The sequence below is a fragment of the Budorcas taxicolor genome, chromosome 15 (assembly GCF_023091745.1).
Source record: "Budorcas taxicolor isolate Tak-1 chromosome 15, Takin1.1, whole genome shotgun sequence".
Lineage (NCBI taxonomy): Eukaryota > Metazoa > Chordata > Mammalia > Artiodactyla > Bovidae > Budorcas > Budorcas taxicolor.
The window spans coordinates 11,947,010-12,091,188 of record NC_068924.1 but is presented as its reverse complement, the minus strand read 5'-3'; the positions used below and the strand labels follow the sequence as shown (position 1 = coordinate 12,091,188).

General features: G+C 36.7%; 1 pseudogene; it reads left to right on the top strand.

Moving 5' to 3' along the window:
• The first annotated feature begins 83,286 nt into the window (after window positions 1-83,286).
• On the top strand, window positions 83,287-83,862 carry LOC128060615 (peptidyl-prolyl cis-trans isomerase A-like; annotated as a pseudogene).
• The last annotated feature ends 60,317 nt before the right edge of the window (window positions 83,863-144,179 follow it).

Here is a 144,179-nt window from a genome sequence, read left to right as displayed (position 1 = left end):
CTCAGCCCTTCTATCTCTTCCTCCTCTTAAACCCATAATGAATCCTTTTGTTCAGGGCTCCTCAGTAGTAAGCAAACTTCCTTCACCTGCACTGATCCATCTGACCTCACCAGGTACCCTTCAGTGGTGGGAAATGGTTCTTGTTTACATTATTACAGTATGTGAATAAAAGTTTGATGGCTATTTTCAGTTTTGCTCATTGTCTTATTTGGCCACCTGGACACTTAGCACACTGAAAGGAAAGGTTAAATAATTTCACCAAGATCCATATTTCTTAAGTGCCTAAATTGTGACACCAATCCCCCAGTCCTGATTCCAAAACCATTTTCTTACCAATTTCATAGTCTTTGCTATCAAAAAGGTTAAGGATTAGAGTATTTCTAACTCTTGTGCAGACGGACCAGTCCCTGTTATAGATGCTGATTTATGTAGATTTAACGTTTCAAAATTCCTAGCAAGGTGAAATCCTGTACCCACCTTAAATACTCTTGTCACTTTGCTGACAACTTTTTTTTTTAACAGAAAAGACAGGGATATGGGTAGCAACAGTATATACAAATATTCTTTTTGTTTGTTTGTTTGTTTAAATAAGGCTGATGTTTAACGATTTCTTTTCCTCAAGGAACATATTTTTCTTCAATTAGAAGATATAAGTGTGCAAATCACTGGACATATAAATATTTTAAAACATTAAAGTGAAAAGTTTGAATGTTCATAAAAATGCTTTTATTCTTTCAAAAAAAATGTATCAGATATTTATTTCTCTATGATTTAATTATAATTTCTCTGTAGATAGTGTCATCTATTGTTATACCTGTTTTGTGGTAGAAAAAACAACTATAATAATGTTCCCTTACATTTCTTCTAAGACAAAAAATGCAAATATTGTAAAATATGCTAAAATATTTTTTCAACCCACGCAGCTTATTGTGTTAGGAAGACTGGGAAATAAGTAGATTAGAGAAACATCTTGTTTAAAATGACAGAACTAGTTTAGACTAGGACCTGAGTGTCAAACAAAGAAGCTTTTAGTCTTGTGAACCACATCTAATTCTTAAATAACATGACCTCAGTATGAACAATATCCTCCCACTTCTGACTTTCAGTGGGCACACAAGCAACACAATTGCAACTATAAGACAAGTGAGACAGAGAGAAAAAACAAAACAGTGAACCAAACTCAAGCCATCTCAATAGAGTGCATGATGGCTTACTAGTTTCCCTGGTGGCTGAGATGGTAAAGAAACAACCTGCAATGTGGGAGACCTGGGTTTGATCTCTGGGTTGGGAAGATACCCTGAAGGGGGGCATGGCAACACCCTCAAGTATTCTTACCTGGAGAATCCCCATGTACAGAAGAGCTTGGCAGGCTACAGTCAATGGGGTTGCAAAGAGTGGGACCCAACTGAGTGACTAAGCACACAGCACATGGATTATTAGGATTTTTTTCATTAAATATCTTAAATGCCACATTAATGACTAGAATCCACATTTTCAGAGATCTATTCAAGTGACATGTTCATGATTCACTTAGTGTTTACTGAGTATCTACTATATACAAATACCATCTGGCAGGAAGCACTGGCCCCTGTCCTCATGGACCTTATATTTTAGGCAGCTGAGGTGGGATACAGAGAGACAACAAGGAATATATAGGGAGAATTTACTGATATAGTTGAGGGCTTCCCTGATAGCTCAGTTGGTAAAGAATCCACCTGCAATGGAGGAGATCCCTTGATCCAGGATTTAGCATCCTGACCACAATTCCAGAAGGCAGTGCTAAAATGCTCTTCTAGATTGGGTTCTCTTCAAAGCAGGTCCTGAGATGGAATTTCAGGTATAGAATTTTTAATAGGTGGTACACTTGAGATCAGCAGTTGTAGGAAAAGAAAAATAGTAAAAAGCAATAATTGGCAGGAGAAGACAAACTTTAATAGAAATCTGTACTAGAGCCTAGGCTGAGGTTTCTTTCTTTTTTTTTTTAATTTTATTATTTTACTTTACAATACTGTATTGGTTTTGCCATACATTGGCATGAATCCACCACAGGTGTACATGAGTTCCCAACCCTGAACCCCCCTCCCACCACCCTCCCCATATCATCTCTCTGGGTCATCCCAGTGCACCAGCCCCAAGCATCCTGTATCCTGTTTCAAACCTAGACTAGTGACTCATTTCTTACATGATAGTATACATGTTTCAATGCCATTCCCCCTCCCCACCCTGTATGCAAGACAGCAAAAGAGACACAGATGTAAAGAACAGACTTTTGGACTCTGTGGGAGAGGGAGAGGGTGGGATGATTTGGGAGATAGGCTGATGTTTCATAGAGCTGGTCTTCCCTGGTGAAAGTGAAAGTGAAGTAATATCCGACTCTTTGAGACCCCATGGACACCAGGCTTCTCCGTCTTCCCTGGTAGCTCACTGGTAAAGAATCCACCTGCAATGCAGGAGATGCAGGTTTGATCCCTGGATCAGGACAATCTCATGGAGAAGGGCAAGGCAACCCATTCCAGTTTTCTTGCCTGGAGAATCCCATGGACTGAGGAATTGGTGGGCTACCGTTCATAGGGTCACAAAGAGTCAGACGTGACTAAAGTGACTGATAAGGCACAAACACACGTGTGACCTAAAGTGGATTGCAAGATTGAACATAAGTTATGTTGAAATGGCTGAACCTTCATACCACAAATTCATTCAGTGTGGACCAGCCTTGGAAAGGCATGTATTCAAGCAATATGGCTTTCTACATCTGAGACAATTCCTAAAGTGTATGCCAGCTGCAAGATGTTTACTGGCAGTGCTCCCAGAATCTGTGGTACATTTCTTCCTGAATGACATATCACCATATGCATATAACAGCCACCCCCTTTTCTCTACTTGGACCCATTCTTCATATATTTTTAAGGAACAGCATTTCCAGTATCTCCTGGGAAAATCTTAAAATAAGAAAAATAGGAAAAACTATAACCACTTCTATTGCAGCTGGTCTTGTTAGGTAGCAAGTTAGGCTTTAGTAATGAGGAGTGGCCTAGCTGAAAAAAATTCAAGCTGATCACTATCCAACCCCAGACAGGAAGGATGCAGCCCAACAGAGCTCAGATGTGCTACAAAAGTCTCTGTGCTACAGAGACTTTTCCAACTCCAGCACATGAACCCTAGACACACTGTGGATACAAACAAATTCACAGGGAATTCAACGCACCCTTGATGCAAAGCTGTGTCCTTGAGCGACCTTAGGCAGCCAGGAGCATATTGTGTTCATAAGTATTCTATACATACGTACATCTGATTATAACAGGCTGAATTATGGGAAAGCCATGCACAATAGAGCCAGTTGTTAACTTGTAACTGTCAATCAAAACTGTCAGTCCACACCCACACCCACCTAGAAGAATATATAAAAGCCCTTTCTTGGAAGCCCCATACTTCATCCTTCTGGTGCCAGTGCCTCTCTTGGCTTGGCCCACCTCTCCTTTGAGGTGCCCTTTCAGTTCTTTTTGTTCTTCCTTCAATAAACCTGTTTTGCCATGGGTAAGACCTCAGATTCTTCTTTGTGTCCTTACCAAGAACTGAGACTCATGTAGAAGGGTCCTTTTTGAACCTACCCATCCAGTAACAGTCTCAGAGTCTCATTTAAAGCTTATTATCTCCCTTCTCCTTCATTAATTTTAGATTCACTTGCCTGTGTTTTGTGGGCCTACCTGGTAGGTGTCCTAGATCAATATTCTAGAGACATGCCCTCTGGTCCCGTCCATCTCCCATACTGGATTTGCTGCACTTGCCTATTAACCATCACAATTGTTTAAGGCACCTGAATGAAACACCTAAGTGCAAACCATACTCCTCCCTTTCTTTGTTGTATTGGAGAAGGCAATGGTACCGCACAGCCATATATCTTCCTATCAAGATGGTGGTATATTATTTTCCTTTTGGTTCCAGGGCACAGAAAACAAGTATCCAGGTCATAGCCATATCTTTTAACCTAGCAAGACTTTCTTTTTCCACAGCAGAAATGTTTCTCATATTGAAACTTCTGAACAGTACAGAGTTTCAAAGCCAGGAATCTCGATTATCCAAGTAGGCCATTGTGTTCACAGCAAGTGAGCTTCTGCTTCCAACCTTGCTTCCTGGATCTATGTGTGTTTTCATTTATAAACACAGCACTATATACAAATTGCAGTGGCTGTTATAGTAAATCACCAAGAGTTAGTGGCTGAAAACTGCTCACACTTATTCCTTTACAGTTCCAGATGCCAGAAGTGTAAATTAGCTTCACTAGACTAAAATCAAGGTGTAAGCAGGCTTTACTCTTCTGGAGGGTTTTTTGAAAACTGCATGCCTTTTCCAGATTCTGGTGATTGCGGGCATTTGTTGGCTTGTGGCTGCATCATTCTCATCTCATCTCCAAGGCCAGCATCTTCAAATCTCTTTCTGCTCTATCTTTATACTGTTTTCTCCTTTGGATGTGTGTCTAATCTTCCTCAACATCCCCCTTATAAGGACACATTAGGGCCTACTTGAATAATTCAAGGTAATCTCTTGATTAAGCAATTCTTTATTTAATCATATTTACAAAGACACTGCTTAAAATAAAATAATATTTATTAACTATAGGTTTTAAGTTCTCATATCTTGGGTGCCATTATTCAGCCTACAACACTTGTTTTGATTCAATATACTCCATTTTACAGGATGGGACCACGTTTTTATAAAGCATCATCTCCAAACTGCTGATTTAACTTTCTATACAGTGGAGAATGTGATATGGCCAATGAATGCCATCATTACAGGACCATTCTCATATCTCTTTTAGTGTAAAGACAGTTCCCTATGCTGTTGTGACATTATGTATAATCTTAACCAGTGAATCAAATATATAAGTCATCAAATAATCATACTGGCTCTGGTTTTATGTGCATGAAAACAATACTCACATACAACTATATATCTATTCCCATAAGAATGAAACATTGGGCCTTTTAGTACTCATAAAAGTATCAAGGTCATGGGAAAAATAGAAAAATCTCAAAGAATAAAGGCTATTGAAACTAAATGTAATGTGGTATGCTCAATTGCATGTTACTGGAAAAGGACATCAGTGGGAAAAAAAAAAGGGGGGGGGGAAATCTGACTAAAATCTATAGTTAATAGTATTGTTGCAGTGTTAATTTCTTAGTTTTGATAATTATGCTATAGTCATATTTGCATTAGGGGAAACTGGGTGAATAATGTATGAAAAATTCTGTACTATCTTTGCAACTTCTCTGTAAGTCTAAAATTGTAAAACTGAAGTAAAAATTTGCGGGGGGTGGTACTCCTGTCATCAACTGTCAGATGTTGGATTATTGAGGCAGCAGAATCTAAGTTAGGAGTTGGTGTATAAGATATTTACTAAGGATTACCCTTACAATCAAGGGGCTTCCCTGGTGACTCAGATAGTGAAAATCTGCCTGGAATGTAGGAGACTTGGGTTTGATTGCCTGGAGAAGGAAATGGCAACCCACTACAGTATTCTTGCCCATAGATTCTATGGACAGAGGAGCCTGGTCAACTACTGTCCATGGGGTTGCAAAGATTCAGACATAACTGAGCGACTAACACCCTTACAATCAAAGCTGTGTATGGAGGGGAAGGAAGCAGAAATATGTATAGCAAGAATTCTAACTGTGAAAAACATGTTCAACTGTATGTAAAATTCTGGAGACAAAATGAATCAGTAAGGGTAGTCCTACTTTGAGCAGAAGTGACTGGGCCTTTATTCCTCATGCTAATCATTACCTAGACATGTACTGTCTTTGGAGGTGCAGGACCTTGAGTATGAAAATTTCTGTAACTGAGGTTTGTTCTTAGAGGGACTCATAATTTAAAGCTGTCTACTAACAACCCTCCCCACTCCTGAAGGTGGGGAACTTTCTTGAAAAAGAGTGAAGATGATGCATCCCTGAGTCTAGCCTAATCCATTTATAGCAAAGGATAAGCAATAGGAGAGAAACAATGATATAATTCACTGAATCTATCTTGAACTGCACCACTCAGAGACGTCTGTATCATAAAGTAACAGAATAATTTTTTGAGTCTACAGTTAGAATGCCAGCTTACTATGGAGTACCATTCTCCAAGACTTAGAATTCACCTGAAAATCTATGATCATTGTATAATGTTATTTCCTCAATATGGCACATATGGGATTTGGAACAAAGCCAAGGAAATATGTGTGTGCTTAGTCATTCATGTCCCACTGACCATCCTTTCAGTGATCTACTTGAGAAACATACACCTCTTGTCCTTGTAGCTGCATTCTTTGTATATTTGCAGAGATCCTGGTTTTCATAAGGAGACTATTCCACCACTGACATGGAATGAATCCTTTTTTAATGTTATGATATGGCTACCAAGAGGCCAGAAGGCAAGGAGAAGAATCAGCATCTTAGCAGGAACAATTGTTCCTGACTATCAAGATAGAGAAAGTGTGTTAGATGCTCAAGCTAATTTATTGGACCATTTCTTGTTTCTTGCATGCCAAGTTTTGAGAGTAAATTATAGATGCAACAACCAAAGACAGAGAAAGACACTGCGATCAGTGGCTCAGACCCCTCAAATAAGCTTTATATCGCCTCCTCATGTAAACCTCCTAGAACATCAAAGACACTTGCTGAGATGAAGGGGTGTACAGACTAAGTAGCAGTGAAAGAGAAAATGGCATGTGTCCATGCAGCTCCAAGATCAACTAAAGTGATGAAAGCTGGATTCCATCTCACTGTTATATTTCAGGCATATTTGCCCAGGAAGAGATAAACCAGATACTTGAGAAGAGTTTAAAGATATGGTTAACATTATTAACCTTACAGAATCAGAAAGAAAAAAAAAAAGGAGATCAGAGAGTGAGAGGAGTATCAGATCATTTAGGCTCTTATAGGTCTATGAGAAATAAACTTAAAAATAAACTCTGGTTCTTATTCTTAGAGAAGTGAGAAGTCTTTAAGGTTTTGGATCAATCTTGATATCTACCTTATAGGAAATAATACCAGGGTTGAAGAGTGGTGTAAGAAGCTCAGTAGGAACCTATTAAAACAATGGAAACAAGATATAACAGAGATTTAAATTAAAATGGTTTAATAAAATGGATGAGAAATGAGTTGACCAACTTAAATATTTCAGATTGTGCCAACACAAGTTTTGGTGGATTGGCTATACATTTCAGACCAAAAAAAGGAAAATGGACAGTTTTATGATGCTTTGTTTTTATTGTGTTTGTAAATGTGTATATTTTATCACTAGACCAGTTCTCAGTCAAAATCCTGCATGTATATGTATGACTGAATCTCTTCCCTGTTCACCTGAAACTATCACTACATTGTTAATAGGCTATACCTCAGTACAAAATTAAAAAGTTCAAAAGAAAAAAAAAAAATCTACATGTCAATATTTATGGTTTCTTTTGCTTTCACCAGAGTGGACAATGTGATCCCAATAATAACTATTTAGAAGTTGTCTAATATATAGAATAGTAAGTAGTGAAAGTTGCTCAGTCATGTCCGATTCTTTGTGACTCTGAAGACTATGCAGTCCACGGAATTCTCCAGGCCAGAATACTGGAGTGGGTAGCCTATCCCTTCTCCAGCAGATCTTCCTGACCCAAGAATAGAACCAGGCTCTACTGCATTGCAGGTGGATTCTTTACCAACTGAGCTATCAGAGAAATCCATAATATATAGAAGGAGAGGTAAAGAAACATGAGTATTATGACAGTATTTTGATAAGTTAGAACTTTCATCAATGAACCTCTCATCCAGAAAAGTTGTAAATATGATTCAATCAAGTATGAATCTTCAAGAGAGCATTCTGAATTGAAGGTTTGAGAGCTATATGTTCCAGGAAGCATAATTTCCCATTGCATTAGCCACTGGGACATTAACATAAAATGTACAGGAATTATTATCAATATTACAAGACTTCTATGATTCATTCTTTTTCTTTGAACTGGTTGAATCCCTCAACTGCTTCATCTCGCAAAAGTGAAAGAGCAACCTGTGTCAATGACACCATCTGTAGAGGGGAGTAAAAAAAATTAGACTACTAAGATTCATAGTGAGCCCTCAGAACTCAAGGAGTCTGACAGCAGTATCATAGCAATGGACAGCAAGGACACAAAACAAGTGAAGTGGAAGCAGAAAGAGAGAGAGGAAAAAAAAAAAAAAAAAAAAAAAACAGCAAAAGCTAATTACCAGCAGCACTTATATGTCAGCTTTACCCTTCATGATATAAGTAATGAGAGTGCATAAAATCCATGTCCGTAGAGACTCAGTTTTAAAAATATAACTCTTAGCAAAGAAGTTGCAATATCAGGAAGAGGGAGATTGAGAGTTATCTAGTATAGATGTAGAAATAAGAATCACAGAGGAGGCTAGAAATAAGTACCTTTACTGTGGAACATGCTAAAGGTAATGTTTGTATGGAATGTCATGAATTTAGAACTTTCCATCTAAAAATATCTGAAAAAAATAATAATTTAAAAACAAACAAATGTAGTTTTACTTCTAGGTGTTTTTCTTTTTATCAAGTCAAGTATAGTTAGATGATTAAAAGTTCATCATTTTAATAAAGTAGAAAAATAACAATAGATATGAAATTCACAGATGCAGTATATGTCCTTGATGAATTTTGAGCATGACTTGGAATCATTTTACCTTTTTATATATGATCTCATTTGAAGAATTAAGTAAAGTGCTAAATTATTTCAAGAAAGACACTCAGCAGTTTATTTCTCTACTTTTCATGTAATAAATGCAAATGAACCATGAAAGCTGTTGTTTTGCTTGCCATATCCTCTTCACACATTTACAAAATGGCTATAACCAGAGAGAAATTCAAACTATATTGGTGTTAATTCTGAACAAAATAGAGAGGGGAATGTATATGATGGAGCAATGTGAGGGTACTGGAAAGAAGTGACTTATAAAGAAAAAAGGAATCAGAATTCACATAAAAGCAGATCTACATTCAGTTCAGTTCAGTTCAGTTCAGTTCAGTCGCTCAGTCATGTCCAACTCTTTGCAACCTCATGAATCACAGCACTCCAGGCCTCCCTGTCCATCACCATCTCCCGGAGTTCACTCAGACTCACATCCATCGAGTCAGTGATGCCATCCAGCCATCTCATTCTCGGTCGTCCCCTTCTCCTCCTACCCCCAATCCCTCCCAGCATCAGAGTCCTTTCCAATGAGTTAACTCTTCACATGAGGTGGCCAAAGTACTGGAGTTTCAGCTTTAGCATCATTCCTTCCAAAGAAATCCCAGGGTGGTTCTCCTGCAGAATGGACTATTTGGATCTCCGTGCCATCCAAGGGACTCTGAAGAGTCTTCTCCAACACTACAGTGCAAAAGCATCAATTCTTCGGCGCTCAGCCTTACTCGCAGTCCAAATCTCACATCCATACATGACCACAGGAAAAACCATAGCCTTGACTAGACGGACCATATTCGGCAAAGTAATGTCTCTGCTTTTGAATACGCTATCTAGGTTGGTCATAACTTTTCTTCCAAGGAGAAAGCGTCTTTTAATTTCATGGCTGCAATCACCACCTGCAGTGATTTTGGAGCCCCCCAAAATAAAGTCTGGCACGGTTATATTGTTTCTCTATTATTCATGAAGTGATGGGACCGGATACCATGATCTTCGTTTGCTGAACGTTGACCTTAAAGCCAACTTTTTCTCTCTCCTTTTTTACTTTCATCAAAAGGCTTTTTAGCTCCTCTTCACTTTCTGCCATAAGGGTGGTGTCATCTGCATATCGGAGGTTATTGATATTTCTCCTGGCAATCTTGATTCCAGCTTGTGTTTCTTCCAGTCTAGTGTTTCTCATGATGTACTCTGCATATAAGTTAAATAAGCAGGGTGACAATATACAGCCTTGACGTACTTCTTTTCCTATTTGGAACCAGTCTGTTGTTCCATGTCCAGCTCTATCTGTTGCTTCCTGACTTATAAACAGATTTCTCAAGAAGCAGGTTAGATGATCTGGTATTCCCTTCTCTTTCAGAATTTTCCATAATGTATTGTGATCCACACAGTCAAAGGCTTTAGTATAGTCAATAAAGCAGAAATAGATGTTTTTCTGGAACTCTCTTGCCTTTTCCATGATCCAGTGGATGTTAGCAATTTGATCTCTGGTTCCTCTGCCTTTTCTAAAACCACCTTGAACATCAGGGAATTCACAGTTCACGTATTGCTGAAGCCTGGCTTGGAGAATTTTGAGCATTACTTTACTAGCATGGGAGATGAGTACAATTGTGCAGTAGTTTTAGCATTCTTTGGCATTGCCTTTCTTTGGGATTGGAATGAAAACTGATCTTTTCCAGTCCTGTGGCCACTGCTGAGTTTTCCAAATTTGCTGGCATATTGAGTGCAGCACTTTCACAGCATCATCTTCAGGATTTGAAACAGCTCTACTGGGATTCCATTACCTCCACTAGCTTTGTTCATAGTGATGCTGCCTAAGGCCCACTTGACTTCACATTCCAAGATGTCTGGCTCTAGATTAGTATTCACATCATCATGATTATCTGAGTCGTAAAGATCTTTTTTGTACAATTCTTCCGTGTATTCTTTCCACCTCTTCTTAGTATCTTCTGCTTCTGTTATGTCCATACCATTTCTGTCCTTTATTGAGCCCATCTTTGCATGAAATGTTCCCTTGGTATCTCTAATTTTCTTGAAGAGATCTCTAGTCTTTCCCATTCTGTTCTTTTCCTCTATTTCTTTGCATTGATCACTGAAGAAGGCTTTCTTATTTCTTCTTGCTATTCTTTGGAACTCTGCATTCAGAAGCTTATATCTTTCCTTTTCTCCTTTGCTTTTCACCTCTCTTCTTTTCAAGCTATTTGTAAGGTCTCCTCAGACAGCCATTTTGCTTTTTTGCTTTTCTTTTCCATGGGGATAGTCTTGATCCCTGTCTCCTGTACAATGTCATGAACCTCATTCCATAGTTCATCAGGCACTCTATCTATCAGATCTAGGCCCTTAAATCTATTTCTCACTTCCACTGTATAATCACAAGGGATTCGATGTAGGTCATATCTGAATGGTCTAGCAGTTTTCCCTACTTTCTTCAATTTGAGTCTGAATTGGGTAATAAGGAGTTCATGATCTGAGCCACAGTCAGCTTCTGGTCTTGTTTTTGTTGACTGTATAGAGCTTTTCCATCTTTGGCTGCAAAGAGTATGATCCATCTGATTTCGGTGTTGACCATCTGGTGATGTCCATGTGTAGAGTCTTCTCTTGTATTGTTGGAAGAGGGTGTTTGTTATGACCAGTGCATTTTATTGGCAAAACTCTTTTAGTCTTTGCCCTGCTTCGTTCTGCATTCCAAGGCCAAATTTGCCTGTTACTCCAGGTGTTTCCTCACTTCTTACTTTTGCATTCCAGTCCCCTATAATGAAAAGGACATCTTTTTTGGGTGTTTGTTCTGAATCAGAATTCACATAAAAGCAGATCTGCATTCCATTATTTAATGACAAAACTGAAATAATCACAATTTTTGTGATTAATTCAAAAGAAAGATAACACCATCTATCTTTTATTAAAAAAAGAATGTGTATCTAGGGTTTAAGTCAGTTCAGTCTCTCAGTCACTTCTGACTTTTTGTGATCCCATGGACTGCAGTACACCATGCATCCCTGTCCATCACCAATTCCAAGACCTTGCTCAAACTCATGTCCATCCTCAAACATTGCATCCTCTGTCATTCCCTTCTCCTCCTGCCTTTAATCTTTCCCCAAATCATGGTCTTTTCCAATGAGTCTGTTCTTTGCCTCAGGTGGCCAGAGTTTGGGAGTTTCAGCTTAAGCATCAGTCGTTCCAAGGAATATTCAGAACTGATTTCCTTTAGAATTGACTGGTTTGATCTCCTAGCAGTCCAAGGAACTCTCAAGTGTCTTCTCCAACAACTCAGTTCAAAGCATCAATTCTTCAGCGTTCAGCTTTATTTAGAATGCATCTCTCACATACATACATCAGTTCAGTTTAGTCACTCAGTCATATCCAACTCTTTGTGACCCCATGGACTGTAGCAGGCCAGGCTTCCCTGGCCATCACCAATACCTGGAGTCTACTCAAACTCATGTCCATCGAGTTGGTGATGCCATCCAACCATCTCATCCTCTGTCATCCCCTTCTCCTACCTTCAATCTTTCCCAGCATCAGAGTCTTTTCCAAAGAGTCAGTTGTGTGCATCAAGTGCCCAAAGTATTGGAGATTCAGCTTCAGCATCAGTCCTTCCAATGAATATTCAGCACTTATTTCCATAGGATTAACAGGTTTGATCTCCTTGCAGTCCAAGGAACTCTCAAGAGTCTTCTCCAACACCTCAGTTCAAAAGTATCAATTCTTCAGTGCTCAGCTTTCTTTATAATCCAACTCTCATATCCATTCTTTACTACGGGAAAAAGCATACCTTTAAGTAGGTGGACCTTTTTCAGCAAAGTAATGTCTCTGCTTTTTAATATGCTGTCTAGGTTGGTCAGAGCTTTTCTCCCAATGAGCAAACATCTTTCAGTTTCATGGCTGCAGCCACCATCTGCAGTGATTTTGGAGCCCAGGAAAATAAAGTGTCTCACTGTATCCATTTTTTTCTCATCTATTTGCCGTGAAGTGATGGGACCTGATGCCATGTTTTCTGTTTTTTGAATGTTGAGTTAAGCCAACTTTTTCACTTTCCTCTTTCACTTTCACCAAGAGGCTCTTTAGTTCTTCTTCACTTTCTGCCATGAGGGTGGTGTCATCTGTATATCGGACGTTATTGATATTTCTCCCAGCTATCTTGATTCCAGCTTGTGCTCTATGCAGCCCTGAATTTCTCATGATGTACTCTGCAGATAAGTTAAACAAGCCAGGTGACAATATACATCCTTGACATACTCCTTTCCCAATTTGGAATCAGTCCATTATTCCATGTCCTGTTCAAACTGTTGCTACTTGACCTGCATACAGATTTCTCAGAAGTCAGGTCAGGTGGTCTGGTATTCCCATCTCTGTAAGAAATTTCCACTGTTTATTGTGATCCACACAGTTAAAGAGTTTGTCACAATAAATAAAGTAGAAGCATATATATATATATATATTTTTTTTTTTTTTTTCTTGAACTCTCTTGCTTTTTCAATGATCCAGTGGATGTTGGCAATTTGATCTCTGATTCCTCTGCCTTCTCTAAATCCAGCTTGAACATCTAGAAGTTCATAGTTCACATACTGTTGAAGCCTGGCTTGGAGAATTTTGAGCATTAATTTGCTAGCATGTGAGATAAGTGCAATTGTATAGTACTTTGAATATTCTTTGGCATTACCTTTCTCTGGGATTGGAATGAAAACTGACCTTTTCCAGTCCTGTGGACACTGATGCATTTTCCAAATTTGCTGGCATATTGAGTGCAGTGCTTTAACAATATCAGCTTAGTATTTGAAATAGCTCACCTGGATTTTTATCACCTCTACTAGCTTTGTTCATAGTGATCCTTCCTAAGGCCCACTTGACTTTGCATTTTAGAATGTCTGACTCTAGATGACTGATCACAACATCATGATTATCTGGATCACGAAGATCTTTTTATTTAGTTCTGTATATTCTTTCCATCTCTTTTAAATATCTTCTGCTTCTGTTAGGTCCATACCATTTCTATTCTTTATTGTGCCTATCTTCACAGGAAATATTCCCTTGGGATCTCTAATTTTCTTGAAGAAGTCTCTAGTCTTTCCCATTCTATTTTTTCATCTATTTCTTTGCATTGATCACTGAAGAAGGCTTTCTAATCTCTCCTTGCTATTCTTTGGTACTCTGTATTCAAATGGATATATCTTTCATTTTCTCCTTTGCCTTTCACTTCTATTCTTTTCTCAGGATTTGTAAGCCCTACTCCGACAACCATTTTGTTTTTTTACATTTCTTTTTCTTGGTGATGGTCTTGATTATTGCCTCCCATACTATGTCACAAACCCCTGTCCATAGTTCTTCAGGCACTCTATCAGATCTAATCCATTGAATCTTTTTGACACTTCCACTGTATAATCATTAGGGGATTTGATTTAGGTCATAACTGAATGGTCTAATGGTTTTCCCCACTTTCTTCAATTTAAGTCTGAATTTTTCAATAAGGAGTTCATGATCTGAGCCACAGCCAACTCCTGGTCTTGTTTTTGCTGACTGTATAGAGGTTATCCATCTTTGGCTACAAAGAATATACTCAATCTGATTTTGATGTTGACCATCAGGTGATGTCCATGTGTAGAGTCTTTTCTTGTGTTCTTGGAAGAGCATGTTTGCTATCACCAGTGTGTTTTCTTGGCAAAATTCTATTAGCCTTTGCCTACTTCATTTTGTACCCCAAGGCCAAATTGGCTGTTACTCTAGATATATCTTGAATTCCTACTTTTGCATTCTAGTCCCCTATGATGAAAAGGACATCTTTTTTTGGGTGTTAGTTCTAGAAGGCTGTGTAGGTCTTCATAGAGCTGTTCAAATTTAGCTACTTCTGCATTACTGGTTGGGACATAGACTCAAATTACTGTGATATTGAACGGTTTGCCTTGTAATGAATGGTGATTATTTTATCATTTTTGAGGTTGCACCCAAGTCCTGCATTTCAGACTCTTTTGTTGACTCTTCAGTTCATTTCAGTTCAGTTCAGTCACTCAGTCGTGTCCGACTCTTTGCGACCCCATGAATTGCAGCATGCCAGGCCTCCTTGTCCATCACCATCTCCCAGAGTTCACTCAAACTCATATCCATTGAGTTGGTGATGCCATCCAGCCATTTCATCCTCTTTCATCCCCTTCTCCTCCTGCCCCCAATCCCTCCTAGCATCAGTCTTTTCCAATGAGTCAACTCTTCACATGAGGTGGCCAAAGTACTGGGGCTTCAGCTCTAGCATCATTCCTTCCAAAGAAATCCCAGGGCTGATCTCTTTCAGAATGGACTGGTTGGATCTCCTTGCAGTCCAAGGGACTCTCAAGAGTCTTCTCCAACACCACAGTTCAAAAGCATCAATTCTTCAGCGCTCAGCTTTCTTCACAGTCAATTCTCACATCCATACATGATCACTGGAAAAACCATAACCTTGACTAGACAGACTTTTGTTGGCAAAGTAATGTCTCTGCTTTTGAATATGCTATCTAGGTTGGTCATAACTTTCCTTCCAAGGAGTAAGCATCTTTTAATTTCATGGCTGCAGTCACCATCTGCAGTGATTTTGGAGCCCCCCAAAATAAAGTTTGACACTGTTTCCACTGTTTCCCCATCTATTTCCCATGAAGTGATGGGACCAGATGCCATAATCTTCATTTTCTAAAGGGCTACTCTATTTCTTCTAAGGGATTCATGCCCACAGTAGTAGATATAATGGTCATCTGAATTAAATTCACCCATTTCAATCCATTTTAGTTCACTAATTTCTAAAATGTTAATGTTCACTCTTGCCATCTCTTCTTTTTTTTAAAATTTAAATTTATTTATTTTAATTGGAGGCTAATTATTTTACAATATTGTATTGGTTTTGCCATACATCAACATGAATTTATCATGATTCATGGACCTAATATTCAGGGTCCCTATCCATTATTGTTATTTACAGCATTGGACTTTACACTCATCACCAGTCACATCCACAATTGAATGTTGTTTTTGCTTTCGCTCCATCACTTCATTCTTTCTGGAGTTATTTCTGAAGTCTTATAAACCCTTTGCAGATTGGTTTCTTTCATTTAATAATATATATGGCTTTAAGTTTCTTTGTATGGATTAATAGCTTATTTCTTTATATTTTTGAATAATGCACCATTTTATAGCTGAAACAATGTTTATCCATTTACCTACCAAAGAACATCTTGTTTGCTTCCATGTTTAGCAAGTACAAAGAAATTTAATATGAAAAAAATGTATACAGGCTTTTTTATGGACATATATTTTTAACACTTATGAATAAATACCAAGAACTGTGATTGCTGGGTTTTCCTGTAGGAGTAAATGTGCTGGTGGAAGAAACTGCAGCGAAAAAAAAAGCTAAACCATTTTGCATTCCCACTATCAATGAATGATAACTCTGTTACTCCAAATTGTTGACTGCATTTGATGCTATGTGTTTTGGATTTAAGTCATTTGAATAAATATGTAGTGGTATCTTATTATTGATTGTAATTTGTAACATCCTAATGATATGAAATGTTAAGCATCTTTACATATGTTTGATTAACATCTGTTTATGTCAGTGGTGATGTCTCTGTTCATATTGTTGTTGATTTAGTTGCTAAGTTGTGTCCAACATTTTTCTGATCCTTGTAGCCTGTCAGGCTCTGCTGTCTATGGGATTTCCCAGGCAAGAATACTGGAGTGGGTTGCCATTTCCTTCTCCAGGGGATCTTCCCAACCCAGGGATGGAACCTGAGTGTCCTGCATTGAAAGGTGGATTCTTTGTCACTGAGCCACCTGGGAAGCCTTTCATATGGTTTACCCATTTTTAAACTGGGTATTCATTTTCTTATTGTTGAGTTTTAAGAGTACTTTGTGTATTTTGTATATCAGTTCTTTATCATATTTCTTTCACAAATATTTTCTCCTGACAGAAGTTTTTAATTTTAATAATGTCCGACTTATTCATTTTTTTGATGGATTGTCCCTTGATGTCATAGCCTAAAAATCATCACTTAGCTTTAGGTAATAGAAGTTTTATATTATCTTCTAGAAGTTTTATACTTTTTCATTTTATATTTGGGTCTATGATACATTTCAAGTTAATTTTGGAAATATTTTAAGGTTTGTATCTCTCTCTCTCTCTTTTTTTTTTTTTTGCATGTTATGGTTATCAGTATAGAATCATTTGTTGTAAAGACTCTCTTTTAATTATTAGATTGCCTTTACCCCTTAGTCAAATACCAGTTAACCATATTTGTGTGAAAGTGCTTTTAAATTACGTGATGAGAGAGAAAACAAATTTTTTCTTGGACATTATTAAGTATATAGTAATAAAGTCTGATTGATAACCCCATGACCATTCAACAACACTATATGGTTCCTTGAGTTTCTTGATACAACTATTACTTTTCTCTCTGCCTCTAGTTTAAGTAGAGACAGCATCTATGTGTAAAGAGTGTAATTTTGTGTTTTTTTTTATTGAAATTATTTTTTTATTATTATTTTTATTTTACAATGTTGTATTGGTTTTGCCATACATCAGCATGAATCTGCCACGGGTGTACATGTGTTCCTCATCCTGAACCCGGCCCCCCCACCTCCCTCCCCATACCATCCCTCTGGGTCATCGCAGTGCACCAGCCCCAAGCATCCTGTATCCTGCATCGAACCTGGACTGGCGAATCATTTCTTATATGATATTATACATGTTCCCATGCCATTAACATAAATCATCCCACCCTCTCCCTCTTCCACAGAATCCAAAAGACTGTTCTATACATCTGTGTCTCTTTTGCTGTCTCTCATACAGGATTACCGTTATCATCTTTCTAAATTCCATATATATGCATTTAGTCCAGTTCAGTTCAGTTTAGTCTCTCAGTTGTGTCTGACTCTTTGTGACCCCATGAATTGCAGCACACCAGGCCTCCCTGTCCATCACCATCTCCCAGAGTTCACTCAGACTCACGTCCATTGAGTCAGTGATGCCATCCAGCCATCTCATCCGCTGTCGTCCCCTTCTCCTCCTGCCCCCAATCCCTCCTAGCATCAGAGTCTTTTCCAATGAGTCAGCTCTTCACATGAGGTGGCCAAAGTACTGGAGTTTCAGCTTTAGCATCATTCCTTCCAAAGAAATCCCAGGGTTGATCTCCTTCAGAATGGACTGGTTGGATCTCCTTGCAGTCCAAGGGACTCTCAAGAGTCTTCTCCAACACCACATTTCAAAAGCATCAATTCTTCGGCGCTCTGCCTTCCTCACAGTCCAATTCTCACATCCATACATGACCACAGGAAAAACCATAGCCTTGACTAGATGGACCTTAGTCAGCAAAGTAATGTCTCTGCTTTTGAATATGCTATCTAGGTTGGTCATAACATTTCTTCCAAGGAGTAAGCTTCTTTTAATTTCATGGCTGCAGTCACCATCTGCAGTGATTTTGGAGCCCCAAAAAATAAAGTCCGACACTGTTTCTACTGTTTCCCCATCTATTTCCCATGAAGTGATGGGACCAGATGCCATGATCTTCATTTTCTGAATGTTGAGCTTTAAGCCAACTTTTTCGCTCTCCTCTTTCACTTTCATCAAGAGGATTTTTAGCTCCTCTTCACTTTCTGCCATAAGGGTGGTGCCATCTGCATATCTGAGGTTATTGATATTTCTCCAGGCAATCTTGATTCCAGCTTGTGTTTCTTCCAGTCCAGTGTTTTTCATGATGTACTCTGCATAGAAGTTAAATAAGCAGGGTGACAATATACAGCCTTGACGTACTATTGTATTGGTGTTTTTCTTTCTGGCTTACTTCACTCTGTATAATCCGCTCCAGTTTCATCCACTTCATTAGAACTGATTCAAATGTATTCTTTTTAATGGCTGAGTAATACTCCATTGTGTATATGTACCACTGCTTTCTTATCCATTCATCTGATGATGGACATCTAGATTGGTTCCATGTCCTGGCTACTACAAACAGTGCTGCAATGAACATTGGGGTAAACATGTCTCTTTCAATTCTGGTTTCCTCAGTGTATATGCCCAGCAGTGCGATTGCTGGGCCATAAGGCAGTTGTATTTCCAGTTTTTTTAAGGAATCTCCACACTCTTCTCCATAGTTGCTGTTCTAGTTTGCATTCCCACCAACAGTGTAGGAGGGTTCCCATTTCTCCACAGCTTTTCCAGCATTTATTCCTTGCAGAGAAACGCTTTTGGATCGCAGCCATTCTGACTGGCGTGAAATGGTATCTCATTGTGGTTTTGATTTGCAATTCTCTGACAATGAGTGATGTTGAGCATCTTTTCATGTGTTTGTTAGCCATCTGTATGTCTTCTTTGGAGAAAGGTCTGTTTAGGTCTTTGGCCCATTTTTTGATTGGGTTGTTTATTTTTTCTGGAATTGAGCTGCAGGAGTTGCTTGTATATTTTTGAGTTTAGTTGTTTGTCAGTTGCTTCATTTGCTATTATTTTCTACCATTCTGAAGGCTGTCTTTTCACCTTGCTTATAGTTTCCTTTCGGAGAAAGCAATGGCAACCCACTCCAGTAACTCTTGCCTGGAAAATCCCATGGATGGAGGAGCCTGGAAGGCTGCAGTCCATGGGGTCGCTAAGTCGGACATGACTGAGTGACTTCACTTTCACTTTTCACTTTGACGCATTGGAGAAGGAAATGGCAATCCACTCCAGTGTTCTTGCCTGGAGGATCCCAGGGACAGGGGAACCTGGTGGGCTGCCGTCTATGGGGTCACACAGAGTCAGACACGATTGAAGTGACTTAGCAATAGCAATAGTTTCCTTTGTTGTGCAGAAGCTTTTAAATTTAATTAGTTCCCATTTGTTTATTTTTGCTTTTATTCCCAATATTCTGGGAGGTGGGTCATAGAGGATCCTGCTGTGATTTATATAGGAGAGTGTTTTGCCTATGTTCTCCTTTAGGAGTTTTATAGTTTTTGGTCTTACATTTAGATCTTTAATCCATTTTGAGTTTATTTTTGTGTATGGTGTTAGAAAGTGTTCTAGTTTCATTCTTTTAGAAGTGATTGACCAGTTTTCCCAGCCTGGAATTATAATTACTGTATAAAACCCACAAACAATATTACATGCATACATTTAGGAAGGTCAGCTATTCTATTTCAGCCAAACAAAGAACAGTTTTAACCCTATTCAATTGGACATAAAGGTGTGCAACAACTTTGCTGAGTTACTCCTAATCTACTACTATAAAAATCATCTTGGAAGGATCATATTTCAATTCAGTCTCCAAGAAAGAAGCGTCTCTTCAATCTAATTTTATCCTAATTTCCTTTTTCTCCACTCCCTTTATAGAAAACTCTATTTCTATGAAAAGAATATGACTGCCAAAGAGAATATAAAATACATATACATAGCACTATTTTTTCTTTATACAGCAATATGGCCAATGTGTAATTGAAGAAATAAGGAAGAAACACCTTCATGGAAATCTGATAGTAACACTAAAATTAAAGTTTATACTTTGCATAAATTTATAAACAATATTTGATAGTTGTTAATAAGGTCACTGGAACAAAATGTGAAAGATCCATACCAGATTAGACTACGTTGGAAAAAAGATCAGTTTTGAACAAAGTGATGAGTACCTAGCCTGGAATAAAATATCAACTAAACAATGCACATAAAGTGTTAGTTTCCTAGAGAAAAAGACAGTGCAATTATAACAGAACCTTCTATATAATCTCAATACTGTGTTTTACACAAATTCTTTACACTATATTTATTATTATTCTTATTTGAGAAGTATGTCTTAATAATTTTATCAAATATCTGGCCATTTTCACCTGGCAGCAGTAGCAACAGAAGAAGAAAATAGCAGTTACTATCATATATTGCTCTTTGATCTAAATGGATTTTCCTGTTTAGGTCAATATCCTGCTGCCCAGATAGAATGAAATCATGCAGACTACTTTTTACCTATTTGAGCTGGAGATGCCATATGTAGATTTAGAGCTCGGATCTGTAGCCAGACTGGGTTAGTATATGACCCTTCCCATTTATTATCATTTCCTTCCTGGGATAGATTTCCTGAGCTTTCTAAACTTCATGTTTTCACTAAATGTAATTAATCATTGTGTCTACATAGTCAATTAGTAATACATTAATAATATGTATAAGTAATTGCACCATAATTACCTATAGTAACATCTCTATATACATTGTTGTTTAGTTGCTAAATTGTGTCCACCTCTTTTGTCACCCCAATTTGTAGCCTGCCAGGCTCCTCTATCAGTGGGATTTCTCAGGCATGAATCCTGGAGTAGGTTTCCATTTCCTTCTCCAGGGGATCTTCCTGACCCAGGAATCAAACTTGCACCTCCTGTGTCTCCTACCTTAGCAGGTAGATTCTTTACCACTTACCCACCAGGAATTAGCAATCAGCTATTTACTGTCATTTGTAGTAATATTATTGTTGCTAGCAAGGTTTCACGAAGCACAAATGTATCTAGGTTAGTGCCCAAGTCAAGATTTTCTGTTACACATACTCTTACCTCTAGTATAAATTCAGCTTTAAACCCTTAGATATTTAGAGTTCAGTGAAAAATTTTGTGGTTTTCACATTCAAATAGAGATAGCCATAGTTCACAACATTTTATTCCTAGATGTACTCATTTATCAGAACAAATGCAATTTTGAGGGAGAATAGTCTCCTCCTTGTCCTCTGCTCACAGCACTATTACACAGATTCTGCCAAAAGATTTTTGAGCTCTAGTGATGGCAGTGTAAGAAATGAACTTCGGAAGGATGTGGGTAGTGAATGCTATCAGGAATCTTTTCTGTTTGTATATTTCCAGAACTGACACAGAATGTTGTAATTACAAATGTCTGAAGCTATGTTGTTGCGGATACATATTCTTGACTTTCTATGTGTTTCTATGTAATTAAAGCCCTAAAGATCTGAAAATTGCCTCTCTTCAGTTTTCTTTTTTCTCAGAAAAAGCATGTAAAGATTTATGAGCACAATTTTAGGGTTAAAGTTTTTAAATATATATGCACATATAAAATATTTGTATGTATATGGCACACACATACATTTATATATATATATATATATATATATACATATATATGCATATACATACACATACTTGCGTGTGTTGTGTGCAAAGTTGCTTCAGTCATGTCTGACTCTGTGCAACCCTGCGGACTGTAGCCTGCTAGGCTTCTCTGTCCATGATATTCTCCAGGCAAGAATACTGGAGTGGGTTCTCATACCCTTCTCCAGGGGATCTTCCTGACCCAGGGATCAAACCTGGATCTCCTGCATTTCAGGCAGTCTTTACTATCTGAGCTACTAAGAAACCCCCACATATACTTGTAATGATGAATTTTAAGTGTCTTGACCAGAGCACATTGTCAAGATATTTTGAGTAGAATTTACTCTGGGTGTGACTAAGGGTATTTCTGGGTGCTATTAGCATTTAAATCAGTAGATTTGGTAAGGAAGATAGCTCTTCCCAAGTGAATGAGTCTCATCTAGTCTGCTGAAGTCCTAAATAGAACAAAAGTCCTGGATAAGAAGAATTTGCTGTCTTTGATTGATGTCTTCCAGTTGGATCATCATTATTCCCCCAACTTTGGACTTGGACTTGGCCTGGAATTTATACTTGGTTCTTCTTTTTCTCAGTTGTCAGTCTTGAACTGAAATTATACTCTTGGATCTCCTGCATCTGAAGCCTTAGGGAAATGGACTGAAGATAAATCATTGGCTTTTCTGGGTCTCCAACTTGTATGTGCCTAATATGTAATATATTCAGGTGAGTTGAATATGCAAAGTGCATGATATAAATACATTGAAATCTGTCACAAGTAAATTGCAGCTGAATAGAGGAGGCAGCCATTAATAAGTGATTTCAGATCAGTAGAAAGAACACTCCTTGTGCTACTTTGGAAGAACTATTTTAGCATTGATTTCAGTGTTTTTTAAAAAGGCTTCATTTTAGGGGTAATGCTTGAACTGGCTCTGGAAAGGACAGAAGTTTGTCAAGCCAGATATTCAGCATGTTTATAGGCAATGAAGTGTAGAACAGCATGACACAATTAAGAAACTAGTTATTGTGCACCAACTGGCTGATCATTTAAAAAAGCACTGAGAGTAGAAACTGCAGAGAAGGTAAGTTGCAAATCTCAGGAGTCTTTTTATACTGTGCTAGATGTTTAGACACTTTCTCCTGGGTGATGGGTAGCCACTGGTTTGGTTTTAATCACTGGAGTGACAAAATCGATTTGTTCCTTAGAACAATTGTTGTGTCACAAGTATAAAAGATGGAGTAGGAGGACAAGGTGGAAGAGTTCACACATTTCTTTTTCTTACTTCTAATATATTTCTTTACTTGGTTTTTGAAAGACTTCTGAAGAAAAAAATTAGTATCTAGCCACTGTAAATATACATACTATTTTCACAATAAAAATAAAATGACCTACCTTAGTAATTGCAATCAATTTTTGTATGATGGCAATATGCTTAAAAATTATTCTGGACTACAAATATCTTAAATGAAAAGCAGTGTATCCTTGGCTTCTCAGGGTATATCTAAACAGTGTTTCAAATCAGAATGTAACTAAGAGAATTGACCCGGGCCATTTCAAAAGTCCTGGACAAATAGTTTAACTTTTATAGACATAATTCCTAGTTTGTATGTGTATATGCGGAATCTCTGGTGGGAACAATGGTTTCTACTGAACAGGAAGTCGGTTCCTCAACTGCAGAAAAAATATTAATCAATGTGAAATACTGTTTGGGAAATGGATATCAAGGTGTCACTTTTAACCAGACAGTTTTTGTTTTCAGCACTTTCCAATAAGGAAGTGCATTACTTTAAAAATATACAAAGGCATTTGTATGAGAATGAGTGGTTAAGCAACAGCAAAATAATTCAGATGAATAAAAGCTTAAGATACTTTCAAAAGTATTAGAGGCTTCATGCTGCATTACCTTCAAATGGGCCACTAAGAAATGACCAATCATTTACCTGGACTAGGGTCCAAGTCTATGAGTTGAACCCAAGACAAGTATATACCTTAGAGTTGACTCCTCTTAAAATAGATGTCAAGGAAACCTCTCTTGCTTATGTTAATCTCATCTTTTTTTCTTGATCCTTTACTAGTTTTTTGATGGTAACAGAACATTGGGTGTGGTATAAGAGGTATAAAGGGGACATATAATACACTCTCCATCCAACTAAAAATGCCCATTCTATATCATCCACCTCTTCATGTACTGTCAAATCAATTTTGAATATTGTTGAACATAAGAAAAATTCCTCACTCCCTGGATGTTGAATTTTAAGGTCAGTTTGAAGAGTACAGTTCATTTTTTCTAAACACACTCTTTTGGTAGAACACATACCTTTGTAAACAATCATGTCTGAGTCATCTAAGAAAATATCTACTCTGAGAAACACTGAATTCACATCTTTAGTCATAGATGTTTCTACAGGAATTTAAAAATAAAATGTTTATCCTTTTAATAATACTGAGTCCATCTAGGTAAACTTTTTTTTTTTTTTTTGCTCTGCATTGTCTCAAAGACTTTAATATGCGTGTGTGTGTGTGTGTGTGTGTGTGTGAGAAGTTATGCCATATGCCATAGGAAAATAAAAAATACAGAGTAATGAGCATGAAACAGGTAACTGCTTGGATGTAAGCTGTACAAAGTTCCTTGTTTTTAGTTATGATCCTTATGTTGCTTGGCCAGTCATTCAATACTGATCCTTCTCTGTAAGCACAAAGGTCATTTTTATGAAATCACTTCATCCGTATGTGCAACAGTATCCCATCAGCTATATTTCATACTTTGTATTGCCCTCTATGACATTGAGCTGGCTGGGTTATGGAACCATAATAGCAGAATGTGTAATACAACTCAGGTTTCCTAATTTCCTAGCAAGGAACTTATTTCATGATAGCACGTCAACTCCTAACTTTAGCATTGACTACAAGGAGGATTTGGTTAAGGAAAGCTTCTCGGATCATGACTAGCTGGCCTATGCTTAAAACACACAACACTTTCATTCTCTAGAGAGCAATGATTGCCAGATATCTGTTTCTCAATCTCTCAGCTACATGAAGGGACGTTACCAAAGTAGTTAATAAATAGCCACAGTAATGTGAACACCCATTAATGCTCACGAGTCAACATTTGGTAAGTAAGAGCAAGATACAGAAAATGATACAAATCGCTAACAGAGTCATATAGGGAGAACATTTAACTATGACTTTGCAGGAAACTCAACTCCAAAGATATTTTTTTGAGAATAAAACACATGAGTCTATAAATATTAATAGCAACTCCTAAATTTTGGAACTGGCTACACTACAGGTACATTCAGGATGGGCACCTATAAATTTTAGGCTTGGTTTTTGACACAGTGTGGTCCACTGGAGAAGGAAATGGCAAACCACTTCAGTATTCTGGCCTTGAGAACCTGATGAACAGTACGGAAAGGCAAAATGATACGATACTGAAAGAGGAACTCGCCAGGTTGAGAGGTGCCCAATATGCTACTGGAGATCAGTGGAGAAATAACTCCAGAAAGAATGAAGGGATGGAGCCGAAGCAAAAACCATACACAGTTGTGGATGTGACTGGTGACAGAAGCAAGGTCCAATGCTGTAAAGAGCCATATTGCATAGGAACCTGGAATGTTATGTCCATGAATCAAGGCTAATTGGAAGGGGCCAAACAGAAGATAGCAAGAGTGAACGTCAACATTCTAGGAATCAGCAAACTAAAATGGACTGGAATGGGTGAATTTAACTCAGATGACCCTTATATCTACTACTGTGGGCAGGAATCCCTTAGAAAAAATTGAGTAGCCATCATGGTCAACAAAACAGTCTGAAGTGCAGTACTTGGATGCAATCTCAAAAACGACAGAATGGTCTCTGTTCGTTTCCAAGGCAAACCATTCAGTATCACAGTAATCCAACTCTATGCACCAACCAGTAACATTGAAGAAGCTGAAGTTGAACGATTCTACGAAGATCTCCAAGACCTTTTATAACGAACACCCAAAAATGTCCTTTTCATTATAGGGGACTGGAATGCAAAGGAAGGAAGTCAAGAAACACCTGGAGTAACAGGCAAATTTGGCATTGGAATACAGAATGAAGCAGGGCAAAGCTAGTAGAGTTTTGCCAAGAGAATGCACTGGTCATAGCAAACACCCTCTTCCAATAACACAAGAGAAGACTCTACACATGGACATCACCAGATGGTCAACACCAAAATCAGATTGATTATATTGCATCCAAAGATGGAGAAACTCTAAACAGTCAGCAAAAACAAGACCAGGATCTGATTGCGGCTCAGATCATGAACTCCTTATTGCCAAATTCAAACTTAAATTGAAGAAAGTAGGGAAAGCCACTAGACCATTCAGGTATGACCTAAATCAAATCCCTTATGATTATACAGTGGAAGTGAGAAATAGATTTAAGTGACTAGATATGACAGATAGAGTGCCTGATGAACTATGAACAGAAGTTCATGACATTGTACAGGAGACAAGGATCAAGACCAACCCCATGGAAAAGAAATGCAAAAAAGCAAAATGGCTGCTTTAGGAGGTCTTACAAATAGCTGTGAAAAGAAGAGAAGTGAAAAACAAAGGAGAAAAGGAAAGATATAAGCATCTGAATGCAGAGTTCCAAAAAATAGTAAGGAGAAATAAGAAAGACTTCCTCAATGATCAATGCAAAGAAATAGAGGAAAACAACACAATGAGAAAGACTAGAGATCTCTTCAAGAAAATTAGAGATACCAAGGGAACATTTCATGCAAAAATGGGCTTGATAAAGAATAAAAATGGTATGGCCCTAACAGAAGCAGAAGATATTAAGAAGAGGTAGCAAGAACACAGAAGAACAGTACCAAAAAAAAAAAAAAAAAATCTTCACGATCAAGATAATCACGATGGTGTGATCAGTCACCTAGAGCCAGATAATCCTGGAATGTGAAGTCAAGTGGGCCTTACAAGCATCACTACGAATAAAGCTAGAGGAGGTGAAGGAATTCCAGCTGAGCTGTTTCAAATCCTGAAAGATGATGCTGTGAAAGTGCTGCGCTCAATATGCCAGCAAATTTGGAAAACTTAGCAGTGGCCACAGGACTGGAAAAGGTCAGTTTTCATTCCAATCCCAAAGAAAGGCAATGCCAAAGAATACTCAAAACTGCTGCAGAACTGCACTCATCTCACATGCTAGTAAAGTAATGCTCAAAATTCTCCAAGCCAGGCTTCAGCAATACGTGAACTGTGAACTTCATGATGTTCAAGCTGGTTTTTGAAAAGGCAGAGGAACCAGAGATCAAATTGCCAACATCTGCTGGATCATGGAAAAAGCAAGAGAGTTCCAGAAAAAACATCTATTTCTGCTTTATTGACTATGCCAAAGCCTTTGACTGTGTGGATCACAATAAACTGTGGAAAATTCTGAAAGAGATGGGAATACCAGAACACCTGACCTGCCTCTTGAGAAATCTGTATGCAGGTCAGGAAGAAACAGTTAGAACTGGGCATGGAACAACAGACTGGCTCCAAATAGGGAAAGAAGTACGTCAAGGCTGTATATTGTCAACCTGCTTATTTAACTTATATGCAGAGTACATCATGAGAAACACTGGGCTTGAAGAAGCACAAGCTGGAATCAAGACTACCAGGAGAAATACCAATAACCTCAGATATGTCGATAACAACACCCTTATGGCAGAAAGTGAAGAGGAACTAAAAAGCCTCTTGATGAAAGTGAAAGAGGAGAGTGACAAAGTAGGCTTAAATCTCAATATTCAGATAACAAAGATCATGGCATTCTGGTCTCATCACTTCATGGGAAATAGATGGGGAAACAGCGGAAATAGTGTCAGACTTTATTTTTCTGGGCTCAAAAATCACTGCAGATGGTAATTGCAGCCATGAAATTAAAAGACGCTTACTCCTTGGAAGGAAAGTTATGACCAACCTAGATAGTATATTGAAAAGTAGAGATATTACCATGCCAACAAACATCCATCTTCAAGGCTATAGTTTTTCCAGTATTCATGTATGGATGTGAGAGTTGGACTGTTAAAAAAAGCTGAGCACTGAAGAATTGATGCTTTTGTGCTGTGGTGTTGGAGAAGACTCTTGAGAGTCCCTTGTACTGCAAGGATATCGAACCAGTCCATTCTACAGGAGATCAGTCCTGGGTGTTCTTTGGAAGGAATGATGCTGAAGCTTAAACTCCAGTATTTTGGCCACCTCATGCGAAAAGTTGACTCATTGGAAAAGACTGATGCTGGGAGGGACTGGGGGCAGGAGGAGAAGGGGACAACAGACAATGAGATTCCTGGATTGCATCACCGACTCAATGGACGTGAGTTTGAGTGAACTCCGGGAGTTGGTGATGGACAGGGAGGCCTGGCGTGCTGCAATTCATGGGGTCACAAAGAGTCGGACACGACTGAACGACTGAACTAAACTTTATATCTTTAAGCTATTGTGCTTTTAATTAGATCTTAATATTTGTGAAATGTATCCAAAGAGAGCGAAAGTGTGTTAGGAATTTCTCAGACACTAATTTTCGTTCATTTTAATTAAATGTTAAGAGCTAGAGCACTTTCAGGAACATAGAATGCTATTACAAAATGAAAAGAATGAATTGGATAGCTTTCAAATACTGCTGATCTACTCAGTGACACGTCAGCAAACAAACAAAAACCTCTAAGTTAATTCTTACCGAACTATAAACTAATTCCACAATCTTCCTAATAGCTTTTACTCCATTCATGTTTTACAAGCTTTCTTCCATGGTATACTTGCCTAGCTTTAATGAGTGGAGTGGGAATGGAAAATGTACTATGTTTCAAAAATATGTATAATGGACTATGTACTCTACATCCTATGGCAGAAAGATTAGTTAAGCAACAAATAATCTTGCTTCTAGTCCGTACCTTTTTTCAGCCAGGCATTGTACTTTTCAGTCTACCTGCATCTAAGTGGAGTCATGCAACTATTTTGATCTTTGAAACAGGAGCAGAATTTTTCTGGGTCTATGTGTTTATATACAACTAGTGATGTTACCTAGTTTCTAATTAGTAACTTTCCATAGCTGTTATGTTTATGAGTAGATATCACCCCACTCCAGCACTCTTGCCTGGGAAGTCCCATGGAAGGAGGAGCCTGGTGGGCCACAGTCCGTGGGGTCGCTGGGAGTCAGACACGACTGAGTGACTTCACTTTCAGTTTTCACTTTCATGCATTGGAGAAGATGGCAACCCACTCCAGAGTTCTTGCTTGGAGAATCCTAGGGATGGGGGAGTCTGGTGGGTTATCTATGGGGTTACGCAGAGTCGGACAAGACTGAAGTGACTTAGCAGCAGCAGCAGTGATACTTCTCCTTCTCTTCTTTTATAGAAAATTGGGTTATGATGTGATGAAAATGGTTACATCACAGAAGTAAGAAGATTGGATTAAGAAATAAACTTCTAACCAGAAATACTTGCCTTAGACATTTTGTCAATGAATAATAAATTTATATACTGTAAAGGTGTGAAGATTAGTTTTGTTTCTGTTTTTGTTGGTATGCTATAGCAATTAGTCTAATCTAAATCATACATATGCATAATTCTCAAAATACCCTGAATTAGGTGTGATTTTTATGTTAATTTTATAGATGAATAAATTTAGATAAAAAAATGAATATTTTCACAAGTTGGTAAACTGAATGGGGATATATCTAATTGAGGTTTGTATAAATCTGAAGACCATGTGTTTAAATGGACATTTTACAATTGGGATATCTCTATCTCACAACTGGCCTCCCTAGTGGTTCAGATGGTAAAGAATCTGCCTGCAATACAAGAGACCTGGGTCTGATCTCTAGGTCAGGAAGATCCCATGAAGGAGGACATGGCAACCCACTCCAGTATTCTTGGCTAGAGAATTCCATGGACAGATGAGCCTGGTGGTCCACAGCCCATGGAACTGCAGAGTCAGACATAACTGAGTGACTAACACACATACACAAACACACACTACTGCACAACAGAATCCATTGATTCAAAGATGTTCTAGTCAGTAAGATAAAAGAAATTGTTAGTCACTAAGTCATATCTGACTCTTTGTGATTCCATGGGTTGTAGCCTATCAGGCTCCTCTCTCCATGGAATTCTCCAGGCAGGAATACTGGAGTGGGTTGCCATTTCCTTCTCTAAAGATAAAAGAAACACAGGCATTAAAGAAGATGGTATATTTGGTGGCTGATTTGAATGTATTGTTTTTAAAATATCTTCATTCTTTTTTGCTATCTTTGCTATGCTACAATGTGGTTAGAGTATATTATTTGGTCCATTAATTTGGGGCGTGGTTGCATCACTTGCTTTGACCAAGACATGTGTATGGAAGTAGTGGGGTCTATTAGGGGCAACAGCTTTTGAGATGTCATATTTTTCTGTATCTTTTCTTATGTTTCATTTTTGTATGTGAGAAAATCATAGATAGAGGCTGTTCTGTGTATCAAGCTTACAGAATGAATCACATCTGAATCTACTCCAGCAAAACACAGCTAAACCCATCTAAAATCAACTGATCTCAGCTACATTCAACTGACTCATAGATAATGTACACTACTATGAATGAGGAATAAATATTTCATGTTGGAAAACACTTAGACTCTGGGTTATTTATTGTCTGGTGATATATTTGGTATAGGTGGAACAAAAGTTATGTGTAGGACTGTGGATTTCTGGTATAGCAAGAAGATACGATTGAAATAATGAGTTGAGGCTAGACTGTGATTGGCCTTATATGATATGCCAAGAAGTTTAAAGTATATATTATAAGAACTAAGAGAGTTATTGAATGCATGATCTTGTGCTCCATTTTGATTTACTGATATAAGCATTTCATTCTCTGACCACTGACAAAAAAAAAAAAAAGAAAGAAAGAAAGAAAGCTTGCTGAAGGAGGCAAGTATTAGAAAGGTAGTAAAAATGCCATGGTGCAAACAAGTCTTGTATTTGGTTCATACGTCATTCAAGATTGGCACATTTACCTTGATGTTTGAACACAATGGCCTGAGCATTGGCTTTCACTGTTAGTGCTTTAATGTAATCAAGTAACTAAAGCCAATGTTCTTAAACTTGAAGAAACACTGGGAGTAGTGTCACTGGTAAAGAGAGACAGCTTTGTCTAGTCACTGGTTGGAGAGGGTACTCAATTGCTCTGGAAAGCAATCCTTTTGCTACCTGGGATTATCCAATGAACCAAAATAGAAATTCAAAAAAATAAATGATCCAGAAAGCACATGATGACAAAGCAAAGAGAAATGGGAGATAAGGGCAAAAAACAAACAAACCATAAAAGAACATCCTCCCTGCTCCACAAAGTGGTATAGCTGCCTCTCTGATGCTGTCCTGTGGGACAGTGGTGTAGTAAAATTGTACACTGTGGCCAGTCAAGTAGCATACTCTCTCATATTTGTTTATTTCCTCCCTCCTTCAAGATTATTTTCTTTATTTTGTTTCCTTTTAGTTTTTCTTTTTATCCACTTAATGGCACTTAGATGAATACAGTGAATGAAACAAAACAATGTTGGTTTCTGGTATTCAGGTCAGAGAAAAGTGTTCACTAATAGAAATATTGGCTTGGCATTGAGACCTGAGTTTGAATCTAAATTAATTCAGTTATAATTTCAGTGATTGCAGATAATTTCCTTAAACTGCAAGCCTCATTTTCCTTATCTATCCAAGGAATTGATTATTGCTTATAGAGTTGTAAAGTAATGTCAGTTAATCTGTACAGAATTATTAATAAACAGCACTATGTCCTGAAAGTGTCAAAATATTCCTTAGAGGGAGAGATTGGGCCAAGGTGATATAGCAGAAAAAGAATTGGTGATAAATAAGCAGATGTATGATTTGGATATATAATCTGGATACTTGTCTTGAGAAATGTAGATTAATCCTTATTAAGTATGAAGAATATTATAGTCCTTGCTTAGAGCCCTTGATATATGTTAATGCATTTAAAAGTTATAGCAGCTCTCTCTACAAGGCAGGCATGCAGACTGAGAAGTAGAGAGAGATGTTGAGTACATATCCACAGGGTATAAACTTTTGGAACTGGGACTCAAATCCAAATGCATTTATAATCACTATAGCAAAATGAAATGCATATTTTGTGAAAATCGTGAACAATTTAAACGTTGACAAAACTAGGGTGAAATGGCTGTAACAAAAAGACAATCTTTATACTCTGTGTTTGGGGTTATTATTGACCGTAATTGCTTAGAAACCTACTTCATCATATAGACTAATGCTACAAGTAGTAGCATTTGAGCTTTTTTTTTTTTTTTTTTTTTAACCTTAGGCAACACTGCTTAGGAGAGGCCAAAGATCTCATTGTGACAGATTCCTGAAAAAAAATTCCTAAAAATCATTTGAATGAACTGTCTTACATCATGCCCTAAAGTTTTATCACATCTGTTTGTCCCGAAGGATGAGTGAATTAATAATGATAGCATTGAATTACATGAACTACATGAGCATTTTTTTATGTAACTAGTACCTATAGGAGTGAGAGAAAATACCTCCAATTTAATTTTTATCAAAGCAAAGAGAATGCCTTAAAAAAATAAAATTTTTCTTTCTATGGGCAATATAAAGGTAATATGATCACCACATGGGTAAATATGTCTGATGGCAATGATTTGAACTGAGAGATTTTAAGAATAGAGAAGTAATCGAAAGAGAATTCTGATAACTTTCAGTCAGCCTTTTTTTTCTTTCCCAGGTTTATTAAGTAGAGAAGTCAAAATAAATTTAGAAACAAACAACAACAATGAAAAACTTTGCAATGTACTTTGCCAGATGTATGCTAATGAAACGTAAAGTGAAAATAAAGCTATGAATGCATTTGCAAATTGAGAAGTGTGATTCAGCCTTTTTGAGGAAAGGTGGTTATTATTATTTAAAAGTGTTTAAGTAATATAAAGTAAATCACTAAAAGAAGTTCGAAACATTATGAGTCAGAGCAACTAGTCATCTGTGTGTATGGGAAAAGAGATGTCTTGTGACTGTAAGACAAAAAAGAAAGTAGATGTGACCTCTTAATGAGTTGTTTTAATTTGTGAACTTTGTGTTGTGACTTTTTTATCTGTATTGCTTTGCATTTATTTCACTTCTGCTGCATAGATCCAAGAGAAAGCTCAAGACACACAATCTCAGTGGAAGTTAGGTTTCTCTTCTCTACAAGCTGCCTTTTAAGCCTCAAAATGGAGATTTCCAAGAAGTTTCTCTTTTTAGGTTATTTATTTATTTTACTTGTTTGATTTTTTATTTTTTTAAATTTAATTTTATTTTTTTAATGTAAATTTATGAGTTGTGACTTTTTAAAACTGAGTAAATAAAATTCCTTAAACAAACTAGATCCTGGGATAAAATCTGCTGAGGACAAAGTGCCAAGAGACTCAAATCACAGGTCACATCATTCAGCTACAGAGTCAAGAAATGTTCATATTTTAATTTTCTTTACCTTCTAATTATAATTTTAGTCATAATAGCATTAATAATTAAAAATGCCAATTATGGACATAGATATCTTAAATTTGTGCATGGGTGTTCAGCCACTCAATCATATTGGACTCATTGAGACCACAAGGACTGTAGCGTGCCAGGCTCCTCTGTCCAGGGAATTTTCCAGGCAAGAATACTGAAGTGGGTTCCCATTTCCTACTCCAGGGGATCTTCCAGACCCAGGAACTGAACTCACATCTCTTGTGTACCCTGCACTAGAAATGGAATCTTTACCACTGCGCCACCTGGGAGGGTCCATCTAGAGCCTATATATTGCTTTTTCATGGTGTTTCAAGCCTCATAGATCTGAGAAGTAGTCTCAGATATCTAAGAAGTAGTACTTCTATTTCTGTTTCACAGATTTAAAGACGTTACCTCTTCAGGATTTGAACTTGCTATTGTAATTTTTTGGAATCTCTTGTTTTTAATATATCAAGGGTTAACTTTTATAACCTTTTTCTATTTTATTTTTACACAAATGCCACCTTCCTGTTGAGACCATTCTAGGTCACTCTTTTTAAAATTTCAATATTTTTTTTTATCCTTCTTCCTTTCTATATTCCTCCCTCCCAAAACATATATTACCACCTAAAATAATAAATCTTTTTTAACTACCCGACCGATTTCTTCTCTCATCCCTCCAGTGTGTAACGACGATGAGTGCTATGTGTATGAGGAGTTCACAAACACCACACAATCTGATCAACAGTACTTGATTGAATTAATGATAGAATCAAAACATTAGGTGACGGAGGCAGAATTCAAATTCTGTCTTTCTGATTACATGTTTAGTGTTTGTTATTTTTTTAAACACCATTCATAGCATGAGATTGTGGGAAAGAGTTATTTTGTTGTTTAGTGGCTTTAACTCAGGTCAGTTGCTCAGTCGTGTCCAACTCTTTGCGACCCCATGAATCGCAGCACACTAGGCCTCTCGGTCCATCGCCAACACCCGGAATTCACTCAGTTCACGTCCATCGAATCAGAGATGCCATCCAGCCATCTCATCCTCTGTTGTTCCCTTCCTCTCCTGCCCCCAATCCCTCCCAGCATCAGAGTCTTTTCCAATGAGTCAACTCTTCGCATGAGTGGCCAAAGTGTGGACTTTCAGCTTTAGCATCATTCCTTCCAAAGAAATCCTAGGGTTGATCTCCTTCAGAATGGACTGGTTGGATCTCCTTGCCATCCAAGGGACTCTCAAGAGTCTTCTCCAACAGCACAATTCAAAAGCATCAATTCTTCAGCGCTCAGCCTTCCTCACAGTCCAACTCTCACATCCATACATGACTACTGAAAAAACCATAGCCTTGACTAGACAGACCTTAGTCGGCAGAGTAATGTCTCTGCTTTACAATATGCCATCTAGGTTGGTCATAACTTTTCTTCCAAGGAGTAAGAGTCTTTTAATTTCAGGGCTGCAGTCACCATCTGCAGTGATTTTGGAGCCCAAAAAATAAAGTCTGACACTGTTTCCACTGTTTCCCCTCTATTTCCCATGAAGTGATGGGACTGGATACCATGATCTTTGTTTTCTGAATGTTGAGCTTTAAGCCAACTTTTTTGCTCTCCTCTTTCACTTTCATCAAGAGGCTTTTTAGTTCCTCTTCTCTTTCTGCCATAAGGGTGGTGTCATCTGCATATCTGAGATTATTGATATTTCTCCCAGCAGTCTTGATTCCAGCTTCTGTTTCTTCCAGCCCAGAGTTTCTCATGATGTACTCTGCATATAAGTTAAATAAGCAGGGTGACAATATACAGCCTTGACGTACTTCTTTTCCTATGTTTTTCCATGTCCAGTTCTAACTGTTTCTTCCTGACCTGCATACAGATTTCTCAAGAGGCAGGTCAGGTCTTCTGGTATTCCCATCTCTTTCAGAATTTTCCACAGTTTATTGTGATCCACATAGTCAAAGGCTTTGGCATAGTCAATAAAGCAGAAATAGATGTTTTTCTGGAACTCTCTTGCTTTTTCCATGACCCAGCAGGTGTTGGCAATTTGATCTCTGGTTCCTCTGCCTTTTCGAAAACCAGCTTGAACATCAAGAAGTTCACAGTTCATGTATTGCTGAAGCCTGGCTTGGAGAATTTTGAGCATTACTTTACTAGCATGTGAGATGAGTGCAGTTCTGCAGCAGTTTTGAGCATTCTTTGGCATTGCCTTTCTTTGGGATTGGAATGAAAACTGACCTTTTCCAGTCCTGTGGCCACTGCTGAGTTTTCCAAAGTTGCTCGCATATTGAGTGCAGCATTTTCGCAGCATCATCTTTCAGGATTTGAAACAACTCAACTGGAATTCCCTCACCTCCACTAGCTTTATTCGTAGTGATGCTTTCTAAGGCCCACTTGGCTTCACATTCTAGGATGTCTAGTTCTAGATGAGTGATCACACCATCGTGATTATCCGGGTTATGAAGATCTTTTTTGTATAGTTCTTCTGTGTATTCTTGCCACTTCTTCTTAATGTCTTCTGCTTCTGTTAGGTCCATACCATTTCTGTCCTTTATTGAGCCCATCTTTGCATGAAATGTTCCCTTGATATCTCTAATTTTCCTGAAGAGATCTCTAGTCTTTCCCATTCTGTTCTTTTCCTCTATTTCTTTGCATTGATCGCTGAAGAAGGCTTTCTTATCTCTTCCTGCTATTCTTTGGAACTCTGCATTCAGATGCTTATATCTTTCCTTTTCTCCTTTGCTTTTCACTTCTCTTCTTTTCACAGCTATTTGTAAGGCCTCCCCAGACAGCCATTTAGTGGCTTATTTGTGTCTAACTCTTTGAGACCTCATGGACTGCAGCATGCCAGGATTCCCTGTCATTTACTCTCTCTTGGAGTTTGCTCACATTCATGTTCATTGAGTTTGTGATGCTATCTAACAATCTTATTCTCTACATTCCTTCTCCTTTTGCCTTCAGTTTTTCTCAGAATCAGGGTCTTTTCCAATGAGTCAGTTCTTCACATTATTGACCAAAGTATTGGAGCTTCAGCTTCAGCATCAGTCCTTCCAATGAATATTCAAGACTGATTTCCTTTAGGATTGACTGTCTTGATCTCCTTGAAGTCCAAGGGACTCTTAAGAGTCTTCTCTAGCACTACAGTTCAAAAACATCAATTCTTCAGTGCTCAGTCTTCTTTATGGTCCAGCTCTCATATCTGTAAGTGACTACTGGAAAAACCTTAGCTTTGACTATACAGACCTTTGTTAGCAAAGTGATATTTCTGCTTTTTAATGTGCTGTCTAAGTTTGTCATAACTTTCCTTGCAGGGAGCAAGCTTCTTTTAATTTCAGGGAAAAATCTGGAATGGTTCAAATGTGGTTAACATTTATCAAATTGTCTTTTTAATGTGAAGAGTCAACAGAATTATATTCATAAGTATATGTATTCCAACAGATTTTGGCTCTCAGAAAGTAGTTTCTTAAATAATATTAAAAGTTTTATTTTTGCATATTTCTGTTTTAGCCCTCAGACTGCTATAACAGATTTGGTGGCTTATAAACAAAGAGATGTATTTCTTACCATTCTAGAGACTGGAACTCTGAGACTAAGTTGTCAGCTTGGTGGGGTTCTAGTAAGAGCTCTCATACAGGTTGCAGATGGTTAACTTCTCAGTACAGCCTTATATGGAAGAGGTCAGAGAGAAGAAGCAAGCTCTAACCCCACAAGAAGGGGACTTATAAGGGCAGTATTACCATTCAACAGGGCTCCATTTCTATCCCTTCATCCAATCCTTCCAAAGTTCTACTTCTAAAATCATCATATTATGAAGTAGGGTTTCAAAATATGAATTTGGATGGAACACAAACATACAACCATAATATATTTCTTCACACACACACAAAAAAAATTGTAAGATGAAAGATGTCTAAATCAACAAATGGGAGGTGGATTCTATTTATGGACCTGCTAAATGTAGTCACTCAGAAGTTCTCTATCTTCTCTGAAATTTAGTTTTGTCAGCAAAAGTAAGAGGGAATTGCAAACTGAATATTTTTATTCTAACGCTACCAGAGTAAATCCTTTGGAATTTTTTTTTTTTTTCTGTTTTGTCTCACTATAACTCATTTAAAAACAGAATTAGTTTCTTAGATGACCTAAATCTGTCTCTTGAGAAATAAAATATTCTTGTGTTTGCAGTGGCTATAGTACCAAATATAGGCTTTCATAGAGCCAGAAACATGCTAGGTTGAAGTTAACTTTTCTTTGTCACAATTTTGGACAATAGACATCTAAAAGTACTAATGTTTGAATATTTATATTCTCTACTGGGGCCCTTGAAACTTCAATGGAAGAAATTCAACCAGAATATTTATATTAGAGTATAATCTCATGTGGAAGGAAGTTGAAATTGTTGACCAAGAATTCTTGTCACCTTTAGATATTTTGTGATTTTTCCCTCCAAGTTAAATATATATATATATATATATATATATATATATAATATGTTTCAAGGTTTGTGAACATAATTGTAATGTGAACTATTATACAACTGCCTTTGAGACTTCATAGACAGATGAATTTTGCTGTTACTATTGAATAGAGTTGACAATTCATTTATGAACACTCAAACAGCATTTGTGAAATTTAATGAATGTCAAAGGTTAAAACATCCATTATAGATGTTAATTTTAAAGATGCAATTTACATGTTATTACGTTTTCTGGGCATCTGAAAAACTTCTCTGCAAAATGATGTAAGATTCCTGCAGAGTTTCATGGATTATGAAATTGTTTGAAACGTTATATGCCAAGTGATAAGTATCACTGTCATTTTTCCAAAATTGAAGAAAGAAAAAATATATATATATAATCACCAGCCTTTCTAACAAGTCAGAGAGCCAAGGAAAAAACAATCGTTCTATATTTTAAAAACTGATGTAGTATTCTCAGTTCAGTCGCTCAGCCGTGTCCGTCTCTTTGCGACCCCATGGACTGCAGCACCCCAGGCTTCCCTGTCCATCAACAACTCCTGGAGCTTGATCAGACTCATATCCATTGAGTTTGTGATGCCATCCAACCATCTCATCCTCTGTCATCTCCTTCTCCTTCTGCCTCCAATCTTTCCCAGCATCAGGGTCTTTTCCAGTGAGTCAGTTCTTTGCATCAGGTGGCCAAAGTATTGGAGTTTCAGCTTCAGCATCAGTTCTTCCAATGAATATCCAGGACTGATTTCCTTTAGGATTGACTGGTTGGATCTCCTTGCAGTCCAAGGAACTCTAAAGAGTCTTTTCCAACATCACAGATGAAAATATCAATTCTTCCATGCTCAGCTTTCTTTATAGTCCAACTCTCACATCCATACATGACTCCTGGGAAAAACCATAGCTTTGACTAGATAGACCTTGTTGGCAAAGTAATGGCTCTGCCTTTTAATATGCTTTCTAGGTTTGTCATAGCTTTTCTTTCAAGGAGAAAGCATCTTTTAATCTCAGGGTGGTAGTCACCATCTGCAGTGATTTTGGAGCCAAGAAACGTCTCTCACTGCTTCCATTGTTTCCCCATCTATTTGTCATGAAGTGATGGAACGGGATGCCATGATCTTAGTTTTTTTAATGCTGAGTTATAAGCCAGCTTTTTCACTCTCCTCTTTCACCTTCATCAATAAGCTCTTTGATTCCTCTTCACTTTCTCTTGTAAGGGTGTCATAAGTGCCGTATCATCTGCCTATCTGAGGTTATTGATATTTCTCCCGAGAATCTTGATTCTAGAGTGTGCTTCATCCAGCCCAGCATTTTGCATGATGTACTCTGCATTAAATAAACCAGATAATAATATGCAGGTTTGACATACTCCTTTCCCAATTTGAAACCAGTCTTTTGTTCCATGTCCGGTTCCAAAGTTTTTTCAGTTATGCCTAAATTTTAAGTGAGAAAGTATTCAGCTATCTAAATGCTCTAGAGATTTTGGTTCTTTCTCTTTACAGCTAGTTGTACAACAGAAATAATCGATATAATTTTTCTCCTTGTGTGTGAAATAAAGAATAATTATTTATGTATCTTATTATGTATTCTTTTAAGCAATAAAGAATAAAAAAAAAAGTGTGAGGGAGTGGGTGGAATTATTTCAAGTGCCTTTCCTGGTCTCTAGAAATTATTCCCTTGGTGTATAATTGTATTATTGGACGATTATATGAATTATAAACACACCATAATAGAAAATATCTTTAAGATTCAATAATTTTATTTCTAGAAGTCCCTACATATGTACTCTATCTAAACATATTTTAGTTGATAATGACCCCTTTACAATATTTATAAGCAATGTGAAAATCAAATAAGCTCTGTGAAACTTATGATTTTATTATATTCCTAATTCCCTGAAATTTAGACAGCTATTTAGACTATTTTGCTTAGAATACATAAAAATGCAATTCCATTTCCCAGTTGTTGTAATTTGACTGAAGTCTGCGCCTTGGGGCTTCCCTGGTGGCTCAGAGGTTAAAGCATCTGCCTATGATGCAGGAGACCTGGGTTCGATCCCTGGGTCGGGAAGATCCCCTGGAGAAGGAAATGGCAACCCACTCCAGTACTCTTGCCTGGAGAATCCCATGGACGGATTCCTGGTGGGCTACAGTCCACGGGGTCGCAAAGAATTGGACACAACTGAGTGACTTCGCTTCATATGAGAAAGTTCAGATGAAAAAAGAAACAGGAAAATTATTGCTATATCAAAATTTATAGCCTCAGATAATGGAATTTCACTGACTAGTACCATGAGAAAGAAAAAAATCCTCTGATAGCATAGAATGCTTGTGATGAGCATTCCTAAAGAATAGCAATGCACCTGACACAGCAGTTTGTTTTGTTAAGCAAAGGCTTAGAGAAACCCTAACTCCTAAATATGTCTTACATTTCTTCATCTACTGTTTTACATTGCTCAGGAAGTTTCTAGTTTCTTGAGAAATGTATGGTTGTGATTTAATACTACAGAACTTTTCTCAGGCAAATTGAATAAAAGAACTTAAAGAGTATTTAATATAATGCAGGCAATAAAGCCCTTATTATTGAAAAGAAATCATTTTAATGTTCTTTGGTCAGACTGACTGTCTTCAGAGATTGGTTTTGATGAAAAGAAAAAGTGCCTTGCTAATATCTACACTAGGGAAGAAAACCTAGAAATTGCATTATCCTTTGTTTAGATGTCAAGCAAACAAGCTAATAACTTCCTACTCAGCTGTTTGTATTTTGATTATAGGCCATTAATGGGCATTATAAAATGAGAAAAGTTTGCTTAGACTTTTTCCGTGGATATTTCAACTTCTTATTAATGAAGTTCAGTCAATCCTTTCATAAGTTAGAATATTAGTAAAAAACATGGCTTAACTTAAGCTGAATATCAAATGGTTACCAAACTATGCGGTGAGCTTCATATTTCCTTAGTAAAGTCCTTTTCTTCCTAGGTAGAACAAAAGTTCAAACTAGGGATCTGAATTACAACAATTGTTACTAACAAGAGAGACATTTGAATTATCTCAGACATTTAGCTTGTCAATTTATATTACCTGAGGATAACCATAAAAGTTCTCAGTCTTTTATCTGTATTTACTTTATTAATATGTCACTACAACTTTTAAGACAATAGATAAACTGGCTGTGAGTTTGATAAGGATTAATGGGAGAAGAATGGATAATTAGAAACAGATTTATTGAAGGCTCTGAGCCAGAGAATAGGGCAATATATAGCTGGAAGGATGGTCATTGCTTCAGGGGAGAAAAGCTTTGTCTAACTGAGATTTGGGTGGTAGTATTGACTCTTCTTTGAAGCTAGCTGCTTTAGTAGAAGAATTTCAATGTTTAAGTACTTAGTAACAGATGTCTAATTTCTACTATTATTTTGTTATCCCCCCCCAAAGTGGGAAATAATTGCTTATTATTCAATCATCTCTACTTTCAAAGAGTAAAAGCTAACTTTATGGTAGTATTTGAGCAACACAACAAATTATATTTCCTCATCTCTACAGTCTTTCTTCCTCTCCCATTCAGTCAAGTATTCTGTTTACTATATCTTTATTTAACAAATTAACTAAAACTATAAAATCAAAGTCATGCCCCTTTCAGGCTTTAATTTGTAAGGCAACTTACAATGTACAAGGTGTTAATATGTACAGATATTTTCTCACAGAAATCAAGGGATGCATTAATGAAACTCATTTAACAAATAAGAAATTGGTGGCTCATAGATTACTGAATAATTTGCCAAATATCATATTTATGTTTTTGTTTAGTGGTTCAATCCTGTCCAACTCTCACAACCCCATGGACTGAAGCATGCCAGGCTTCTCTGATGTTCCCTATCTCCCAGAGTTTGCTCAAATTCATGTCCATTGAGATGGTAATGCCATCTAACCATCTCATGCTCTGTCCTCCCCCTTCTCCTCCTGTCCTGAAACATCAGGATCTTTTTCCAAGGTAACCAAAGTATTGGAGTTTCAGCTTCAGCATCAGTTCTTCCAATGAATATTCGAGACCGATTTCCTTTAGGACTGTCTGGTTTGAACTCTTGCTTGTCTAAGGACTTTCAAGAGTCTCCTCAAACACCACAGCTTGAAACCATCAATTCTTTGGCACTCAGCCTTCTTTATGGTCCAGCTCTTAACATCTGTACATCACTACTGGAAAAAACATAGATCTGACTAGATGGACCTTTGTCAACAAAGTGATGTCTATACTTTTTAATATGCTGTCTAGGTTTGTCATAGCTTTTCTTCCAAGGAGCAAGTGTTTTTTTTTTTTTTTTTTTTAATTTCATGGCTGCAGTCTCTGTGCTCAGTGATTTTGGAGCCTGAGAAATAAAATCTCTCACTGTTTTCATTATTTTTGCATCTATTTGCCATTAAGTAATGGGGCTGCATGCCATGACCTTAGTTTTTTGAGTGTTGAATTTTAAGCCAGCTTTTTCACTCTCCTCTTTCATTTTCATCATGAGACTCTTAGTTCCTCTTTGCTTTCCACCTTTAGGTGGTTGATATTTCTCCCAGTGGTCTTGATTCCAGCTTGTGATTCATCCAGCCTGGCATTTCACATGTCACATGATGTATTTTGCATAGACATTAATTAAGCAGTGTGACAATATACAGACTTGACATACACCTTTTCCAATTTTGAACCAGTTAGTTGTTCCATGTCCATTTCTAACTGTTGCTTCTTGACATGCATACAGGTTTCTCAGGAGCCAGGTAAACTTGTCTGGTATTTCTATGTTTTTAAGACTTTTCCACAGTTTGTTTGATCCAAACAGTCAAGGGCTTTAGTGTAGTCAATGAAGCAGGTGTCTTTTCTGGAATTCCCTTGATTTTTCCATGATCCAGTGAAGACTGGCAATTTCACCCTCGGTCCTCTACCTTTTCTAAATCCAACTTGAACATCTTGAAGTTCTCAATTCAAGTATTACTGAAGCCTAGCTGGAATGATTTTGAACATAATCTTGCTAGTATGTGAAATGGTAATTTGAGCATTCTTTGGCATAGCCTTTCCTTGGGATTGGAGTGAAAATGGACTTTTTCCTGTTATGTGGCAACTGCTGAGTTTTCAAAATTTTCTAGCATTATTGAGTGCAGCACTTTAACAGCATCAACTTTTAGGATTCAAAATAACTCAGTTGGAATTCCATCATCTCCACTAGCTTTGATAATAATAATTCTTCCTAAGACCCCCTTGACTTCACACCCTAGGATGTCTGGCTCTAAGTAAGTGACCACACCACTGTGGTAATCCACTAAGACCTCTTTTATACAGTTCTTCTGTGTTTTCTTGCCACCTCTTCTTAATACCTTCTGCTTCTGTTAGGTCCATACCATTTCTGCTCATCTTTTCATGGAATATTCACTTTGTATCTCTAATTTTTTTGAAAAATTGTTTAGCTTGGGTGTGTATGTGTATGTATGTATGTGTATGCATATGCTCAGTCATGCCCAATTCTTTTCAATCCATGGATTGTAGCCCCACAGGATCTCCTCTCCATGGAATTTTCAAGCAACAATACTGGATTGGGTTGCCATTTCCCATTCCAGGGGATCTTCCTGGCCCGGAGGACCAAAGCCACGTCTCTTGTGTCTCCTGCATGATAAGTAGATTCTTTACCACTGCACCACCTGGGAATCCTTAACTTGGGTATAGAGCCTAAATATTCTGACATTTGGTTTGTACTTCTTTGACACACTTCTATATAAGGCATTTCTAAAGCAATGAAACCTTAAATATTCCTCAATATTAAAATTTTGGATGGTACCCTATAAGTAAAGACAAGGGAAGGAGATCAACGTTAGAGATTTCTAAGAAGCAAAAACGTCCATAAAGAAATCCTGGAGGACACAACAGTTAATGCTTTATCGTCAGAGCTTTAAAGAGAGACATGCCAGAATAGGAACATGTGCAGCCATTTCTCTGATATGGGGGTTCACATTCAGGAGCGTGGACATTAAGGTAGAAGTAAGCCCCAAGTGACGCTAGTGGTAAAGACATGCCTGTCAATGCAGGACATGTAAGAGACGTGGGTTCAATCCCTGGATTTAGAAGATTCCCTGGAGGAGGAAATGATGACCCACTCCAGTATTATTGCCTGGAGAATCCCATGCACAGAGGAGCCTGGTGGGCTACAGTCCATAGGGTTGCAAAGAGGCAGCCACTGATGCGACTTAGCATATTCAAGAATACTTGATGAAGGTGACATTTTCCCTTGACAGTCAGTTAGGATTCAGACATGCACATATGGGAGAGTTAGGGCACTGTGACTATAGAGTGATATGGACAAGTCTAAAAGTTATGAAGAATGACAGTTCAGTGTTGTAATAGGACTCTACTTTGTGAGAGAATATAGACTTCTGAAAAGTTTGTAACATAAATAGAGAAATATAAAGTTGGGTTCAGATAATAGCAGTGAGTGTTTTAAACAATAGTTTCAGAATTTTAGACTTCAGAAATCAGAAAGAGATTTCACTGATCTTCGGCTAACTTTACAGAACTTTGAACTAATGCAGGTATGTTAATCTGACAGCAGTTTCACAAAACATTCGATGTGGGAATGCCAAAGTTAAATATAGTGAGCTTCCATATAGAGATTGAAGGAGTCCAGATGCCACATTGTAATCAGATGTTAGCATCTGGAGGTGGTATCCACAATAGTGTATTTGTTGTATTCAGGATTATTCAGTATGTATTTCACAGAGATTGGATGTATGTACCAAATTTTCACTGAAATCCAGGCCCTATTATAAATAGACTTTGACATTTCAGGTTAGTTTATTTACTATTTTTATAAAATGGGAGAAATTACTGATATTTATTTATATTCCCTAGAAATTTACTAGGAGAATAATTCTGAGCTTCTCTTGAAACATGAATGTGTGACTTAAAGTTGTAAACACTGAGTATAAAGGTGGTCAATAGCAATTATAACAGTGCTTTCAATGTTGTTTAGAAGTCATGCAGAGAATTAAAGAACAGAATCAGATCCATTAATCTAAATTTACAAATAAATATTTCATAGGAATAACAGGTAAAATTAATCATATCATGTTTTATATTTTATTTTTGGCAATGACTCAATGACTTAATAATGTTCAGTAACACAAGATGAACAACTGTCCCAATTGTCTATGACTATGTAAGTTTTTTAATAACATTGAAAGTCTCACATCAGGAAAACCCATTATCCCAGGAAAATCAGAATGTTTCATCACTCTAAATATTTCAGTATAATTAGAAGTAGCTGTTAATATCTTGTGTAGAATTGGTAATTTTAATTTATAAGTTATAAATGGCTTAACATATGCCTGGGCACTCTTGGATTAATCAAATCAGAGACTTTAAACTCAAACAGCTTCCCTACTTTTGAATGATCAGTTACAGTCAAGATTGAAGGCATGTTTTAAATTCTATCAAAAATAAATGTCATTTTCTATTTTAAACATATTTGTACATTATTCACTCTATCATTTTAACTTGTGTATCAACATAACCAATGTAATATGTGTTTTACAACATAGCAGAGTTCAGCAGATAGAATTCTATCTAATATTCAATTCTAAAAAAGAGAAAGGTCTCCTTTTTTAAAACTGAGGGACAATTTAAAGAGATAAATGTTTAAAAAGTTGAAATGAATTTAATATTTTGACACAAATAGTCTATGACCTGCAATGGGGCACTTTCACATACTCTTAATGTGAAAATAAGTCGAGATTATTCTTATTGAAGTTATGATATATCTGAAATGCAACTTGACATAAAAAAAGCTATGGAATATGGAGAGTGTGCACATACACATATATACACACGTGAATACACATGTACACACACACACACACACACACACTGCTGCTGCTGCTGCTGCTGCTAAGTCACTTCAGTCATGTCCGACTCTGTGTGACCCCATAGATGGCAGTCCACCGGGCTCCCCCTTCCCTGGGATTCTCCAGGCAAGAACACTGGAGTGGGTTGCTATTTCCTTCTCCAATGCATGAAAGTGAAATGTGAAAGTGAAGTCACTCAGTCGTGTCTGACTCTTAGCGACCCCATGGACTGCAGCCTACCAGGCTCCTCTGCCCATGGGATTTTCCAGGTAAGAGTACTGGAGTGGGTTGCCATTGCCTTCTCCAACGCACACACACACACACACACACGCACACACAATCTCTTTTGTAAGTGCAGTAAGATCCAGGTAAGCTGCTCCAACATAGCTACACAATGTAGTAACATCTCTCTCCCCAACCAGTCTTCTCCTATGTCTAGTGTAAGCAAATACAGTCCCTTCTAATATTATTCTTATTAGAGATGTATTCAAGAGCAAGGAGAGTCAGTTTTCCTTCACCAGGTGATTTTATGGGTAGGTGATTTCCCTTGGATGGTGATCCAGCTAAACTACCATAGATAGCATGTCTGGCATTCTGGCTCAGTTTTAGTGTTTCCTCCTCTCTTGCTAAATCACCTAACACAGAACACTATCTTAACACTCTTCAATTCAGTTCAGTCCCTCAGTTGTGTCTGACTCTTTGTGACCCCATGGACTGCAGCACGCCAGGCCTCCCTGTCCATCACCAACTCCCGGAGTCCACCCAAATCCGTGTTCATTGAGTCAGTGATGTCATCCAACAATCTGATCCTCTGTCATTCCCTTCTCCTCCTGCTCTCAATCTTTCCCAGCATCAGGGTTTTTTCAAACGAGTCAGTTCTTCATATCCTTAGCACAAAATTTAAAACTTTTGTTTTAGTTAATGGTCTAAGAATTATGTATATTAAAATGAATTTTTAAGGCTCATGATTTTTGTAAAATTCTAATTACTAAAATAGAAATGAGTAGGAATAACATGAGGAGTTGAGAAATATTTCTCTCACAAGGCATATCACACAGGGAAAATGAAGTTGATAGCCAAAGTAAATTTATTAAGTCAACTTTTAATGATAGGTAGCTTCTGTTCTTTACTACTAGCACCAAATTCCTGAATCATATTGATCTATTGATATGCTAGTATAGCTCAACATATAGTTAATTAGCTATTTCTTTATAGGGAAATCTTATGAAAGACCAAAAGACACAGATACTGGCAAATTTTAAATATAAATATATATAACACAGAAGATTGTCCTGGGTCGAAATCTTTTTTCTATCATGACCTAATTGTGTGACTTTGAGGAAACTTACTTGAATTCTATGCACATGTGTATTTATGAAGCTAAAATAATTGTGGCTTAAGGTCTTTCCTAGATTAAAAAAAAAAAAATTAGGACTTACAACTTCTGTTGTCTTTGATTATACTTAATTGGCTTGCAAAAAGTAAAACAAAACTCCTAGCAGGTTAGCCTCTTTGGGGCACCTGCATAGCACCAGTTGTGTATTCTATAGTGACATAAGATGTTCTAAAGCACTCTAGGATGCCACCTGCTTACCCACTGAGTTTCAATATTCCCACAAACCAAGGCATTTTGGCCCAGGCCTTTTGCTAGTTCTCAATTTTGTTAGCTTCTCTCTACTTTTCATATGGTTCCAGAATTTTTTCCTTACGAACAGCCTCAATAGCTGGATTCCAAAAATGCTATATTTCCCTAGTCCTCTGTTTCCTCAAGGAAGAGGCAGCCCAGTGCCCAGAACTTGTCTCTGTCTTGGAACAGTTATTGAAAGCCACAGTCCTGCCAAACATCTAACTCTCAGCAATGCCACAACTCATTTTAGGGATTTTCTTTTGAGTCCAGTTTTTACATAAGTTATCTTAAAAAGGAGGCATCAGCTTTTCAGGGGTATTTGAGACCTCATAAAAGTTTGTGAGTATTACAAAGTGCATGTGTGTGTGTGTGTGTGTGTGTGTGTATGTGCGCTCCATTATGTTTGACACTTTGGGATGGCATGGACTGTAATCTGCCAGGCTTTTTTGTCCATGGTATTTCCAAGGCAAGAATCCTGAAGAGGGTTGCCATTTCCTTTTCTTGGGGACCAGGGGTCAAACCCTTATCCACTGTGTCTCCCGCGTTGCAGAATTTTTACTGACTGAGGCATCTGGGAAGTACTATTAAGAACTATCAGTTCAGTTCAGTTCAGTCGCTCAGTCATGTCCAACGTTTTGTGACCCCATGAATCACAGCACGCCAGGCCTCCCTGTCCATCACCATCTCCCGGAGTTCACTCAGACTCATGCCCATTGAGTTGGTGATGACATTCAGCCATCTCATCCTCTGTCGTCCCCATTTCCCCCTGCCCCCAATAGCTCCCAGCATCAGTCTTTTCCAATGAGTCAAATCATTGCATGAGATGGCCAAAGTACTGGAGTTTCAGCTTTAGCATCATTCCTTCCAAAGAACACCCAGGGCTGATTTCCTTCAGAATGGACTGGTTGGATCTCCTTGCAGTTCATGGGACTCTCAAGAGTCTTCTCCAACACCACAGCTCAAAAGCATAAATTCTTCAGTGCTCAGCTTTCTTCACAGTCCAACTCTCACATCCATACATGACCACTGGAAAAACTAAACACTTGACTAGATGGACCTTTGTTGGCCAAGTAATATCTCTGCTTTTGAATATGCTATCTAGGTTGGTCATAAATTTTCTTCCAAGGAGTAAATGTCTTTTAATTTCATGGCTGAAATCACCGTCTGCAGTGATTTTGGAGCCCCCCGAAATAAAGTCTGACACTGTTTCCACTGTTTCCCCATCTATTTCCCATGAAGTGATGGGATCAGATGCCATGATCTTCATTTTCTGAATGTTGAGCTTTAAGCCAACTTTTTCACTCTCTTCTTTCACTTTCATCAAGAGGATTTTTAGTTCCTTTTCACTTTTTGCCATAAGGGTGGTGTCATCTGCATATCTGAGGTTATTGATATTTCTCCCAACATTCTTGATTCCATCTTGTGTTTCTTCCAGCCCAGTGTTTCTCATGATGTACTCTGCATAGAAGTTAAATAAGCTGGGTGACAACATACAGCCTTGACATACTCCTTTTCCTATTTGGAACCAGTCTGTTGTTCCATGTCCAGTTCTAACTGTTGCTTCCTGGCCTGCATACAGATTTCTCAAGAGGCAGGTCAAGTGGTCTGGTATTCCCATCTCTTTCAGAATTTTCCACAGTTTATTGTGATCCACACAGTCAAAGGCTTTGGCATAGTCAATAAAGCAGAAATAGATGTTTTCCTGGAAATCTCTTGCTTTTTCCATGATTCAGCGGATATTGGCAATTTGAACTCTGGTTCCTCTGCCTTTTCTAAAACCAGCTTGAACATCAGGAAGTTCACGGTTCATGTATTGCTGAAACCTGGCTTGGAGAGTTTTGAGCATTGCTTTACTAGCGTGTGAGAAGAGTGCAACTGTGTAGTAGTTTGAGGATTCTTGACATTGCCTTTCTTTGGGATTGGAATGAAAACGGACCTTTTCTAGTCCTGTGGCCACAGCTGAGTTTTCCAAATTCGCTTGCATATTGAGCGCAGCACTTTCACAACATCATCTTTCAGGATTTGAAATAGCTCAGCTGGAATTCCATCACCTCCACTAGCTTTGTTCGTAGTGATGCTTTCTAAGGCCCACCTGACTTCCCATTCCAGGATGTCCGGCTCTAGGTGAGTGATCACACCATCATGATTATCTTGGTTGTGAAGATCTTTTTTGTACAGTTCTTCTGTGTATTCTTGCCACCTTTTCTTAATATCTTCTGCTTCTGTTAGGTCCATACCATTTCTGTCCTTTATCGAGCCCATCTTTGCATGAAATTTTCCCTTGATATCTCTAATTTTCCTAAAGAGACCTATGCTGCTGCTGCTAAGTCACTTCAGTCGTGTCTGACTGTGTGTGACACCATAGATGGCAACCCACCAGGCTCCCCCGTCCCTCGGATTCTCAAGGCAAGAACACTGGAGTGGGCTGCCATTTTCTTCTCCAATGCATGAGAGTGAGAAGTAAAGTGAAGTCTTTCAGTCGTGTCCGACTCTTAGCGACCCCATGGACTGTAGCCCACCAGACTTCTCCATCCATGGGATTTTCCAGGCAAGAGTACTGGAGTAGGGTGACATTGCCTTCTCCAAAAGAGATCTCTAGTCTTTCCCATTCTGTTATTTTCCTCTATTTCTTTGCATTGAGATACCCTAACAAAAGACCATGTGGGTGTGGGCCTGAGTCATCTCTGTGCTCTCCAAACACACTTGGATTAGTGGTCATTTACCTTCTGAGATAAAGATTACTCCAAGTCCCTAAGTAAGTTCTTCTGGTTTCATCTCTTACACCTTCTACCTTTTTTGTCTTCCCTATGAGCTAGCCTGTGATGAAATTCCTAGAACATTTTATTTCAGAACAAATAGAATTTTATTCCAGATGCTCCTTGTGAAATCACAGGGGTATTTATTATAATCTATAATTTTAAATATTTTCCTTGATTTTCTCCCAAGTTCAGAAATTTTTGTCTCTCTTGTGACCATTTGTTGTGTAACAAAGATAATATTAACATATTTAACATATTAAATGGGAGAGTGATACAAATGCAAGGTTTTAATAGTTTTTACTTTTCTTTTCCTACAACTTTTCTATGTCTCTATCTCTATATAAATAATTGAACTGCCTTATGATTAGGGAGCCATATCAACAAACTGAACAACAAACTTGTAACTTGTTTGCAGTCATATTTTCACATTTTCCTTCATGTTAACAAATTAAAACTTTTATATCTTTAATTGCTAAATTAAATATATATGTAGTTGTGCTAAATCATGCCTGACTCTTTGTGATGCCATGGACAGGGGCCTGCAGTCTCCTCAATTTTTTGGAATTTTCCAAGCAATTATGTGTTTATTATAACAGTTATGTATAATTCTGTGTCTATTATTATAAAATAATATTATATTTGCATATATTATATAATATATATATATATACAGAGAGAGAAAATATATTAATGAACATGTTTATATAAAATTATATATATGAAAATTTCCTCTTTACAGAGGATGTCAACAAATAGATATAATGCATATTGAAGGAAAATAGAAATCAAAATTTTGCAATCAAATAACTTGGACAGATTCTGTCATTATTTTCACAAGCAATTAGATGAAAATCATTGGGAAATATATTCACAATATTATCTCATTGATTATTTGGTAATAACAAAAGAAAAACAAAAAATTGCAGGGGTAAGATCTACAAATATTGCCTTAACTACATTATCAAGCTGCAGCTTTAATCATACAATGGGGGAAAAAAAATGACATTATATACCTCTAGATAAGATTCTATATCAAGTATAAACATTGAATATAAAGCTACCAAAATGCTTAACCTGACATTGAATTAAATCTCTAGCTCAAAGTAATTTCTAATTCACAGAAAATATAGAGGAATAATTTAAACTACATCATGAAGAAACAGAAAACTCCAGAATAGGGGAGATTCTTCAAGAAAGCTTATTTGAACACTTGTAAAAATCAGTGTCAAACCCCACACAAATAAGAATACCTATTTACCTTAAAAGCAAGTGAAGCAGCATGCAAACTAAAAAGTTCAGTTCAGTCCAGTCGCTAAGTCATGTCCGACTCTTTGCAACCCCATGATCGCAGCTCGCCAGGCCTCCCTGTCCATCACCAATCCCCGGAGTTCACTCAGACTCACATCCATCGAGTCAGTGATGCCATCCAGCCATCTGATCCTCTGTCGTCCCCTTCTCCTCTTGCCCCCAATCCCGCCCAGCATCAGAGTCTTTTCCAATGAGTCAACTCTTCACATGAGGTAAAAAGCAATATGTAAATTTTGGATTGATTCTTTGTTTAAAAATGTCAATAAACGATATATTTTGTGGACAATGGCAAAAACTCATACACAATTAAGGCATTAAAGTTTACTAGAAATTTAAGTGATATATATGGCTTTAAATTTATGACATATCGGTTATGTATATGTACATATAAAGTATATATTCATATGCATACACATCCATGCTATATATGTATATACATGTATATAAATATATAAACATATATAATGTTATCATTATATAGGGAAGCATCTTTAAATTTAGAGATGCCTGCTAAATTATTTATGAGGAAAAAAAAAAGTAACCAACTTTCAAATGGTCAGCATATATAAGCATACTTTTGGGTATGTGTGTTTCTGGAGAAAGATTATTAAAAATATTATATTTAACTGTGTTTAACTTACTGATTAGTATTTATTAAAATTTAGATCTGTTTATATTTTATAATGTATATAGTTTTTTCAATCAGTTTGTTAACTTTTAACAACTCTCTTCATTTAGTCATATTTCTAAAATGTATTTCATCACTAAAGATACTAAAATGCTTACTCATCTATATCACAGTAAATGCTTTTAGTTGAGTTATCTCCATGATTCTTAACTTTCCTCTAATGTCTTACAATCCCACTTTAGGCTTGACTATTAATTTCTCTTAATTTCTTGAATGTATATATGTATATACTCATGTACTAGATTTGAATGTTAACTTCAGAACACATATTTGGTAATATTGACAGAAATGTGTACAAGCTTTATTTTCAAAATTATCATCTCTTTCTTCATAATCACCCAACTATTGCCTTATACTTAAATTTCATACTTGCAGACTCATTCACTAGTATAAATAAAATGAAACAAAAGAGTATCTAATGAGGGCTAAGCTCTACTGGTGTATGTGTAGATGGAGTCTGTGTTGCATAACTCTATGGGATGCCAAAACACAGGCCCGTTTGCAGAGTAGGTAGAATGTAATCTACAAAACCTTAAAACAGGCTGCTAAATATGGGAAGTATAGACACTAAAGTAATCCCTTCAAGTAAATACCTGAGGTAGGGAAAATGTTTTGTTTAGTTCATATCAATACATTTGCATCCAGACATGACACCACTCTTATGGCAGAAAGTGAAAAGGTACTAAAAAGCTTCTTGATGAAAGTAAAAGAGGAGAGTGAAAAAGCTGGCTTAAAGCTCAACATTCAGAAAACTAAGATCATGGCATCTGGTCCCATCACTTCATGGGAAATAGATGGGGAAACAGTGGAAACAGTGTCAGACTTAATTTTGGGGCTCCAAAATCACTGCAGATGGTGATTGCAGCCATGAAATTGGAAGAATCAATACAGTGAAAATGAGTGTACTACCCAAAGCAATTTATAGATTCAGTGCAATCCCTATCAAGCTACCAATGGTATATTTCACAGAGCTAGAACAAATAATTTCACAATTTGTATGGAAATACAAAAAACCTCAAATAGCCAAAGCAATCTTTAGGAGGAAGAATGGAACTGGAGGAATCAACCTGCCTGACTTCAGGCTCTACTACAAAGCCACAGTCATCAAGACAGTATGGTACTGGCACAAAGACAGAAATATAGATCAATGGAACAAACTAGAAAGCCCAGAGATAAATCCACACACCTATGAACATAATATCTTGGACAAAGGAGGCAAGAATATACAATGGAGAAAAGATAATCTCTTTAACAAGTGGTGTTGGGAAAACTGGTCAACCAATGAAACTAGAATACTTTCTAACACCATACACAAAAATAAACTCAAAATGGATTAAAGATCTAAATGTAAGACCAGAAACTATAAAATTCCTAAAGGAGAACATAGGCAAAACACTCTCCGACATAAATCACAACAGGACCCTCTATGACCCACCTCCCAGAATATTGGGAATAAAAGCAAAAATAAACAAATTAAAATTAAAAGCTAATTAAACTTAAAAGCTTCTGTACAACAAAGGAAACTATAAGCAAGGTGAAAAGACAGCCTTCAGAATGGGAGAAAACAATAGCAAATGAAGCAACTGACAAACAACTAATCTCAAAAATATACAAGCAACTCCTGCAGCTCAATTCCAGAAAAATAAGGACCCAATCAAAAAATAGGCCAAAGAACTAAATTGACATTTTTCCAAAGAAGACATACAGATGGCTAACAAACACATGAAAAGATGCTCAACATTACTCATTATCACAGAAATGCAAATCAAAACCACAGTGAGGTACCATTTCACACCAGTCAGAATGGCTGTGATCCAAAAACATTGCTCTACAAGCAATAAATGCTGGAGAAGGTGTGGAAAAAAGGGAACTCTCTTACACTGTTGGTGGGAATGCAAACTAGTACAGCCACTATGGAGAACAGTGTGGAGATTCCTTAAAAAACTGTAAATAGAACTGCCTTATGACCCAGGAATACCACTGTTGGGCATACACACAGAGGAAACCAGAATTGAAAGAGACACATGTACCCCAATGTTCATCGAAGCACTGTTTATAATAGCCAGGACTGGAAGCAACCTAGATGTCCATCAGCAGATGAATGGATAAGAAAGCAGTGGTACATATACACAATGGAGTATTACCTAGCCATTAAAAAGAATACACATGAATCAGTTCTAATGAGGTGGATGAAACTGGAGTCTATTATGCAGAGTGAAGTAAGCCAGAAAGAAAAACACCAATACAGTATACTAAGGCATACATATGGAATTTAGAAAGATGGTAGCGATAACCCTGTATGCAACACAGCAAAAGAGACACAGATGTGTAGAACAGCGTTTTGGACTCTTTGGGAAAGGGATAGAGTGGGAATATTTGGGAGAATGACATTGAAACATGTATAATATCATATACGAAAAGAATCGCCAGTCCAGGTTCGATCCAGGATACAGGATGCTTGGGGCTGGTGCACTGGGATGACCCAGAGGGATGGTACGGAGAGGGATGTGGGAGGGAGGGTTCAGGATGGGGGAACACGTGTACACCCGTGGCAGAGTCATGTTCATGTATGGCAAAACAAATAAAATATTGTAAAGTAATTAGCCTCCAATTGAAAACGAAAAAAAAAAAAAAAGATGCTTACTCCTTGGAAGGAGAGTTATGACCAACTTAGATAGCAGAGACTTTACTTTGCCAACAAAGGTCTGTCTAGCCAAGGCTATGGTTTTTCCAGTGGTTATGTATGGATGTGAGAGTTGGACTGTGAAGAAAGCTGATTGCTGAATAATAGACGCTTTTGAACTGTGTTGTTGGAGAAGACTCTTGAGAGTCTGTTGGACTGCAAGGAGATCCAACCAGTCCATTCTAAAGGAGATCAGTCCTGGGTGTTCATTGGAAGGAATGATGCTAAAGCTGAAATTCCAATACTTTGGCCACCTCATGCGAAGAGTTGACTCATTGGAAAAGATTTTGATGCTGGGAGAGATTGGGGGCAGGAGGAGAAGGGGGCGAAAGATGATGACATGGCTGGATGGCATCACCGATTCAATGGACATGAGTTTGAGTGAACTCAGGGAGGCCTTGCCTGCTGCAATTCATGGGGTCAGACATGATTGAGTGACTGAACTGACCTGAACTGATGGTTGATCTAGTACTTTCCAGAGGAATTTGTTTGATATTGTCTTTGACAAGTTTTCCTCTTATAAGAAAGTAGTAGATAATTTTTCACAGTTACTATAATATGCTTTGTTAATAATAATGATTGGTTAATACAATACTTTGGTCACCTGGTGCAAAGGACTGACTCATCGGAATAGACCCTGATGCTGGGAAACATTGAAGGCAGAAAGAGAAGGGGATGACAGAGGATGAGATGATTGGATGGCTTCACTGACTCGATGGACATGAGTTTGAGCAAGCTCTGGGAGTTGGTGATGGACGGGGAGGCCTGGCATGCTGCAGTCTGTGTGATTGCAAAGAGTCGGACACGAGTGCACTGAACTGCATACTAATGACATGCCTTAAATTTAACCTTCTTAGAATTATATTTCTGGAAATTTGATCTTAAATTACGTTTTTGGTTGCTCAAATTTAAAATAATATCCTATGCAGTAAGAGTCTATGATTATTAGCAAGTTTTACAGTAAATATATTATGTGTATATATATATTTGTATATATGTATAAATATATGTATTATATTTGTAATATATATGTAAATATAATTGATGTGATACCACACAGAAAGTGTAGCATGAACAGATGTCTGTGTAATACTTTTGAATTTTCCTCTGATTTAATGAAAAGTGTCAAGCAGAAATAGAAAATGGAAAATTTTAATAGAACTTTTTAAACAGTTCAAAGCAACAATAGTATTTGTAGCTATTGTTTCTTACCTAATGACTTCAATGGCCTTTTCCAAGAATACTAATACATAAGTCAAAATTGCATTTCATTGCTGATTCTTCTCAAATAAAAGTTCAGATAATTCTAGTTCTTTTTCCTATTAGATAATTGAAATACTGTTTTTTTGTTTGTTTGTTTTCATTTTCATTTAAAATCAAATACATATAAGTTTGTGTCATCAGTAAATATGAGTTCTCCTGGAAAACTCTTCATAATCTGAGTAAAAAATATTTGTTATTGAGCATCTATTTCAACACTATATATATATATATATATATATGTGTTTTTTAAAATGATTGAACTTTGCATAAAAATTGTGTGTGTGTGTGAGAGAGAGAGACTGAGTGTTTTTCAGTGCCTCATCCAGTGTATGGTGTACTTTAAAGCATTCAATGAGTATTTCAGTTAAAAAAAAAAGAAAAAGAAAACATTTAAATGATTGGCTACTCTTATCTCTAGACACTCTTCCTACTGCTTCCATGATAGCACCCTCTTCTTCTCTTTCTCTTGCTTCACTGGCACTGTCCATCCTTTTTCCTGGCTTACCTACCAACAGAATGCTATATAGTTCTAACTAGTCAAGCATAGTGATATTCATGTACATTAATTTATATGTAACTGAGTCAATGATGTAAATCATAAGTTTTTAAATTTTGTTCTACATAATATTAAGATTTCTTACAGATATATTGGAGTTTCCAAGGGACTGAGACTGGAATCTCTGGGCCTCTATTAAGATTCTAACATCTCTAACTTGACTTACTTTCTAATTGACCTGATGCTCCATGTTAGAATATAGCACATGAATAATCCAAAATCACTTGTTCCTACTACCCCAGGTATAACACTCACATGAATCTCCAGATCTGCAAAAGGCCCTTCTATCTCTCAAGCAAACACTTCTCTGGAGCAAAAGCATGCTCTCAGAAAGACTGCTACTACTTCACTGACATAGGCTGAATAATCTTCGTTAACCGCTTAACTCAATTCAGTTCTGAAATCAGGACTCCTATTCTTTTCCTTTTTCCGTTCTCTTTTACTTTTCTTTCCACCTCCCTTTCCTGATCTCCTCCTTTAAACTACTAGAATGATTCTTTTATCCAAAGAATGCCATTATCTTTCATTCATCAGTGCTACACTAGTTCTTCCCCCCAGTTCTAATTATTCAAAGAAAAGAAGCTTTAGTCTTTCTTCCCTAGTGGCTCAGATGGTAAAAAGAAGTTGTAATCTTGACATCTCTATATTCAAGTTATTTATGCAAATTTATCTAGCCCTTCAGCCAAAAATGTCAAGTTATAAATAACAAAGTTTTCCAAACGTGAGGAAGGAGGATAAAGTGGGGAGTGTGGGGAAAAGATTATGAGAAGGAGAAATTGCAGATCCACAACTGTAAGTTTTTATGTACTTGGTAATCTTTCTTATCCTTTTTGGGGACACCATAAGATATTTATTTATTTGAAAAAAAAAATCCTTCTATTAGGAATATGTGAACCCAAATTATCTAAACTCACTACTTTTTTAAATTTGATGAGTTTGCTCTAACTAAAATATCCACCTTTGAGTTTCACATATATAATTATACCTTTTATGTTTCATCATTTTCTCTAATTTTCAGCTTACAAATATCCTATTTGTAAGACACTGAAAAATATAGCCAAATATAACAAAAGGAAAATGTGCCTATTCTCATTACAAAGATAAATAGTAATTTTTATGATAGTTTATTTCACCATAAAATCAGGATGCAACTTTCAACTTATTATTTCTTCTTTTCATAAGAATTATTCTTAGAAATATAATTTGGGAATGTTGCATATTATTCCATTATGTAACTAGCCATAATTTAGTTATTCAAGCTGCTGAGCAAAATTCATAATCTCAAGCACATTTGCTTATGCATTATATCTAGAGATTTAATCCTTAAAAAAGAATTGATATATGACAGTACACATGTTTTTAAGATTCTAAGTATTTTAAGGAAATAGGATTTTCTGGAAAGCTTGTATAATATAATCATTGTACCTAAGTTTCTAGATTCCAGGTAAGCCACAGAACATACTTTTCCTGGACTTCTGTAAAGCAATCATTTTCTTAAAAAACAAACAAAAAGAAACAGAAGGCATGTTTTTTGAACTTGCTCATTCAAAATTTGCTTACAAAAACTGAGAACTAAATTTCTGTCTTGTCAGTAATCTGTGTTACTGTTTCTCAGTTTTGTTTTTTGTTTTCTGTGACATCTAAGAGCCTATAGCCTATCTGAATGAAATAAAGGGAATAACCAAATCAGTTTGAAAATCCAAAGTAAATGAGACTCTAAGTATGATACACATTGATACACCTGCCTGCAATTTCTTAAGGGTGATCTTTGAATGTGAAGTGACTAAGTCACAACATTTTGGGCATTTTCTTTCTGAAATTTCAGCTGACATGATTCAAGCCAAATTTGCTATATTTTTAAAATAAGTATTTCCCTTTAGTGACAAGAGTCTGCCTTTATTGCAGGATACCTGGGTTTGATCACTGGGTTGGGAAGATCTCCTGGAGAAGGAAATGGCAACCCATTCCAGTATTCTTGTGTAGAAAACCCCATGGACAGAGGAGAATGGTGGGCCACAGTCCATGGAGTCTCAGAGTCAGAGACAACTGAGCAACTAAAGCTTTTTTTCAGTTAGTGATCCCACCCATACAGTCTAGCTACCCTAAATTTGGGGGGGAAAAAAAAAAAGGCAAAACAATTAAAAAATAATTTCCTGTGGAAAATGACAAGATCAGAAATCCCAAGCAATATTTGATTAAGAACTGAAAATATGAGGGATGAAAAACTATATAGCTTATGGCAACACAAAGAGTAAGGTTTGGAGTCTGCATTCATTTACTCACCTGCTCACTGAACAAGAAAGAAGGACATTCATCTTGAGAACTGTCAGCTCCTGTCCTTTCCCAAACATGACACTCACTCTTTTAAATTAACAGTAGTTCCACACTCCAGGATGTCTGACTTTAGGTGAGTGATCACACTCTTGTGGTTATCCAGGTCATTAAGATAGTAGTGAACAGTATTACCACACTCCAGGATATCTGACTCTAGGTGAGTGAACACACCATCATGGTTACCCGGGTCATTAAGATCTTTTTTGTATAGTTCTGTGTATTCTTGCCACCTCTTCTAAATACCTTCTGCTTCTGTTTCTGTCCTTCACTGTGCCTATCTTTGCATGCAAATTCCCCTTGGTATCTCTAACCTTCCTGAAGAGATCTTTAGTCTTTCCCATTCTATTGTTTTCCTGTATTTTTTGCATTGTTCTCTTAGGAAGGCTTCAAACTGTAGTCTTGGAGAAGACTCTTGAGAGTCCCTTGGACAGCAAGGAGACCAAACTAGTCAATCCTAAAGGAAATCAACCCTGAATATTCAGTGAAAAGAATGATGCTGAAGCAGATGCTCCAATACTTTGGCTGCCTGCTGTGAAGAGTTAACTTATTGGAAAAAAACCCTGATTATGGGAAAGATTGAAGACAGGAAGAGAAGGGGATGACAGAGGGTGAGATGGTTGGATAGCATTACCAACTCAATGGACATGAGTTTGAGGAAGCTCCAGGAGTTGGTGATGGACAAGGAAGCCTGGCATGCTGCAGTCCATGGGGTTCCAAAGAGTCAAACACAACTGAGGGACTGAGAGACAAGTGCCAAAACAACTTCACTGAGTAATATGTGAATTACTCCACTGAGGAATTTAGTGAATTGTAATTCACTAAATAAAAATAAATAAAGAATATATTGACTTTCTATTATAGCCTTTTTGATATTTGTTGTTGTTGTGTTAGTTGCTCAGGCATGTCTGATTCTTTGCAATGATATGAACCATAGCCTGCCAGTCAACTCTCTTTATGGGATTTTCCAAGCAAGAATACTGGAGTGGGATGCCATTTCCTTCTCCAGTGGATCTTCCCAATCCAGGGATTGAACCCAGGTCTCCTGCATTTCAGGCAGATTCTTTGTCATCTGAGCCAACAAAGAAGCCCCTTCTTTGATATTAGACATTACTCTTATATCCCCAGTCATGGTGAACAGGTTAAAACACCTACTAGACAAGAGATCTAAGCCCCCTATTAAGAATAACACATGTAATAAATGAACAAGATATAATATTTCAGACTGCAAATATAAGGAACTGAAATTTATAAACGAGTTATGTAAATTTTTTATAACTATTTTATTCACAACATCAAAGTGTCAAGGTGTTCTGAGGGAAAGCTGCTTAAGTATATTGAGTATTTTTAGCTTATCTTTCTGAATAGAGAACAAAATTTTCCTCTCTGAAAAACTGTTAATCAAATATCAAGTATGCCATAATTTTACAATCTTAACACAAATCCTCTCTCTATATGACACATCTTTCTCCAATGACTGTCCATCCACTTTTCTGCCCCCTTTCATAATGAAATTGCTTGAAGTATTGCCTCTACCCTTTATTACTATGTTCTTCTCTAACCTTTTGAAACACTGAAATTAGGCTTAAACCAACTACGCTCCTCTAAAACTGTTCTTGACAAGATCCTCAGAGATATCCACATTATAAAACTTTGCAATCAATTTGTAATTCTATTACTTTTCTGTTAACAGCATTTCATACAGTTGATCCACATTCTTCCCTAAACATATTACTTTCCTGAGTTTTCTCCCTACCTATCTGGTCATTCTGTCTCTGTTTCTCTGCTCAGTACTTTTCATTCTCAAACTTTAAGTGTTAGAGTACCCAGTGTTTACTTTGAGCTCCTTTTCCCATGGTTGCCTCATTCAGACTTAATGGTCATCTACATGGTTATAGGTCCAAAAGGCATGCCTAGTTAGAATGTTCCCCTGAATGTCAAATTCATGTAATCAACCACTGACCCAATACTTAACTTGGATATCTAGAAAAATTTCAAAATTAATATTTCCAAAGATGACTTTTGATCTTTCTCATCACCATTCAAATATGCTCTTCCTACAGTCTTCCTTTTATCAGAAAATGGCAAATTAGTTCAGTTGTCAAACAAACACAAATACAACTATCAAAAAAAATAAAAAAGGATCATCATTAACTTTTTTACTTTTTAAAAATTTTAATGCAATTTAAAAAATTACACTACATTTACAGTTCTACACAATACTTGTTATATTCTCTGTGTTGTACAACTTGCAGCATGTCTTACACCCAGTAGTTGTGTATCCCCATTCCCTCACTTCTACATTGCCTCACTTCACCATTGGTACTTCCAGTGCATCAGCAAATGTCAGCTAGTCCAAACCACTATCATTATTTTTGGTTTCTTACCTGGTCTTTTGCTTTCACTTTTGTCCTCACAGAGTAGTCAGAGTTGTCTTTTTTTAAAGAAAAAAACCTGTCATGTTTCTCCTTAAAAAAGAGGAATTTTCTCCATTTTTTTTTTTTTTTAAATCTCACTCAAAGGAAGGGGAAAAAAAAAAAAAAAAACTAAACTAAAATTTACTACAAGTTCCTTTAAGAACCCTCCCCTCATCCTCACTTTCTTTGTTAGTACTTTCATTTCATTTCTACTAGTCACCTCACTCAACTGGATGCAAAGAGACATTTTTACTGTTCTGGAAAAGGTCAGAAATTGTTATTTATTTTGCTTACAACCATATCTTCAGTTGTCAGAATAGTAGATGGATATAGTAGATGCTATTAAATATTTGTCAATTAAGCTATAAACTAATGAATCCATGTTGAATGAATAAGATAAGTAAATTCAGTCTCACAGAATTTCTGCTTTAATAATGCTCACAGTGAGTCAGAGACAACTGCAGAGACTGAGCACGCATATACACAAGCTATTTTTTTAGATACAGATAACAAATATAAATGTCATAAAAAACAGTGATGTCTCTAATCTGAAAGGGTAAGTTTTGAGGTGTGAATTCCAACACCATTTCCATAGCTATTTAAAGGTCTAGTTTCAGTCTATAAAAAAAAAAAAAAAAAAAAAAAAAAAAACTAAACTAAATAATAAACACTAAGTACTATAAAAGAAATAAAAATGCTATAAAAACACTAAAAAATAAACACTAAACTAAAGGTCTAGATTCAGCCTACGATAAACACTAAACTATCTGTGGATATGTGTGTCAGTGGAAATGATTACTTACTACATTAGTTTCAAGTCTCTGGATATTTCAAACAATGCATTAAAAAATAAAATATTCTAATTTGCATGTGCTCCCAAATCCAATTGTGAATGACTAAACTAGAAAAATGGTGCACTCATTGGCTTTAAATGACTTAGACCAAGGCAAATTATTGCAATCAGTAGAAAAGCAATGAAATATTTAGCCTAATGTGAATCTTACAAAACGTTAAAACAAATCTGCATTGAATACTTACTACTTTACGTTTTGTTTTCTGAGAGGATTGTAACCTAAAACGGAACTGTGTAATATGGAATGGAAAATCTTATGCATGCATGCTCAGCAGAATGAAACTTAAGAACTGAGAGACTCATTGTTCATAAATACATGACTTACAGAGAAGAAACTTTATCAATGAACATCTGCCAGAAATTTATCCCCATCCTCAAGCCAAAGAACTATTGTTTGCACTCTGGATGGTCTTTCCTCTGTTTCTATTCCTTGCCTATAAATAAAGTCTACCCTAAACACTCAATGAACTCATTTATAGCTTGTGAGAACATGGGTTACCTGAATTGCCATTCCTCTGTTATTTTCAAATAAACTTAATTTGAACTTGTTGCTGTGTACTTTTTTATTTAGGTGGATAGTTTACTTATTTATTTTTTTAATTTAAATGTCTTGTATTTCTCTCCTCTCACCTACAGATATTTTTCTACTCTTTCAATGGAAGGTTTGACTGTTTCTCATCTCATTTTTATCCACTGTCCTATAAAACAAAAGAGCCTCCCTGGTGGCTGAGTGATAAAGAATCCACCTGTCAAGGCAAGAGATGCTGAAAGATACCCCAGAGAAGGAAATCACAAATCACTCCATGATTCTTGCCTTGGGAAATCCGGTGAACAGAGGAACCTGACAAGCTACAGTTTGTGGGGTCTTAAAAGAGTCGGACACGACTTAGAGGCTAAACAACAACGACAAAATCTCAGGTTATAGTAGTCTTCCCACCCCCCACCCTCAAGACAATCTTGCAGATGAATAGAAAATTTCTACAGAACTATAATGAAAGTATTTTCACACTCTTTCATGAAAAGCAGAATGGTGCAGTAGTTAAGGAGGAGACTGTGTATTTGACTAAACATTTCTTTCTTGATTATGCTAAGCAAAGTCAAGTAGTAGACAAAGCTAACCCAAGCACACCAAATGCACCAATATTTTATTTTTTTTGTGGTAGCACCAGAGGTCAAAAATGTCTAGATAATGTATTCTAGTACACAGTATATTTTGAGATTCACTTTCCCTATTCCACCATTTTGTTTTGTTAATTAATTAATATAGCATCTCTTCTGGGTTTTTAACAAAGGTCCTCCTTGCTAATTTGTTTATTCATGTGACTCTTAAGATTCTGCCTGTATTACTCCTCCAACCTTCCTGATCACCTTCAGAACCTACTCCCAGTTCCCACCAATCTGGTCAGTATCAAAAATTCCCAGACATCATTTCCAAATGTCTAGGGTCTTTTCTATATGTCTACTTATAGAGACTGCTTTTTCCCAAAGTTTGACAGCACTGATTGCTGCTGGACAGGTTCTGTTTTTTAAAATCCTTAATAGCATCTCTGAATTACACCTCAATTAAATATGTGTATTATGGTGTATACTACATCATGAAGTGAAGTTGCTCCGTCTTGTCCAACTCTTTGCGACCCCATGGACTGGGGCCTACCAGGCTCCTCGGTCCATGGGATTTTCCAGGCAAGAGTACTGGAGTGGGTTGCCATTTCCTTCTACAGGGGATCTTTCTGACCCAAGGTTGAACCCTGGCCTCCTGCACTGTAGACAGATGCTTTTACCATCTGAGCTACCAGGGAAGCCCATACCACATCATAAAATTGTACAATTGTACTTTTTTTTTTTAATTAAAATTTAAAGATTGTAAGTATTTTTTCATGGCTATAAGCAAAGACATCAAACAATTTATCAAGTATTACCTATTTTTAATATTTCATTTGTAAAATAGAAAAATGCGGTAATACCTAACCACTTCAAAGATTACACACAAACACATATGAACACATTCTACTTGGTACTTTCTGGAAACTCAATAATCAAAATACGTTTTTAGATGTAGTGACTATGAGTGAGCAGATCATAATTTCAAATACAGTGGCAGCTTTCCACTAAGTGCTTGCCTACATAAAGTGTTTCAATATAAATATAATTATTGTCCTTCTGGAACATGCAAATATGTTATAAGGATTTTGTATAGTCAATGTATGGCAACTTTCCAGCAACTAGCATAGACTCTTGACCACGATAAATCAGAGTATCTCCTTTTTCCATACTCTATTAGGTAATGTTTTCATAAATGGTCATCATGGTTTACGTATACAGAATTTTCCTTTAGAGTATTAAACATTTTCAATTTTAAAGTTTGGTGTGTACTCAATTGCTCCATCATGCTTGATTCTTTGCACCCCATGGGCTGTAGACTGCCAGGCTCCTCTGTCCATGGTAAATATATTACTGTTCAAAAGATCATCACGGCTGATTATGCTCAGGAAAATTCTCTCTGATAGTAACCATCAATCAAGATGTGAATCTCATGCTTGATTATTAGTGGACTGTTCTGAAGAACAAATTAACTGATATCTATAGAGCAATAATTAATATAGAAATAAGATGTGTACTTAGAAAATAAGCAAAATGGAATGTTAATACCATGGAAAATGCAGTTTTATTAAAAACATTCATAATTTAAACAAGCAATATCCTTCTTCACCTTGTTATAGCATGTTTCTAGCTTCTGCATAAGAAAAGGTTAATTCAAATTTATCTCAGACTGACTGAGCCACACATTTTCTCCCTTGAATTTGTTATTTGCTTTGACTTTTTCTTTTCTTTTCTTTTTCTTTTTGGTTATGTGTACACATTCCCTACACTTATGACACAAATAGGAACTGACATCATTGATCTCTTGAAAACAGACCTCTCTGGGCCTGAATTAATTCTTTTAACTTTATTTGACCGGAAAAAGGAGGAAAAAATCCCTCCCATTCTTCTCTATGTGCATTCTGGCTCAATTTCTCTCTTCTGGGGTTAATTTGATTGCATTCTTCCTGTAGTTTCTTAATGTGTCAGGGACTGTTTAAAATGCACAGAATGGAGTTTTGCTTCTAGCCATTCCTGGACATTCAAAATGGAGTATAAACACTATCCAAGCATAAGTGAAAGAGTTACATTTGTCTGATTCTTTGGAAAAAGAAAAAAAAAAAGTTTCCCATACTATATATATAAAAGCTTTTCTACTACATTTGATAAAGACGAGAAAAAATAACAAGAAAAAATGGAGATGTTGGAAAACATAAACTAATGAAATGGGAACATTGAATATGAAGAAGAAAAAATGAAAAACACAAAATACAAGTAAAAGATCATCATATAGTCCAGTTGTTTTTTAAACATGGCCGCTCAATAGAATCGCATCTGGAGCTTTGGAAAAACAGTACCTTGACATTTGTATTTTTCAAAAAAATTCCAAGATAATTCTAATGTTAATCTTGATTTTAAAAAGTGACCAAACACTTTTCTATTAAATGGGTGTTTTAGTGACATAGAATTCTAATATTTTCTGTTTACCAATAATGTTACAATGCTATTACAGTGAACAGTTACATTATCACTATAATAAAAAATGTTTATCAGATGTTGGATATGTTTTTTCTAAATATATAGAGTCTCTTAAACTATGTTTGATATTAATTTCTCATTTAATTTTTTTTTCTCTGCAATCAGCTTCTGTGATTTTTCAGTCTTTTAACTTTAATAAGGCTTTCAATGGCCAGTCAAAGATCTCTCTTGGTAAATGTCATATTGCCCTTGAAGATATGATGATTACTTTTAAGTATTTTTTGATATTGATTTCTAATATAATTTCACAGTGAAAAGAAAACACACTCAAAACCTTTTGACCATGACATTTTTTCACATTGTTTTATGTTACTGGATATGTTCCAGTGTCTCCTGGTTTATAGTCTATGGGAATTTGAATAGAATTTGTATCCTGCTGTTAAGTGAAATTTGTATAAATAGTAATTATACTTAAAAAAAAAAATCCTGTGATGAACCACAATGGAATGAAAAAAAACTATGAAAAAGAATGCATGTGTTGCATAACTGAATCACTTTGCTGTATATCAGGAATAAACATGCCATTGTAAATCAACTATCTATTGTAAATAAATTACATACTTAAATAAAAAAAATTAAAAAAAAAGTGTTCCCTTGTAAGATTCTTACTCCGTATATGTCATGTCTCTCTTTTAAAGAGACAGACTTGAATTGAGTCAGAAGTATAGTTTATACATCCTTTTAGTAAGTTTTATACTTATATGAAAATTCATCAAGCAATCATGTTAATTAAATATTTCTTGATCTTTTATCATTTTTAGATGGTTATTCCTAGTTCTTAAATATGGAATTAAATTGTGTATCTGAAAAAAATATTATGTGAGCACTATGTATTTTCTCAAGGGTAGCATGTTTCTTGTAAATTACAAATAAGGGAGATATTAATTTGAATTTAATGTTTACAATTAGATATCACCTTCCAGTTCCAGTTCAGCCTTTCAGTCATGTCCAACTCTTTGCGATCCCATGAATCACAGCACGCCAGGCCTCCCTGTCCATCAACAACTCCCGGAGTTCACTCAGACTCAAGTCCATCGAGTCAGTGATGCCATCTCATCCTCTGTCGTCCCCTTTTCCTCCTGCCCCCAATCGCTCCCAGCATCAGAGTCTTTTCCAATGAATCAACTCTTCTCATGAGGTGGCCTAAGTACTGGAGTTTCAGCTTTAGCATCATTGCTTCCAAAGAAATCCCAAGGCTAATCTCCTTCAGAATGGACTGGTTGGATCTCCTTGCAGTCTGAGGGACTCTCAAGAGTCTTCTCCAACACCACAGTTCAAAAGCATCAATTCTTCAGCGCTCAGCTTTCTTCACAGTCCAACTCTCACATCCATACATGACCACAGGAAAAACCATAGCCTTGACTAGACAGACCTTTGTTTGCAAAGGAATATCTCTGCTTTTCAATATACTATCTAGGAAAGTTAATGTAACTTTTCTTCCAAGGAGTAAGCATCTTTTAATTTCATGACTGTGGAGCCCCCCAAAATAAAATCTGACACTGCTTCCACTGTTTCCCATTCTATTTCCCATGAAGTGAGGGGACCAGAAGCCATGATCTTAGTTTTTTGAATGTTGAGCTTTAAGCCAATTTTTTCACTCTCCTCTTTCACTTTCATCAAGAGGCTTTTTAGTTCCTCTTCACTTTCTGCCATAAGGGTGGTGTCATCTGCATATCTGAGGTTATTGATATTTGTTCCAGCCATCTTGATTCCAGTGTGTGTTTCTTCCAGCCCAGCGATTCTCATGATGTACTCTGTATAGAAGTTAAATAAGCAGGGTGACAATATACAGCCTTGACACACTCCTTTTCCTATTTGGAACCAGTCTGTTGTTCCAGGTCCAGTTTTAACTGTTGCTTCCTGACCTGCATACAGATTTCTCAAGAGGCAGGTCAGGTGGTCTGGTATTGCCATCTCTTTCAGAATTTTCCACAGTTGTTGTGATCCACACAGTCAAAGGCTTTGGCATAGTCAATAAAGCAGAAATAGATATTTTTCTGGAATTCTCTTGCTTTTTCAATGATCCAGTGGATGTTGGCTTTTTGATCTCTGGTTTCTCTGCATTTTCTAAAATCAGCTTGAACATCTGGAAGTTCACGGTTCACATATTGCTGAAGCCTGCTGTGGATATCCACTTTAGCTGAGACCAAATTTTTTAAAATGAAGAAATTATAGGGATATTATATTACAGTTTCATGTTGAATTGAACACAGATGTATCTTATTTCTTGACAGATCAGTGTTACCAAGAAAAGATGTAATTTTATTTTGGATCCTATTCAATTAGTGTAATATGATATGTGGTACTGCTTAAAATAGTTCCTAGTGGACAAATTAGTGAATATATGAATTATAGCAAGCAAACAATATCATAACAGATTATAGATGTATAAATGTAAGATATAAGAGCATATAAACTTAATTTGTAAAATTTGGCCCCGAAAGCATCAAGTCATATAAAATACATCTTATTCAAGATATCTTTAATGGGTTGCATCCTACACATTGTACAAGACGAAAGTATGATTGGCTCTAACATGAAATTGCTAGCTACATGTAATGTGGATTGAGACAGGCCTGGAGTCAAATATTTACTCTCTCTGGTAATTTTGGTTAGATCATCCACTCTTATATGACTCATTCATGAAAAGGTGATAACAAAGGAATAGTTTTATAGTGTTCATGATTTAAATATCATGTGAATAATGCTTAATATTTCTTTTACCACAATAGACCCCTAATAAATGATAAACAATAGTTCTTATTACTAATATTGGTGTTATTAAAGCTTTATATTTTAACAAGTTTCTATCACCTTTATCTCAATGCTGACAGATATTCTGGAGACCAAAAACAAAACAAAACAAAAATAACTGAAGCTCACTGAGTTTAAATGATTTTCTCATTATCACTATGTAAGTAATAGGGGTGAATGTGGACCATAAACTGGGTCTTATGAATTATAATCCATTAATCTTCTGATTATGTATCACTATCTCTCTCTTGCTTATCCAGAATTTCAATATTCCCAGCATCACTTATATTAAACAGTTTGCATATTCAAAAGCAGAGACGTTACTTTCCCGACTAAGGTCCGTCTAGTCAAGGCAATGGTTTTTCCTGTGGTCATGTATGGATGTGAGAGTTGGACTGTGAAGAAGGCTTAGCGCCGAAGAATTGATGCTTTTGAACTGTGGTGTTGGAGAAGACTCTTGAGAGTCCCTCAGACTGCAAGGAGATCCAATCATTCCATTCTGAAGGAGATTAGCCCTGGGATTTCTTTGGAAAGAATGATGCTAAAGCTGAAACTCCAGTACTTAGGCCACCTCATGCGAAGAGTTGACTCATTGGGAAATACTCTGATGCTGGGAGGGATTGGGGGCAGAAGGAGAAGGGGACGACAGAGGATGAGATGGTTGGATGGCATCACTGACTCGATGGACATGAGTCTGAGTGAACTCCAGGAGTTGTTGATGGACAGGGAGGCCTGGCATGCTGCGTTTAATGGGGTCACAAAGAGTCGGACACGACTGAGCATCTGAACTAAACTGAAAAAATTGAGACATCTTTAAATAAATTATTTAGGATAATATGACATACAATAGAAAAATTGGGAACTGGACTACAGTGTCATTCTGTCTCCAAAATAACTGCAGTTGGATTAGAAATATTCATGTAAACCCAAACCATAAAGATTTTTAAAATATACATTAAAAAAGGATATATTACTCACTTTGAGTAAGGTAAGGTTCCTTAAATAAGATATACAAAATGCTTACCCAATTAAAGATCTTTTTAATTCAAAAGACATTTTAAAGAAAGAAAAAGGCAAGACACAGATGAGAAAAAGATATCAACAATACATATTACTGACAAAAGCTTCAGAATATATTACAAATTTCTACATATCAAAAGAAAAATATAAGAAAACTTGAAAAAAAATAGGCACATGAGTTTTACAGGTCCCCTATAAAATGAGTAGAACACATTATTTTTAAAAAAGCATAAATAATCATGGATATAAATTACGAAATCACAAAGAGATACCACTCTACAAATTAGACTGGCAAAAAAATGAAAATTATAAGGATTATTGATGATGGAGAACTCCTTTACATTTCTAGATAAACTATAAATTGGAAAAGAGCTAGGCTAATCTAATGAAGTTGAAGGTTGATATCTCCACATAACCTAGAGATATTTGTGTATACAAATAGCCAAGCAAACACATACAAGAATGATTTTTGACATAGTTTTTTTAAATATAACTTTATTTATTTTCATTGGAGGTTAATTACTGTATAATATTGTATTGGTTTTGCCATATATCAACATGAATCCACCACAGCATACACGTGTTCCCCATCCTGAACCTCCCTCTCTCCTCCCTCTCTGTACCATCCTTCTGGGTCATCCCAGTGCACCAGCCCCAAGCATCCTGTATCTGGCATCAAACCTAGACTGGTGATTCATTTCATATATGTTATTATACATGTTTCAATGCCATTCTTCCAAATCATCCCACCCTTTCCCTCTCCCGCAGACTCCAAAAGCCTGTTCTATACATCTATGACATTGCTTTCTCTCATACAGGGTTATCGTTACCATCTTTCTAAATTCTATATATATACGTTAATATACTGTATTGGTGTTTTTCTTTCAGGCTTACTTCACTCTGTACAATAGGCTCCAGTTTCATGCACCTTATTAGAATTGATTCAAATGTATTCTTTTTTAATGGCTGAGTAATACTCCATTGTGTATATGTACCACAGCTTTCTTATCCATGACATATTGTTGTAGCCATGCATTCTGGGAAACAAACTCACTCAGAAGGACAATACAGATAGTGGACTGCAGTTTATTAAACTGGCAGGACCAAGGCAGAGTCTCCTCTTAGCCAAGGTCCCCGACCAGTTTTTGTGAAAACCTTATATATACCAAGTGTACATGCCCAAACCCACCTCCCCAAATTCTCTGAAACTAGTCTGAACAAAGGAAAAGAAAGATACAATCAAAGTTAATCCATGATTCGTATGCCTTAAACCCGTGGTTCGTATGCCTTAAACCTAGGTAGTTAACAGTGGACAATTATCAATAGGCCTGTGGTCATATCCCAATAAGAATAATATAATTTATGATTTTATTTGGTTACACAGATAATTAGTGTATTCTTTTAGGTGACGGAGAGTCTAGGCATGAGCCCTGGGGCTCTTCCTTTGCAGGTTCTGATTTTCCAGTTGGCATGTCATTTCCATAGATACTGGGCATGTAACGCAAAGACCACAATCTGGCCCAAGTTGGAGTCTTGTTTCAAGACGGAGCATTTTCTGACTGTTTCCCTCTTCAATATCACTTATAACAATTAAAAGCAGAATAACCCAAGGGACCATTTAAAAGAATAAGAATAAATGCTATAAAAAGAATAACTGATATATTCTTTCAATGGAATTTCATATGGAAACAGAAATGAATCAGATAATACTAAACAAAGCAAAATGACCATCTTTAATAAAATGTTGAGTGATTTAAACAAATTAAAAAAGAATATACACAGTAAGTTTCTAAGAATAAATAAACCACAATAGTGAAAATTTAATTATATTGTTTAGAATTGTCTTAATAATTGTTGAAACTGCAAATGAAGGAAATACTTACTACATAAGTTAGGACAATAAATAATAAGTGATAGTGAGAGGGTAACAAGATTGCCAGGAGAAATATCAATAACCTCATACATGCAGATGACACCACCCTTATGGCAGAAAATGAGAGGAACTAAAAAGCCGGTTGATGAAAGTGAAAGAGGAGAGTGAAAAAGTTGGCTTAAAGCTCAACATTCTGAAAGCTAAGATAATGGCATCTGGTCCCATCACTTCATGGGAAATAGATGGGGAAACAGTGGAAACAGTGTCAACTTTATTTGGAGGGGCTCCAAAATCACTGCAAATGGTGACTGCAGTCATGAAATTAAAAGATGCTTACTCCTTGGAAGGAATGTTATGACCAACCTAGACAGCATATTCAAAAGCAGAGACATTACTTTGCCAACAAAGTTCTGTCTAATCAAGTCTATGGTTTTTCCAGTGGTTATGTATGGATGTGAGAGTTGGACTATGAAGAAAGCTGAGCACCGAAGAATTGATGCTTTTGAACTGTGTTGTTGGAGAAGACTCTTGAGAGTCCCTTGGACTGCAAGGAGTTCCAACTAGTCCCTTTTAAAGGAGATCAAACCTGGGTGTTCTTTGGAAGGAATGATGCGAAAGCTGAAACTCCAGTTCTTTGGCCACCTCATGCGAAGAGTTGACTCATTGGAAAAGACTGATGCTGGCAGGGATTGGGGGCAGGAGGAGAAGGGGACAACAGAGAATGAGATGGATGGATAGCATCACCAACTCGATGGACGTGAGTTTGAGTGAACTCTGGGAGTTGCTGATGGACAGGGAGGCCTGGTGTGCTGCAGTTTATGGGGTCGCAAAGAGTCAAACACAACTGAGTGACTGAACTGAACTGAACTAAACAGGCAGGAAAGCTAGCGGTCTCCAAATGGAGGAAATAGACAGCAAGTATCAGAAAATTTTCTATCTCTCTCTTAAGAGGCAGGAGGAAACAAACTACAAGTGTCAGATTTTTTTTCCCCCTTCTATATACAAAATTAAAAGGAGGTTTCTTTTAAAATTCTATATTGCCATGATGACACCTGGTTCCACCTAAACTTAACTTTCCTCAAACCTTGAGCTAACCAATGCATTTTTCTTATGGAAATTTTTTTTAAAACTATGATATTCATTGATGAGCTCTAGTAATTTTCTGGTGGAGTCTTTAGGGTTTTCCATGTAGAGGATCATGTCAATGAATATAGTAAAGTTGCAGGATATAAAATCAACACACAGAAATCCCTTGCATTCCTATACACTAATAATGAGAAAGTAGAAAAAGAAATTAAGGAAACAATTCCATTCACCATTGCAACGAAAAGAATAAAATACTTAGGAATATATCTACCCAAAGAAACTAAAGACCTATATATAGAAAACTATAAAACACTGATGAAGGAAATCAAAGAGGACACTAATAGATGGAGAAATATACCATGTTCATGGATCGGAAGAATCAATATAGTGAAAATGAGTATACTACCCAAAGCAATTTACAAATTCAATGCAATCCCTATCAAGCTACCAGCCATATTTTTCACAGAACTAGAACAAATAATTTCAAGATTTGTATGGAAATACAAAAAACCTCGAATTGCCAAAGCAATCTTGAGAAAGAAGAATGGAACTGGAGGAATCAACTTGTCTGACTTCAGGCTCTACTACAAAGCCACAGTCATCAAAACAGTATGGTACTGGCACAAAGGCAGAAATACAGATCAATGGAACAAAATAGAAAGCCCAGAGATAAATCCACACACCTATGGACACCTTATCTTCGACAAAGGAGGCAAGAATATACAATGGAGTAAAGACAATCTCTTTAACAAGTGGTGCTGGGAAAACTGGTCAACCACTTGTAAAAGAATGAAACTAGATCACTTTCTAACACCACACACAAAAATAAACTCAAAATGGATTAAAGATCTAAAGGTAAGACCCGAAACTATAAAACTCCTAGAGGAGAACATAGGGAAAACACTCTCTGACATAAATCACAGCAGGACCCTCTATGATCCACCTCCCAGAATTCTGGAAATAAAAGCAAAAATAAATAAATGGGATCTAATTAAAACTAAAAGCTTCTGCACAACAAAGGAAAATATAAGCAAGGTGAAAAGACAGCCTTCTGAATGGGAGAAAATAATAGCAAATGAAGCAACTGACAAACAACTAATCTCAAAAATATACAAGCAACTTCTGCAGCTCAATTCCAGAAAAATAAACGACCCAATCAAAAAATGGGCCAAAGAACTAAATAGACATTTCTCCAAAGAAGACATACAGATGGCTAACAAACACATGAAAAGATGCTCAACATTACTCATTATCACAGAAATGCAAATCAAAACCACAATGAGGTACCACTTCACACCAGTCAGAATGGCTGCAATCCAAAACTCTGCAAGCAATAAATGCTGGAGAGGGTGTGGAGAAAAGGGAAGCCTCCTACACTCTTGGTGGGAATGCAAACTAGTACAGCCACTATGGAGAACAGTGTGGAGATTCCTTAAAAAATTGCAAATAGAACTACCTTATGACCCAGCAATCCCACTGCTGGGCATACACCCCAAGGAAACCAGAATTGAAAGAGACACATGTACCCCAATGTTCATCGCAGCACTGTTTATAATAGCCAGGACATGGAAACAACCTAGATGTCCATCAGCAGAAGAATGGATAAGAAAGCAGTGGTACATATACACAATGGAGTATTACTCAGCCGTTAAAAAGAATTCATTTGATTCAGTTCTGATGAGATGGATGAAACTGGAGCCGATTATACAGAGTGAAGTAAGCCAGAAAGAAAAACACCAATACAGTATACTAACACATATATATGGAATTTAGAAAGATGGCAATGACGACCCTGTATGCAAGACAGGAAGAAAGACACAGCTGTGTATAACGGACTTTTGGACTCAGAGGGAGAGGGAGAGGGTGGGATGATTTGGGAGAATGGCATTCTATCATGTATACAATCATGTAAGAATTGAATCGCCAGTCTATGTCTGACGCAGGATACAGCATGCTTGGGGCTGGTGCATGGGGATGACCCACAGAGATGTTATGGGGAGGGAGGTGGGAGGGGGGTTCATGTTTGGGAACACATTGTAAGAATTAAAGATTTTAAAATTAAAAAAAAAAGAAATGCAATATATAAATATGCCAAGTTTTAAATTAATGCATGTATTAAAATCATCCTCTTTCAACTCTCAAAAAAAAAAAAAAAACTATGATAATTAACTATGTATTAACATTAGACTCTGTCTTTCTTCAAGACTCAGAACTCATACTCAACAAACCAGTATGTTTTATTCATGGAAATGTTGTCTTAAGCTATGTTTATGAGACTGTATATTTGCTTGGAAATCTGCCTTTCTTCAAGAATCATGTCAATTGTTTTATGGTGCAGGATGACTCACCTTGTGCCAATGTTATCTCAGAATGCATGTTGAGGGTGAGGGTCCTGGTGCCACTCTCTGAGTTTTGAGACATTTCCTTTCTCTAATTATCAGCCTGCTAATAGTATATAACTTCTTATTAAAAACTAGCAAAGGGGCACTCTTTTGGTCCCCTTCTGATATCTATGTCAGAAGCTTTCTCTACATCTTTTATACTTTAATAAATGTTGATCACACAAAAGCTCTTAGTGATTAAGTGTCATCACTGCCCCCAGATTGAATTCCTCACCTCTTCAGGCCAAGAATCCCAGCATTGTTCATGGCTCATACTAGCAACCTTTCAAATAGCAAGAAAAGAATAGGAAATAGTTTTGGTGGAGCCAAAAGGTTAGGTTACCACTGTTTGGAATATTTATTTTAACTACTTAGTTTACTTTAATAGATATTTAAAATTATATTTTCAGAATAAGCATTAGACACTGGATATCAAAAGAGAAATAAATTCTCAATGAATTTGAGAACTGGTAAAAGTATAGAAATGAAGAAAGAAAGTAAAAGTCAGTCTTTCAGAATGAAAAATCTGATAAGAAGCACAAAGAATTATTTGTATAAGGGAAGAAGAGCATTGGCATGACTTCAAGGGAGTTGATTGACTGCATTCAGTCATATATAAATGTGTTTAATAAATACTTATTAAGCTTCTCTTCTAAGACTTCAGATTAACAAGTAGACTGTAGTGAAATAGACAACAGACAGGTCTGTAATGTTTTGGATATATCAATAGAATTAACAGACATTTGGTGGTGGTCTGATGTGTTGCCAGGAAGATGATGTTAAGGATGATGCTATAGTTTTTTCTCTGTAACTAAGGGTGGGGGCCATTGATGGCGATAGAATGTTTGGTGAAGTAGCAGATTTGGGTAAGGAGAATGAGGGTAAAGGCAGGATAGTAGAAAAATTAGAAAGCTTTATGTTAAATGCCTTCAAAAACTGAAAAAATATACCCATCAGTTATGCTGCTGTATATGTGTGTCAGAAGTTCAAATGAGAATAGTTTAGAAACATACATTTGGTTGTTATCAATATAGAGCTTCCCTTGTGGCTCAGACAGTAAAGAATCTGCCTACAATGCAGGAGACCTGAGTTCGATCCCTGGGTCAGGAAGATCTCCTGGAGACAGTCATGTCAACCCATTCCAATATCTTTTGCTGGAGAATCCCATGGACAGAGGAGCCTGGCAGGCTACAGTCCATGGGTTTGTAAAGAATCGTATAACAACTGAGCGCCTAATACTTTCAGTATAGAAATTCTATACAATATGTAAGAATGGATGCAATCATATAAGTAAAGAGTTTCCATTTTGTCAGATTCTGAAGAAATCCTATATTTAGCTGTGAGATTAAAGAGGAAAACTTTGTAAAGTAGATGGAAGAAAAAAAGAGAGGTGGAAGAGAGTAAATTTGTTGAAGATAATAATATTTCAAGAAAGAAGGATTCACAGGAGTTACCTGGCACTTTCATTAAAAATTTTGTATTTAAAACATTACCTAAATCACAAGTGGAATTCTGAAAAGTTGATGGGTCAGTGAATGGCTCTTCCTAGACATGAAACACTGAGAAGGGGGAAAGAAGTGGAAAAATCATATAACCTCTCTCATAAGTATTTGATATTGAATGAATATTATCTAAACTAGAGGAAGACATGCTATCCACAATGAAAAAATAAAGAAATATATTTTGTATGATTAACTATTTTTATGGTTTTTTCCTTACTCTTGTAACTACAAAGCTAAGAAAGAGGAAAGCTAGAATGGAAGATGTAAAAAAAATTGCAAAATTCTAATAATGCAATACTGCACTGTAATCATTATACATTCAAGAAAGTGATGAATGTTAAGACTCAGATATTTTAAAGGACAAGTTATTTCTGAGTTCATTCTGATTGACTGATTAATTTTTCCACAGCTTTCTGAATTTAACAGAGTCTTGCTCAGTGATATTGAATTTTCTCTCAGTTTCACAATCTATTTGAACAGACATAGTATAATAGGACAGTCTCTACCAATAAATAGTAAAATTTCCCAGAGTAATTTCCTATTCAAAACAAAACACTGTACTTGGCTAAAAAGAAAAGTCTTTCATAATGTTTTAGGCTATAGCTAAAATTCTTCAATTGTACTTGTCAACATCAGCTCTAAATTGCACCTGAGAATGTTCATATTTAAAAGCATTTGTGATTCATATTCGTTTGCCAGATAAGCTGGGGGTAACTTGCAGTTTTCCATCACCAAAGACAGTAAAAAGAAAAGCTTTTAGGACTCATAGAATTGTGAAAACTATTTTCTTTATTTTTGTCCAAATGTGTATATGAAATTTCTCTTTATCCTTCTCTAGGTTTATAAAAAACAAAATAGTGTAACTTGAGGATCAAATGCCTCCTGGCTAGGTAGGAAATGCATTGATAGTGTTCCTGTCATTTCAGAGATTGTTCAAGAATTATTACATTTATTGACAGAATGTTCTATGATTTTGAAAACCTATTTTACTGAGTGTTTTTATTCAAAGTCTAAGTAGTTTTAGGAATCATGACTTTTGTGGCAAGAATACCAGAAAGAATAATTTGAATGATGCAACAAGTTTCTCTTTCCATTTTGTTTACAGATAGATACAATCATATGGAAGGAATTTATTTTTTTCTGTAAACAAAATTATAATTTTGTTAGACTTTCCCCTTGACTCAGCTTTCATTTGCTGACAATAATGTGGTCAGAGGTGCTAAAAGCAGTAGCTGTTTCTATTACCCAGTAGGTAGTGCTTTTAACTAGAGATCAGCAATTCTGGCTTCACTTCTATACTTCTATTCTCTAGCTCCTCATTTTAGTAACTGTCCTTCAAAGGACATTTGTAGCCTACATTTGTAGCCAGTTGATTGGAAAACTTAATTGGCTTTTCACAGAGACTCTTAAAGAACATCAATGATAAGGAAATAAGTTTAAAAATGGTAATGTATAACTAACTACTTTTCAAAAGAAATAAAATACTAAGCAAGGTAACAATAAAAAATAACATTCTCTTTTCTTGTTTCTGCATTTTAACTTTTCCTTTCTTTTTGTATGACCAGCATAACTACCATGATGAAGGAAAATTCCTTCACAGAGATGGCATTCCGTTTGCCCTTCCTGACGGATTTATCAACTTTTCCTTCAAAAGAGAGATTCTTACAAAAAAAACAAAGGAAACTTCAGCCATTTCCCACTCAAAATTATTCTTGCTGAGAACCAACGTTTCACCTCCTCTAGAGAGAAAAGTCTCATTCTAATCACTTTCCTTTCCATTAAAGGAGCGTGTGAGAGACTTCATTTTAAAAATAAAAGCATGGGAGATAAGACAGGAAGAAGTTGGAGGATTTTGAGTTATGTTGTATTATGAAATACCACATATGGCTTAGATGAGAGAAATTAAGATGCACAAAGAGTAGTAGCTTGTATTTACATTGGGCCTCTAGTCTCCTCTATATCTAATCACTATTAAAGATAACAAATATTATTTTAAACCTCATAATTACTCTCTGAAACCACTGCTGCATAAAAATTTCCTTCAGATTTAGAACTTGCTAGTTATACATATGAAATTATGAACCATGTCACGTAGGGCCACCCAATATTCATGGCTCATGGTAGAGAGTTCTGACAAAAAGTGGTACAGCTGGAGAAGAAAACAGTGAACTACTTCAGTATTCTTGCCTTGAGAACCCCATGAACAGTATGAAAAGGCAAAAATATATTACACTGGAAAATGAACTCTCCAGGTCTGTAGGTGCCCAATATGCTACTGGAGAAGAGTGGAGAAATAAATCCTGAAAGAAGGAAGAGTGGGAGCCAGAGCAAAAATAATGACTGGTGAGGGAAGTAAAGTTTGATGCTGTAAAGAACAATACTGCATAGGAACCTGGAATGTTAGGTCCATGAATCAAGGTAAATTGGACATGGTCAAGCAGGAGATAGCAAAAGTGAACATCAACATTTTAGGATTCAATGAATTAAAATATACTAGAATGTGCAAATTTAATTAAGATAACCATTGTATCTACTACTGTGGGCAAGAATCTCTTAAGAGAAATGGAGTAGCCCTCATAATCAACAAAAGACTCTGAAATGCAGTACTTGGGTGCATTCTCAAAAATGACAGAATAATCTCTGTTCATTTCCAAGGCAAACCATTCAACATCACAGTGATCCAAGTCTGTGTCCCAACCAGTAGTGCTGAAGAAGCTGAAGTTGAACAGTTCTATGAAGACCTACAAGACCCTCTAGAACTAACACCCAAAAAAGATATCCTTTCATCATAGGGGACTGGAGTGCAAAAGTAAGAGTCATGAGTTATCTACAGTAACTGGCAAATTTGACCTTGGAGTGCAAAATGAAATAGGGCAACGGCTAACATAGTTTTGCCAAGAAAACCCACTGGTCATAGCAAACACCCTCTTCCAACAATACAAGAGAAGACTCTACACATGAAAAACACCAGATGGTCAATACCAAAATGAGGTTGATTATATTCTTTGTAACCAAAAGAGAAGCTCTATACAGTCAGAAAAAAACACCAGGATCTGACTGTGGCTCAGATCATGAACTCCTTATTACAAAATTCATACTTAAATTGAAGAAATTAGGGAAAGCCACTAGACGATTCAGGTATAACCTAAATCAAATCCCTTATGATTATATAGTGGAAATGACAAATTGAAGAGATTAGATCTAATACTAAATCTGTTAGAGTCTAATTACAAATAAAGAGTTTGAGAAGAAATAATTTTAAAGAGATCTTTAGATAATTAGAAAATAAAAGTTCTGGGAGAAAAGACATATAATCTTATCCATGACTCAAACATAAAAACTTGCTCCAGTCTTTACCTCCAAATCCATGTCTTGCCTGCTACAACATATAGCAACAGAATGGACACCACATTCCTGAAATTTCCATTCTTCTCCAATGGACTTCAGTTCTGTATAAGGTCTTAATGATCCAGATAACCACAATGGTGTAGCAGTCACTCACCTAGAGCCAGGCATCCTGGAATATGAAGTCATGTAGGCCTTGACTTAGGACACATTACTACAAACGAAGCTAGTGGAGATGATGTAACTTCAACTGAGCTATTTCAAATCCTAAAATAATATACTGTTAAAGCACTGCAGTCAATATGTCAGGAAATTTAGAAAACTCAGTAGTAGCCACAGGCTTGCCAGTTGTCACTCCAATCCCAAAGAAGGACAATGGCAAAGAATGTTCAAACTACCATACAATTTCACTCGTTTCACATGATAGGAAGGTTATGCTAAAAAATTCTTCAAGCTAGGCTTCAACAGTACATGAAGTGAGAACTTTCAGTTATAAAATCTGGATTTAGAAAAGGCAGAGGTACAAAAGATCAAATTGCCAACATTTGTTGGATCATAGAAAAAGCAAGAAAGTTCCAGAAAAAAAAAATCTACTTCTGCTTAATTGACTAGGCTAAAGCCTTTGACTGTGTGGCTCATAACAAACTGGAAAATTCTTTCTTTCTTTTTTTGTGTGCTCTTTATTTTTTATTTATTTATTTATTTATTTACTTTACAATACTGTATTGGGAAAATTCTTAAAGAGATGGGAATTTCAGACCACCTTTCCTGTCACCTGAGAAATCTGTATATAGGTCAAGAAGCAACAGTTAGAACTGGACATGGAACAACAGACTGTATAAAAATTGGGAAATGTGTATGACAAGGCTGTATATTGTCACCCTGCTTATTTTATTTCTATGCAGAGTGCATCAGATTAAATGTTATTTTTTTAAAACTGATTTTATTTTTTTTAATATAAATTTATTTATTTTCATTGGAGGTTAATTACTTTACAATATTGTATTGGTTTTACCATACATCAATATGAATCTGCCACAGGTATACACGTGTTCCCCATCCTGAACCCCCTCATCCTCCTCCCTCCCTGTACCATCCCTTGGGTTGTCTCAGTACATTAGCCCCAAGCATCCAGTATCATGCATCGAACCTGGACTGGCGATTCGTTTCATATATGATATTATACATGTTTCAATGCCATTCTCCCAAATATTCCCACCCCCTCCCTCTCCCACAGAGTCCAAAAGACTTCTATACATCTGTGTCTCTTTTGCTGTCTCACATACAGGGGTTTCGTTACCATCTTTCTAAATTCCATATATATGTGTTAGTATACTGTATTGGTGTTTTTTTCTTTCTGGCTTACTGCACTCTGTATAATAGGTTCCAGTTTCATCCATTTCATTAGAACTGATTCAAATGCATTCTTTTTAATGGCTGAGTAATACTCCATCATGTATATGTACAGCTTTCTTATCCATTCATCTGATGATGGACATCTAGGTTGCTTCCATGTCCTGGCTATTATAAACAGTGCTGCGATGAACACTGGGGTACACATGTCTATTTCAATTCTGGTTTCCTCTTTGTATAGTAAAGTTGTAGGATATAAAATCAACACACAGAAATCCCTTGCATTCCTATACACTAGTAATGAGAAAATAGAAAGAGAAATTAAGGAAACAATATCATTCACCATTGCAACGAAAATAATAAAATACTTAGGAATATATCTACCTAAACTGGTTTTAAAATTCAACATTCAAAAAACTAAGATCCTGGCATCTAGTTGCATCACTTCATGGCAAATAGAAGGGAAAAGAAATGAAAGCAGTGACATATTTTCTTTTCTTGGGCTCCAAAATCACTGCTGATATTGACTGAAGCTATGAAATTAAAAGATGCTTGCTCCCTGGATGGAAATTATAGCAAATGTAGATAGCATATTAAAAAGCAGAGACATCACTTTGCCAGCAAAAGTCCATAAAATCAAAGCTATGGTTTTTCCAATATCCTGTATGGATGTGAGAACTGGGCTATAAAGAAGATTGAGAGCTGAATTGATGCTTTTGAACTGTGGTGCTAGAGAAGACTTGGACTGCAAAGAGATCAAACCATCCAATCTTAAAGCAAATAAATCCTGAATATTCATTGGAAAGACTAATGCTAAAGCTGAATCTCCAGTGCTTTGTCCACTTGATGTGGAAAGCTGACTTATTTCAAAAGACCCTGATGCTGGGAAAGATCAATGGCAAAAGAAGAGTGTAGCAGAGAATAAGATGGTTAAATAGTATCACTATCCATGCTATCTCAGTGGGCATGAGTTCCAGCAAACTCTGGGAGATATTGAAGGACAGGGATGCCTGGTGTATGCAGTCCATGGGGCCTCAGAGCATAGGACATAACTCAGTAGACTGAACAACAGCAACAAATTTGATTTGAACTACATTTACATCTAAATCCCTAACATCAAGATAGACTAGAAAATGCATCTACTAATTTTAGAATCTGTACAGAAAAGCCATTAGAAGAAAATTGGAATAGATGTGGAAAATTTAACCCCTTATATACTTTACTCTTTGTTTCATTTTCTGTTTTTCCACTTGATTGTAAGTTCTGTAACTATTTTTTCTTACTACTGTATCCTCCACACAAAATTTAGACTCTTGAATATAAATGTCCTTGATAATAATAGAAATAAATTGAATCAGACCTTTTGGTTATTTCATCTAAGAGCAAGATCCTATAATCTAAATTTGTTTTCACACAAATTAGAAATTAATAATCATGTTTAACACATCCTAACAGAATTGTCACAAAACATAATATAAGGCAGTCAGTAGGTTTATAGTTATCACTGGCTATCTGACCCAGTTTCCTAAGTCTTATATGGCTCCACTTAACTACACCAGAAGATCAGGATGCACTGAAGAAGTGGTAGAATGGGAAACTCAGTTGACTTCACTTCCAACAGCCATATTGCTGTCGTTATATCTCAGCTTATCAGAGAATAATTTCCAGGACCCAATGAGACCACTCTGTGCTGATAATTCTCTTAAAGTTTCTCTGCTTAGGATTAAAATCTCCAAATTTCTTGATAATGCAGTCCAAAGTTTCAAATAATATTTAGAAATGTATAGTCATTAATGTGTTCCTGTCAGGATTCTTTCAGATTCAAGTCACCCAAACACACGCACACAAAAATAGCTCAAGCTGAATAAAACAAGAGAAAATAAACCAAACAAGCAACAAAAAATGCAGGAGTAGCTCTTTGTGAGATATAATGTACAGATAGTGAATATATTCAGGGTATTTCCCCTCATTTTCCCTTTTACCCTTTCACTGTAACAGCTATTTTCAGAAATGTTTCCCCCCGTGTTGGACCACTCTATTGGCAGCAAAAGTGAGAAGGAATTGTCTCTCTAACATGGCCTACAGGCCTTGCATGGGGATTTGGTGGTGGTAAAGAATTAGATGGCAAAGAATCTGCCTGTAATGTGGGAGACTCAGGCTTGATCCCTGTGTTAGGAAGATCCCCTGGAGAAGGGCATGGCTACCTACTCTAGTATTCTCACCTGGAGAATTCCACGGACAGTCCACTGGGTCTCAAAGAGTTGGACACAACTGAGACACTAGCACCTTCACTTTTCCAGGCCTTGCAGACACTGCCAGCCCACAGCCAACCATGGTCAGTCCCCATAAGTTCTTTGATATTGCCATTGACAGCCAGTCCTTCTGCTGCATCTCTTTCAAACTTTCAAAGACAGCAGAAAACCTTCATATTCTGAGCACTGTGGCGAGAGGATTTAATTATAAAAGATCCTGCCTTCACAGAATAATTTTTATATTTATATGCCAGAGCAGAGCCTTTACATGCCATAATGGCACTAGTGGTAAGTTCATCTATGGGGAGAAAATTGATGAAAAATTCATCCTGTAACATATGGGTCCGAGTACCTTGTCCATGGCAAACATTGGCCCCTAGACAAACAGTTTCCAGTTTTTTATGTGCATTATCAAGACTGACTGGTTGAATGGCAAGCTTGTAGTCTTTGGCAAAGTGAAAGAAAGCATGAATATTGTGGAAGCTGTGGTGTGCTTTGAGTCCAGGATGGCAAAACAATGGTAAAAGAAGATCACCATTGCTGACTGTGGACAAATCTAATAAATTTGACTTCTGCTTTGTCTTAACCATCAAAACATCTCTTTTATAGCTCATGAGAACACCCCTTCAATTCCATATGCTCAAAATATCCTATAATCTTTGTTCTCATTGCAGTTCTTTGAGTTCCATATTTTCCTTATCTTTCTCGAAGTTTAGCTGTATTACAGACTTAAGTTTATGATTATGAAATAAAAGCCAAACAAAACAAAAACACTAGTTTCAAAAGATTTTAAGAAGTAAGTATTATTGGCTCTGTTTGGCTCCCATTCCACTACTCAAATAATTCACTGTCTTCTGTAGGCAGCATGTATATCTTCTTATTTTTGCCATTGTTCTTGTTTTTTTATTATAAATATATTTATTTTCAGTTCAGTTAAGTTCAGTCACTCAGTCGTGTCGGAATCTTTGCGACCCCATGAATTGCAGCACGCCAGGCCTCCCTGTTCATCACCATTTCTCGGAGTTCACTCAGACTCACGTCCATCGAGTCAGTGATGCCATCCAGCCATCTCATCCTCGGTCGTCCCCTTCTCCTCCTGCCCCCAATCCCTCCCAGAATCAGAGTCTTTTCCAATGAGTCAACTCTTTGCATGAGTGGCCAAAGTGTGGACTTTCAGCTTTAGCATCATTCCTTCCAAAGAAGTCCCAGGGATGATCTCCTTCAGAATGGACTGGTTGGATCTCCTTGTAGTCCAAGGGACTCTCAAGAGTCTTCTCCAACACCACAGTTCAAAAGCATCAATTATTCAGCACTCAGCCTTCTTCACAGTCCAACTCTCACATCCATACATGACCACAGGAAAAACCATAGCCTTGACTAGATGGACCTTAGTCAGCAAAGTAATGTCTCTGCTTTTGAATATGCTATCTAGGTTGGTCATAACTTTTCTTCCAAGGAGTAAGCGTCCTTTAATTTCATGGCTGCAGTCACCATCTGCAGTGATTTTGGAGCCCAAAAGAATAAAGTCTGACACTGTTTCTACTGTTTCCCCATCTATTTCCCATGAAGTGATGGGACCAGATGCAATGATCTTGGTTTTCTGAATGTTGAGCTTTAAGCCAACTTTTTCACTCTCTTCTTTCACTTTCATCAAGAGGCTTTTTAGCTCCTCTTCACTTTCTGCCATAAGGGTGGTGTCATCTGCATATCAGAGGTTATTGATATTTCTCCCAGCAATCTTGACTCCAGCTTTTGTTTCTTCCAGTCCAATGTTTCTCATGATGTACTATGCATAGACGTTAAATAAGCAGGTTGACAATATACAGCCTTGATGCACTCCTTTTCCTATTTGGAACCAGTCTGTTGTTCCATGTCCAGTTCTAACTGTTGCTTCCTGACCTGCATACAGATTTCTCAACAAGCAGGTTAGGTGGTCTGGTATTCCCATCTCTTTCAGAATGTTGCACAGTTTATTGTGATCCACACAGTCAAAAGCTTTGGCATACTCAATAAAGCAGAAATAGATGCTTTTCTGGAACTCTCCTGCTTTTTCCATGATCCAGCGGATGTTTGCAATTTGATCTCTGGTTCCTCTGCCTTTTCTGAAACCAGCTTGAACATCAGGGAGTTCAAGGTTCACGTAGTGCTGAAGCCTGGCTTGGAGAATTTTGAGCATTACTTTACTTGCATGTGAGATGAGTGCAATTGTGTGGTAGTTTGAGCATTCTTTGGCATTGCCTTTCTTTGGGATTGGAATGAAAACTGACCTTTTCCAGTCTGTGGCCACTGCTGAGTTTTCCAAATTTGCTGGCATATTGAGTGTAGCATATTCACAGCATCATCTTTCAGGATTTGAAACAGCTCAACTGTAATGCCATCACCTCCACTAGCTTTGTTTGTAGTGATGCTTTCTAAGGTCCACTTGACTTCACTTTCCAAGATGTCTGGCTCTAGATTAGTGATAACATCATCATGGTTTACTTTACAATATTGTATTGGTTTCACCATACATCAACGTGAATCTGCCATAGGTATACACATGTTCCTCATCCTGAACCCCCTTCTTCCTCCCCGTTCCATCCCTCTGGGTCATCTCAGTGCACCAGCACCAAGCATCCAGTATCATGCATCAAACCTGGACTGGCGATTCCTTTCATATATGATATTATACATATTTCAATGCCAGTCTTCCAAATATTACCACCCTCTCCCTCTCCCACAGAGTCCAAAAGACTTCTATACATCTGTGTCTCTTTTGCTGTCTCGCATACAGGGTTATCATTACCATCTTTCTAAATTCCATATATATGTGTTAGTATACTGTATTGGTGTTTTTCTTTCTGGCTTACTTCACTCTGTATAGTAGGCTCGTTTCATCCACCTCATTAGAGCTGATTCATATGTATTCTTTTAATGGCTGAGTAATACTCCATTGTGTATATGTACCACAGCTTTCTTATCCATTCATCTGCTGATGGACATCTAGGTGTTTTTTGTTTTTGTTTTTTTTTTTTTTCATTGTTATCAATTTAGCTACTCTATGTCTGCTGATTTGAGAATTTAGTTCACTTGAATTTAAAGAAATACATACAGATGGCTAACAAACACATGAAAAGATGCTCAACATCACTCATTATCAGAGAAATGCAAATCAAAACCACAATGAGGTACTACTTCACTCCAGTCAGAATGGCTGCGATCCAAAAGTCTACAAGCAATAAATGCTGAAATGGGAGTGGAGAAAAGGGAACCCTCTTACACTGCTGGTGGGAATGCAAACTTGTACAGCCACTATTGAGAACAGTGTGGCGATTCCTTAAAAAACTGGAAATAGAACTGCCTTATGACATAGCGATCCCACTGCTGGGCATAACATCGAGGAAACCAGAACTGAAAGAGACATGAGTACCCCAATGTTCATTGCAGCACTATTTATAATAGCCAGGACATGGAAGCAATCTAGATATCCATCATCAGATGAATGGATAAGAAAGCAGTGGTGCATATACACAATGGAGTATTACTCAGCCATTAAAAAAGAATACATATGAATCAGCTCTAATGAGGTGGATGAAACTGGAACCTATTATAAAGAGTGAAGTAAGTCAGAAAGAAAAAAACACCAATACAGTATACTAACACATATATATGGAATTTAGAAAGATGGTAACGATAACCCTGTATGCGAGACAGCAAAAGAGACACAGATGTATAGAAGTCTTTTGGACTCTGTGGGAGAGGGAGAAGGTGGGAATATTTGGGAGAATGGCATTGAAACATATATAATATTATATATGAAATGAATCACCAGTCCAGATTCGATGCAGGATACAGGATGATGGGGGCTGGTGCACTGGGATGACCCAGAAGGATGGTATGGGGAGGGAGGTGGGAGGGAGGTTCAGGATGAGGAACACGTGCACACCTGTGGCAGATTCATGCTGATGTATGGCAAAACGAATACAATATTGTAAACTAATTAGCCTCCAATTAAAATAAATTTATATTAAAACAACAACAAACATTTATATGGAGGTACATCCTTTTCTTAACATACTAGATTTAACATTCCTAGAAAAATTCATTAAATTTTATTCAAGTAAACTGAATGATTGTGAAAAAAATAAAATAAAAAACATAAAAAAAAAAAGAAAGAAATTACTCAAAGAAATGCTTCTATTGGCATTTGGTTCATCATTTTCTGACTAATTTGTAGTTCCTCTCTGTACTTTTCTTCTTCTCTTGCTCTTCCCCTTTGTGGTATCATGGCTATCTTTAGTGATATGCTTAGATTTCTTTATCCTTTTTTTTATCTATTATAGGTTTTTGTTTTGTTCAGTTCAGATCAGTTGCTCAGTTGTGTCCGACCCTTTGCAACCCCGTGGACTGAAGCACCTCAGGCTTCCCTGGCCATCACCAACTTCTGGAGCTTTCTCAAACCCATGTCCTTCAAGTCAGTGATGCCATCCAAACAACTCATCTTCTGTTTTTTCCTTCTCCTGTCTTCAATCTTTCCCAGCATCAGGGTCTTTTCCAGTGAGTCATTTCTTCATATTAGGTGGCCAAAATATTGGAGCTTCAGTTTCAGCTAAACATCATTTTGCTTTGTAGTTACCACAAACAGTATATACAGTAACATATGTAAAGCAATATATTTTATGTTGATTACAGTGTCAACTTGAAATGTAAAGGAACATACATGTTGAAAATGAAAGGATGGAAAACGATATTTTATACAAATGGAAACCAATATAAAGCTGAGGTAGCTATACTTATATCAGACCAAATACACTTTAAAACACTGACTGTAAAAAAAAAAAAATCCACAAGAACATTGCTTAGTGAGAAAGAGATTAATCTAACAGGAGGATATGACATTTTGTAATATATGTATGGAAACAATATAAAAGCTCCAATATAGGAGCAACTAAATATAAAATAAATATTCAGTTCAGTTCAATTCAGCTCAATCACTCAGTCCTGTCCGACCAGTTGCGATCCCATGAATCACAGCACGCCAGGCCTCCCTGTCAATCACCAACTCCCAGATTTCACTCAAACTTACATCCATCAAATCAGTGATGCCATCCAGCCATCTCATTCTCTGTTGTCCCCTTCTCCTTCTGCCCCCAATTCCTCCCAGCATCAGGGTCTTTTCCAATGAGTCAACTCTTCGCATGAGGTGGCCAAAGTACTGGAGTTTCAGCTTTAGCATCAGTCCTTCCAAAATACACCCAAGACTGATCTCCTTTAGAATGGGCTGGTTGGATCTCCTTGAAGTCCAAGGGACTGTCAAGAGTCTTCTCCAACACCACAGTTCAAAAGCATCAATTCTTCAGTGCTCAGCTTTCTTGGCAGTCCAACTCTCACATCTGTACATGACTACCAGAAAAACCATAGCCTTGACTAGATGGCCCTTTCTTGGCAAAGTAATGTCTCTGCTTTTTAATATGCTATCTAGGAAAGTTAATATAACTTTTCTTCCAAGGAGTAAGCGTCTTTTAATTTCATGGCTGCAATTACCATCTGCAGTAATTTTGGAGCCCCAGAAAATAAAGTCTGACACTGTTTCCATTGTTTCCCCATCTATTTCCCATGAACTGATGGGACCAGGTGCCATGATCTTCGTTTTCTGAATGTTGAGCATTAAGCTGACTTTTTCACTCTCCTCTTTCACTTTCATCTAGAGGCTTTTTAGTTCCTCTTCACTTTCTGCCGTAAGAGTAGGTGCCGGGGTCCAGCCCCAGTGGATCAAGGGTAATTCGAAGGTGGGGATGGAATCGGCATCCTGGAAAAAACTTATTTAATTACAGATATAGAAAGAGATTGGAAACGGATAGTGTAGTAGGAAAATTAATGGAGAAAAAGAGGCTGAATAACTGGTTTACATGGAATACCAATCACCACCTACGTAGGCCACAGGCGTCTTTCCATTCTCACGAAGGAGAGGAGGCACTGAGGCCTCCCCGGTCTGATCTCAGAAGCCCAGGCAGAATTAGCAGGCTTGATGAGTACACATTTCAGATGGGAATTCAGCCAGGAAAGCAGGGAGCAAGAAAGAAACGACACAGGGGAATCAGTCATTCCAGAAACTGATCTGATTTCTTTATATTTCAGGTTTGTTTATATACCTTTTTGTTATACATAGGGATGAATACAGAGTCACACGGGGGTCAGCAGACCTGACCCTTGTCACAATTAGGTGCTTCATATAAAATTATACAAAGGTCTTATGGGATTTTACATCATCTTCTAGCCATGAGGTCTGCTGACATTTTATGGCCCTTTCTGATACCGGTCAGTTAACCAGAAAACTTATTTTTCCAGGGTGATTTTTTTTCTTAAATCAGGTGCCACCCTCCAAATAAAGTTGCATTCCTATAGGGTGAGGGTGTAGTGAGTTACAATCAATAAAGGAATTTACTTAACCTAAGGTTTAACATGATTAATCTTAAAGGTTAATACTTATTTCTCCTATATGCTAGTTATATTCGTTATAAGGGCAGGGATATGGAGATTTAGCAGCAAATATTGGCTCAACAAATGTAAACCCTTCACCAATGTTCCCCTTAAGATCTATTTTGTCTTAAGATAGTGATAAAGTTACATTTGTACATAGCATAGTGATTTATAGTGATTTATAACAAAGTACAGTGATCTATAACAATAGAGAAAATTCATTAACTCAAAAAGTCTAGTATTGCTAACATCAAAAAACTACTATATTTCCTTTTCTATATTCCAAATACATTGATTAATATATTCCTAGGTGCCTAAGGATATGGAGGCCTGGCGGCAATCATTGACTCATCAATGAATAAAGTCCTATGCTAATACTCCAAACTCTCTGTGCTGTTTATGGTTGAGAGGTTGTCACACAAGCTAGTCTGTCAGCAGAGAGGTTTGGCCTGAGACACCCTTGTCACACCCAGGGGAGGGAATTAACAGTAATTATTGGCACGACAAATGAAAAAACCCTTCACCAATATAATTCCTAATCAACCCACTAATACTATACTAATGATCTTCTAACTTCTCAAAAGAGTCTGTATTTAGAAAGTTTTAAAACATCCCATGCCTCTCACAGTTGGGAGGCTGTAAACAATCACATGCAGCCGGACGAACCTGATCAGGCAGGCCAGAGAACCTTCAGAGTTCGTAAGTTGAAACACTCTTGTCACGCCCAGGAATTTTTATTAACTTGTAGCTGCAAGTTAACTCCTTCTCCTAGAGAAATGGTTATGGGGGAGAGCCCCCCATAAAGTACTCTGGTTTTGGGGGTAGATGCTTGGGAACAGGAGGTTTCCTGAGGCTTGATCACGCCTTTGTCTATGCCAAGCTTCCTTCCTCGTGACCTTTGCCATGGGCAGAGTTCCTCACGCTGGCAGGTAGTGTCATCTGAATATCTGAGGTTACTGATATTTCTCCCAGCAATGCTGATTTCAGCTTGTGCTTTTTCCAGCCCAGCGTTTCTCATGGTGTACTCTGCATATAAGTTAAATAAGCAGGGTGACAATATACAGACTTGACGTACTCCTTTTCCTATTTGGAACCAGTCTGTTGTTCCATGTCCTGTTCTAACTGTTGCATCCTGATCTCCATATAGGTTTCTCAAGAGGCAGGTCAGGTTGTCTGCTATTCCCATCTCTCTCAGAATTGTCCACAATTTATTGTGATTCACACAGTCAAAAGATTTGGCATAGTCAATAAAGCAGAAATAGATGTTTTTCTGGAACTCTCTTGCTTTTTGCATGATCCAGTGGATTTTGGCAATTTGATCTCTGGTTCCTCTGTCTTTTCTAAAACCAGTTTGCACATCTGAAAGTTTACGGTTCATGTATTGCTGAAGCCTGGCTTGGAGAATTTTGAACATTATTTTACTAGCGTGTGAGATGAGTGCAATTATGTGGTAGTTTGAGCATTCTTTGGCATTGCCTTTCTTTGGGATTGGAATGAAAACTGATCTTTCCAGTCCTGTGGCCACTGCTGCGTTTTCCAAATTTGCTGGCATATTGAGTGCAGCACTTTCACAGCATCATCTTCCAGGATTTGAAACAGCTCAACTGGAATTCCATCACCTCCACTAGCTTTGTTTGTAGTGATGCTTTCTAGGGCCTACTTGACTTCACATTGCAGGTTGTCTGGCTCTAGGTGAGTGATCAAACCATCATGATTATCTTGGTCGTGAAGATCTTTTTTGTACAGTTCTTCTGTGTATTCTTGCCACCTCTTCTTAATATCTTCTGCTTCTGTTAGGTCCATACCATTTCTGTCCTTTATCGAGCCCATCTTTGTATGAAATGATCCCTATGTATCTCTTATTTTCTTGAAGAGATTTCTAGTCTTTCCCCTTCCCACTTACATCAATTGATTGATAATCCAAAAAGAAAATCAGTGAGAAAATATCAGTATTAAGTCAGATGAACTTAACATACATCATTTGTAGCTTACATTAAAAAAAAAGAAAACACACACAAAAAAACAAAAAACCAGCAACTGTATAGTTGAATGGTTCCTTTAGATTAAAAGGAACAATGGAAAGATAAACAGTAGTGATTTTAGAAACCATAATTTAGAATACAATGCAAAATTTTTAAAATGTTTATCCACTTTAATGAAAGCACAATAGATTTTATACTAGTAATACTAGACTAAAATATGCCACAACATTAAGAATATGAATCTAAATTTGATCGCAGAAACAGTTTACTGTTGATATAATTAGATCCTTTTAAATGATTATTTTGAATTAATAGATTTTGTTCAAAAGCAAGACCCCTGTGTTTACTGCAGTGCAAAGGTCTGATGAAAGACACTGAAATATTTATCAACATGAAAGAAAGCTGGGAGCAAAACAATGCATACATCACAGAGCTATAGGTATGAAATTGATTGTCAGGTTTCAAATTTTGGAGGGATATAGTAAGAAATTTTCATCCTGTCAATAAATGTTTATTGAGTGCCAATGAAGTGCCAATAAATCTCTAAAGACTCCAAGGACAGCTCTTCAAAAGCACACATGCACCCGCACATGTGCACACACACACACACAAACATACACCACACACAAACACACACTGTTCCAGGTTTCATGAAACATATATTCTAGTAAAAATAAAATTATCATGTAAATAACCGTGTCAGTCAAGTACAGAGAATTTTTACACTTATAACATTAGAAAATCATCGTATAATTCAACTATGGCATTATATAGGTGAACAAAATAAAATGAATATTACAAAAGGAGTGATATATGAGAACGTATGTCTTCTGAAATCGAGATCAAAAGAAAATGAACAAGACAAAGAAAAAAAAGAGAGAATGTTTTCTATAATTTTGATTTTGTCTTCCAATTTTATTGAGATGTAATTAACATACAGCACTATAAAAATTTAAAGCACACAGTGTAATTATTTGATATACATATTTGTGCTGGGCAAAAACTTCCTTTGTTTTTTTCAGTCAAAATAAAAGATATATTTTTTCTTTTTACCAATAACTTTATTGAACAATGTTATTATTGTTTTTCCCCACTATCTTCAGCCATTTTTCAGGAAACTTCATAATTCTTCCCAAAATTTTTTACCTTTTGAACAAAAAACTGTTCCAGGTCCCATTTATAGTATTTCAGGGTTTTAAAATTTTTTGCAACAACAGAATTTTGTAAATACTGAGATAAAAGAACATCTGAAGGTGCAATGTCAGGCAAACACAAAGTCTGAATCAGAACTTCCCAGTCAAGTTGCAAATTTTTTGCTTAGTCATCAAAGAAACATGTGGTCTTGCATTGTCCTCATAGAAGATTATGTGTTTTCTGCTAATTCTGGATGCTTTACACCAACTTCTGTTTTCAATTAGTCTAATTGGGAGCAGTAATTTTTGGAACTAATCATTTGGTTTTTCAAGAGAATTTCATAATAGAGGACTTTCTTCCAATTCCACCATATACACAGCATCACTTTCTTTAGATAAAGATTAGCATTTGGCATGGTAGATGGTGGTTCCTTTCTCTTGCCCCATGATCTCTTCCATTCCACATTACTGTACAGTATCCACTTTTCTTCACCTGTCGCAGTTTGTTTTAAAACGGAATACTCAGGGGACTTCCCTGGTCGCTCAGTGGTTAAGACTCTGAAATTCCAATGCAAGGGAACACAGGTTTGATCCCTGATCTGGGAACTAAGATCTTGCATGCTATGAGCTGCACCCCCCACCCCCAAAAAAAAATAATAAAACATTTTGGTTACATTTCAGTAGAGAATCACATGTAGAAATATAGTCAAGATTTTTTTTTTCACTTCATTTATGTGAAATCCAAACATCAAAGCTCTTAAAAATTATTTTTAGTGCTTAATTTGGGTATATTGAGTGTGCCAGCTATCTCCTGTGTGGTATAATATTGACTGTTCTCAATTAATGTTTCCATTTGATCAATATAAACTTCAACTGGTCTACCATACAATGGAGGATTGTCCAGCAAGAATTCTCCAACATGAAACTTCAAAACCACTTTTGAGAGATTTAACACAGCATCTTCTCCATACGGCACAAATCTTTTTTTTTTTTTCATTTTACTTTTGTTTTTACATTTCTTGAAATAATAAATAATAATATGCCAATACGCAAATGTTACTTTTTTCTTTCATCTTCAGTATAAAGTGGTTACACAAAAATTCATCAATTTTCATGTTTTTTTTTTAATTATCTCTGGCATTATATGATCTATATACAATTATACATTATACAATCTATATACAGCTGTCACGATACAATCTAACAAAATTGTTTAAAAACAAGTTAAAGACAACTAATTACTGGTAGAGTCATCTTATGAAAAAAATAAAAGTGAACTAAAATTTTGGTGAACCCAATACCATAAAATGATTTTAACAATAAGTTAAGAAGCATCTATCATCTCACATAAATAAAAAGTTAAATAGAAAAACGTTTGGGGAGGTTAAGAATTCTTAGGATATACCCTGAACAATTTTTTTTTTTTAATGTAACATACAGCAGTGTTATTTATATTTATCTTGCTGTACATTATCCACTAGTACTTATTTATATTATAACTGGAAGTTAGTGCCTTTTGATTGTCTTCATCCAATTCCCACTGCCCCATTCCTCATCTCTGGTAACTAAGAATATGGTCTCTTTTTCTATGAGATCACTTGCTTTCTTTTTGAAATATAATTGATCTACAACACTGTGTTAGTTCCTCATACAAAACACAGTAATTGAATAAGTTTATACAAAATGATTATCACCATCAGTCTATGTACAATCTGTTCCTGACCAAAAATATTACCGAGTAACTGACTATATTCCCCACACTCTACATTTTATGTTTGTAACATTTAATTTGCAGCTACATGTATGTACTTGTCAACTACAAATTGGCACTTACTGAGAGCATTGCCAATGACTGAACTATAAAGGCATTTACCATCTGCCATGGAGATTGAACCCAATGCTGCTATAGCTGTTAACCTTCAACAACCCCTGAAGGAGTTCAGGGTGGAGTGAGGCACTCGGTGCTCCAGGAAATCTGGTGGGTCAGGTCTTTAGATTGTTGGATGTTTCTAGGAGCAGATTTCATGACGAGGATTTTTGCATCTCCTCATATCTAGAGTTCAGTTCAGTTCAGTGCATTTGCTCAGTCATGTCCGACTCTTTGCAACCCCAAGAATAGCAGCACGCCAGGCCTCCCTGTCCGTCACCAACTCCTGGAGTTTTCTCAAATTCATGTCCATCATGTCGGTGATGCCATCCAGCCATCTCATCCTCTGTCGTCCCCTTTTCCTCCTACCCCCAAACCCTTCCAGCATCAGAATCTTTTCCAAAGAGTCAACTCTTCACATGAGGTGGCCAAAGTACTGGAGTTTCAGCTTTAGCATCATTCCTTTCAAAGAACACCCAGGGCTGATCTCCTTCAGAATGGAATGGTTGGATCTCCTTGCAGTCCAAGGGACTCTCAAGAGTCTTCTCCAACACCACAGTTCAAAAGCATCAATTCTTCGGTGTTCAGCTTTCTTCACTTTTCAACTCTCACATCCATACTGGAAAAACCATAGCCTTGACTAGACGGACCTTTGTTGGCAAAGTAATGTCTCTGCTTTTCAATATGGTATCAAAGTTGGTCACAACTTTCCTTCCAAGGAGCAACCGTCTTTTAATTTCATGGCTGCAGTCACCATCTGCAGTGATTTTGGAGCCCAAAAAAAAATAAAGTCTGACACTGTTTCCACTGTTTCCCCATCTATTTCTCATGAAGTGATGGGACCAGATGCCATGATCTTGGTTTTCTGAATGTTGAGCTTTAAGCCAACTTTTTCACTCTCCTCTTTCACTTTCATCAAGAGGCTTTTTAGTTCCTCTTCACTTTCTTCCATAAGGGTGGTGTCATCTGCATATTTAAGATTATTGATATTTCTCCCAGCCATCTTGATTCCAGCTTGTAATTCTTTCAGGCCAGCATTTCTCATGATGTACTCTGCATTTAAGTTAAATAAGCAGGGTGACAATATACAGCTTTGACATACTCGTTTTCTTATTTGGAACCAGTCTGTTGCTCCATGTCCTCTTCTAACTGTTGCTTCCTGACCTGCATACAGATTTCTCAAGAGGCAGGTCAGGTGGTCTGGTATTCCCATGTCTTCCAGAATTGACCATAGTTTCTTGTGATCCACACAGTCAAAGGCTTTGGCATAGTCAATAAAGCAGAAATAAATGTTTTTTTCTGGAATTCTCTTGCTTTTTCTGTGATCCAGCAGAAGTTGGCAATTTGAGCTCTGGTTCCTCTGCCTTTTCTGAAACCAGCTTGAACATCTGGAAGTTCACAGTTCACGTATTGCTGAAGCCTGGCTTGGAGAATTTTGAGCATTACATTACTAGTGTGTGAGATGAGTGCAATTGTGTGGGAGTTTGAGCATTCTTTGGCATTGCCTTTCTTTGGGATTGGAATGAAAACTGACCTTTTCCAGTCCTGTGGCTGCTGCTGATTTTTCCAAATTTGCTGGCATATTGAGTGCAGCACTTTCACAGCATCATCTTTTAGAATTTGAAATAGCTCAACTGTAAATCCATCACCTCCACTAGCTTTGTTCGTAGTGGTGCTTTCTAAGGCCCACTTGACTTCACATTCCAGGATGTCTGGTTGGAGTGATCACACCATTGTAATTATCTTGGTCATGAAGATCATTTTTGTACAGTTCTTCTGTGTATTCTTGCCACCTCTTCTTAATATCTTCTGTTTCTGTTAGGTCCATACCATTTCTGTCCTTTCTAGAGCCCATCTTTGCATGAAATGGAAGTTCCCTTGGTATCTCTAATTTTCTTGAAGAGATTTCCAGTCTTCCCCATACTGTTGTTTGAGAAGGAGTAAATCCCTTCATGGTGACATCAGATCCTCCTGACTAACAAAAATCCTTTTATAAAATATGTGCTTCATGTTATTGAACACCCCCTTCACCAAAACCTTATGTATTGACTTTCCCCCACTGCCACTTTGGAACAGTCTCTCAGAGCTATTAGACATGCTACCTCCCAGGCTGCAGTCCTTATTTTGCCCCCCAACAAAACTTAGTTCACAGCTCTCAAGTTGTACATCTTTTTTGAGTCGACATACTTAATATCTTTCATCTATTTTTTGTCCTCTACCTCCCACCCTCTGGCAAAAGTGAGAGCATACAGTATGTGTCTTTACCTGTTTGAGTTATTTCACTTGGTTTAACACCCTCTATGTCCATGAATGATGTAAACAAAGGCAATATTTTATTTTATGGCTAAGTAATATTTCATTGTATACTGCTTCAGTGTCTTGGCTATTGCTGCAATGAACACGGAAGACACGTAACTTTTCTAATTAATGTTTTTGTTTCTTGAATAAGCACAAAGATATGGAAGTACCAGATCATATAGTGTTTCTATTTTAATTTTTTTGAGGAATATATATGCTGTTTTTCATAGTTGCTACATCAACACACATCCCCATTAACAAAACATGAGGATTCTCTTTTCTCCTCAACACATTTTTTTTTTTTTGTCTTTTTGATAAATATTCATTCTGAAAGATGTGAAGTTGTCTCAAATATTGATTTTCACATTCCTGATGATTAGGGATGCTTACAATGTTTTCATGTGTATATTGGCTCTCTGTCTGTCTTCCTTGGAAAAAATATCTATTCAGATCCTTTCTCCATTTATATTTGGGGGTTTTATTTGCTTTTGATGTTGAGTTGCATAAGTTACTCTTATATTTTGGATATCATTCCTTTAATGAATATATCATTTACAAATACCTTGTCCCTTCAGTAGGCTTTTGTTTTTTTCTGAATAGTTTTCCTTCACTGTGTAAAACCTTTTTAGTTTGATTTAGTCCCACTAGTTTATTTTTGCTTTTGTTCCCTTACTTGAGGAGACATTCACAAATTATTTTGAAGACCTATGTCAAAGAGCTCACTACTTACTGTTTTCTTATGTAAATTTAATGGTTTGGGGTTTTCCATTTCAGTCTATAATTCATTTTGAATTGCATTTTTATGCATTATGGAAAGTAGTCCAGTTTGATTCTTTGTAATATAGCTATCCTGTTTTCACACCATTTACTTAAGAAGGTATCTTTCCCCATTGTACATTTTTACCTTCTTTGTTGTAGATTTAATTATCCATATAAATGTGGTCTCACTTCTGTTCTCTCTATACTGCTCCATTTATCTATGTATCTGGTTCTGTCAGTACCATACTACTTTGATTACCATACTCTCAAAGTATCTTTTTGACATCAAGGAGTGTGATACCTCCAATTTTGTCCATTATTTTCAAGTTGGCTTTAACTATTTCAGGTATTTTGTGACTCCATACAAATTTTAGAGTCCTTTATTCTAGTTCTGTGAAAAAATGCCATTGCTATTTAAATAAGGATTGTATTAAACCTATAGATTTCTTTGAGTAGTATGCTTATTTTAACAGCATAAATTCTTCCAATCCATTAACACAGTATGTATTCACATCTGCTTTTCTCTTGTTCAATTTTTCAATCAGTGTCTTGTACTTTTCCAAGTGCAAGTATTTTACGTCCTTTATTGTTGTTGTTGTTCAGTTGTCCAGTCATGTCCGACTCTTTGCAACCCCATTAACTGCAGCACACCAGGCCTCTTTGTCCCTAATTATCTCCTGGAGTTTGCCCAAGTTCATGTTCATTGCATTGGTGAAATCATCCAGTCATCTCATCCTCTGATAACCTCTTCTCCTTCTGCCCTCATTCTTTCCCAGCATCAGGGACTTTTCCAATGTGTCGTCTGTTCACATAAGATGACCAAAATACTGGAGCTTCAGCTTCAGCATCAGTTCTTCCAGTAAATATTCAGGGTTGGTCTCCTTTAAGATTGATTGGTTTGATCTCCTTGCTGTCGAAGGGACTTTCAAGAGTCTTTCCAGCACCACTGTTCAAAGGCATCAATGCTTCAGTGTTTCCTATATGGATCACAACATGGACTTGTTGTGGTGAAAGGGCTTGCATAACTCAATGAGTTTGTGAGCTGAGCCATGAAGGACCACCCAAGACAGATGTGTCATGGCGGAGAATTCTGACAAAACATGATCCGTTAATGGAGGGAATGGCAAACCACTTCAGTATACTTGCCATGAGAACCTCATGAATTGTATAAAAGGCCAAAAAGATATGACACCAAAAGATGAGTCCCCCAGGTCTGAAAGTGTCCAGTATGCTACTGGGGAAGACTGGAGGAGAATTACCAATAGCTCCAGAATGAATGAAGTGCCTGGACCAAAGCAGATACAATGGTCAGTTGTATGTGTGTGGTGACAAAAGTAAAATATGATGCTGTAAAGACCTTGAATGTTAGGTCCATGAATCAAGGAAAATTGGACATGGCCAAGCAGGAAATGGTAAAAATAAACATCATGCTGCTGCTGCTATGTCTCTTTAATAGTGTCCGACTCTGTGCGACCCCATAGACAGCAGTCCACCAGGCTCCCCCATCCCTGTTATTCTCCAGGCAAGAATACTGGATTGGGTTCCAATTTCCTTCTCCAATGCGTGAAAGTGTAGTCTCTAATAATGATCAAACTAAAATGGATGGGAATGGACAAATTTAATTCAGTTGACCATTATATCTACTACTGTGGGCAAGAATCTCAAGAAGAAATGGGGTATCCCTGATAATCAACAAAAGAGTCCAAAATACAGTACTTGGGTGCAACCTTTAAAAATGACAGACTAATCTCAGTTCATTTCCAAGGCAAGCCATTCAATATCACAATAATCCAACTCTATTCCCCTATCCTGGTGCTAAAGAAACTGAAGTTGATCAGTTCTATGAAGACCTAGAAGACCTAGAACTAATACCTAAAAAATATGTTCTATTCATCATTGAGGATTGGAATAAAAATTAAGAAGTCAAGATAAACCTGAAGTAACAGGCAAGTTTGGCCGTGGATAACAAAAGGAGACAGGGCATCAGTTAATTGAATTCCCACAAGAGGATGCACTAGTCACAGCATTTACCCTTTTTCAGCAACACAAGAGGTGACTTTACACATGGACACCACCAAATGGTCAATACCAAAATCAAACTGGTCACATTCTTTGTAGTTGGAGATGGAGAAGCTGTTTACAGTCAGCAAAAACAGGACCTGGAGTTGGCTGGTTCAGATCATCAGCTTCCCCTAGGAAAAGTTGGGCTTAAACTAAAGAAAATTAGGAAAAACAGTAGGCCAGGCAGATATAACTTAAATCAAATCACATTTGAATTCACAGTAGAGGTAACAAATAGATTCAAGGGATCAGATCTAGTTAGTGGTGTGCCTGAAAAACTATGGACAAAGATCTGTACTATTTTAGAGGAGAGAGCAAACAAAACCATCCCAAAGGAAAAGAAAGGCAGGAAGACAAAGTGGTAATCTGAGGAGGCTTTACAAATAGCAGAATAACAAAGAGAGGAAAAGGTATATCCAATTAAATGCAGAGCTCCACAAAGTAGCTAGAGGAGACAAGCAAGCCTTCTTCTAATAACAAACCTTAATAATAGAAGGAAAGAACAAAAGGGGAAAGATTAAAGATCTCTTCAGGAAAAATGGAAGCATCAGGGAACATTCCATCCAAGAATGGGCACAATAAACGGTAAAAATGGTAGAGACCTAGTAGATGCTGAAGAGATCAAGAAGAGATGGAAAGAATAGATGGAAGAACTGTATAAGAAAGATTTTAATGAACTGGATTGCTATGATAGTGTGGTTAGTCACCCAGAGCTAGACATTCTGGAGTGTGAGGTCAAGTGTGTCTTAAGATGCACTGCTGTTAATAAAGCAAAGAAGTACTATTCAAATCCTTAAGAATGATGCTATCAAGGTTTTGCATTCACTATATCAGCAAATCTAGCTAACCCAGCAGTGGCCACAGGACTGCAAATTGGCCTCGTCCCAATTCCCAAGAAGGGTAGTACCAAACAATGTGCTAAACACTGGACAATTGCACTCATCTCCCATGCTAGTAAGGTCATGCTTAAAATCTTGCATGCTAGGCTTCAGCCTTATGTGAATCAGGAACTTCCAGATGTCCAAGCTGGGTTTACTTCCTTAGTTTGATTTATTGCTAGATATTTTATTAGTTTTGATGCAATTATTGGAATCATTTTCTTAATTTCTAACAGTCTGTTTTTAGCTTATAGAAATGCAATATACTTCTCTATATTAATTTTGTACTCTGCAACTTTATCAAATTTCTCGATGAACACTAGGAATTTTTTGGCAGTGTCATTATAATTCTGTCTCATGTTATATTCAAACAGTTACAGTTTTACTTCTTTACTTCCAAGTTGAATTTCTGTTATTTCTATTTTTTAACTATACATTCTGACTAGAATTTCGAATACTTTATTGAATAAAAGTGGTCAGGGTGATTATTTTTGTCTTGTTTTTGATTTTAGAGGAAATGGTTTCAGCTTTTCATCATTGAGTATGATGTTACCTGTGGGATTAACATACATGCTATGTTATATTGAGATATTGTCCCCATACCCATTTTGTTGAGAGTTTTTATCAGTGAAACGATGTCAAATTTTGTTTAAATTTTTTTTTTTGTATCTATTGGGATGACCATAAATATTTATTCTTTAATTTGTTAATATCATGTCTCAAATTGATTGGTTTATTAATAGTGAACCATCCTTGCATCTGAGGGATAAATCCCACTTGTTCATGGTGTATGATCCTTTTAATATGTTGTTGCATACTTATATTTGTTTATATTTTCCTGTGAATTTCTGCATCTACAGTCCTCAAGGTTATTGGCTTGTGGTTTACTTTTTTGTGATATCTTTTTCTAGTTTTGTTATCAGAGTGATGCAGGACATGCAGAATGAGTTTGGAAGTGATCTTTTCTCTGCATCTTTTCTTCAAATAGTTTGGAATGTATGCCCGTTAACTCTTCTCTAAATGTTTTGTAAAATTCACTGATGAAACCATCTTATCCTTGAGTTGTGTTTATTGAAATGTTTTTAAATTATTATTACTGATTTAATTTCACACTTATCGTTGATTTGTTTTATTTTCTATTTCTCAAAATTCCACTATATGTGATTGTCCATTTCTCCTATTTTGTCTATTTTATCAGAATACATTTTTTTCCACAGTGATTTCTTATGATTCTTTGTATTACTGTGATATCAATTGTAATTTCTTTGCTATTTCTGATACGATTGACTTGGGCCCTTGCTCTCTCTCTTATAAGTCTGGCTAAAAGTTCATTAATTTTGTATATCTTTTTAAATAATCAGCTGTTAGTTTCATTTATCATTTTGAATTTTTTTGTTTTATTTATTATTTTTATTGATTTTAATTGGAGGTTAATTACTTTACAATATTGTATTGGTTTTGCCATACATCAACATGATTTTTTTTTTTAGTCTACTTTTTATTTATTTCTTCTCTGATCTTTATGATTTCTTTTCTTCAAACCTTGGGTTTCATTTTTTCTTCTTCTGTTTTGGTATAAGTTTAGATTGCTCATTGAGGTTTTCCTTGTTTATTAAGATAAGCTTGTATTGCTAATAAACTTTCCTCTTATAACTGCTTAACTGCCCATTGTGTTTTCATTTTCTTTTGTCTTCAGGTATTTCTTTAGTTGTTATTTGATTTCTTCAGTGATAAATTTGTTGTTTAGCAGCATATTGTTCAGCCTCCACATGTTCGTGTATTTTTTTTTTTTTAACTCTTATCTTGCAGTTGATTTCAACTTTCATAATGTTATGGTTAGAAATGTTGCTTAAAAGGATTTCAATTTTGTTGATTATACTGAGGTTTGTTTCATGTTCCAGCATGTGACCTGTCTATCATGGAAAATGTTCCATGTGCACTTGGAAAATATATGTTTTCTTCTCTTTTGGTCTGGAGAAGGAAATGGCAACCCACCCCAGTATCCTTGCCTAGAGAATCCTGTGGAGAGAGGAGCCTGGTGGGCTGCTGTCCATAGGGTCGCACAGAATCAGACATGACTGAAGCGACTTAGCATGCATGCATTGGAGAAGGAAATGGCAACCCACTCCAGTATTCTTGCCTGGAGAATCCAGGGGACTGAGGAACCTGGTAGGCCACCATCTAGATGGTTACACAGGATCGAACACAACTGAAGCAACTTAGCAGCAGCAGCTGCTGCTTTTGGCTGGATTGCTCTCTACCTATCTGTGAAGTTCATCTTTTACAATGTATCTTCCAAGGCCTCTGTTCACTTTTGTATTTCCTGTATGTATGAAGGGTCCACTGATATAAGTGGGATACATTTAGATTTTCATATTTTCTTCTTGGGTTGATTCCCTGACATCATGTAATGCCCTTCTATTTTGTTACAGCCTTTGTTTAAAGTCTATGTTTTCTAATGTAAGTATTAGTATCCAGGTTTTCATTTGCATGGCATACTGTTTTCCATCTTCTCACTTTTAGTCTGTGTGGGTTTTAGATCTGAAGTGAGTCTCCTATAGGCAGCATATATGTGGGTCTTATTTTTGCATACATTCATCTACTTTATGCCTTTCTATTGGAGTATATAATCCATTTACATTTAAAGTAGTTATTGATATGTATGCACTTATTGTTATATTGTTAATTTTTCAGGGTTGTTTTGTAGTTTCTTTTTTTATTCCTTTCTTATTGTGTTCCTTTAAGGCATAACTAAATTTTCTTGATGAATTTAAACTTTAATCCATAATCAAAATAATTTTTGTCAAACTAGGAAGTAAGGTTCAACATTACTATTTAGATAACTTATAACTACAGAGAATCAACAGCAAACACTATAATTAATGTAGAACTATCAAAGCTTTCCTTTTGAGATTAAGAACAAATAAGGAAAATGTGTCTTTATTTATTTGATTCAACTAAATGCTACAGATACAAATAAGTTGAGAAGAAAATTAAAAATTAAAAAAAAAGAATAGGCACAACTGTTAGAAAACAAATCTATCATTTTTTTTCCCCCTTTAGATGATATGATTGGTAATATAGGAATTGTTAATAAGAAAAAAGCTTACTGATAAATTTCTTCAATTAGTATTGACTTTAATCAATGTGCTGATTGATTAAAATCAACAGATACAAAACACAATTACATTTTCAAATTAAAATCACAATAAATATAACACACTTGTTAGGGTGATTATTATCATAAAAAAACAACAAGCATTGGTGAGCATGTTGAAAAATTGGAACATTTGTATACTATTGAAGGGGCTTCCTCTGTGGCTCAGATTTGAAGAATCTTCCTGCACGTCAGGAGATCTGGATTTGATTCCTAGGTCTGGAAGGTCCCCTGGAGGAGGCAATGCAACCCAATCTAGTATTCTTGCCTGGAGAATTCCATTGACAGAGGATCCTGATGGACCACAGTCAATGTGGTCACAAAGAGTTTAACGCAATTGAGTGACTAACAAATTGTACAGTACTGATAGGATGAAAAATGGTGCCTCCATTCTGGAAAACAAAGTGAATGTTCATAAAAATTGTCTAATAGCATACTACATGATACAGCACTCCCACTTATGGAGTTCAGTTCAGTTCAATTCAGTTCAGGCACTCAGTCATGTCTGACTCTTTGGGACCCCATGAATCGCAGCACGCTAGGCCTCCCTGTCCATCACCAACTCCTGGAGTTCACCCAAACTCATGTCCATCGAGTCAGTGATGCCATCCAGCCACCTCATCCTCTTTCGTCCCCGTCTCCTCCTGCCCCCAATCCTTCCCAGCATCAGAGTCTTTTCCAATGAGTCAACTCTTCTCATGAGGTGGCCAAAGTACTGGAGCTTCAGCTTTAGCATCATGGCTTCCGAAGAAATCCCAGGGCTGATCTCCTTTAGAATGGACTGTTTGGATTTCCTTGCAGTCCAAGGGACTCTCAAGACTCCTCCAACACCACAGTTCAAAAGCATCAATTCTTCGGCGCTCAGCTTTGTTCACAGTCCAACTCTCACATCCATACATGACTAATGGAAAAACCATAGCCTTGATTAGATGGACCTTTGTTAGCAAAGTAATGCCTCTGCTTTTGAATATACTACCTAGGTTGGTCATAACTTTCCTTCCAAGGAGTAAGTATCTTTTAATTTCATGGCTGCAATCACCATCTGCAGTGACTTTCAAGCCCTCAAAAATAAATTCTGACACTGTTTCCACTGTTTCCCCATCTATTCTTCATGAAGTGATGGGACCAGATGCCATGATCTTTGTTTTCTGAATGTTGAGCTTTAAGCCAACTTTTTCACTCTCTTCTTTCACTTTCATCTAGAGGCTTTTTAGTTCCTCTTCACTTTCTGCCATAAGAGTGGTGTCATCTGCATATCCGAGGTTATTGATATTTCTCCTGGCAATCTTGATTCCAGCTTGTGTTTCTTCCAGCTCAGCATTTCTCATGACGTACTCTGCATTTAAGTTAAATAAGCAGGGTGACAATATACAGCCTTTACATACTCTTTTTCCTATTTGGAACAAGTCTGTTGTTCCATGTCCATTTCTAACTGTTGCTTCCTGACCTGCCTATAGGCTTTTCAAGAGGCAGGTCAGGTGACCTGGTATTCCCATCTCTTTCAGAATGTTCCATAGTTTATTGTGAACCACACAGTCAAAGGCTTTGGAATAGTCAATAAAGCAGAAATAGATGTTTTTCTTGAACTGTCTTGCTTTTTCCATGATCCAGCAGATGTTGGCAATTTGATCTCTGGTTTCTCTGCCTTTTCTAAATCCAGCTTGAACATCTGGAAGTTCACAGAGTATGTATGTACAAAATAATTGAATTATGGTCTTGAAGAGATGTCTACACTCCCGTGTTCATAGAAGCATTATTCACAGCAGTCAAGATATGGAAACAATTCAAATGTCTACTGACAGACAATAAACATTAGAATATGTGGTATATAGATACAATGGAATTTTATTCAGTCTTAAAAGAGAAAGCAATTCTACTATTTGTTGCAAAGCAGAGGTACCTGGAAGGCATTAGGCTAAGTAAGATAATTGATTCACAAAAAGACAGATACTACATAACTACACATTTATATGAGATATGTAAAATAAACTTATAGAAGCAGAAAACAATGATGCTTTCATAGGATGAGAGTGGGGGAGATGAGAAAGAGTTGTTTAAAGGGTATAAAGAGCAAAAGGACAAAGGAAACTTTTGAAAATGATGGATACATTTACTACCTTGATCTTGTTAATACATATCATTGATGTGTATTTATGCCCAAATTTGTCAAATTGTATTCATTAATTATGAAATTTTTTGTTAAAAATCACATTTTATGTATATCATAAACAATGAGGAAAATAAACATAAAATATATGACTTACAATTGTATCAAAATATTAAAATGATTTGTACCTTGCAATGGTCTGGCATATCTTTATGTTTATCTTCAGTAAACCCAAAGACTAGATCTTGACATTTGGCCAAGATAAGGATGAGGTGATCTAGTTAGCGATTTATAATATACAATGCAGATTTGATACTCCTTGAATAGTGCCCTATTCTAGCTTATTAAAATTATTGAAAATGTATGGATTGCTGAGTTTCAGTTGGTTTAACAATTTGCACAGCCTTTAACTATTCAAATATCAGGTGATAGAATCTCTCAGTGAAGTTGTGCCTAGACATCCCTGGAACTAATATAGCAAACATATTACTTTGTGGTACATAATCCAAAGACTAAGTATATTCTGTGATACTGAGAGAGAACCGAGGAGATTGTGCCTGGAAGTTATGAACTTCTCAACAATTACCATACCCTTTTTCTTCTGCTATAATATATCTGTTATCATTATTACAATCTTTTGGAATATGCTGTTTTGAGTTTCATGAGTCTTTACAATTAACTGATTCAGTTCTATTGTTAGAGAGTATGAAAAATTAATATGTATCAGATTGCTACAAAGATTATGAGAAAATATTTAAAAATAAAATTAAAACGATCATAGAGAAGTACAATGTTATTTGATTGAAAGTCTCAGCATTATCAAGATGTTAATTATCCTCCAGTTTCTCTATAGTTTTAATTGAACCCTCCCAAGAATCAAAATAGGAAGGTTTTGTCAAGATATTTTATAAGTACAGGATTTATTTTCATATACTTAAAAAATTATAAAGCATCAAAAGATGCTCAACATCACTCATTATTAGAGAAATTCAAACCAAAACCATGATGAGGTACCATCCCACGTTGGTCAGAATGTCTGCTATCAAAAAGTCTACAAACAATAAGTGCTAGAGAGGTTGTGGAGAAAAGAGAAGCCTCTTACATTGTTGCTGGGAATGCCAACTAGTATGGCCACTATGAAGAATAGAGTGGAGATTCCTTAAAACCTGGAAATAGAACTGCCATATGACCCAGCAATCCTGCTGCTGGGCATACACACCAAGAAAACCAGAATTGAAAGAGACATGTGTATCCCAATGTTCATTGCAGCACTGTTTGCAATACCTAGGATATGGAAGCAACCTAGATGTTCATCAGCAGATGAATGGATAAGAAAGTTGTGGTATATATACACAATGGCATATTGCTCAATAATTAAAAAGAACACTTTTGAATCAGTTCTAATGAGGTGAATGAAACTGGAGCCTATTATACAGAGTGAAGTAACTCAGAAAGAAAAACACCAATATTGTATATTAACACATATATATGGAATTTACAAAGATGGTAATGACAACCGTATAGACAAGACAGCAAAATAGATACAGATATAAAGAACAGACTTTTAGACTCTGTGGGAGAAGGTGACGTTGGGATGATTTGAGAGAATAGCATTCAGTTCAGTTCAGTCACTCAGTCGTGTCCAACTCTTTGTGACCCCATGAATCGCAGCATGCCAGGCCTCCCTGTCCATCACCATCTCCCGGAGTTCACTCAGACTCATGTCCATCGAGTCCGTGATGCCATCCAGCCATCTCATCCTTGGTCGTCCCCTTCTCCTCCTGCCCCCAATCACTCCTAGCATCAGAATCTTTTCCAATGAGTCAACTCTTCGCATGAGGTATCCAAAGTACTGGAGCTTCAGCTTCAGCATCATTCCTTCCAAAGAAATCCCAGGGATGATCTCCTTCAGAATGGACTGGTTGGATCTCCTTGCAGTCCAAGGGATTCTCAAGAGTCTTCTCCAACACCACAGTTCAAAAGCATCAATTCTTCAGTGCTCAGCCTTCTTCACAGTCCAACTCTCACATCCATACATGACCACAGGAAAAACCATAGCCTTGACTAGACGGACCTTAGTCGGCAAAGTACATGTATATTACCATATGTGGAATAGATAACCAGTCCAAGTTCAATGCATGAAACAGGGCACTCAAAACTGGTGCAGTGAGACAACTCAGAGGGATGGGATGGGGTGGGAGGTGGGAGAGGGTTTTGGGATGGGGGACACATGTGCACTCATGGCTGATTCATGTCAATATATGGCAAAACCCACAATATTGTAATTTGCCTCCAATTAAAATAAATTAATTAAAAAACAAATATAAAATGTATGACACAATGATTTTCAGATGAATAACAGGTATCACAGGAATGCAATTCCTTGATGAAGTGAAACAAACAGGTGGGACTTATAATTTACACTGGTTACTGCTTCTCTACAACATGAGAATAAGGATCCCCAAAGTGAGGATAGAATTCTTATTTAGTTGAGGAAAAATGGATTGGATTTCAGGGTGGAGAAGGTAGCTATAAATTTCAGGATAGATTACTAGAGAGCAGAGAGCTATATAAATGCACATACAAGCAGAGGAATTTAAAAAAAAATCAATAGATGGTTTCTATCAAGCATTTGGCTGTGAATGACTGCACACTTGTACAAGGAAAATATTCCAGGCTGGAGAAGGAACCATTGAGAAACAGTAGATCAAGCAATTCTCAGAGCTCACACGGGGCTAAGACCTTTGGGAATTTCTGTCAGAGAGGAGAGAATTCAAATACACAGAGTATCACATAAAATCCTCAGAGGCTTATCTTAATAATATAACTAAATTAGCCATAAGCCAACAGCTGCTCTGAAACCACACTAGCAAATCTGAAAAGCAAACAAACAAGTAAAAAAGTATTCAGGTGATTTCAAGTAACCAAACTCTGCCTTAAAAAAAAAATTAGCACAAAGTAATACAAAAAAACATAAGAAACCAAAAAATGCTTAAAACTCTTATCATCTAAGCAAGCATTCTAAAGCATGAAGAGAAACGCAAAGAACACTAATTATCAGAATGCAATAAATCCAGCAATGGAAGCAGGTCTAGAAATTACAAGGTTGATAGATCTTGATGAAACTGAAAAAGTACAACATAAGAGCATAAAGAAATGAAAAATGAAGAAAAATTGAGTACAGAGAAGCAAATAGATGATAGCAAATTTTTCAGTAACTGAACAGTCAAAAATTAAATGGTCTTCAATGAAAAAAGCTACAAAAAGAAATGCTGGAGAGGGTGGGGAGAAAAGGGAAACCTCCTACACTGTTGGTGGGAATGTAAATTGGTACTGTCATTATATAGAACCTTATGAAGTTCCTTTAAAAAATAAAACTATAACTAACATTCAAATGAGTATATCTTTCCTTTTCTCCTTTGCTTTTCACTACCCTTCTTTTCACAGCTATTTGTAAGGCCTCCTCAGACAGCCAGTTTGCTTTTTTGCATTACTTTTCCTTGGGGATGGTCTTGATATCTGTCTCCTGTACAATGTCATGAAACTCTGTCCATAGTTCTTCAGGCAGTCTGTCTGTCAGATCTAGTCCCTTAAATCTATTTCTCACTTCCACTGTATAGTCATAAGGGATTTGATTTAGGTCATATCTGTATGGTGTAGTGGTTTTCTCCCCTTTCTTCAATTTCAGTCTGAATTTGGTAATAAGGAGTTCATGATCTGAGCCATGATCTGAGTCAGCTCCCAGTCTTGCTTTTGCTGACTGTATAGAGCTTTTCCATCTTTGGCTGCAAAGAATATAATTAATCTGATTTTGGTGTCTACCATCTGGTAAGGTCCATGTGTAGATTTTTCTCTTGTGTTGCTGGAAGAGGGTGTTTGCTATGACAAGTGCATTCTCTTGGCAGAACTCTATTAGCCTTTGTCCTGCTTCATTCTGTACTCCGAGGCCAAATTTGCATGTTATTCCAGGTGTTTCTTGACTTCCTACTTTTGCATTCATAGAACTGTTCAACTTCAGATTCTTCAGCGTTACTGATCGGGGCATAGACTTAGATTACCATGATACTGAATGGTTTGCCTTGGAAATGAAGAGAGATCATTCTGTCGTTTTTGATATTGCATTCAAGTACTGCATTTCAGGCTCTTTTGTTCACCATGATGGGTACTCCATTTATTCTAAGGGATTCCTGCCAACAGTAGTATATGTAATGATCATCTGAGTTAAATTCACCCATTCCAGTCCATCTTAGTTCACTGATTCCTAGAATGTCGATGTTCACCCTTGCTATCTCCTATTTGACCACTTCCAGTTTGCTTTGATTGATGGACTTAACATTCCAGGTTCCTATGCAATATTGCTCTTTACAGCATTGAACCTTGCTTCTATCACCAGTCCAATCCATAACAGGGTGCTGTTTTTGCTTTGGATGCCTCCCTTCATTCTATCTGGAGTTATTTCTCCACTGATCTCCAGTAGCATATTGGCCACCTACCGACCTGGGTAGTTCATCTTTCAATGTCCTATCTTTTTGCCTTTTCATGCTGTTCATGGGGTTCTCAAAGCAAGAATGCTGAAGTGGTTTGTTTTCCCTTCTCCAGTGGACCACATTCTGTCAGACCTCTCCACCATAACCTGTCCATCTTGGGTGGCCACACATGGCATGGCTTAGGTTCCTTGAGTTAGACAAGGCTGTGGTCCATGTGATCAGATTGGCTTGTTGTCTGTGATTTTGATTTCCATCTTTCTGCCATCTGATGCCATCAAGGAGAGATAAGAAAGCTTTCCTCAGTAATCAGTGAAAATAAATAAACAAAAACAATAGAATGGGACAGACTAGAGATCTCTTCAAAATAATGAGAGATGCCAAAGGAACATTTCATGCAAAGATGGGCTCAATAAAGGACAAAAATGGTAGGGACCTAACAGAAGCAGAAGATAAGAAGAGGTGGAAAGAATACATAGAAGAACTGTACAAAAAAGATCTTCACAACCCAGATAATCATAATGATGTGATCACTCACCTAGAGCCAGACATCCTGGAATGTGAAATCAAGTGGGCCTTAGAAAGCATCACTACAAACAAAGCTAGTGGAGGTGATGGATTTACAGTTGAGCCATTTCAAATCCTAAAAGATGATGCTGTGAAAGTGCTGCACTCAATATGCCAGCAAATTTGGAAAAACCAGCATTGGCCACAGGACTGGAAAAGGTCAGTTTTCATTCCAATCCCAAAGAAAGGCAATACCAAAAAATTCTCAAACTATTGCACAATTGCATTCATCTCACACGCTAGTAAAGTAATGCTTAAAATTCTCTAAGCCAGACTTCAGCAATACGTGAACTATGAACTTCTAGATGTTCCAGCTGGTTTTAGAAAAGGCAGAGGAGACAGAGATAAAATTGCCAACATCTGCTAGATCATTGAAAAAGCAAGGGAATTCCAGAAAAAAACATCTATTTCTGCTTTATTGACTATGCCGAAGCCTTTGTCTGTGTCAATCACAATAAACTGTGGAAAATTCTGAAAGAGATGGGAATACCAGATCACCTTACCTGCCTCTTGAGAAATCTGTATGCAGATTAGGAAGCAACAGTTAGAACTGGACATGGAACAACAGACTGGTTCCAAATAGGAAAAGGAGTACGTCAAGGCTGTATATTATCACCTTTCTAATTTAACTTATATCAGAGTACATCATGAGAAACGCTGGGCTGAAAGAAGCACAAGCTGGAATCAAGATTGCCAGGAGAAATGTCAATAACCTCAGATATGCAGATGACACCACCCTTATGGCAGAAAGTGAAGAAGATCTAAGATGAAAGTGAAAGTGGAGAGTGAAAAAGTTGGCTTAAAGCTCAACATTCAGAAAACTAAGTTCATGGCATCCAGTCCCATCATTTCATAGCAAATAGATGGGGAAACAGTGGAAACAGTGTCAGAATTTATTTTTTGGGGCTCCAAAATCACTGCAGATGGTGACTGCAGCTATAAAATTAAAAGACGGTTGCTCCTTGGAAGGAAAGTTATGACCAATTTAGATAGCATATTGAAAAGCAGAGACATTACTTTGCCAACAAAGGTCCATCTAGTCAAGGCTATGGTTTTTCCAGTGATCATGTATGGATATGAGAGTTGGACTGTGAAAAAAGCTGAGCACCAAAGAATTGTTGCTTTTGAACTGTGGTGTTGGAAAAGGCTCTTAACAGTCCCTTGAACTGCAAGGAGATTCAACCTAAAGTAGATTAGTCCTGGGTGTTCATTGGTAAGACTGATTTTGAAGCTGAAACTCCAATACTTTGGACCACTGATGCAAAGAGCTGACTTATTTGAAATGTCCCTAATGCTGGGAAAGAATGAGGGCAGGAGGCAAATGGGACGACAGAGGATGAGATTGTTGGATGTCATCACCAACTCAATGGAAATGGGTTTGCGTGGACTCCGAGAGTTGGTGATGGACAGGGAGGCCTGTTATGCTGTGGTTCTTGGGGTCGCAAAGAGTTGGTCATGACTGAGCAACTGAGCTGAACTAAACTGATAACTAACATATGACTGAGCAATCCCACCCCTGTTAATATACCAGGAGAAAGCCTTAATTCAAAAAGGCACATGCACCCCTATGTTCATGCACAGAAATTCAAAAGGTCTTAGCCCCATGTGAGCTCTGAGAATTGTTTGATCTTCAATTTTTCAATGGTTTCTTCTCCAGCCTGGAATATTTTCCCTGTATGACTGTGTAGTCATTCACAGTCAAAAGCTTGAGAGAAACCCTTTATTGATTTTTTTTTTAATTCCTCTGCTTGTATGTACACTTATATAACTCTCTGCTCTCTAGTAATCTATCCTGAAATTTATAGCTACCTTTTCTACCCTGAAATCCAATCTGTTTTTCATCAACTAAACAAGAATGCTATCCTCATTTTGGGGACATTCCTGTTCATGCTGTAGAGAAGCAGTAAGCTGTGTAAATTGTAAGAACAAAGTGTTCATTTCTCTTTATTAAGGGATCATGAAATAGTGCACATACAGCACTATTTACAATAACCAGGGCATGAAAATGACTTAGATGTTCACTGATAGAGTGGATAAAGGAAATGTAGTACAAACTTACAAGGGAATATTACTCAGCCATTAAAAAGAAAGAATTACTAAGAGCAATCCTGAGATTGCTTACTAAATCAACGTAACATATATAGGAAAGATAAATAAATGAACTTTAATGGTATATGAAAAATAAATTCTGTTTAATAAAGTTAAACAGTGGAGAAGGGATATGAAAATGAATAGATATATCTAAAATACAATATAGCTGAATGGCAGATAAAATCCACAATATTAATGATTATATTAATTATGAATCAAAATATGTCTCAGTGAAAAAATAGTTTCAAAATGAATAAAAAAGCAAGATCCAACTGTATGTCTATGAAAGATATGCTTAGATTCAAATAGGTTTAAAGCAAAAAATTTTAAAAAAGATATATCATGTAAAGTATTATGTAAAGTTAATGTAAAGTAAAATAAATTATTTTCAGTAAAAGAATGACTGTGCTATCAGAGAAAAATAGATTTATAAGTATGATTATTAGTAGAGTAAAAAGGATTTAGAGTGATAATTTTGTATTAATGCATCAAGGAGTTAGATACATATCAATAAAACTCTAAAATACAGGAAGAAAAAAGTAACAAGATTAATGATAGAAAGATTTAAATACTTTTATTTTATACAACAACTAGACAGAAAATCTGTAAGGAGAAGACTTCAACAACAGTATTAACAAAATTAATTTAATTGATATATATATATATATAACATTCTACCCAACATTAGCAGGAAACTAGCTATTTTCATATGCTCATGGAATATTCAGGATAGCAATATAATAGGTCATAAAACATATCTTAAGAAAGTCAAAAGAATTGAGCATATGAAGTATTATCCCAAATTCTATGGAATTAAATTTGAGATCAATCAGAAAAAAATATACAAGAAATTGCCAAATATTTCTAAATAAACACATGTGAATAAGCTATGGGCCAAACAAAAATCAAAATGAAATTAAAATCTATATATCCTAAACTATATCATATATATATATATATATATATCCTAAACTATATCATTCTAAACTGATATAGTTTGATGATATGATATCATCCTATATCATATATATATCCTAAACTATATCATCAGGAGAGTGATAGCATAGTACAAAGAAGCTTGCTAACTAAACCCTGAGCAAATTGTAAATACTTGCTTAAAGGAATTAAGCTGTGATTACTGGTACAACTCGTTCCAGTTTTTGTCTAACATTTTTCCCACTTACACTTAGTGTATTTCAAATTGTATGGCTTCAGAAATTGTGTCTGTGCATGTGTGTGTATGTTTGTGTGGTGTATGCAGTGGTATATCACTTAAACCCTGTAGGAGGGCATGGCAATCCACTCCAGTATTCTTGCCTGGATAATCCCCATGGACAGATGAGTCTGGCGAGCTACAGTTCATGGGGTCGCTAAGAGTAAGACACAACTGAGCATAAACACAGCATATCACTTAAAACCACTTTCAAATCAATTTAGATGAATATCATTCACAAAAATTAACAGGAAAAGATGCATTAAAAAACATTACATACATGCAATTAAGAAGATATGATTAGTTAATGCTAGCTTGCCATTTTTACTTAGTAATTTTGGAAATATTAAGTGTTTTATGTGCACTGTTAAGTTAATAAAGAAGAAAAATCTATCTCAATGTTAACTTACTATATTTAAAAATTTTACTTGAAAATCTATGCTAAAGTTAAAATGTTGGATATTATGAAATGTCTATAGAAATGCAAATTTAGCATAGATGAAAGGAGCTACAAAAATTGCTACTTACAAATAGATTTTTGCTAAAATCAACCTTTTTAGTTGATAGACTCAATAGAAACAACATGCCATATTAATGATGGTAATGAAAAATGACAATGTGAAAAATATAAATTTGAGTTAATACCATTCAAAATTCATATATACATATGAGTTTGTTATTAAATCTTTCTTATATCAATTTTCTTTCTAAATGTGGTAGTACAACATTTTTTGAAAGATCAATGTGCAATCTGTTTTAAACGCATTTTGCTCATAATAAATAAGGACACATGCTGAAAGCATGCAGTTTCATTGACTATAATGAACTTAAAATACCAAAAAATTTAGTGTAGCATTAAATACAAGCCATATTTCTGACAAGTGACTGACTTCTGACACTAAAATCTCACCTTAACAATTAAATATATATTAGCTATACAATAGTGATTTCTTTATAACTTTTATCTGATGTCTAGGCTGTGTGCTAAGTTGCTTCAGTCATGTCCCACTCCTTGCAACTATATGGACCATAGCCCACCAAGCTCCTCTGTCCATGGAATTCTCCTGGCAAGAATACTGGAGTAAGTTGTCATTTCCTCCTCCAGGGGATCGTCCCAACCCAGGGATTAAACTTAATGTCTAGGCAACTAAGTTTAACTCATATGAAATATGTTTTCATCTCTAAATTGAATGACTATTGCTTGAGAACAGAAATCTAAGTCAACTATGGGTTATTGATTATTGCTATAATTGGCATTTGGCTATTCTGTAAATTAGAAGTAAGTCAATGTGTACATGGGATAAACAATCTCTTTTAAAGTCCATCACATGGAAACATATATCTTACTGAGTAACTGGAAACTTGTATTGAAAGTATTTTTAGACCAAGAATATATTTTGTGTAGTTGAGACAGAAGTAGAAACAGAGGTATATATGTATATATACACATACAAAAACAGACCAGTTTGAAGGTAAATTCTGTGAGGTTTTTTGTTGTTCAATAGCTAACTCATGTCCGACTCTTTGTGATTCCATGGACAGCTTTTTTTTTTTTTTTTTTTAAATTTCTATTTCCTAATGTAACCTGTTGATAAAGAACTATCTTATCAATAGGATAAAATAGTGCCTTCCTTCTTTCTTTCCTGTTTTCCTCCCTTTCTTCCTTACCTTTCCTCTACATCCTCTTCCCCTTCCTTATTCCATTTCTTTTTTATAAGTTAAAAATCACCAAGTATTAGGAACTGTTCCTGGTACTGAGGATATAAAGATGAATAAAATATACATTCTGCATTAAGGGCATAATGTAACAATGTAAAAACATAAATGTAATAATATGTGCCAGGAATATGTGCTGCACATATATGTACTGATTTCACTGGGAATATAAAAGACAGTAAAAAATTATAAGTGTATAGAGTGGAGGGATATTACACATGAAACATGAAGGAGCTGACTCAGGAGAACTTGCATAATTTCTTTTGTGAAGTATGTATAGTATTTTATGCATGATATATATTACAATTTTAATTTCAGGAAAATATTTTTATTGTTTGGTAATGTGTATTAGATATTTTATATACTAACTAAAGAGAGACTCTACCATGACATATCTTTTACTTCTGTAAAATGAACTTTAGTAATTTGATGCCAGAAAATATGGTGGATTCTTGTTGATATATGGCAAAACCAATATGATATTGTAAAGTAATTAACCTCCAATTAAAATAAATAAATTTATATTTTAAATAAATAAATTAAAAAAAAAAATATGGTCCCAATTTTAAATGTACAATAAGTTGAGAGCAAGTAAACAGAAAATCACACAGAAAGTAAAACTAGGCTTGAAACTTGAATTATTGGTTAAATCCTCTCATGAAGTTTCCCTAAGAACAGTCTATGTAGCATCCTCATACATGAATATTTCTTGTACCACCTGACAGCTTGGGCTAAGATAGTGAACTTCCAGACCACTTCAAGTACTCCTTTATTGTGGTAGAAGAAACCTCCTTCATGATCCTTCAATTGTATAGTCTCAGATACAAAATTTATGGTTTTAAGGTTGAGGAACTTTTCATGTTATAAAGCTTTACTTTCAAAAAACATTTACATTTTATAACACTGAAGAACTTGAACTCAGTATGCAAGACAGCAAAAGAGACACAGATGTATAGAGCGGACTTTTGGACTCAAAGGGAGAGGGAGAGGGTGGGATGATTTGGGGGAATGGCATTGAAACATGTATACTATCACATAAGAAACGAATCACTAGTCTATGTTTGATGCAGGATACAGGATGCTTGGGGCTGGTGCACCGGGATGATCCAGAGAGATGATATGGGGTGGGAGGTGGGAGGGGGGTTCATGTTTGGGAACTCATGTACACCCGTGGTGGATTCATGTCAATGTATGGCAAAACCAATACAGTATTGTAAAATAAAGTAAAAATAAAAATTAAAAAAAAAGAATACATTTGAATAAGTTCTAATGAGGTGGATGAAACTGGAGCCGATTATACAGAGTGAAGTAAGCCAGAAAGAAAACCATCAATATTGTATATTAATGCATATATATGGAATTTAGAAAGATGGTAATGATAACCTTGTATGCGAGACAGCAAAAGAGACACAAATGTATAGAACAGTCTTTTGCATTCTGTGGGAGAGGGAGAGGGTGGGATGATTTGGGAGAATGGGACTGAAACATGTATAATATCATATAAGAAATGAATCGCCAGTCTAGGTTTGATGCATGATACTGGATGCTTGGGGCTGGTGCACTGGGATGACCCAGAGGGATGGTATGGGGAGGGAGGTGGGAGGGGGGTTCAAGGTTTGGAACAGGTGTACACCCATGGTGGATACATGTTGATGTATGGCAAAATTAATACAATATTGTAAACTAATTAGCCTCCAATTAAGATAAATAAATTTAAATTAAAAAATAGAAAAGAACTTGAATTATTTTTAATATTCTGCAGTAAAGTAAATGGGGAAAGAATTTGAAAAAAAAAAACAAAAACCTACACATATATGTATAAGTGAATCACTTTTCTGTACACCTAAAACTAACATAGCATTGTCAATCAAATGTATTCCAATGCAAAATAATAAAGAATTTAAGTTATTTGTATATGCACCATTATTTGGAATTTATTAAAACTGTATGAGTTAAATAGGTCACATCCTACCACCTAACTCTATTTCTTTCCTTTAGAGTTTTTTTGATATGTAGTTGAATATAGTATACTGCACACTTTTAAAGCCTATAGTTTGATAAGTTTTGTCTTATGTATGTATCAAGGAAACCAACACCACAATTCCAATAATGAACATGTAATATCTATCACCTCTAAAATTTTTCTTGTGCACTTCGTGGTGCCTCCTTCCCTTAACTCTGGCCAACTGTATATCTGCTTTCCAGAATTATACCTCAGTTACAAATTCCCCTTAAAGAAAATTAAGAAATTTGGCAAAGATCAACATTGCCTACATATAGTGGAATTAATGTTTGAATTATAGTCTGATTTTTAAACTAGTCTTATTTTCATTATTTCATTACTTATTTTCATTGCATTATTTTATTACTCACATTTGAATAACCAGAACTCTTCTGAGAAATCTTTGCATGAGAACAAGTGGTGTTCCTCATAATGTTGGAATGTTTCTGATTTAAAAACACTGTTCTGTGAGCAGTGATAGCCCAGTGAAATGAGTTTAGGAAAGTTGAAACCGCAGCACTCAATGAGATTGATTATGTTCCTGAATTTGAAATTATTTCCAGCCTCTTTTTCTCGCCAAATCTCCCCTGACACTCTTCTCAATGAACTCACAGCTAATAATCTTGATTCAAATCAGAAGAGTAAATGAAGGTGGACATATATAGAAACTCAGCATCTCTCTATTTCATATATCTACTTGATAAAAGCATAACTAGATTTTTGGCTTCCTTCTTATAATAATGAAGCATCCTTGCTATGACCAAAAGCCAAAAATTTCATTGTTTTTTAGATCTGTGTTCAGTCACTTATTTAAGGACATTATTCCTAAAATTAATCTTTCCTTTCATTTGAATCTGGTGGATTATTCTGTTGTTCAGTTGCTCAGTCTTGTCTGACTCTTTGAGACCCATGGGCTGCAGCATGCCAGGCTTCCCTGTCCATCACCATCTCCCAGAGCTTGCTCAAACTCATGTCCTTTGAGTCAGAATTATCCCAGAAATTGAATAATCTTACCCCTCATTAATTTCTCTATCTCCTGAATATTTCCGTTGCACCTCCTGAGCATTCTTTTGTTCTAGGTTTTTGTCATTTTAAAATCCCTTTCTTTACTGCCTTCAAGTTCTATCTACCAATTGAAAATAGTTTGTATTTTGAAAGAAGTGGAGAATCATGTTTGTATCTACATTAAAAATCAATATAAAATAAACTATTTTCAGTTTGATATTACTGTGATGTCATAATCTTTTTTTTATTTTTAAAGTTTGAGAAAATGGAATAAGAATCTTATTTTATATATTCAAGAAGAAAAGACTATGCCAGTCTATGTCTGATGCAGGATACAGCATGCTTGGGGCTGGAGCATGGGGATGACCCACAGAGATGTTATGGGGAGGGAGGTGGGAGGGGGTTCATGTTTGGGAACACATGTAAGAATTAAGATTTTAAAATTAAAAATAAAATAAAATAAAATAGAAAAAAAAAGAAGAAGAAAAGACTAGACGCTGTGAAACAAAACAGAAATTTTTGCTCTTGGATTTTTATCTCTCAGTTCAGTTAAGTTCAGTTGCTCAGTCGTGTCCGACTCTTTGCGACCCCATGAATTGCAGCACGCCAGGCTTCCCTGTCCATCACCAACTCCTGGAGTTCACTCAGACTCATGTCCATCGAGTCAGTGATGCCATCCAGCCATCTCATCCCCTGTCGTCCCCTTCTCCTCTAGCCCACAATCCCTCCCAGCATCAGAATGTTTTCCAATGAGTCAACTCTTCGCATGAGGTGGCCAAAGTATTGGAGTTTCAGCTTTAGCATCATTCCTTCCAAAGAAATCCCAAGGCTGATCTCCTTCAGAATGGACTGGTTGGACCTCCTTGCAGTCCAAGGGACTCTCAAGAGTCTTCTCCAACACTGCAGTTGAAAAGCATCAATTCTTCGGTGCTCAGCCTTCTTCACAGTCCAGCTCTCACATCCATACATGACCACAGGAAAAAACATAGCCTTGACTAGACAGACCTTAGTCTGCAAAGTAATGTCTCTGCTTTTGAATATACTATCTAGGTTGGTCATAACTTTTCTTCCGAGGAGTAAGCGTCTTTTAATTTCATGGCTGCAGTCACCATCTGCAGTGATTTTGGAGCCCCCAAAAATAAAGTCTGACACTGTTTCTATTGTTTCCCCATCTATTTCCCAAGAAGTGATGGGACCGGATGCCATGATCTTCACTTTCTGAATGTTGAGCTTTAGGCTAACATTTTCACTCTCCTCTTTCACTTTCATCATGAGGCTTTTTAGTTCCTCTTCACTTTCTGCCATAAGGGTGGTGTCATCTGCATATCTGAGGTTATTTTTATCTCTAGACATCTTGAAAACCTCATCTATATAAGGTCTACAGATTGATATGTGCCATTTAGGATAGATATGTGATGCTTGTTCTGTTTAACACCTATATGTGTGGCTGTTAACTGAACAGTTAAGAGGTCATGTCTTATCATTAAGTAATTGACTATTATACAGTAATAGAGCAGCGAGGTGAAAGCTGTCATTTATTCAGGAATCTTAATTGATAGAAAGTGGTCATGGATGAATACATTTTTCTTCATTATGAGTAGCTTGGCCAGTGGAACTGATCAGTGTCAAAGCAATCCCCAGTGACTCACTGTTCCTGTTATCTCTCTCCTTCTGGGAAGTTAATATACTAATCTTCTCTTGTTCACAAACTGATATGTGAGAGATAGTTGTCAGGTTGGAATGTGTGGTGTCAGTAGCACAAATAACAATCTCCCTTTTACGTGTTATCTTTCTGAGCGCAGTCACTGACATCATCCAGCTTCCCTTCACAGGACAACTGTGATGCAAACTCAAGGAAAAAGGCTATTATCTTTGATGATTTGATAAAGAAGCAGAGGTACTGAGATAGCAAGTGACAACCTCAAGGTGACTTTAAGGATGAACATGAGAGATTACCTGATACTAATATATTGCCTTCTACAGTCTTCATATAGTACCTGGAGGGATCTTATCAATACACAAATTAAATTATGTCAATTCTTGTAAATGCTTTCCCACTTAAATTCTTTCCCACTCTTTCCTATGAACTAGGAGACTTTATATAAATTGACCTCAGCCCACTCTGAACACTCACCTGTATCCCAGGTTCATTCTTCTCTTAATTCTATGCTTTTCAAATTTTCCTCAAGTTTGACACACATAGAAAAGGTGCAATGAGATGGACACTGCTCAAGATCAGTGAATTTGGGCCCAGGAACTTAGGACACAGGTACCATGCCATGTCTGGAGGAATAAGTGTATTGATGTCTCCATATATCTCTAAGCATTTTTCATCATGCTGTTGTGACTTGATCCAGTTGGGAAGTTGCCCTTCTTTCTATTTCTCATGTACTAAGCTTATTCTCCTGGTTAAAGTATTTGCATCTACTGTTTCCTTTGCCTTGGATACTTATTTTTTGGAACCTTACATAGTTCTCTATCAATTCAAGTATCAGATCAAATATCAGCTTAAGAGAGAGATTTGTCTGACAATCAAACCTAAAATAATAATTTAGTCATCATCTATCACATCCCTGCTAGCTTCCCTGGTGGCCCAGACAGTAAAGTGTCAGCCTGCAATGTGGGAGACCTGGGTTCAGTCCCTGTGTCAGGAGGATACCCTGGAAAAGGAAATGACAACCCGCTCCAGCACTTTTGCCTGGAAAATCCCATGGACGGGGGAGCCTGGTGGGCTACTGTTCATGGGGTGGCAAAGAGTTGGACATGACTGAGTGACTTTACTCACTCATCACATCCCTTGCTTAGCCTTATTTTCTTCCTAGTGTTTAAGGCTAACTGGGTTTATCTTGTTTTCCTTATTTGTTACTTTTCTCTCTCCTGTAGAATGTCAGCTGATGAAAGATGGTGCCTAGTTTGTCTTATACAATACTATGGTCCTATTGCCTACTATGTTTTCTGTTATATAAAGAAGGGATAAACATTCATTGTTTATGAATGAGGCAAAAGATGACATGGTTGGACAGCATCACCAATTCAATGGACATGAACTTGGGGAAACTCCAGGAGATGGTGAGGGACAGGGAAGCCTGGCATGCTGCAGTCTATGGGGTCACAGAGAGTTGGACATGACTTGGCAACTGAACAACAGCAACAAAAACATTCATTGGAGGATATACTTCACAAAATCTAGGCTTTCCAAGATTTCTACTTTGCTATATTATTTCTAGTTTTTACAGCAGTGGATGCCAGAACACTACTGTACATAACCATTGATCTTTCACTGAGCTCTAACAGGAATTGGTGATTATATCTCTGTATTGAAATGGATTACTTACTGTGCCAAAATAATCAATAACAAAATCAGATTGATTATAATCTTTGCAGCCAAAGATGGAAAAACTCTATACAATCATCAAAAACAAGATATAGAGTTGACTGTGGCTTAGAAATTCAGGCTTAAATTTAAAAAGTAGGTAAAACCACTAGGCCATTCAGGTATTAAACAGCGGAGGTGTCAAAGACTCAAGGGATTAGATCTGGTGAAGAGACTGTCTGAAGAATTATGGACAGAGGTTCCTAGCATGTACAGGAAGCAGGGACTAAAACCATCCCAAGGAAAAAGATGTGCAAGAAGGCAAAGTGGCTGTCTGAGGAGGCTTTACAAAGACCTGAGGAAAGAAGATAAGTGAAAGGCATGGGAGAAAGGGAAAAATATACCCAACTGAATGCAGAATTCCAGAGACTATCAGGAGAGATAATAAGGTCTTCTTCAATGACAAAAGCAAAGAAGTAGAAGAAAGTAATAGAATTGGAAAGACAAGATCTCTCCAAGAAAATTGGAGATATCAAGAGAATATTTCATGAAAGGACAGGCATGATAAAAGACAGAAATGGCAAGGATCTAATAGAGGAGGAAGAGAGTAAGAAGAGGTGGCAGGAATGCACAGAAAAAACTACACAAAAAAGGTCTCAGATAACCATAATGGTGTGGCCACTCAGTAAGAGCCACTCATCCTGGAGTGTAATGACACATGGGGCTTAGGAAACATTACTAAAAACAAAGTTAGTGGAGGTGATGGAATTCCAGTTGAGCTATTTAAAATTCTAAAAGATGATGCTGTTAAAGTGCTGTGCTCAGTATGCTTCAAATTTGGAAAACTCAGCGGTGGCCACAGGACTGGAAAAGGTCAGTTTTCATTCATTACCTGTCTCCTGAGAAATCTATATGTGGGTCAAGAAGGAAGACTTAGAACCTTACATGGAAGAGCTGATTGGCTCAAAATAAGAAAGATATATAAGAAGGCTATATATTGACACCCTTTTTATTTAACTACTCTGCACCCTGTGAGAGTACATCATGCAAAATGTCGGGCTGGATGAAGCACAAGTTAGAATCAAGACTGCTAGGAGAAACATCAATAACCTCAGATATGTAGATGTTACCACTCTAACGGCAGAAAGTGGAGAGGAACTTAAGAGCCTCTTGAGGAGGGTGAAAGAGGACCATGAAAAAAAACTGGCTTAGAAGTCAATATTCAAAAACCTATGATCATGGCATCCAATCCCTTCACTTCATTATAAATAGAAGGGGGAAGAAGTGGAAACAGTGACAGATTTTATTTTCTTGGTCTCCATAATCACTGTGGACAATGACTGCACCCATGATATTAAAAGATGCTTTCTCTTCAGAAAGAAAACAATGACAAATCAAGACAGTGCACCAAAAAGCAAAGACATCACTTTGTCCACAAAGTTCCATATAATCAAAGCAATGGTTTTTCCAGCAGTCATGTATGCATGTGTTAGTTGGACCATAAAGAAGGCTAAGTGTCAAAGAATTGTTGTTTCAAATTGTGGTGCTGTATGCTAGCAAAGTAATGCTCAAAATTTTCCAAGCTAGGCTTCAACAGTATGTGAACCTAGAATTTCCAGATGTTCGAGATGGGTTTAGAAAAGGCAGAGGAATCAAAGATCAAATTGACAACATCCACTCGATCATTAAAAAAGCAAGAGAATCCCGGAAAAAAAAAAAAATGTTTATCTGCTTCATTGGCTGCACTAAAGCCTTTGACTGTGTGAATGACTACAAACTGTGGAAAACTCTTAAAGAGATGGGAATGCCAGATCACCTTACCTGCCGCCTGAGAAATCTGTATGCTGGTGAAGAAGCAACAGTTATAACTGGTCATGGAACAATGGAACTGTTTCAAAATTGAGAAAGGAATATATCAAGGCTGTATGTTGTCACCCTAATTATTTAACTTATTTGCAGAGTATATCATGTGAAATGCCCGGCTGGATAAAGCATAAGCTAGAATCAAGATTGCCAGGAAAAATATCAATATCCTCAGATATGCAGATGACACGACCATAATGGCAGAAAGTAAAGAGGAACTAAAAAGCCTCTAGATGAAAGTGAAGGAGGAGAGTGAAAAAGTTGGCTGAAAACTCAACATTCAAAAAATGAAGATCATGGCATCCAGTCCCATCACTTCATGGCAAATAGATGAGAAAACAATAGAAACAGTGACAGACTATTTTCTTGGTCTCCAAAATCACTGCAGATGGTGACTGCCAGCATGAAATTAAAGGACGCTTGATCCTTAGAAGAAAAGTTATGATCAACTTAGATAGCATATTAGAAAGCAGAGACATTACTTTGCTGACATTTGCTGACAATGTTCTGCCTCGTCAAAGCTACTGTTTTTCCAGTAGTCATGTATGGATTCGAGAGTTGGACCATAGAGAAAGCTGAGTGCTGAAGAATTGATGTATCTGTACTGTGGTTTAAGAAGACTGTTGAGAGTCCTTTGGACTGCAAGGAGATCAAACCAATCAATCCTAAAGAAAATCAGTCCTGATTATTCATTGGAAGGCCTGATGGTAAAGCTCCAATACTTTGGCCACCTGAGGATAAGAACTGACTCACTGGAAAAGACCCTGATGCTGGGAAAGATTGAAGGTAGGGGGAGAAGGTTTCCACAGAGGATGAGATGGTTGGATGGCACCATTGATTCAATGGACATAAGTTTGAGCAAGTTTCAGGAGTTGGTGATGGACAGGGAAGCCTGGTGAGCTACAGTCCATGGGGTCCCAAAGAGTTGGACGTGACTGAGTGACAGAAATGAATTGACTGAGGCCTTGAGAGTATCTTGGACTGCATAGAGATCAAACCTGAATATTCATTGAAGGACTGTTGCTGAAGCTCCAATCCTTTTGCCACCTGATGTGAAGAGCTGACTCACTGTAAAAAAACCCTGAAGCTGAGAAAGATTGAAGACAAAAGGAGAAAAGGGCTGAGAGGATGATATGGTTACTAGCAACACCAACTCAACCAAAGTGAATTTGATCAAACTCGGGAACAATTAAAGCTCAACATTACACAGGTTTGGGTAAACTCCAGGAGTCGGTGATGCACAGGGAGGCCTGGCATGCTGCGATTCATTGGGTCGCAAAGAGTTGGACATGACTGAGTGACTGAACTGAACTAAACTGAACCAGAACATAGTGGAGGACAGGGAAACCTGGTCTGCTTCAGTCCATGGGGTCGCAAAGAGTCAGATATAACTTAGTAACTGAAAAAGAAGTATTACATATCATAAAGATTTCACTGAAAATACATGGAGAAATCCATCTTTCTATTGAAGTGAATGTCCCAGGTCTACAGCAAGAGTTCACACTGCCATAGTGAAGACTTAAACACTTCCAAAAAGTAGGCCTTCACACATTTCCTTTTTAGATTACTTGACTTTTATAAGAATTCTCATCTTTCCTAAGTACTTCTTACATTCTTTCATCTCTAAAAGCTGATATCAACACTGTACTTTAGGAGTAAATACACTACAATTAGAGTCAAGATTCTTAGTTACTAACGTTGGCATTGGTCTAACTGGCAAATCTGGGAAGGCAACTAAAGAACATTTCCTTTACTCACTTTAGGATGCTCAACTGTAAATTTAGTGATTAAAGTATAGATAAGAAAGCCATGAGAAAAAAACAAAAAAACTAAGCTAGTATATAGAAAGACTGTTTTAGAGTTATAAATGAACGCAATGTTATCTGAGTACAAGTCGTGCCTTTCTTAAATAAAATAGCTTATTGTTTCCCTTACCACTCTGACTTTAATTCTATGCAAGTGTGTAGTTCAGTTTCTTTTTATTGTGTTATGTTCCTCAGTTTCATGTCAACACATGAAACTAATTTGCTTTCCAGAATGGTTACAATGGCTAATGATTTCACAAAATCTTTACAAAGCAAATTATGTCAAAGTATTTCATGGAATTAAAGAAAAATCAAACTTTGGTAAGGTTAAAAACAGAAAGAAGCAATCCCTTATCTTCAATCATTTTATAAAAACTCTATTCTCCTCACTACCATGCTATACCATTCCCAATAGGAAAGCACTCTCACCTGTTTTGCTATTACATTCATATTGTTAATTAATATTAATGTATAGCTATGTCTTCATTAATTCCTTGAGAAAAACCAGTCTATCATATTTTAACCCAGATATTTTTTACCAAAGTAATATAGAACTTGCTATTTAATCTTATTCTGCATGTTTCCTCATCTGTAAATGTAGATAGTAACTTTACCCCTTTCTGTCATGTGGGTTGATTAAGTTAATGCATTTAAATTACCTAGAACATTATATAACTCATATTAAGCTGATGCAAAAATAATCTTGTTATTCAGTGTTAGACTTTGCCATTTGATATTGGAATGCATTCTTAAATAAATGTGATTATGTTATATACCATTTCAGTGCACACTTCTTGCTTTATTCTTTTTTTACTAATGACATTACTTGATGTTTATTTTTTTTTATCTATTTTACATATGGTAATGTAGGTTTCCATGTTACTCTTTCCATACATCTCATCCTCTCCTCCCCTCTCCCCATGTCCATGAGTCTATTCTCTACATCTCTTTCTCCATTGTTGCCCTCTAAATAAATTCTTCAGTACCATTTTTCTAGATTCCATAAATATATGTTGGAATATGATATTTATCTTTCTTTTTCTGGATCACTTCACTTTGTATAATAGGTTCTAAGTTCATCCACCTCATTAGAACTGACTCAAATGTGTACTTTTTTATGGCTGAGTAATATTCCATTGTGTATATATACCACAACTTCTCTATCCATTCATCTGTCAGTGGACATTTAGGTTGCTTCCATGTTCTAGCTATTGTAAATAGTGCTGCAGTGAACAATGGGATAAATATGTCTCTTTCAATTTTGGTTTCCTCAGGGTATATGCCTAGGGGTGGGATTGCTGGGTCATATGGTAGTTTTATTTCTAGTTTTTTAAGGAATCTCCATACCATCTTCCATAGTGGCTGTATCAGTTTACATTTCCACCAACAGTGCAAGAGCATTCCCTTTTCTCCACACCCTTTCCAGTATTTATTGTTTGTAGACTTTTTGATGAGGATCATTCTGACCAGTGTGAAGTGATATCTCATTGTGGTTTTGAATTGCATTTCTCTAATAAGTAGTGATGTTGAAGATCTTTTCATGTGTTTCTTAGTCATCTGGATGTCTTCTTTGGAGAAATGCCTGTTTGCCTGTCTTCTACAGGCATTTGGGCAACTTTCTGGAGGGAAAATGTTTCCTCAAACATCAGGAGGCAGAAAATGTTTTCCTATAGTTTGCTGAAACCAAAAGCATGGATTTTTATGTTACAGGAGTGAACAAATTTGTTTCTTACAGATAAAAATGTGTGGGTTGTAATGGTTCCCATTCTTATTAATAAAGATGTGTATAGTCTACTTACAATTTAAAACCACAATTACGTTTGCAGCAAACTAACGATAAGCAATCAACTGATGGTGGTAATAGGTGTCCTAATTCTTCTCCTTCTTTATTAATACCATGCTATATCCCATTTTCTTTAAACCTCATTCTCCCAATAAATTATATCTTAATTTTAGTTGAATTCATTTTCTTTATTATGCTGCTGTAGTTATCTGTTCTTCCCTCAAGTAGTATATTAAATAAATTTTCTTACACAAATTTTCGGCATTTTTTTTCTGGAGTTAAACATTCAGATTCTGTCTCTATCCTCTCTCCCTTTATCTCTCTGATAAGCTGTGTTTTCAAATATTCCATGCAATGGCTATCAGATAATGTTTTCCCTTAACACCCTGTGGCTCTATAAACCATTTCTCAACTCAATCACCCATATCATTTCTGCTGCTACTGCTGCTGCTAAGTCACTGCAGTTGTGTCCAACTCTGTGAAACCTGATAGACGGCAGCCCACCAGGCTCCCTCGTCCCTGAGATTCTCCAGGCAAAAACACTAGAGTGGGTTGCCATTTCCTTCTCCAATGCATGAAAGTGAAAAGTGAAAGTGAAATCATTCAGTCTTGTCTAACTCTTAGCAACCCCAATGGACTGCAGCCTACCAGGCTCCTCTGCCCATGGGATTTTCCAGTCAAGAGTACTGGAGTGGGGGTGCCATTGCCTTCTCCATATCATATTATTATGTTGTATAATTTTTTGTATTAGTTGCTTTCTGAGGATTGTCCCTTATGGGGTTTTAAAAAACCTGCTCCTATCCAGATTGGTAGAGTTTGAGAACTGGCACATAGTGACATTTTGAAGCTTTTTATTTTACTGTCACTTCATGAACATTCTTTACCTCATTCTCTTCTTTTATGTTTTATATTTGTCAATTTTACCCTAATTTTATTGGTGCATGCTGCCCAGTGGGCTTCTCAGGTGGAATTAGTGGCAAAGAGCCTGCTTGCCAATGCAGGAGACATAGTGACGTGGGTTTGTTCCCTGGGTAAGGAAGATCACTTGAAGGAAGGTATGGCAATCCTCTTCAGTATTCTTGCCTGGAGAATCCCATGGACAGAGGAGCCTGAAGGGCTAAAATGCATACCTCTGCACAGAGTCAGATATGATTGAAGTGACAGCACACACATACATATTGCCCAGTAGCTTTCATAAATTGATTGGAATATTTTCTTTCTTTTCTCTTTGTTTGAGAATGCCATTAAGATAAGAGGCCTCAAGTTACTGGTATAAAGTTAGATTTCTATTGTAACTGGCTTATTTTATTCCAAAATTTTTAGTGACTTCAGATAAGTCACATTTCATTATCACACAGTTTTGTTGTTGTTGGGCTTCCCCGGTGGCTCAGATGAGAAAGAGTCTGACTGCAAAGCAGGAGACCCAGGGCTCAATCCCTGGGTTGAAAAGGTCCCTTGGAGAAGGAAATGGCAATCCACTCCAGTATTATTGCCTGGAGTATTCCATGGACAGAGGAACGTGATGGGTTATAGTCCATGGAGTCACAAAGTCTCAGACACGACTAAAACACACACATTGTTGTTTCTTGTGGGTAAGTATAGAATTGCAGAATCCCTAACCTGTAAATAAACCTTCAGCTATTCCTCAGTTCTCTCTTCCATATCTCACTTCTTTTTTCTATTACATTTCTATTACACCCAATTTTGACTGTTCTAAGTTACTATTTGTTAACATGTTGTCATTTATTTTCCTATTCCAGACATTTGCCTACAGAAGCTCATTTGAGAATCTGTTTGTGTGTGAGAGAGTTTGTGTGTGTAAACTCAGATGTTTTTATGAGAAAATAAAATGTTTTCAAAGACATGTACTATATAAAAGAGTAATATAAGAAAATGCACAACTATCCTTGTTAAGCATTTCCATTTCACTTGTTTCTTAAATTAAAATTAAACAGTATGCTTTCTCTGTGTCCACTATTTGGCTACCACTATTTATGCACAATAGAGATTACAAAAATTAAATTTAATATTTAAGCTCTTTTTGAAATATAGTCTGTATTTTTAAAGATCAGTCAATCAGTTCAGTAGCTCAGTCATGTCCGAACTTTGCAACCCCATGAACTGCAGCATGCCAGGCCTCCCTGTCCATCATCAACTCCCAAAGTCCACACAAACCCATGTCCATTGAGTCAGTGATGCCATCCAACCATCTCATCCTCTGTTGTCCCCTTCTCCTCCTGCCTCCAATCCCTCCCAGTATCAGTGTCTTTTCCAATGAATCAGATCTTCTCATCAGGTGGCCAAAATATTGGAGTTTCAGCTTCAACATCAGTCCTTCCAATGACACCCAGGACTGATCTCCTTCAGAATGGACTGGTTGTATCTTCTTGCAGTCCAAGGGACTCTCAAGAGCCTTTTCCAACACCACAATTCAAAAGCATGAATTCTTCTTCACTTATCTTTCCTTATAGTCCAACTCTTACGTCTGTACATGAACACTGGAAAAACCAAAGCCTTGACTAGATGGACATTTGTTGGCAAAGTAATGTCTCTGCTTTTTAATATGTTGTCTAGGTTAGTCATAACTTTCCTTCCAAGGAGTGAGTGTCTTTAAATTTCATGGCCACAATCACCATCTGCAGTAATTTTGGATCCCAAAAACAGAAAGTCTGACACTGTTTCCACATCTTTGTGCCATGGAGTGATGAGACCGGATGCCATGATCTTTATTTTAAGCCAATATTTTCACTTCCTTCTTTCACTTTCATCTAGAAGCTTTTTAGTTCTTCTCCACTTTCTGCCATAAGGGAGGTGTCCTCTGCATATCTGAAGTTATTGACATTTCTCCTGGCAATCTTGATTCCAGCTTGTGCTTATTCCAGCCGCCATTTCTCATGATGGACTCTGCATAGACGTTAAATAAGCAGGGTGACAATATACAGCCTTGACGTACTCCTTTTCCCAATTGGAACCAGTCCGTTGTTCCATGTCCAGTACGAACTGTTGCTTCCTGACCTGCATACATGTTTCTCAAGAGGCAAGTCTGCTATTCCCATCCCTTTCAGAATTTTCCAGTTTATTGTGATCCACAAAGTCAAAGGTTTGAAATGATCAATAAAACATAAACAGATGTTTTTCTCTCTTGCTTTTTCGATGATCCAGCGGATGTTGGCAATTTGATCTCTGGTTCCTCTGCCTTTTCGAAAACCAGCTTGAACATCTGGAAGTTCATGGTTCACATATTGCTGAAGCCTGGCTTGGAGGATTTTGAGCATTATTTTGCTCGTGTGTGAGATGAGTGCAATTGTGTAGTAGTTTGTGCATTCTTTGGCACTGACTTTCTTTGGGATAGGAATGAAAATGACCTTTTCCAGTCCTGTGGCCACTGCTGATTTTTCCAAATTTGCTGGCATATTGAGTGCAACACTTTCACAGCATCATCTTTTAGGATTTGAACTAGCTCAAAGGAATTCCATTACCTCCACTAGCTTTGTTCATAGTGATGCTTCCTAAGGCCCACTTGACTTCACATTCCAGGATGTCAGGCTCTAGGTGAGTGAAAATCTTTTTTTGTACAGCCCTTCTGTGTAATTCTTGCCACCTCTTCTTAATATCTTCTGCTTCTGTTAGGTCCCTACAATTTCTGTACTTTATTGTTCCCATCTTTGCATGAAGTGTTCCCTTGCTAGCTCTAATTTTCTTGAAGAGATCTCTAGTCTTTCCCATTCTATTTTTTTCCTCTATTTCTTTGGATTGATTGTCAAGGAAGGCTTTCTTATCTCTCCTTACTATTCTTTGGAACTCTGCATTCAAATGAGTATATCTTTCCTTTTTCCCTTTGCTTTTCACTTCCCTTCTTTTCACAGCTATATGTAAGGCCTCCTCAGACAGTCATTTTGCTTTTTTGTATTTCTTCTTCTTGGGGATTGTCTTGATTACTGTTTCTTGTACAATGTCATGAATCTCCATCCATAGTTCATCAGGCACTCTGTCTATCAGATCTAGTCAATAGTCATTGCCTGATACTAGAATCACTTGATGACTTTTAAAAAATACAGTGTACAGGATCATCCCATCTGTATTTTGACTCAGTTTACCTTATGGCAAGGACAAGACATACATACATACATATATATATATATATATATATATATATATATATATATAGTTTTCTGTACTTATGATGATCAAAATGTTTTTATTGGTATATTGTAGATAATGGTTACTTTTCACCATCATTATTTCATGTGATTTGATAATCACAATCTGATTTCTTCTATATTGATTAACTATTCTAAATTGTCACAAATATTTTCACAGTCTTTAATTTGTTCCTATATAAGATTTCACATTATATCACTTTAAAATATGATCTATTTTACTTTTTTTATGATTTAAAAATGTTTTTATTTACTTTAAAATTTATTAAAGTATAATTGACTTACAATATTATTATATTTTCTGGTGTACAGCAAAGTGATTCAGGTATATATATTTAAATTAAATAGCCAAACAGCATTATTTTCAATAAATTTGCATAATACTTTCATATCATCTACATTTTTAAATACCTGAACAGCATGATAAATTTTTCAATTTTCCACTGCTACAGACTTGTTTTGAAATATATTTGTTACATTCATAAAGAGATGGGGTTGCTTCAGTGTACCCAGTAAATGTACCCATTGAAACTAACTTTCAGTTAATGTTATGTTTAATTTTGCTAACTGAAGTTCTTAAAAGGCAAATACATTCAACTTGACATGTGCTACTTTGCATATTCCTCTGCATAAATGATCTTATTAACTTTGCAGCTATGAAACATCAATTAATAATAATTAGAAAAAAGACTTCTTTTCAGTTGGCAGGAGTTTAACCTCCTCATTTCTTAGTTTAAAAAAAAGAAAACAACTGTATAATTGGATTCTTCTAAAATGCAAACTGTTTATCAACTAACCACATATATTTTAGTTACTTTATATTCCTTCCATGAGTGTTAAGTGCTATAAAATGAGAGGGAATAAGAAGGATTTTATATTTCATTCAGACATCACTAGACTTCAAGGGGTGAGGTTTACCATTTCATTCAGTTTCCAATATTCCAACAAGGGGTAGAAATTAACAACAACAACAAAAAAAACTGAAACAACAGTTATATTCTGAAAAGTCACTCTAAGATTCAAAGGTTGATTCGCATCTCTTTAAAAAATATATATATATTCTTAAAGAGGGAAGGTAACAGAAGTTTAAAGGATACCAAATCACATTATGTGGGAGCTAAAGAGAAGAAATGAGGGAGTCAAAGAATGTTTTGTGGAACAAGGACTAATGGTGGGAAGGTGAAGCTTAGCTTAATTTTTTATGTGTAACTATTTTTGGCAGAAGCAAGGTGATTGTATATACTAGGATATCCATGTGTCCTTTTTAAGTGCATGGTGTCTGGAAGTGATTTACAGAGTACTTGATTTACAGAGTACTCAATACAAAGCAGACTGTCTATAAAATAGTTTAGGATAAATAAATGAATGTCAGATTCAAAATATTTATTAACCTTTCTATAGGTGAGTTGTGAAATTCTTGCTTGTTGTCATTTAGAATTTTGGTGGGAAACAAAAGTCATCAGTACTCTTCTTGTTCAACATTCCTTTCCCCTCTTTTTTTCTGCTTAAGAAATACTAAACCTGTCAAGCCTGTTAAGAAATACAGACATGTCAATAAGTAAAATAATTTACCAGTATTAGAAACCATACAAAAACTCTTTAAATACTGCTTTTTTTCAATAAAAATCAGTTGTTTGATGAATGAAGCTATTTTTCTTTTCCTGTTTTGGTGGTTTAGGGTTATCTAGATTGTAAATACTATCATTTGATGATTTATCCTTTTTGAACTCTTTAACAGTATATACTTTCTGGCTATAAAGATATAATTTAATCAATTATACTCAATGTCATATTCATTCTTGAGGAAAAAAAAAAAAGTGTTGTTTAGTTACTCAGTTGTGTCTGACTCTTTTGACCCTTTGGACTGTATGTAACTCACCAAATTTTTCTGCTATTTTCTTCCTCTAGCGGGTCTTCCTGACCTAAGGATCAAACCCATGTCTCCTATGTCTCAAGCATTGCAGGTGGATTCTTTATCTGTTCAGCTGAGACTTTTCTCCAAAAGCTTGGAGTTCTTCTTCACAGGGAAAGCTCCCCAAACTGGAGCTGAATTTCCCCACTGTTGAAGTTCCCCATTGTCAAATTTACCTGGGACTCCTATAAGGAAATTAGAATCAGATGCCTCATGGCCAAGGTCCTCTTCATTTATTATCAGTGTGTTCCTCTCCCTTGCAAAGCACTTTCAACTGTCAGATTGTACAATTTGAGCCATTCAGGTGCCATTGCTTGTTCAGTCTTAGTGTATCTAATATACACCACAAAGAGTTTTCCTTTGGAATAGATGAAATTTTCCCATTTTTATAGGTTTGATAACACCAGAACACAAAAGACATAGGCAAATTTCAACAAAACTAGAACAAACACATTGTATCAATGCACAGATTAACTGGTTGCCAAATCAGGTAAATGAATTTACCCTACAAAAATGAACTAGTTCCAACTAGGATAGGCTTACCCCCATAAGAATTAGTTCCCAAAGTACTGATTCCAACTCAGGTAGTCCAACAACACTTCCCCAGTCCTACAGGGTACCACAAACAAATTGGCTTGTCTTATAAAGGAAAAGCCCAAATTGAGGGGGGAATATGTTTCCAGTGTGCCCAGTGGAGTGACTTACCCTACAAAATCGAACCAATTGACACATAACATGGAGGGGTGTACTTTGACTAATTTAGCTTTACTTCCCATCATGTCATTAAATTAAAAATATTATTACCTTTTTCATGGAGAAGTGTGTGTGTGTGTGTGTTTAATCCATTTCCCAGGTAGAAGGTGTATGATTAAGATTTTCAGTTATTGTCATTTTACAGTGTAGTATGCACCGTGAGTATTAAAGTCAGACATTGAATGAATGTGGCACTTTCATAGGACATGTAATTTATTTTTTTTTTATTTTTACTTTATTTTACTTTACAATACTGTATTGGTTTTGCCATACATTGACATGAATCCACCACGAGTGTACATGCGTCCCCAAACATGAACCCTCCTCCCACCTCCCTCCCCATAACATCTCTCTGGGTCATCACCATGCACCAGCCCCAAGCATGCTGTATCCTGCATCGGACATAGACTGGTGATTCAATTCTTCCATGATAATATACATGTTTCAATGCCATTCTCCCAAATCATCCCACCCTCTCCCTCTCCCTCTGAGTCCAAAAGTCCGTTATACACATCTGTGTCTTTTTTGCTGTCTTGCAGACATGTAATTTAGATTCAAGCCTAATACTTGAAATTGTGAGAATGAACCAGATTTTTCAGACAAAGCTCTTCTGTATTTTTAGTTATTTGAGATCAGTAACATTGTCTTGATTTTCAGATTACAGGGAGTATGGCTGCTGCTGCTATCAAACCTTCAGTGCTACAAAGAGAAAACTGTCAGTACCAATGATGATACCATAGGCTATTTAGAAAAGAAGCTCTTCTGGCAAATTCTCTTTGCAGGAGGAAGGGATTATTAGACCTGTACTCTAATTCTTTGTTAGGACAATTTCTCATAACTGCATAAAATGGAATCCATCCCTGAAACAAATCTCTGTTAAGGAAATATTGGAAGTAATGTTAGTAGAATTCTGAGCATACTGTATTGACAATTATGAAAAAAATGTACTTGTTTACACTGAAGAACAGCTACTAAATAAAAAAATTCTAAGTAATTTATTATGAAATTATAGGAAATAAAGACAGCAACATCCATGATATCATATGAAAATAAACTGCTCTATCTTGCATGTTTATGTTGTCCTAATTTAACTAATGTGTCCATTGACAGAAATAATTTCTGACATTGAGCTTGAAGTTTCTTCTTTTATGTGTTATATCAATTCCTTATTAATTTCTTTATTATAAAACTTTAAAATTATACTCAGTAGGTAGCATTTATGTGCTTTAATCATCAGCACATAAAATTGGTATTTCTTTCTAGCTATCATTTAGTTAAAATATGTAATTGCTGTTGTAAATTTGAACTCATAAATAGATTTTTGATGTTTTCAAATTTATTGTTGCTATTCACTGAGTGGAAAAATGATTGTATTAGTTATAAAAATCCAGAAATTATGATCTTGGATTACTTGTGAGTTATCTGACTTTCAACAAAAAAAAAATAATTCCAACATCTTGGGGCCCAATTTTGAAATGTATTAATGTATTGAACTAGAGAGACAGAGACAGAGAGATAAGAGAGAAATTTGAATCAGATTATATACTTGATTCTATTTAATATTTTATTTAATTTTTGGAAGAATATTTTTATATGCTGTCTTTCTCCTATCAAGAATGTGTAGTGTTCATATGACTCAATGACCCATTTTGTTCAACCTACATCTATGTTTTTGTATAGCTAGTAATGACATGTCTCAGTTTAGATAACAAATTATATGTTGATCTTAAGTCTGTATACTACTGCAAGCTAATTCCTTCAGTATGCAACTCAGGCCAAATATCAAATAAAGTAAAACTAAATAAAATATATAAAACTAAATAAAAAAGTAAAATATAAGAAGCTTTTATTGTGCTTTGTAAACATCATTAGTATATAGTGTGTAAAAACTTGTGGATTTTGAAAATGAAGACACTGTTAAATTTGCATCTGAATATTTGTGAGTAAAGTCTGTATACCAGTAAAAGAAAACAAGGGAACAAAGTAAGTAGCAATCTTGAACTCTTACCACAATAAAAACAAACAAACAAACAAAAGAAAACCCTTCCATGACTGGAAAGTGTCTGCCATATTTTGTCATAGCCTCTAGATTTAAAAGATCTTGTGTCCGAATTTCCAGGAATTACTCTATACTCTTAAAACTATTTCTTTTTTAATCTCAACATATACAGAAGTAGAGAAAATTTTATAATAAGAGTCCATTTATCCATCATCCCTCTTCCACAATCATCCAAGATTTGCTAAACAATTTTGTTTATGCCTCTTCCTCCAACATAACTTTGGTGTTGTGGAAGCATTTGAGGAAAATCCTACATAGCAGTATAGATGTGAGAATTGGACAATAAGAAATGCTGAGTGTCAAAGAATCAGTGCTTTTGAATTTTGGTGTGAAAAGGACTCCTGAAAGCCCCTTGGACTGCATGATCATATTAGTCAATGCTGAAGGAAATCAACCTTGAATACTCATTTCAAGGACTGTGCTGAAGTAGAAGCTCCAATACTTTCTTTACCCACCTTATGCAAAGAGCTGACTCATTGGGAAAGACCCTGATGTTGGAAAAAAAAAAAAAGAAAAATTGAAGGCAAAAGGAGAAGGGGACAGCAGAGGATGAGATAGATAGCATTATCAACTCATTGGAAATGAATTTGAGCAAAGTCTGCTAGACAGTGGACAGAGAAGCCTTGCATGCTGCAGTCCACGAGGTTGCAAAGAGCCAGACATGACCTAGCATCTGAACGACGACAAATGTAATTGTACTAAAAAATAATTTAATATGCATCTCTGTCTAGAAAAGATAATTTTATCTCTAATTCAATTGATGAGAATATAAAGAAATCCTGCAATACATTCTTTGTGATTTTAATATTCTTTCTCCTCTATGAAAATCTTATCAAAATATAGAAAATAGTTCTTTGAAAGGACACATTTACTCAAATGTTCCATTTTAATCTCCAGAAAACAAGTACTGGGACCGATTTATTTTACCTTTATTAAAAATAGGAAGAAGGTATGTTATCTTTAGCTTAGATTCTTCTACATAATTGGTAATTTGCCATTACTCTTTCTAAAGTCTGACTCAAACATTCACATTTATCAATATAAAAATGTTAATGCTTGCCTTTATAAATGCTATACAGATACTAACTCACCCACAATAATATATTAATTCATATGCTTTTGTTTGTTTGTTTATAAAATCTTTATCATATATTATCACATTTAAGTATAAATTAAATAAGTAGGTAGTTATTGCTTCTCCATTTCATAAATAGTGAAAACCAGTACTAGGAGTTCCACTTCTTGGATCTCAGCATAAAGAGTTCCACAGACCCACTCACCTGCAAAGCAAGTAAAACTAACAAACTATTAAAAAAAAAAAAAAAGCAACCATTCAAATCCTCTCAAAATTATCCTAAGGATATGCAGCAAATTAAAAAAAAAAAAATCAAAAACTCCTACTAAGACTCAGTAAGGAGAGCAAGATTCTTTGGTGCTTAACAGATTACTCTCTCCTGCCACAGACAACTCAGACTGACAGAAACTGCATCCTAGATCTGGGTGGATGTGGCCAAAGGATTCACTGTCTTCTCTTCTAAGCTAAAGCTTACTCTGTATCACCAGAAGAAGCAAAATACCAGTATTTCTCATCTCCTCCAGTTCCAATTTAAAGAGATTAAATTCCTGGTGAGTGCAGTTGAGAGTTGGGAGCTTCGTTCTACAGATCACCCATTACCCACAAGACTGAGGCTCTACCCCTGAGGATGAGATAGTTAGCATCACTGACTCAATGGACATAAGTTTCAGCAAACTCTGGGAAACAGTGAAGGACAAGGAAGCCTAGTGTGCTGCAGTCCATGGGGTTGCAAAGAGTCGGACATGACTTAGTGACTAAACAGCAACAGCCCCAGGTAAGGCCAGCTGAGAAAAATGAGACTTTGAATACTTTCATCTCATACAGTGAAGGTTTCATCCAAGGTCAAGAATACCAGAGACTTTTTCCCTGCCTAGTGCTCAAAGTATTATTCAAGGTAAGAGTTCAAAGATGATTCCAGAAGTCATGTGGGAGGCGGGCACTGGACACAAGGAAGACACTTGAACTTAAACACACTTGTAATATGGGCTAGGGTTTCTTTGTTTCCAACAGTTCCACATTGGGACCAATTGCCTTCACATGGTCTGGTCAGTCCCATCCCTTAAGAAAGAAACATAGAAGGAAAGAAAGTAGGAAAGAAGAAAGAAAGAAGGGGAGAAAGAGAAAGAAAGGAAAAGGAAGGAAGAAAGAAACAAAGAAAAATTCTAGGACAAAAGTTGTCCGTAAGAAGGAGAGCTCCAATACTCTCCCCAAAGGAACTAACTTCATTAGAAACAGTGTGAGGAAGGTGAAAACTAACATCATTCTCAAAAACAATGTGCTTAGTCGCTCTGTCATGTTCAACTCTTTACCACCCCGTGGGCTATAGCACACCAGGTTCCTCTGTCCATGGGGATTCTCCAGACAAGAATACTGGAGTGGGTTGCCATGCCCTCCTCCAGAGGATCTTCCCAACCCAGGAATTGAACCCAGGTCTCTCACACTGCAGGGAGATTCTTTACCATCTGAGCCACCAAGGAATACAAAACAAAAACAGCACTCCATATTAATTAAGAGCAATAAACTAAACCATAGATAGGTTAGCTAATCCACCAGAGAGAACCAGTGAGACAGTGATGAAGAAGCAGGATGATGTCAGGAAAAAATTCTCATAGACTGGCCTCAGCAACTGGCTTTGCCCAAATTTTGTTGGGTTAGATTACTGAGAAATATATGCTCCACGGCATTGTCAAAAACGATAGAGTATTACACTGATGATTAGTGGAGACGCACATGTGGGGTGCAATACCAAATGAAGCAGACTGCTTAATGGAAAGGTCCAAGAGAAAGACAATCAGAGATCCTCTAATGCAACTACAATCATCCCAAGGAGACTGTGTTTATAGCCAAGACTAGGACCTCTGATGAGCAAGATAAAAGACTTCACCAAGTAGGTAAAATGTACTTCACTAATACAGTCTAGCCAAGTCACTAAACAGGTAAACAATACCAGAAAGAAGAGGGTGGAGCTAGTATCCAGAGATTCTATAAGATATTACTTAAATGCCCAGCTTTCAACTAAATAATGAGACATGCACAGACACAGGAACATGTGAAACATACACAAGATAAACGTATAGACAACTAAAACTGCCTGTAAGAACTGTCAGATTTTAAAAGCAACCATTTTAAAACTGGTCAAATGCAGATAAAGAAGTAAAGAAAGGCATGAAGGTAATTCACAAACAAGTGGAGAATATTAATGAATATTTAGCATTTATGAAAAAGAACAAAATGTAAATTCTAGAGGTGACAGGGGCAATAAGTGAAATTAAAAATAGACTCGAGGTATTCAAAAGCAGTCTTTAACTGACAGAATAAGGAACATGTGAGCTTTAACAGAAATATACTACATTGCTTAGTGTTCCTTTTCTATATTGAATTGCACGTTCTTTGAACATTAGTCCAGGTCTTCTTTATTTGGATTTGAAATAGCTCAACTGGAATGCCATCACCTCTACTAGCTTTGTTCATAGTGATGCTTTCTAAGGCCCACTTGACTTCACATTCCAGGATGTCTGGCTCTAGATGAGTGATCACACCATCGTGATTATCCGGGTCGTGAAGATCTGTTTTGTAAAGTTCTTTTGTGAATTCTTGCCACCTCTTTTTAATATCTTCTACTTCTGTTAGGTCCACACCATTTCTTTCCTTTAACGAGCCCATCTTTGCATGAAATGTTCCTTTGGTATCTCTAATTTTCTTGAAGAGATCTCTAGTTTTTCCCATTCTACTCTTTTCCTCTATTTATTTGTATTGATCGCTGAAGAAGGCTTTCTTATCTCTTCTTGCTATTCTTTGGAATTTTGAGAGTCCCTTGGACTACAAGGAGATCCAACCAGTCCATTCTGAAGGAGATCAGCCCTGGGATTTCTTTGGAAGGAATGATGCTAAAGCTGAAACTCCAGTACTTTGGCCACCTCATGCGAAGAGTTGACTCATTGGAAAAGACTCTGATGCTGGGAGGGATTGGGGACAGGAGGAGAAGGGGACGACTGAGGATGAGATGGCTGGATGGCGTCACTAACTTGATGGACGTGAGTCTGAGTGAACTCCGGGAGTTGGTGATGGACAGGAAGGCCTGATGTGCTGCAATTCATGGGGTCGCAAAGAGTTGGGCACAACTGAGCGATTGAACTGAACTGAACTCTTTATTTGGATCTGCTTGTTTTTAATGATTTTCAAAGTAAAACTCAAAGGTAATGCTTCCTTTTATGATATGCTAATATACAAATAGGTATGTGTGTTCTTGTGTGTTCAGTAGTGTCCAACTCTTTGCAACACACTAGGCTCCTCTATCCTTGGGATTTCCCAGGCAAGAACACTGGAGTGGGTTGCCATTTCCTTCTTCAACAAATAGGTATACTGATACATGCACAGTAATTTTTATTTTCCCAAATGAAAGTGGTAAAGGCAGAAAGATAATATACCTACTTCACAAGTAAAGAAACAGAGGTCTGTTGACTTAGGAGTAACTCCACTAAAGTTTACTTAGAAAGTAAACGAAGTTGTTAACAAAAGGATGAGTCAAGCCAGTTCATGAATCTAGTTTCTAATTAAAAGTTGATTGGAATTACGTCTTAGGCTAAATTAATGTTTGCTGCTTGTTTCCTGTTTATTTAATATCAAACAGGAAAATAAGTAGATTAGATAAGGAAACAAGTGAGTAAACAAAGTGCTCTGATATTTCCTTAGGTCTTCATGAAGGTGAACTCAAGTCTGTTGGCAAATAGAATATCATACCAATTAAGGAATTCACTGAAATAAAGCTCAGAACTGAGGCCTTTGACTTTTAAATCATTATTCTAGGTGGTGGTGGTAATCATCGTTTAGCTGTTAATTCGTGTCTAACTATTTTTGTGACCTTATGCAATGTTGCCTGGCAAGTTCCTCTGTCCATAGGATATCTCAGGCAAGAATGCTGAGATGAGTTGTCATTTCCTTCTCCAGGGGACCTTCTTGACCCAAGGAACAAACCCACCTCTCTTATATCACCTGCATTGCAGGCAGATTCTTTACCACTAAGCCACCAGGGATTATTGTTGCTTTATAGGCCCTAAGTAGTGTCTAACTCTTTGTGACCCCAAGGATTGCAACATGCAAGGTTCTCCTGTCCTTTATTGTCTCCCAGAATTTGCACAAATTCATGTCCATTGAGTCAGTGATGCTAGCTAATCTTCTGCCACCCCCTCCTCCTTTTCTTTCAATTTTTTCCAGCACCATAGTCTTTTCCAGTGAGTAGGCTATTTACAACAGGTGGCCAAAGTATTAGAGCTTCAGCCTCAACATCAATCTTTCCAATGAATATTCAGCATTGATTTCACTTAGGATTGACTGGTTTGATCTTGTAGTCTAAAGGACTCTTTAAGAATATTCTCCAGCACCACAGTTTGAAAGCATCAATTCTTTGGTGCTCAAACTTCTTTATGGCCCAAATCTCCCATCCATACATGACAACTGGAAAAAATATACCTTTGACTAGAAGGATTTGGTCGGCAAAGAGATGTATCTGCTTTTTAATATGCTATCTAGGTTTGTCAGCTTTTCTTCCAAGGAGCAAGCATCTTTCAATTTCATGGCTATAGTGTAACCTGCAGTGATTCTGGAGCTCAGGAAAATAAAATCTTCCACTCCTTCCACTTTTCCCCTTTTTATTTGCTGTGAAATGATGGTAACAAATGTTAATGTTAAGTCAGGTTCTTTAATTCCTCTTCACTTTCTGCCTTTAGAGTGGTATCATCTGCATATTTGAGGTTGTTGAAATTTCTCCTGGCAATCTCAGTTCTAGCTTGTGATTCATCCAGCATTTTGCACTGTGTATTCTGTATATAAGTTAAAGGCAGCTTGAAGGATTTTGAACATAATCTTGCTAGCATGTGAAATGAGGACAGTTGTATGGCATTCTGAACAATCTTTGTCATTGCCCTTCTTTTGGACTAGAATGAAAACTGGACTTTTCCAGTCCTATGACCACTGTTGAGTTTTCCAAATTTGCTGACAAGTGTAGTACAGAACTTTAGCAACATCCTCTTTCAGGGTTTTAGATAGCTTAACTGGAATTCCATCACCTCCACTAGCATTGTCCTTAGTAATGCTACCTAAGGCCCACTTGACTTTACACCCCAGGTTGTCTGGCTCTATATGAGTAACTACACTATTGTGATTATCTGGGTCATTAAGACCTTTTTATACAGTTTTCTGTGTATGTTTGCCACCTCTCCTCAGTATCTTCTACTTGGTTACTTCCTTACCATTTCTTTCTTTTATCATGCCCATCCTTGTATGAAATATTTATTTGTTGTCTCTAATTTTCTTGAAGATATCTCTAGTCTTTCCAATTCTATTGTTTTCCTGTATTTCTTTGCATTGTTCACTTAAGAAGGCCTTCTCATCTCTCCTTTCTATTATCTGGAAATTCACCTTGAGTTGATATATTTCCCTTTCTACCTTGCCCTTCACTTCTTTCCTTAGTTATTATAAAGTTTTCTCAGACAACCACTTTGCCTTCCTGCATTTCTTTTTCTTTGGGATGAGTTTGGTCACTCTCTCCTGTACAATATTAGGAACCTCAATCCACAGCTTTCAAGTCACTCTGTCTACTAGATCTTTTTGATTAGTCACCTCCACTGCATGATTATAAGGGATTTGATTTAGGTCATACCTGAATAACCTAGTAAAAGACACTCATTCATATCTAACTCTTTGCAATCCAATGGACTATGCAGCAGTCCATGAAATTCTCCAGGCCAGAATACAGGAGGGGGTAGCCTTTCCCCTTTCCAGGAGATCTTCCTAACCCAGGTATCACACCCAAGTTTCCCACATTGCAGGTGGATTCTTTACTGGCTGAGCCACAAGGGAAGCCCAAGAATACTGCAGTGGGTAGCCTATCCCTACTCCAGGGGACTTTCCTGACCCAGGAATCAAATTTGGGTCTTCTGAATTGCAGGCAGATTCTTTGCCAACTGAGCTATCAAAAAAGGCAACACTTAAAATAAGGAAGACTTAGATTTGATAACTAGAGGAATATAGTATGAAAAGCACTTCACAAGTGAGTATATTTTATACCCTGTCTCTTACAAATTTGAGTACAGAAAAAGGTATGAGAGCTATTAGGTGAAGGCCAGCAGGTCTCCTGTGCTTGCTTAGGTGGGCAGGTCTGGATGAACAAAAGCTGGAATCAAGATTGCCAGAAAAAAAATGTCAATCTGAGTTTATTAGATATGCACCATGCTTACAGCAGAAAGTGAAGAGGAACTAAAGAGCCTATTGATGAAAGTGAAAGATGAGAACGAAAAAGCTAGCTTAAAACTCAACTTTCAAAAATCTAATTATGGCATCTGACCCCATCACTTCATGGCAAATAGATGGGGACACAATGTTTCCATTGGGCTCCAAAATCACTGCATATGGTGACTGGTACCATGAAATTAAAAGACATTTGCTACTTGGAATAAAAGTGATGACAAAACT